Source organism: Hordeum vulgare, chromosome 6H (genome assembly GCF_904849725.1).
Source record: "Hordeum vulgare subsp. vulgare chromosome 6H, MorexV3_pseudomolecules_assembly, whole genome shotgun sequence".
In the NCBI taxonomy this organism is placed as follows: domain Eukaryota; kingdom Viridiplantae; phylum Streptophyta; class Magnoliopsida; order Poales; family Poaceae; genus Hordeum; species Hordeum vulgare.
The window spans coordinates 98,135,867-98,280,045 of record NC_058523.1 but is presented as its reverse complement, the minus strand read 5'-3'; positions in this window follow the sequence as shown (position 1 = coordinate 98,280,045).

The window sequence follows — 144,179 nt, the reverse complement described above, 5'->3', positions numbered from 1 at the left end:
TACCACATCCGTACTTTGAGGTAGTATCGACATGGTCATCAGGTGAGGGTTGGACTCATGGGTATACAAAGAGGATTCATGAGGAACAACTTATGAAATAAGTCATATAGTTTCCGCATGGTAGAATGGCCACCCTTACACATGGGAGAAATTATAACAATAGGTCCTTCGGCCCGATGCGTTGGAAAGACAGCACCGTACCGGTTACATAAAGACCAAAGTTATAATTATTGGGAAAATGTCCCAACCATCATATCTGCCCGAGATTCTGATCTGGTTGGTGTTAGGATACCTCAGACTCAAGATGCCTGAGAAAAAAAATGAAGATGTAAGATTCTCAGGGTATGAACTTCACAAGTAATCCTTGAATCATGAGTTTGATTGTAAGACATATGAACACAATGTCAAGACATTCGTGCCCACAAAGAATTCTTACGCCAAAATGCAACTGAGTTCTGATTTTGGGAACCATCATCGAGGATGACAAGGTTCCATGTGTAAGTCTGGATTAGCTCTTATGAAGGAACTTATTTTCCTTTGATCAAATCAGTTAGTGGCTTGAAGTGCTAAGAGAAGTTATATGAAGTGAAGATAACAAATCTTCAAAACATGTAACACTTCGCACATGTGTGAATGATTTGGTATTTCCTGAGAGGAAGCGAAACAATACTTTCACATATTCACGGCAGAAAGAGTGCACGTGAACTTTGGGAAATACACTTCTTCTACCCAACATATTCTTCATGAGTTAGGCACAAAGATAGTGCTTTCAAAAGCTTCATCATGAACCATGAATAAGTTAAGGGTGTGGTCGATGGGCGCAACATCAATCCCTCAAGATTTTGACAGGGATGAATTTCCAAAATTATAATATCAAGGAGATAGCATTTGTCAAATCAAATGGTATAATGTCGTATGCTCGAGGGAACAACAACAATTAAACATTGGTCGAAGGGTGCACTCGGAAATACGGACGGAGTAGCACAACCAATGTCAAAATTGATGAGTCAACACCCAACACACCAAGAATGAAACAATTAGTTGTTAACCTCATGGCAATAGGGTTGCCAGAAATACTGGAATCACATATCAGAGTTCACTTCTTGGTATTCCGGTTTGAAACAACACGGGACCAAGAAATGAATGGTGATGGCGAGAAGTATTACTATATCAATAATTCTTAATAGGTGCAATGGTGCTCACAACATTCTTGGCATAAAGATGGTAATACTCCAAGGTAGAAGATAACATAAGCTGAACATCAAGGATCTTAAACGACAACACATAACATGAACACGTTTGTGTTGGAGGGAAGGTAAACAATGATGTCGATGATAATACAATCATCGAGGGGCAAGGATGGTATTTGTCAACCTGCATTCGATTGATACCCTGCAAGAGCTCAGAATGCTGATGATTAGCACGACACATTTGTCGAGAAATATCATGAAGATGTAATCGTTCAACGACGACATCAAGGAAGGGAATGATGAAGCAAGAGGTTGTCGGAATCACAGATAAGTCTGCTAGCTTAGAATTGAGATTGCCTTTCAGGACAACCAACATGACGTGGAAAACTCGACGCAAGCTTAACGCAAAGTTGGAATTGTGTTCCATGGATGAAGGGTATAGATAGCATGGTTGACCTCCAACATGACGATGATGATGTAGCTTAACAGCTTGGAATGACACGATCGAGTACAAACCCGTAAACAAGGAAAATTACTAAAAGTTGTTGAATCGCAATGCGTACTCGATTCAGTTATCGATGTACTTGCGTGTCCAACGATTCAGATTACGAGGAAAATTGGAATAAATGAAAATATCATAGTTGATGAGGAGCTCACAAGATGTTATATAGCTCTGAGATATCCTCGGGCTACAAGGGATATTAATCGGAGGTAGATCAACATTAAGGCTTGGACCGATGTATTGGTCTGAAGAAGACAAGTACTTTAACTCGTCTAAGAATGAAACCAAGGTAGGACAACATGGTCGAAACCATGATTGTAAAGTATAAGAGAACATATACCAGATCAAATCATATAACGAATGATTATTGATACGAGGAGTTTCTATGGTAAGATCAACGTCGTTTCCATGGGCATGAACACAAAGTTCAAGGTCGACTCCCACTTCATCAATGCATCACCTGCCATTTATTCCTCGCCTTTGATCATGTTGTAGCTTTGAAATAATATTCGGCATAACACCAGAAGAGTATGACTCGTGAAAACTCTTCGGGTCATATTGATTTAGGAAGGCATAGGTTCAACCCATCGGGGCATCTTAGGAACATATACCACAAACTTCAAGAGTAAATAACACATGCTTGAAGGGCATGGCTGACAAATTGTATGGTACAACTTATCAAAGGGAGAAGACACAATTTACCAATGGCATCATGTATCAGAGAAAGCAATCACAAGAATTTTCAAAAGCAAAAGATGCCGTTGGATAATAACCCAGGATGAGTCTGACAATCCACAAAGGACCTGATGTGGGTATCGGTACTCAATCAGAGGGAGACATGATGCAATGCATTAGTTTACAGAACGCCTAAAAAATACTGATACTTAATCACCAAAGGAATTATGATTTCCAGGTTGGCGTATCATAATCAGATGGTCCGATCAAATACAAGTCGGTTGAATGGACTTAGATGGACAACCAACCAAAAATTTATTTGTCGAGAACCAGCTCGGTTTGGAAGGACGTCTCAGCCGGAAAGGACAATTTACGAGTATCAACAGATGATTGTGTGCATTCACACAAAGGTGGAATCAATAAGATCACAAGAAATTCACAAAGGAATTTAATGAATGCGGCTAGACATATGGATTTATCCATAATGCAAGCATGTGAGAAAGCTCATGAACAATAGGCTAGGGAGGATTTCGGAAGATCGAATAGTAATTCGAAGAACTCTCGAATCCCATGAGAACTGATGATGGACGAATCCTCGATAAGATAATCCGTTGCATCTCGTAAAACAAGAGAAATTGGAGAAGAAAGTATGAACGACATTTGTATGTAGTCATCTGTAGTGGTTGACGAAGGAAGGGAAAATTGCAGAAGCAATGAGCACAACAGCTCAAGAGAACATCGAAGAGTAACTGCAGTTCTTCTGAGGGATAAAGCCATCGTCTGGAATACAGGGCTCTAAGGGAGGAAGTATTTACGAGAACCTAATGTTAGAGTTAGCAAAATCTTTGTCCCGAAAGAGAAGAGAGAGTAGAATCCCAGAGTATAGGAAAGGAGTAAAAGATACTAATACCACCCAATTGAGATGTGGGCCCATAAGCCACAACATCAGTGTTAGTAAAGTTTTTCAAACACTAGACCCAACTTCGGCCAAGGAGTTGGAAAGGGGGCTACCTACACGCAGTCGGCTCTGATACCAACTTGTGACGCCCTCGATTTAATCGTACGCTAAACATACACGCAAATGCGTACGGTCAAACCCAAGGACTCACGGGAAGATATCACAACACAACTCTAGACACAAATAAAATAACATCAGCTTCATATTACAAGCCACGGGCCTCGAGGGCTAGAATACGAAAGCTCGAGAAACACACGAGTCAGCGGAAGCAACAATATGTGAGTACAGACATAAAACATGGGGTGCCTTAGAGAAGGCTAGCACAAAAGATACAACGATCGAACGAGGCGAGGCCTCCTGCCTGGGAACCTCCTAAACTACTCCTATCTTCAGCGGCCTCCACGAAGAAGACACCAACGGGGCGACAGGTGTCGGCAGGAAACACCATCTCCTGGGCTCCATCATCTTGTCGCAGCAAACGGATCAAGGGGACAAGGGGGGAGCAAAGCAGCGGTGAGTACTCATCCAAAGTACTCGCAAGACGTACATCACAACTATGCTAAATATGCACCAGTATCAAAGAAGGGGGGGGGTTATATGTGGTCTGACTGCAGCAATGCGAGAATAGAGAGAGAAGGCCTAGTCCTATCGAAGACTAGCATCTTTAGGGTCTTGCAGTAATAGACGAGAGTAGAACACGGGTAGAACATTAATAGTCATATTGTTGCAGCAATATTAAATTGAGGTCACACCTAAAGGTCCTCCCTCGACTCCGTGCGAGGAAGCAATCCTGAGGCAAACTAATGATCCAGTTAAGTAACAATTGTAGTTGTAAAAGATCAGGGCACAACTCCAAGTCGTCCTGTAACCGTGGACACGGCTATCCAAATAGTTAATTTTCATCCCTGCAGGGGTGCACCACATATCCCGTCACGCTCGATAACACTCTGGCCGGACATACTTTTATGGGTCCTGCCCGGCCTCGGAATATTGACACGTCGCAGCCCCACCTAAGACTAATCAGAGAGGCCAGCCCGCCGGTATAACTCCTAAGCACAAAGGGTTCGTGGGCCCAGTTCCCCTTCGCGCTCCTGCACGTGGCGTGGGCGGGCGACGTCAGTCCTAGCATCCCTTAATCACAAGAGCGATGCATCTCGGGACCACTCGGGCGTGCGCCGCTACATTGCTGGCATCTGAAAAGCTTCGGCTGATACCGCGACGCCGAGTACCCATAATTCTTCCCGCGTAGCCGGTTAGTGCGAAAAGGTCTCCGACCAACCCAGATCAAATACCCAAATCCATTAACATTTTAATTAGGCCATCAACACAGTCTCACGGGAATCCACCCGTCTTACAACTAATCACCAAAGATCCCAGTAACATGGTCGAGTAACTGTGTGGTTGTAACATCGGGGGGAATCCGAGGTATCATCCTCGTTGGATTCCAAATGATGTACCCGTCAAGGTGGGCTTAGAGGAATCACCCTTGGGGGTCCCACACTTGAGGGACTGCACGACAGAGGCGTCATCGGGAATGGTGAAAGAGGAATCACCCTCGATAACCACGACCGACCAGCTATACTACAGAGATGTCATCAGGAGTACTTAGCAAGGTGTCACCCTCGGTACCCGATAGTATCTCTGTAGCATCGTACAACGAAGGGGGTGAATGTGCTGTGTCGGGTCTGGCTCGTCGATCAGGGATCGAGATTTGAAAACAAGCGGGGCAACTGGACTACGGGGTCTCAGGGGTTGACTGCTCCACTTATACTAAGCATATTAAAGGTACATGACTGAAAGTAGCAGTTCATCAAAAATAGGCTATGCATCAGATATAGGAGCTAACTACAACAATAGCAAAATACTAATGCAAGCAGTAGGAAGAAAGACATAGGTGATATAGGAATCATCAAGGGGGGTTTGCTTGCCTTGCTGCTCTGCGGCAAAGGACTGATCGGCAGGGTCGTAGATGTACCCGGCAGCAACGTCAGTCTCGGGGTCTACCGGTAAGAAGACGGGGAAGAAACAATAAATAATAGCAACGGTGCAACACGAAGCATGACATGGCAAGATGCAGGCTAGACATGAGCTAACGCAGCAACATCCGTCATAGACGGGTCGGAAGAATATCTGACGATATTTTCCGGGTCTCGGGCTACTACCGGTGAGACTGGAAACGATGAAAATGTTCCATGTTTGCTATGCTAGGGACGCGTGACAGACGAATGGATCGTGTATCCGGGTTCGTCTCGTTCCGCTGATCAACTTTCATGTTGAAAATATTTTGATGTGACTTACAGATTATTTAATATTGATTTTTAAAGTTTTATTCAAAAATTTAGGAATTAAAAACAGATTTAAATAACTTAATAAAAAGCTATTATGACAACAGCATGATGTCATGCTGACATCAACAGTTGACTAGTCAACTGACTAGCGGGTCCCGAACGTCATAGGCACAAGTTTTAATTTAGATTAAATATTGATTAATTAGATTAATTTAACGGGGGACCCACTTGTCATACTCTAATTATTCTAATTATCCAATTAATTAATTAACTAATATATCTATTTATTTATTTAATAAAAACATTATTTTTATTTTTATTTTTATATTTTTATTTTTTATTTATCGTGTGGGGCCTCCCTGTCATAGACAGCGGGTGCGTTGGCCCCACCGGTAAGTGACTTTTAAGCCAAATACTCATTTTTTCCATAGATACATAATCATGCAATTATCGTATTCCTCCACATACCTATATACGCAAATACATACATCGCATCTCATACATACATACATACGGAAATACAACGTTTATTTTTATTTCTTTCTCACATCTCACATCTCTCTCACAACTTTGTTTGTTAACACACAGAAGTCTCTCTGCTAACACAACATGGAAGAACCGCATGTTCAAACCTTCCCACCGGTCACTACTGTCGACGGATCGGAGTCCCGTTTGCCGGAACGGAACCGGGACGGTGAGGGGAACGCGATGGTGGGAGGAGCCCGAGGAGGGGCTCACCAACGTTGATGAGACGGCCCGGTGAAGCCGGAGTTCCCGGGAAGGCGGAGGTGATAGCGAGGAGGAAGACGAGGCGGTGACGGTGGTGGCGCGGTGCTGACGCGGTTCCGGTGAAGACGGTCGTGCCAGCGAGGAGGAGCCAACCGGAGGTTCGCCGAGAGGGGCCCCGGTGAGGAGGGGCCCCCGGGGATGGCGCCGCCGGAGTGGGTGAGGCCGGCAAGAGGGAACTCGGGGAGGCCTCGGCCGGACCTGATAGGTGCTGCCGGCGGGGATGGGGAGTGGGGCGCTCTTGGGGCCGATCTGAGAGAGGCCGGCGGGAGGAGTAGGAGGTGCCCGACGGGAGGGTCTCGGCCAGGGAGCAGGAGACCCGTGGGGGGTGGCTGGCCGTTGGGAGGATCGATGGGGGGCTGTGGGAGGCTCCTCTCGGTGGGATAGACCGAGAGAGGAGGGTGGGGGCATGGGGTTAGGTGGGGGATCGGGCTGGGGTTGTTGCCGATCTGGTGGAGGGAAGCCGTGGGGGGGTTCGGTCGTGAGAGAGAGAGGAGGGCTCTCGTCCGGTGGGGTGAGGCTAGCGGGATAGGTGAGAGAGCGGCGAGCGTGGGGGTGTCGGTGGGGGTCTGCGTCGGTGGGGGAGTGGGGCCCCGCCGAGTGGTGGGTGGGTTGCGGGATGGGGGCTGGAGCCCCTGGCGGCGGCGGCGGCGGCCAGGGAAGCGTGGGAGTTGGGGATCTAGGTGGGGTCGACTAGGGTTTGGCGCGGTGGTGGGCTGTGGCCTGGCCGGCTGGGCCACTAGGCCCAGTTGGGCCAGGTGGGGGGGGGGGTTCGGTTGCTTCCCTTTTTTTTCTTTTTTTTACTTGCTGACATTCTATTATTATTATTATTATTATATATATATCTTTCTGTTCTAACTATATAGGACTTTTAATACCATTAAAAATGTCCGATTCATTTTTATAACCTATTAGGAAATTTCAATAACTCTCCCGACATTTTTACTTAACATCACAAAACGTTTCTCGTTCGACTTTATTTTTAGATTTCGAATTCGACTTGGTTTTCGACTAACACGAGATCAATGATAGAATTTATGATGATGTGGCTTCATTAGCGTGGATTACTGTCGCTTGACTACAGGGGTTACTGTAGCACAAATCCGGGGATGTCACATGGAATCACTAACTTCAACACAAGTATTTCTAGATCCTCAACACCTTACTAGCATGACTTCAATATTACCATAACCACAACTCAAAACTAATTGAGATGAATCAAACTTATCTAACTATTCAATGCACATGAAGGTGGAAGTTTTCGTATCCCTTTGGATAACTACCCCTTTAGAGACTACTTTCAAAGCATAGATCAACTACCAAGCCACGCACCGTTGTGCTCTAAAATATATAAGTGAAGCACATAGAGCAAAAGTATCTAGCTCAAAAGATATAAGTGAAGCACATGTGAGCTGAATTGTCTACAAAAAGATATAAGTGAAGCTCGACAAAATCACGATGTGTGCATGTCTCTCTCTAGGTGTGCAGCAAGGATGATTGTGACACAAAAATAAATAAATAAAAGACTCCTACGATACAAGACGCTCCAAGCAAAAACACATAACATGTGGTGAATAAAAATATAGCCGCAAGTAACGTTACCGATGGATTGAATACGAGAGAGGGGATGCCTTCCCGGGGCATCCCCAAGCTTAGGCTTTTACGGCATCCTTGAATCTCTTGGGGTGCCTTGGGCACCCCCAAGCTTGAGATCTTGCCATTCTTTATCTTTTTGTCCATAAGAACTTCACCCAAAACTTGAAAACTTCACAACACGAAACTTAAACAGAAACTCGTGATAACATTAGTACAAGAAAGCAAACCACCACTTCCTTAGGTACTGTAGTAAACTTAAATTATACTTGTGCTGATGTTGGGTTACTGTACTTTCAATCTTCCATGGCTAATACCCCCCGATACTATCCATAGTTTCATCAAAATAAGCAACCAACACAACAAAATAGAATCTGTTAACAACAGACCAGTCTGTAGAGATATGTATGTTTCGTATATCTCTAGTACTTCAAAAATTCTGAAAAATTACGACAGTCTGAAGAATTTGCGTAGCATTCAGAAGCAAAAATAATCAACTCAAAAGCTCTTACATAAAAAATGAAAATTCTTTTTGTGAGCAGAAAGTTTCTGTCTTTTGCAGCATGACCAAACGATCATCCTCAAGACTAATCATAACGGTTTTGCTTGGCACAAACGCAAAAAAGAAACACAAAAACACAATCATAACAGAATTATGAAAGTTTGGAAAACACAAAACAGAAAGAAAAAGGATAGATTCGTTGGGTTGCCTCCCAACAAGTGCTTTTGTTTAACGCCCTTAGCTAGGCATCAATGATGCTCACACAAAAGACAAGAGTTCAAGCACAATGAGGGCATCATAAAGCATGTGAAAATCACATCTAAGTCTAACATACTTCCTATGCATAGGCATTTTATAGGAAAACGAATTGGCAAGACAACCAATAGTTACCATATGCAAGGAAGAAGAAAGAGACAATATCAATCTTAACATGACGAGAGGTAATTGGGTAACATGAAAGTTTCTACCACAATATTTTCCTCTCTCATAGCAATTATATGTGGGATCATATTCAAATTCAACAATATAGCTATCCCATAGGATATTATTTTCATGATCCACACGCATGCAAAGTTGACGTTCTTAAAAAATAGTGGGATTATCATCAACTAAAGTCATGACGTCTCCAAACCCACTTTCAATAATATTGCAAACATCATATTCATCATGAGGCTTAAACAAATTTTCAAGATCATAAGAAAGATCATCACCCCAATCATGATTATTGCAACAAGTAGTGGACATAGCAAAGCTAGCATCCCCAAGCTTAGGGTTTTGCATAATTTTAGCATGATTGTCACTAACAGGATTTATAGTGAAATCATTGCAATCATGCTTTTCATCCAAGGAGCCCTCGTGAATCACTTCATGAATTTCTTCCTCACAATTTTCAGATTCACGCATCTTACGCAGAACTCCAAAGAAATATTCAATTGCCCTCAACTCACTAGCAATTTGTTCCACACAAATGGGTCTCTTAAAGAGATTAGCTAGTGGATGAGGATCCATATCAATGGATTTTTAGCAAGCAAAGATGCAAGCTAAAATAAGGCACATGGTAACACAAGCAAACAGAAAGCGAGCGGAAGAAGGGAGAACAGAAAAAGGCAAATGAAAACGGAAAATGTGAAGTGGGGGAGAGAAAAACGAGAGGCAACTGGCAACAAAAGTAAATGCAAGAGAAGAGTTTGTGAGACCTACTTGGATAGATCTTGATTTCTCCTCCCCGGCAACGGCGCCAGAAATACTTCTGATGTTTGCTGTGTATCCCTTGCAACGGTGCCAGAAATACTTGTGTCGACGGCACCAGGAATCCTTCAGCTACGGCTACACCTTAAGGGACTTCCTAGGCAAGTATGCAAAGGATTTCCCCCGTGGCCTTGGAGCCTTGCGTTGGTGTTCCCTCGAAGCGGAAAGGGTGATGTAGCACAGCGACGATAAGTATTTCCCTCAATTTGAGAACCAAGGTATCAATCCGGCGGAAGAGTATCTCAAGATCCTGCACAAACACAAAAGCTTGCACCCAACGCTATGAAGGGGTTGTCAATCCTTATAGATTGTTTGCCAAGTGAGAACTGAAAGCAACAAAGTAACAAAGCAAAGTAAAAGCGTAGATGTAAACGATGGATGTGAATAGACCCGGGGGCCGTAGTGTTTACTAGTGGCTTCTCTCATGAAAGCAAGTAGACGGTGGGTGAACAAATTACTGTCGAGCAATTGATAGAACTGTGCAGAGTCGTGACGATATCTATGCAATGATTATTTCTATAGGCATCACGTCTGAAACAAGTAGACCGATACTTTCTGCATCTACTACTATTACTCCACACGTCGACCGCTATCTAGCATGCATCTAGTGTATTAAGTCCATAAGAACAGAGTAACTCCTTAAGCAAGATGACATGATGCAGAGGGTTAATCTCAAACCAATGATAAAAACCCCATCTTTTTACCCTTGGTGGAAACTGCTTGATGTGTGCCTTGCTGCCCCTACTGTCAGTGGGAAAGGTCACCACATGGCAGAACCCAAAACCAAGCACTTCTCCCATTGCAAGAATCATAGATCTAGTTGGCCAAAAAAAACCCAAGACTCGGAGAGACTTACAAGGATATCAAATCATGCATATAAGAAATCAGCAAAGACTCAAATATATATCATAGATAATCTGATCACAAGTCCACAATTCATCGGATCTCGACAAACACACCGCCAAAGAAGATTACATCGGATAGATCTCCATGAAGATCATGGAGAACTTTGTATTGAAGATCCAAGAGAGATAAGAAGCCATCTAGCTACTAACTACGGACCCGTAGGTCTGAAGTGAACTACTCACGAGTCATTGGAGGGGCGATGATGATGATGAAGAAGCCCTCCAACTCCAAAGTCCCCTCCGTCAGGGCGCCGGGAAGGTCGCCAGAAAAGTATTTTCGAGGCTCCTTGATTTTTTGCGGAATATTTGGGAATTTATAGTCCAAAGACCTAGGTCAGGGGGCGTCCAGGGAGGCCGCAAGCCTGCCCACCGCCGCCCCCCCGGTGGCGGAGTGGGGGCTTGTGGGCTCCCTGGAGCCCACCTGGCTTGGCCCAAAAGCCCCTGGACTTCTTCCGTTCGGGAAGAAACATTTCGGGGTTTTTTCTTCTGTTTGGACTCCGTTCCAAAATCAGATCTGAAAAGAGTCAAAACATGGAAAAAACAGGAACTGGCACTTGGCACTGAATTAACAAGTTAGTCCCAAAAAGATATAAAAAGGTACATAAAACATACAAAGAAGGCAAGATAACAGCGTGAAAACATCAAAAATTATAGATACGTTTGAGTCGTATCAGTGGCCCCCCTCCGGTAGTTCTTTCGCCCTGTATTTTTTATATAATCCAGAAAAAATCCACGTAACTTTTCAGGGCATTTGGAGATGTGCAGTATAGTGGACTAGATTTGCTCCTTTTCTAGTCTAGAATTCCATCTGCCTGAATTCTCCCTGTTCAAATAAACCTTGCAAAATAAGAGAGAAAAGGCATAAATATGGTACCACAAGTAATATAACAGCCCGAAAAGCAATAAATATCAACATGAAAGCATGATGCAAAATGGACGTATCAACTCCCCCAAGCTTAGACCTCGCTTGTCCTCAAGCGAAAACCAAGTTCCATAAACATGTCCACATGTTTGGGGACAAAGGTGTCGATAAAACATAATACAGACATGAGGGCATCATGATCACACATAGGACAGCAATACATCATAAAGATTCTTATGGGAAAGTAACAATTCCTTCACAAAGCAAAGCATGAAGCAAAAACCTTACCGAGAAGTAACCAACAATAATCCATAGTCATTGAAGCAATTGCAATTTATCACAACATCAGAAAGAGTCAAATAAGAGCTTGTAAGGAAAACCCACATACTCAATCATCTCTTTTGTTTTCCACAATTGTTACAACTCACGTGGTATTCATGGTGTCAATGTTTCAGTTGGACATAGAGGAAGATAGGGGCTTATAGTTTTGCCTCCCAACGATTTACCTCAAGGGTAAAGTCAACAATAATAAAGCATAAGTAGTCAACTCCAAGTTGATATATGAATATAGATCTTTCCAAAACATGTGACGGTAGCCAAGACAAAGGCAAAAAGGGAATTGGTGAAGATCACCATGACTCTTACAAGGGTAAAAAGTAAAGGTACAAGATAGGCCCTTCGCAGAGGGAAGCAGAGGTTGTCATGCGCTTTTGAGGTTTGAATGCGTGTCCTCTTAGTGCGGAGGAACGTCACTTTATATTGCCTCATGTGATAAAGAACTTTATTATGCATTCTGTCGCTTTTATGTCTTCCTCATCACAGGTTCGTACAAAGCTTATTTTCCAAACACTAATAGGTCATACATATTAGAGAGAAATTTTTATTGCTTGCACCAATGAAAACTTACTTGAAGGATCTTATTCAATCCATAGGTAGGTATGGTGGACTCCCATGGCAAAACTGGTTGGAGGTTTATGGATGCACAATTAGTATCTCTACTTGGTGCGGGAGTTTTGGCTAATATGAGGTGGAAGTAATCGTCACATGCTAAGGGATCTCTAATCATATAACATTGTTTGGAACCAAGCAAACATAATTCATTATGTTGTCTTCCTTGTCCAACATCTACTCCTAGGCATGTAATAGTTTGGTGAGTGCTCACAATTGTAAAAAGTGTCTAAGATGATATATTTATATGTGAACCTCTCTTTCCTTATTACTTCCTATTAATTGCAACAATGACTGAGGTCTATGTTGATTCATTCTCAACAAGTTTCAATCATCATACAAGTCAAATGTGAAGCTATCACTTTCCATAAGATCGTCTCATGATCTTTCATGCTATCGTTCTTTTCATACTTTTTGATCATGGCACAAAGCAAAGCCCTTCACTAAGACACTCTTTATTATATAGCTCGTAAGCTCGAATACAACGGGGGAGAGACAAAAGCAAAAGACTCAAACTAAAAACTAAAGACTTATTCCTCTAAAAGAAGAAATAAAAACTGAAAAGCAAAGAACTAAAACAAAGGTAAAAGAAAAAGATATAAAGGCGATACGATACCAGGGCAACTCCCCCAAGCTTGGCAGGAGCCAAGGGGATTGCCCATACCAATGCTTAGTTTTCTTCCTTTGGTGGTGATGGTGGTGTTGTTGTCGCCTTTGATTCCAAGAGAGCTATCAATCTTTGATTTGTACCTTTGAGATCTATGACATGGTTTTCCAGCAAAACAACTTCATGAGAAAGAGAAATATTGCGAGCACGAGTTGTTTCGCAAAACTTCAAGAGTTCAATCAAGGATGGAGACAACACGTGGAGGAAGGGTTGGAGAAAATCTACTCCTTAAATGTCTTCAATGTTGAACATAGGATGAACTTCCTCCCTAGCTTGGGTTTTCTCCTTAGCTTGGTCCCTGGCTTCCGTGACTTCTACTCTTTCAGATCAACATCTACTTCCTCATGAACTTGGTGAAGATCATTCTCCCCAATAGATTCATGAGACATCTTTGCTCTAAATCCGCGGCAGACAACAAGCTCGAAACGAAAACAGAGGAAAAGTGCGCGATACGGAGATCAAAACCTTCGGGCAACTATATATTGATTTTTTTGGGCAAGTAGGAGTCCTCCGCAAGAAAACGGAGTCTGGGAGGCACACGAGGTGCCCACAAGCTTGCCCTCCGCCACCAGGGGGGTAGGGGGCGGTGGCAGGGCTTGTGGCCGCCTCGTTCGCTCTCCGGACTGCTTTTATTTTTCTTATTTTCCAAAAATTCCAAAACGGAAGAAATTTCCTATTGGAAAAGTATCGGAGTCCAATTTCTTACCGAAACAGATACATCCTTGTTTTCAAGGTCTGAAACAGGCTGATAAACATCCCTTATGTACTCCTTTGGAATTATGACATTGATGATATTGGTTTCAACATTTGTGGGAGTACCAGAGATGTAATGCTTGATTCTTTGCCCATTTACCACTGTAGGAAAATTTCCTTCCGTGTTATTGATTTTGATGGCACCGGAACGATATACTTCCTCGACAACATAGGGACCTTCCCATTTAGAGAGAAGCTTGCCTGCAAAGAATCTCAAACGAGAATTGTATAGCAAGACATAATCACCTACATTGAATTCTCGTTTCTGTATTCGTTTGTCATGCCATCTCTTAACATTTTCCTTGAACAACTTGGCATTCTCATATGCCTGGGCTCTCCATTCATCTAACGATCTGATATCAAACAACCGCTTCTCACCGGCAAGTTTGAAATCAAAGTTGAGCTCTTTGATTGCCGAATAAGCTTTGTGTTCCAGCTCAAGAGGTAAATGACACGCCTTACCATAAACCATTTTATACGGTGACATGCCCATGGGATTCTTATAAGCAGTCCTATAAGCCCATAGTGCATCGTAAAGTTTGCTAGACCAGTTCTTTCGAGATCTATTGACAGTCTTTTGTAAGATCAACTTGATCTCCCTATTACTCAACTCAACTTGACCACTAGACTGAGGATGATAAGGAGATTCAACTCTATGGTTGACATCATACTTAGCTAGCATATTATGGAATACACCATGAATGAAGTGTGAACCGCCATCAGTCATCAAGTATCTAGGGACTCCAAATCTTGGGAATATGACTTCTTTAAGCATCTTAATAGAGGTGTGGTGATCAACATTTTTAGTGGGGATAGCTTCTACCCACTTAGTAACGTAATCCACAGCAACTAAGATGTTAGTGTACCCATTGGAACTCGGGAAGGGTCCCATATAATCAAAGCCCCATACATCAAATGGTTCAATGACAAGTGAATAGTTCATAGGCATCTCTTGACGCTTACTGATGTTCCCTATCCTTTGGCATTCGTCACAAGACAAGACAAACCTACGGGCATCCTTGAAGAGAGTGGGCCAATAGAAACCTGATTGCAATACCTTATGGGCAGTTCTATCTCCAGCATGGTGTCCTCAGGCTTTGGAATGACACTTCTACAAGATCTGTCCCTATTCATGTTCAGGCACACAACGTCTAATAACACCATCTACTCCTTCCTTATAAAGGTGAGGATCATCCCAAAAGTAGTGTCTCAAATCAAAGAAGAATCTCTTCTTTTGCTGATAGGTGAAACTGGGTGGTATGTATTTGGCTACGATATAGTTTGCATAATCGGCATACCACGGTGCACTAAGTGAAGTGCGGATGACATTTAATTGCTCATCAGGAAAGATGTCATCAATAGGTAGTGGGTCATCAAGGACATTCTCTAGCCTAGACAAGTTATCTGCTACAGGGTTATCAACACCCTTTCGGTCAACGACGTGCAAATCAAATTCCTGTAGCAGGAGAACCCATCTGATCAGCCTAGGCTTAGCGTCCTTCTTCTCCATGAGGTACTTAATGGCAGCATGATCAGAGTGAATAGTGACTTTGGAGTCAACTATGTAAGATCTGAACTTTTCACATGCAAACACGACTACTAAAAATTCCTTCTCCGTAGTGGCATAGTTTCTTTGGGCACTATCTAGAGTTTTACTAGCGTAGTGAATGGCATTCAACTTCTTGTCAACTCTTTGTCCTAGAACAACACCAACATCATAATCACTATCATCACATATGATTTCAAAGGGCAAGTTCCAGTCAGGTGGTTGAACAATAGGTGCGGTTATCAAAGCCTTCTTAAGTATTTCGAAAGCTTCCTCACAATCCTCATCAAAAACAAAAGGAACATCCTTCTGAAAGAGGTTGGTAAGAGGCCTAGAAATCTTAGAGAAGTCTTTAATGAACCTTCTATAGAAACCAACATGACCTAGGAAACTTCGTATACCTCTGATATCTGTGGGGCAAGGCATTTTATCAATTGCATCAACCTTAGCCTTATCAACTTCAATGCCTCTTTCAGAGATTTTGTGTCCTAAGACGACACCTTCATTAACCATAAAGTGGCACTTCTCCCAATTCAAGACGAGGTTGGTTTCTTTGCATCTTTGTAAGACTCGATCAAGGTTGCTGAGGCAATCATCAAAGGAAGACCCATAAACGGAGAAGTCATCCATGAAAACCTCAACAATCTTTTCACAAAAGTCAGAGAATATAGCCATCATACATCTTTGAAAGGTGGCAGGTGCATTACATAAGACAAAAGGCATACGTCTATAGGCAAAGGTACCGAAAGGGCAGGTGAAAGTGGTTTTCTCTTGATCAGATTGTGCAACAGGTATCTGCGAGAAACCTGAATAACCGTCTAGAAAGCAGAAGTGTGTGTGTTTTGATAGCCTTTCTACCATTTGGTCGATGAACGACAAAGGATAATGATCTTTCCTGGTTGCCTTGTTCAGTTTTCGAAAGTCTATCACCATTCTATAGCTGGTAATAATCCTTTGTGGGATTAGTTCATCCTTATCATTAGGAACGACGGTGATACCTCCCTTATTAGGTACGCAATGTACTGGACTTACCCAATCACTATGAGCAACATGATAAATGATTCCTGCTTCTAGAAGCTTTTATACTTCTTTCTAACAACCTCTTTCATCTTAGGATTTAATCTCCTTTGATGATCAGCAACTGGTTTAAAATCAGGATCGGTTTTAATCTTGTGCTGACATAGAGTAGGACTAATACCCTTAAGATCATCGAGAGTATATCCAATAGCAGCGCGGTGCTTCCTCAAAGTTTTTAGTAACTTCGTCTCTTCGCGCTCTGAGAGGAGAGCGCTAATAATGATAGGATATATCTCCTTCTCATCAAGATAGGCATACTTAAGAGTATCAGGCAACTGTTTAAGCTCGAAAACAGGATCACCCTTTGGCGGGGGAGGATCCCCAAGCAGTTCAACAGGCAGATTATTCTTGAGAATAGGATATTGTTCTAAGACAATTTTCTCTATCTCATCTCTCTCCTCCATATGCATATCATTTTCATGCTCAAGCAGATATTGCTCTAAAAGATCCGTAGGAGGTATGGCAATAGAGGCAAGAGCAATGATTTCATCTCTACTAGACGATTCTCTTTCATGGGTTTGTCTTCCAAACTTGGAGAAGTTAAATTCATGAGACACACCCTCGAAACTAACTATGACAGTCTGCTTAATGAAATCAATGTGAGCATTGACAGTGTTGAGAAAAGGGTCTACCAAATATGATGGGACAAAAGCTATCTTGTGCAGTACCAAGGACGAGGAAATCAGTAGGATACTTTGCCTTACCACACAGGACTTCTACGTCTCTCACAACTCCCAGAGGGCAGCTAGTGTCTCTATTAGCTAGCGTAATAGTGACATCAATGGGTTCTAACTTAGCAGGTGCAATCTCATCTTTGATTTCATCATATAGAGAACGGGGTATTATGCTAACACTAGCTCCCATATCACATAAACCATTCTAACATTGATCTCCTATCTTAACAGAAATAACGGGCAGCCAACTACAGGTCCGTGTTTGTCTTCCGCGTGAGGTTTAGCAATTCTAGCGGAGTCCTCATAGAATTTGATAACATGTCCTTTACGTCTTCGGCTAAGAGATCTTTGATAATAGCAACACTAGGTTCAACTCTAATCTCTTAAGGGGGTGCAAGTGGTCTAATGTAACCCCTACGTATCACAGTTGGAGCTTTAGAATAATCCTTTATCCTAGCAGGGTATGGTGGTTTCTCAGTGTAAGCACAAGGAACAACATGATCACTAAAAGCAATGACTTTCTCCTCAACTAGATTGGTTTTGGATGTTGCTTTCTACTGGAGGATGATATTTAAACCACTTCTATTTGGGAAGATCAACATGAGCAGCAAAAGATTCACAAAGAGAAGCTACTATCTCAGAGTCAAGTCCATACTTAGCGCTAAAATCTCTAGAAGTGTTTGTCTCAACAAAAGATTTAACGCAATCAAACTGGAAATTCATACTTGACTCCTTACCTTCATCCAGCTCCCAATCTTCAGAGTTGCGTGTGATTCTCTCCAATAAATTCCACTTTTGATCAATATCCTTCTTCATAAAAGAACCGGCACAAGAAGTGTCAAGCATGGTACGATCTTCATGAGAAAGCCGAGCATAAAAGTTTTGAGTGATGATTTCTCTCGAGAGCTCATGATTGGGGCATGAATATAGCATTGATTTAAGCCTCCCCCAAGCTTGAGCTATGCATTCCCTGTCACGAGGCCAAAAGTTATAAATAAAGTTCCGATCACGATGTACTAAATGCATAGGATAGAACTTTTGATGAAATTCCAATTTGAACCGATTGTAGCCCCATGATCTAGTATCATCACATAGCCTATACCATGTCAACGCCTTATCCTTCAAAGATAAAGGAAAGACTTTCTTCTTTACCTCATCCTCGGGCAAACCTACAAGCTTAAATAAACCACAAACTTCATCTACATAGATTATATGCAAGTCTGGATGTGAAGATCCATCTCCTGTGAAAGGATTAGCCAGCAGTTTCTCAAGCATACCCGAAGGAATTTCAAAAAAGATATTTTCAATAGGTACCTCAGGTTGAGGAGAAACTCCTCGTGCTTCCATTCGTGGTGAAGATATCCCGAACAAACTCCACAAAGGAACAGTTTCCATAGTGAAAAGTGACAATAAATTTTAGCACAGTATAAAAATTTTCCTTACCAATTTCCACTTACCAAAGGCGCTTCACTCCCCGGCAACGGCGCCAGAAAAGAGTCTTGATGACCCACAAGTATAGGGGATGAATCGTAGTCCTTTCGATAAGTAAGAGTGTCGAACCCAACGAGGAGCAGAAGGCTCTGATAAACGGATTTCAGCAAGGTAATAACTGCAAGCAGTGAAAGTAGCGGTAACAAGTGATGGTGTAGTGAGGTGAAATGTAGCGAGCAAAAGTAACAAGTAACAAGTAGTAGAAACGGTGCAGCAAGTGGCCCAATCTCTTTTGTAGCAAGGGACACAGCCTGAACAAAGTCTTATAGGAGGAAAAACGCTCACGAGGACACACGGGAATTTCTGTCATGCTATTTTCATCATGTTCATATGATTCGCGTTCGTTACTTTGATAGTTTGATATGTGAGTGGACCGGCGCTTGGGTACTGCCATTACTTGGACAAGCATCCCACTTATGATTAACCTCTCTCGCAAGCATCCGCAACTATAAGAGAAGAATTAAGACAAAGTCTAACCATATCATTAAACTAGTGGATTCAAATCAGCCCCTCACGAAGCAACGCATAGACTGGGGTTTAAGCTTCTGTCACTCCAGCAACCCATCATCTACTTACTACTTCCCAATGCCTTCCTCTAGGCCCAAATATGGTGAAGTGTTATGTAGTCGACGTTCACATAACAACACTAGAGGAAAAACAACATACATCATATCAAAATACCGAACGAATATCAAATTCACATGACTATTATTAGCATGACTTATCCCATGTCCTCAGGAACAAAAGTAACTACTCACAAAGCATAATCATAATCATGATGAGAGGTGTAATGAATAGCATCAAGGATCTGAACATAAACTCTTCCACCAAGTAATCCAACTAGCATCAACTACAAAGAGTAATCAACACTACTAGAAACCTTACAAGTACCAATCGGAGTTGCGTGACGAAGATTGGTTACAATAGATGAACTAGGGATTGGAGAGGAGATGGTGCTCATGAAGATGTTGATGAAGATGCCTCCCCTCCGATGAGAGGAGTGTTGGTGATGATGATGGCGACGATCTCCCCCTCCGGGAGGGAAGTTTCCCCGGCAGGATTGTCCTGCCGGAGCTCTAGATTGGATCTTCTCAAGTTCCGCCTCGTGCGGCAAAACCACGAAAAAGCTCCCGATTAATTTTTTCTGGACCAGGACGCTTCATATAGAAAAAGAGGAGGTCTAGTGGGCCGTCAGGGGGCCCACAAGCCCCCACTCTGCCACCAGGGGGGGGGGGGGTGGTGGCGGTGACAGGGCTTGTGGAGCCCCGGTGGCCCCCTCCGGTAGTTCTTTCGCCCAGTATTTTTTATATAATCCAGAAAAAATCCACGTAACTTTTCACAGCATTTGGAGATGATCAGAATAGCGGACTAGGATTTCCTCCTTTTCCAGTCCAGAATTCCAGCTGCCTGAATTCTCCCTCTTCAAATAAACCTTGCAAAATAAGAGAGAAAAGGCATAAATATGGTACCACAAGTAATATAACAACCCAAAAAGCAATAAATATCACCATGAAAGCATGATGCAAAATGGACGTATCTGGCTCCCCCTAGGTGTGTGTACTATTTGAGATATGCTTTTAGAATACAAAGCACACACACTAGGATCAACACTCCCCGTATATTTTACAGACCGACAATACTTGCCTTAACATGAAGAGAGATAAGCATATATGCAAGAGATAGCATGTGAGCATAACCATATGGCACACGATAAGCACAAACTCACTTACTATTAGAGTACTAAGACATACATACACAAGTAGAGGGTAGCATATGTCTCACAACATATGACTTGGTCTTTAGGTTTGACAAGCACAAACAAAGTGAAACAAATGATAATAAATTTCACGAGCAAAGAAAGGAAGCAACTAAGATGCACTCGTGACTCGGCAAATCCCTAAACTCTCTCCCCCTTTGGCATCGAGACACCAAAAGGGAAAAGAGCACTAATACGGTCCAAGGTGGTAGGAACGCCTGAGAGCATTACGAAAACACCCCGTGCTTGCTGGATCTTGAACCTACATCAGCAGGCTGATCAACATTTGAGTCCCACCAGCAATGCTTGGAAGTCCATGTCTCCTCATCAGTGATCCTGTCCTTAGACCCGCTGGCCACTTCCATCCCAAGGTGCCTCATCATTAGCTTGTCATGGCTGCGAGACTTCTTCTATGCCACATGTGTTGTGTACTGACCATGAGCCTGCATGCAGAAAAGTTGCTTCATATTCTCCTTCAGCTTCTTCGACCAAGATGGCTCCATGCTAGATGGCACATAATTGGGGTCATCGCCACCCTCATCCTATGTCTCGGGAATCTCCATCTTAGGGGAAGTATGAGTACTCCACTTGTCCTTCAACCTCCAATTGCACAATCTCATAGAAATCAACTCACAACACTCAAACAAGTCTTATGGAAATGTGGGTTCCTAGGTCCTCTCAATAAGATGCATCAAATAGGGACCATACATATGACACTTGCGCTCCATACGACCGAGTGAAGCTCCAACCACATAACATGAGACACAAACAAAACCTCTACTCATATGAACCCTTCTTCGCTTGACAATAATCCAGCAAGTCCACAATGTAAGAGTATAGTTGATCCAAGTTCCCAACATGGGGAAAGAGTGTGTGCCTCAAAATGCGATGCATGATGTCTAGGAATGGATGCAACACATAGGTCACATTTCCGGTGGTGGAAGAAACCTTATTGGTAGAGAAGGGCCATAGAGAAGACTTGTGAGTGATAACTACCAATTGGGTTATGGAGCCCCTGATCATTATATCCCAATAGATCCATGAACTCCTTCCAAGTAGCACATAATCTTATCCCATTTGTCATCCAAGTTAAGGTCCTCTCCTCATTGGTCCCGAGATGGACCATGGCAAATAACATGGCCACCAACTCTGCATTAAAATCCTTGTTGAATGTCATGAACTTGGTAATATGTAGCTTGTCACACAAAGCAACAGCTTCACCAAAATAGTTAAGATTCTACTGCATGTGGTCAATATCAATGGGTTTGACATGGGGAACAAACATGTTCTTGTTCTTGAGCACATCATGATATATAGAACCTTGTTGTTTGGTCCAGAAGGGACGATTGATAAGAGCTTGATCGTCCAGATTGATGTACGGGTTTGAAGATGAACAATGCATAATTCCTTGCTTGGCAACTCACTCATTAATGAGTCCTCTGAGACTTGGTGCGAGTCTCCTTGGTTCTCTCCTTGGGCAGGGCACTCGGCTTGGGGTTGGTAGTGTGATCCTTTGCGGTGCAAAAACGCTTAGAGCTAGTTGCACGTCTTGATTCATGCGGTGCTCCTGATGACCAGAGTCGCTACCACCACCCGGAACCCACAACACACAACAAGGCACAATCAGGTGCAAACAAATTGTATAAGCCAAAAATAGATGAAATAGTAGAATTGAAGTGGAATTGAAAGACATGTGAAGTTCCCAGCACAAGCGGTAGTACCGCTCCCTGCCAGCGGTAGTACCGCCTATAAGCAGTAGTATCGCTCTCGGAGGAGCGGTACTACTGCTTGAGGTGGAAGTTGTCGTGGCAACTACAACCATGGCAAGATCTGGCACTACCAGTGGTTCCAAATTCAAATATCTTCCAATAGAGATTCTAGTCTACCCTACTAGCAGTCTTCCATGGCCTACTCCTCCCTCGGTTTGACCAAAAATCGACGAATGCATCTCATATTGCTCTAAAGCCTACATCCAAAAAATAGAACCCTAGGAGAGGAAAATAGGGGTAATACCAACATCCATGGCAAGAGTAGAAGTTTGGGATCAACTACACTTGTATGAATCATGGAAGAATGGCCGGAATCAGTTGTCCGACGATGGCCATCGGAGCAAGGAGGTCGCCTAGAGAGAGAAGACGTGATGGAAGAAAGAGATGAATGGATATGGGTGAGTTGAAACTCCCCCTGACCGTCTCATACCCCCCTCCATAGACTCAAAAGCGATAGTACCACTTGGATGACCGGTCGTACCACCCTAGTCCTACTACACGTCAAAAGGCCGTGTAGTACCGCTCCAATGGTACTACCACTTTGGGCAGCGGTTGTACCACTTATAAGCGATAGTACCGCCCATGAGACCAAAACTTTCCAATTTAGCTATGAATTATGGCTTATGCAAATGGAAGGATTTGAATATGAGAGAGGGCTTGGGTTGGAGATAGAAAAACTAGCAAATGGGAAGGGACACTCCAAGTTCAAAAAGACAAATGGAAAGAAGAGAAAACTTGGAGTGATACAAAGCATAACTAGAGCTCTAATTAGCAAATACCTCACTAGGAGGGGGTGCTGGCCTAAGCTACCTATGTCTGAGTCAATTGGTATGGCACCGCGAAGATTTTAACCTTGGGACCATAACCAAAACTTGTCTTTGAAGCACAAGTACCATACAAAATGGATAATGTGAAATACTTGATCGATTTATGCATAATGGGGGAGGGTGAGTTCATTGTGATAACACCCCCTATATCCATGCCTACATCTAAGCAAGAAAAAAATGATTAGTGCGTTGGGGTGTGCAATACTTCAAGCTACATTGCTCGAATCAATGATATTTAGGTCATGCCTTAACTCACGAAATCTTGCTTCATCTAACAGCTTCATGAAAATATATGCAAGCTATTCATGATGTTAGCATAAATAAGATCAATCTCCCCATGCTTTATGTGTTCCCGGATGAAGTGATGGCGAATATCAATGTGTTTTGTCTTGCAATGTTGAACTAGGTTGTGGGAAATCTTGATAGCACTTTCATTGTCACATAAAATATGCACTTTGTCACAATTGGCACCATAATCCTTTAAAGTTTGCCTCATCCATGGCAACCCAGCACAACAACTTGGGGCGGTGACTCGCCCTCGGTGGTAGAGAGAGACACACAATTTTGTTTCTCTGAAGACCAACTTACCAAAGAGCGATCAAGGAATTAGCACCCTCTAAAAGTTGTTCCTATCCACACGGTCTCCCGTCCAATCCGAGTCCGATTATCCCATGAGATCAAATGATGCACCTCTGGGGTACCATAATGCAAAGTTTGGGTTATGAAAAAAATATCAAAAGATTCGCTTGAAGGACATGAGGTGGCTTTCCTTAGGTGCAACTTGAAATCATGCACACATTCCCACACTCAAGATAATATTAGGTCTACATGCACAAAGGTCTACATGCGATATATCTTTTGATCCACGACTTTACCAATGGGATCAATGTCAAGTTGGCACTTGAGTTGCATCGGTGTTTTTACCGCCTTGACATCATCCAACTTGAACCTCTTGAGCATGTCTTGAGTGTATTTTTCTTGGTTGATGAAGGTTCCTTGTCTTCCTTGCTTGACTTCGAATCCAAGGAAGAACTTCAACTCTCCCATCATAGACATCTCAAAGTCTTTAGTCATGAGTGCAGCAAACTCATCACTGAAAGATTTTTTATGAGAATCAAAGATAATATCATCAACATATAGTTGGAATGTGAACAAATCCCCTTTAACCCTCTTAGTAAAAAGAGAGGTATTGATTTTCCCAATTAAAAACCACGATCTTCTAACAACTCGGTAAGGTGCTCATACCACACAGGTGAGGCTTGTTTAAGGCCATAGAGTGGCTTATCGAGCTTATATACATGATTGAGGAACTTGGGATCCTCGAACCACGGGTGTTGTTTGACATATACGGGATCACTCGGAGGACCATTTAAAAGGGACAATTACATTTCAGCCCTTAGTTGTGTCACACCCGTTTGTTTTGCCCCTAAATTCAAAAAACCCTCAGTCTTTCCCAACTGCGTTTGCTACACTTATGTTTTTGCCCTTCCGTCATGGCTCCGCCTGGTCAGCGCAGTTTGACCATAACCGGCGGTTGTTTATGGACATTTTTGCCCCTGGGATGGTTTCCCTTATATCTTCTTCCTCGTTGAGCTCAAGTGAAAAGAAAGAGAGCAACGGTGCGACAAATCCAAAGGAGGAGAAGCAGGATGAGGTGGAGCTCAAGTGAAGCCGACACGCATGACATGACAAGGCGGAGCGTAGGAGGCGCAATAGGCCAAGACGGGGAGTGCGGAGGCCAAGATGCATGGAGCCGACGCGGGCGAGAGGGTGACCAGAGTGGAGCCAGCCTGGGCTGAGGGCGGCCGGAGCGGAGCCAACCAGGGATAAGAAGGGCGCGGGCGCGCGCGCGAGGGCGAGCTTGTGTGCGGGGCGGAGCAGCGTGCAGGCAAGGTGACACTGGTGGTGCGGGCGGAGCTACACGCGGGGCAGGATCAGAGCTGGCCGAGGCATGACATAGCAGGTAGGGCGAGGTGGAGCCAGCCGGGGGCGGAGGTGGCCATCCGACATGGGGCAGCAGCCGGCCCCGGCGACAGAGAGGGGCAACTAGAACACGAGGAGGCTCGCGGCCGCGCACGAAGGAGCAAAGATGGGGAAGCGCCATTCCGCGGCCGTGCGGAGCAAGGCGGCCCGTGAGAATGCTTGCTAGCTGAGGCACTTGGGAGCGGTCCGAAACGGCGACAGAGAGCCGCCGGAGTTCCATGGTGGGGCATGAGGCGAGGTGCGTGGGTGAGATGGGGAATGAGAGTGAGGCGGGATCCACCTGTAAGAAGTAGCCCACGGGCAAAATTGTCCATAAACGCCCGCTAGTTATGGTCAAATGACGTTGACCAGACGGATCCGTGACGGAAGGGCAAAAACATAAGTGCAGCAGATGCAGTTAGGCAAGACTGAGGGTTTTTTGAATTTAGGGGCAAAACAAACGGGAGTGACACAACTAAGGGCTCAAATGTAATTGTCCCCATTTAAAAATGCACTTTTCACATCGATTTGTTGCAATTTGAAATCATGATGAGAAGCACATGCAAGCAACATGCAAATAGATTCAAGGAGAGCAACATGGGCAAATGTTTCACCGTAGTCGATACCCTCGACTTGGGAGTAGCCTTGAGCCACCAATCTTGCCTTTTTTCGAATGACAACACCATTTGTATCTTGCTTGTTCTTGAAGATCCATTTGGTTCCGATGACATTATGGTTCTCCATTGACCTTGGAACTAATTGCCACACCTTGTTGCGCTCGAAGTTGTTGAGTTCATCGTGCATGGCGTTTAGCCAATCCTTGTCCTCCAACACCTCTTGTACCTTAAGGGGTTCAATACAAGAAGCAAATGTGTGATTCTCACAATTTCTTGTTAATTATTTAGGAGTAGTCACCCCTTTACTCAAGCTCCTAGACATTATCCAAAACATGTTGATGATGTTGTAGTTTGGAGGCTACTTTGGTGTCTCGATGCTCCAAAATCTCCTCCAAGGAAGGTTGGGGAGCACCATTTACAACATATTGGGCTTGGTCTTGAGCTTGCCCTTTCTCTTGAGCTTGTTCTTGATCTTGAGCTTGCTCGGAGTCATGAACTAGATCTTGGGAGTCACTTGGCGAATCACCATCATCATGAGGTTGATATTGTTCATTTTACAGAAGGCCGTCATCCTGTTCTTTGGAAGCGTATGAGTAAAGTGTTGGTGAGTGTTCCATTGGGGGAGACCAAGGGGGCCTCCATGCCCGAGAAGGAGACATGCCAACTGAGTGGGGTCAACGCGAGCTCCAGCAGGCCTCGATGAGCACCGTCCGGAGGAAGCTCCGGAGTCCCCCTGGAAGTGGCGGCAACATCCGTTCGAGGCCCCCCGAAGATGAAGCACTTGGCTGACGCTGATGAGTAAGTTTACTAACCTCTCTTGTTCATTACTACTTGGTGTCCTTGGGCCTGGTAGATTGAATCATTGATCCTGCAGGGCGCCCGGTCGCAAGAAGCAGAGGGCTGCCACATCTGGGGCGCCCTCACCCGCATCGCCTATCGGGGAGGCTTTCATGCCCCTGCGAGGCCGTTCAGGTCTTGAAGACCTTACTCGTCAGTGAGAGGTTGAGGTGGAGCACGTGGTGGTGGAGGAGGATCATGACATGCCTTCTGCCCCATACGAAGACCCACCTCCCCCAAGTGGGGAGGAAGATAAGCCTCCGGAGGCGCCCGATGCTGAGGGCGCCTCCCATATGGAGGTGGAGATTGAGGTGGACCCCAGGCGAGCACTACGCCCCCCGGGGAGGATGATGCCCACCAAGGGGCTGCCATGATCCCCTTACGCGCATCGCCACAGTAGGGCGAGGAGGATCCCACGCCAAGCCCCCCGCATGCGACTGGCAATGCTGCCCTTGCCAAGGGAAAGGGGCCTGTGGAGGATGAGGCCTCCGTAGGGACTTTGCGGGCGGCCACCCCAGGAGGTGGTGCTGGGGCGCCCCTGTGCCTGGTCTTTCAGAGGACCAACATCAGTGTCCTAGTCACGCGCGGCGCCTTCGGGAGAGCTTGCGCCACTCTTAATGCGTCGAGGCCGACCTCTAGGTGGAGGAGGCGTGCCTTGCAACCGAGCGCCTAAGCTTGGCCGCCGGATGGCGCCAGCTCAAGGTGTTCGTCAAGCTGGGGGGGGAGACGAGGCGACCGAGGAGAAACGAAGCAAGACAGCCCACGATGCCAAGGATCTGTGGGAGAGCGCCATCTACGAGGTGTAGGTAGCCGACGAGGGCCCCCGGGAGGCCGAGTCTCGTGCCCGACGGGTGGAGGACTAGATTGCCCTGTGCGAGCAGGAGCTCAGGGTGCACGAGGATGCAGCTGCTGCGTGTGAGAAGCAGTACACCGCCCACGAGGATGAGCTACCCAATAGGGAGGAAGTCGACGCCGGTCGGGAGGCCAACATGTCCATCTGGGAGTGGGAGGCCGCTCGGACCACCTCTGACCAGGAGGTGGAGCGCGAGCGCCTCAGGAGCCTGGAGAACCAGGTCCTTGCCAACAGGGCCGCCTTCAAGAGAGCGCACGCCAAGGCCAACAACCAACTAGATAGGAGGGAGGTTGCGGTCAATGTCGACGTCAACACGAGGGTTGCAAGGGAGATGGAGGCCGCTCTAGAGGAGTATCTCATTAGGCTAGATTAGTAGGTAGCTCACTTTCACCTGAAGCGCAATGAGCTCCAGAAGGAGGTCGACGAGGTTAAGGCCCAACTCTAGGATGCCGAGAGGTACCTCCAAGTTGACCTTGAGGGCAAACGAGATGTCTAGGTGGAACTGACATTGCTCCAGGCGCAAGTTACAACAGCCTCCGATGCCGTGCAGAAGATGAGGGACAACACTACACATGCGCACACGATGGAGACGCAGTGTGCCAAGCTGTTCTTGGGCCTCATCATGCATGCCGATTGTGCACTTAACCACTTTTTCGAGGATGTCCGAGCGCTGACCCGTGTGTACGATGGAAGCTACCTTGACTTCTTCACCAAGGTGGTGGAGGTGCTGGTGTCGGCGGTCTCCAAGGTGGATGAAGCCATCGAGGGAGGCTCCCACGAGCTCTTGGACCGTGCGGCGACACGCGTATTCTCCAACCTTCACCGCCACGATCCTTCCTTCGACTTCGCCCGCATGATGGAGCCGTGCCTACTGAGCTTCAGGGCCCGCTCAGAGATGAGGTGTGCGAGCACCTGGACTCCCTGATCGAGCAATTCGTGCAGGTCGAACCCTTCGAAGAAGGCGATAGCCTCGACGTGGACCTCCCTGATGGTGAAGATAGAGATGGATCCTCTGCTAGAGACTTTATCTTCCTTTTTCCTGCTGAATCGTGAATCACCCGGTCCCATGGGGGCGTTGATGCCTACTATGAAACTTTATTATTGTAGACGTTGTTGGGCCTCCAAGTGCAGAGTTTTGTAGGACAACAACAAATTTCCCTCAAGTGGATGACCTAAGGTTTATCAGTCCATGGGAGGTGTAGAATGAGGATGGTCTCTCTCAAGCAACCCTGCAATCAAATACAAGAAATCTCTTGTGTCCCCAGCACAACCAATACAATGACAAATTGTATAGGTGCACTAGTTCAGCGAAGAGATGGTGATACTAGTGTAGTATGGATAGTAGAGATATATTTTTATAATCTGAATAAATAAAAACAGTGAGGTAGCATGTAACAGCCGAGATTCTTTCTTTCCTATTTTGTAAGCCTTTCCATTTGTGGCAACATTTTTGAACCTATGTAATAGAAGTGATTGTCATTTCATGTGGTTATTATTTCATGTGCATCTCATACATCATGCATATCATCTTGTTCTTGTGGTGGTGACTACCTTGGTGATGTGATTGCATGTGGCTTGTGTTTGTGAAGTGTGGTGTGGGTGCAACAAGGTCCTTTAAATTCTTAGTTGCACCATAGCCCAAATAACCCCTCCTCTCCTTTACATTTTGAGGCAGAATTAAGTTATTGTTTTAGGGCATTAAAAATGTTCATCTTTTGTTAAAATCCTTTTAAATATTTATGGGTGACAACCCTCACTTATCTGAAGTTATTTTCCTTTTTTATTTTATTTTAAAACAGGGACAGTTTTAATTAAACAAGTAAATTTACTTAGCTCTAAAATGCCTCCTTTATTTTTATAGATAGGACCAACATTTTAGAGACTTATATTTAATTTCAGTTTCTTCCTTTTTATTTTTTTTCCTTCCCTGGTTTTATTCCAAAGCTGGTTTGCTTTATTTGTAAAAGAAAAACCAGCATTTGTTTTAAAAGAGGTGAGAGGGAGTTGGACAGGTTCATGGCCCATTGCTTTCTCCCTCGTGCTAGAGCCCACGCTCCTTTCCTTCTTCCTCCTCCTCATGGCGTGTTCCCCTCTGTTGCTTTCCGTTAGAGTGCCGAGAGAGAGAGAGAGAGAGGCCGCACCAACGCCATCAGCCGTCCCATCAACGCCTATTTAGAGCCTCCCCCTCGGCGTGTGTTGGGGATATTACCTGCGGTATAACCCGCCCTAGATGGGCCGGGTCATCAAAATGGTGACTCAACCATTGGTAGTACAACCCTTGGCCCAGGAGCCGGATGGCGGTTCAAGAGCTATGCAGAAGATAGACTGCTAAGGAGGTTTCCAGTCTTGGAAGGCACGACGACTTAGAGATAGGGAAATCTACGATTTGTAGCATAGCCAGGACTCTTGTAAACCCAAGGGCCTCGACATGTATATAAAAGCGAGTCCCTGGGAAAGATAGGGCAAGTTAGAAATCATCGAGAGCCAGGTCAGGCGAGTTACGCCCTCCTTGTAATCGAAACCATCATCAATCTACACGAAGCAGGACGTAGGCTTTTACCTCCACACGAGGGGCCGAACCTGGGTAAATCTGAGTCTCGCTTTCGCTCACCCCCTTTGAGTCGCCACCAAGGTGCGATGGCTCCATCTTTAAGTCCTTTCACGAGGACATCTGCCGTGACAAAACCATGATAGTTGGCGCCCACCGTGGGGCTAGCGCACGGTGGAGTTGAGTTCTCAAAGGGAGCCCTACCAAGGTCAGAAAGTTATGCGGTCGGCATCATGATGAAGAGCCGCCGTGGAAGGTACTACATCAACAACTCGCTGTGGGGGCCAGAAGTCAATTCAGTCGAATCTGGTTACAGAGTCCTCTTCGGCAAGATCAACATCTTCATCAGCATGATTGGAACACCCATGCCTGAGCCGGACACCTCCACCGACATCGTCGAGCCGGCCAGGTACGTCCTCCCCATCACACGACATGACATGAGCCGCCATGTTTTCGTCGGTTTCACGCAGGGAAACAACGTACAAGGCGAACTGGCGACCCAAGAGGTCACCCCCGTCAATTCTGACGGCGAGTCGTCCATGGGTGAGACAGATTCAATTCATCCTCTTCACGAAGGACAACTCGGAGGGCTGTCGCTGGTGATGGACCCCGAGATCCTTGAGAGATACCATCAACAAATCGCCATCTATATGGCAGGGGCGGCACAACCTCAGGAAAACCCGACCGGCAACAACGAGACCGGCGGGACGTCGAAAACCCCAGCTCAAGCCATGGCGGAGTTAGCGACGGAGGTCACCAGGCTCATGGCAACCGCCGTGACGCCTGAGAATCAGGAGTCGATCAACGCCGAGCTAGCGAAGCTGCGGGAGGCGATGGCCAAAGCCCAGCGGGACTTGGAAGTAGAAGCCGCCAGGGTAGAGACGCACCAGGCTGCGATCGCAGCAAAGACGGAATGGTTGAACACCGAAGGCTGGAGGCTCGAGAGACAACAACATGCGTCCGACACCGTTCACCAAAGGAGACACCACGGACGCATCGCGACCGACTTACACCCAACTCGCCTCTTCGACACCCCGTGCACCGGTGGGGCGGGTCCTGATCGACCTTTACAAGCTGTTCCGAGGGGAGGCCCAGTTCAACCACCTAACCCGCCGCCGCCTCAACCAATGGATGCCCATGCGACTCGTTTCCAGACGCCACGAGGCCACTTCTCAAATCCCATGGATAATGTGCTGGCGGCAACCCGCCACCTGGAGTCCCTCCCGATTTACGGAAACTCCCCGACCGAGATAGAGGCGAGAAACGCCATCGAGATGCTCAAGACGACCGTGGTCCAACACGCGCAGTATTCTCATAGCGTCGACCAGTTACACTCCACACCCCAGGCGAGTCACATCAGAAGTCACCACGAGGACTTACCCGTAGTAACCAGCGGGCAACGGCTCCTTCCTCAAAACGACCCACTTGGGATGCCCGACACACGAGCCCAAGACATTGTGGACGTAGCGCGAGCCGCGCGTCAGATGGAAACGGCAGCCGCGGTGGGTCAGGGTTATCCGGCTTACACCGAGACGCCTCCCGCGCCTCTCGATGTCAGAGGCAAGCACATTGGAGTGTCATGTCTTGCGCCCGCTCTATGCAATGAGCGGATGCTGAAGGACTTCAAAGGACCCAGGAAGGTGCCTAATTACTCGCCAGATCTCGAACCAGGGTCATGGATCGAGAGTTAGGAACTTGCGATGGACATGCTTGACGTAAACGAGGCGGTTTGCGCCAAGTATTTCACTATGATGCTCGAAGGAACGACACGTGCATGGTTAAAAAACTTACCACCTAACTCCATCAACACTTGGGCAGAGTTAAAAGAGCGGTTCATCAAGAATTTCAGAGGGACTTGCAAACGCCCGATGACCATTGTCGACCTACAACACTGCGTTCACCGGCCGGATAAGTCGGCCCATCATAGGACTCGGCGAGTCGCAGAAGTTATTCATTCATTAGAGGGCATCTCGGCGGCTCAGGCAGTGTTGATCCTGGAGAAAAACTGCCATTACGAGCCTCTGGTACTGAAGCTGGGGCGACTTAAGCGAAAAGTACAAGACATGGGCGAGTTGATGGATACCCTCACTAGATATGCGGAGTCAGATGGCACCAAGGATCTGGGAGAGGACGAGGAAGGGCGAGTCATCGAAGGGCCATTCTCAGTTTCAGGGCCGGGGCAACCACCATCATGGTGGGCAAGGCAAAAAGAGACAACAAGAAGGTCCCACAGATTTCGTCGCTAATACCAATACCGACAACGGAAACCAGCGCTAGAAGAAGCGGGGCTTTAGTGGGAAGAAGCCGCGCTATTATCACGAGATGCTCAAAGGCCCTTGTCCGCAACATGCTATGGTTGAGGGACCGGCGACTCACTCTTGGGAGGATTGCTACGTGATGCAGGAGTTCCGGGCCGAGGCGCTTAGAAAAGGCCAGGGTGGTGATCAGGGCCAGCGACAGGAGCAACTCGGTGCGCCCGGGTCATGCCAGAGCCCATTCGGCGGTTTTCCTAACCCGGGTCCACAGGGCGGGTCGCAACCCAACACTGGACAATACCAAGTTCACAACCAGCAGTACAACTTGCCAGGAGTGTTTCAGCAACCACCCCCGCAAGGGGATCTCCAGCGACATGATGATCGTGGCGGTTTCTAGAATAACCCTAAGCAACTGAACAACGGGCAGTATCATGTGTTCACCACCAGCACCTGTAAACGGGATCAGAAGGTGAAAAATAGACCCTTCAGCGTGGTTGAGCCGACGCTCCCAAGGTACCTTCACTGGTCTGAACAACCCATAACCTTGAGCAGGGAGGATCACCCGCCTCGAGTGGATAACCCCGGCGACTTGGCTTTGGTCGTGGCTCCCCAAGTCGGAGGATACAGCCTTTCCAAAGTCCTCATGGATGGGGGCAACAACATTAACATCCTATACTTCGACACCTTTCGATGGATGAATCTCTTGGAGAAAGACTTGATGCCATCGTCCACGGTCTTCCGCGGCATCTTCCCCGGTAAGTTGTCATATCCAATTGGGTCGATTAAACTTAACGTGGCTTTTGGCACGGAGTCCAATTACAGGAGCGAGTCTCTCATGTTTGAGGTGGTCAAAATCAAGAGCCCCTACCACACGTTGTTTGGGAGGCCGGCTTATGCCCGATTCATGGCTCGCCCATGTTATGTTTATCTCAAGCTCAAGATGCCTGGCCCTAAGGGACCTATTACAATCAGTGGAGACAGGAAGATAGCCCAAGAATGCGAAGAGGGAGACGTAGCTTATGCCGAGTTGGCTTGCACGGCTGAAGAGCTCAAGTTTCACCAAGCCAATGTTGATCCGGCAAACATGACGCTGCTCAAGAGGCCAACAACCGACTCTAAGCCGCCCCTCAAGTTTAAACCAACGGACGACACCAAGGTCATAGACTTCACGCCTGGCGACTCCACCAAGCAGTTCACTATTGGGACGGGTCTGGATCCCAAATAGGAAAGCGCGCTCATCGAATTCATCCATGAGAATCAGGACATCTCCGCGTGGAAACCTTCTGACATGCCAAGTGTACCGAGAGAATTCGTTGAGCACCATCTTAATACTGACCCCAAAGTAAAGCCAGTCCGGCAGTACCTTCGCATGTTTAATGAGGAGCGTCGTAAGGCGATCAGAGAGGAAGTCGCCTGACTTTTGGCCGCCGGTTTCATAATCGAGGTTTTCCATCCTGAATGGTTGGCTAACCTGGTTCTGGTACTAAAAAAGAACGACACTTTCCGCATGTGCATCGATTACACTGACCTCAAGAGAGCCTGTCCGAAGGATCCCTTCGGCCTTCCCCGCATTAATCAAATCATTGACTCGACGGCGGTTTGCGAACGTTTGTGTTTCTTGGATGCTTATTCAGGGTGCCACCAGATCAAGATGGTGGTGGCGGACCAGGAGAAAACATCCTTCATAACCCCCTTTGGAGCCTTCTGTTACGTGTCTATGCCGTTCGGGCTCAAGAGTGCGGGGGCGACTTATCAGCATTGCATCCAAAATTGTTTGCATAACCAGATCGGTCAAAATGTCCACCCTTATGTGGACGACATCGTAGTCTGATCTCAGAAGAAAGAGTCGCTCTTGGAGGATCTCAAGGAGACTTTTGACAACTTGCACGTCTACCAGATGAGGCTTAATCCCACCAAGTGTGTGTTTGGTGTTCCTGTAAGAAAGTTATTGGGTTTTCTGGTGTCAGAACGTGGCATTGAAGCTAACCCGGACAAAATCGAAGCAATTACTTCGCTAGGAAAGCCGGCCAATATTAACCAAGTCCAGCGCATGGCGGGTCGTATCGCAGCTCTAAGTCGCTTTATAAGTCGCCTCGGAGAGAAGGCCACCCCTCTCTATTAGCTGCTCAAGAAAACTGATCAATTCGTATGGACGGACGAAGCCAATGAAGCCTTTGAAGCCTTGAAGCGACAGTTAGCTGAGCCGCCAGTATTGGTGGCTCTGACGGACAAGGAGCCTATGCTCCTGTACATCGCGGCCAATTCCCAGGCAGTAAGTGTAGCAGTGGTTGTCGAGCGAAAGGAAGAAGGAAAGGAATACCCGGTCTAACAACCAGTGTATTTTATCAGCGAGGTCCTGACCCTCTCCAAACAACGCTACCCGCATTGGCAGAAGCTGGTCTTTGGGGTGTTTATGGCGAGTCGGAAGCTGAAGCACTACTTCTAGGAACATCCCATCACGGTTGTCAGTTCTGCTCCCCTTGGCGACATCATACAAAATCGAGAAGCAACCGAACGGATTGCTAATTGTGGGCCATTGAGTTAGGGCCCCATCATGTGCGGTATACTCCCCATACGACCATTAAATCTCAAGCACTAGTGGACTTCATCAATGATTGGACCGAGTTGCAAATCCCAGAGGATAGGCCCGATCATACCTATTGGACCATCTATTTCGACGGATCCAGGCAGTTGGAAGGCTCGGGGGCTGGTGTGGTGATAACTTTGCCTCAGGGTGACAAATTCTGCTATGTCCTCCGGCTCATGTTCCCATGTACCAACAATGCAGCAGAGTATGAAGCTTTGCTCCATGGATTGTGACTCGCCAAAGAGATGAACCTCACGTGAGTCAGATGTTTGGGCGACTCAGATTTGGTGGCACAACAGGTTTCTGGCACCTGGGATTCAAGAGATCCCTTGATGGCGGCTTACAAGCGAGCTGTGTCAGATGTAGCGGGCCACTTTCATGGCTATCAACTAGATCACATCGACCGACGACTTAATGAAGCAGCGGATGCTCTTTCCCGTCTTGGTTCAAATCGTAAGCCGGTTCCTCCCAATGTCTTTTTGGATGTATTACATAACCCTTCGGTGAGACTGCCTTTAGAGGAAGACCTGGCGATGCCTGACCCCGAGTCTCAACTCGTGGCGGCTCTTCGTGCCACTCTGGATTGGGCGGTTCCCTATATGGCGTATCTCACCCGAGGTGAGTTACCCGCAAATGAATTATTGGCTCGCCAAATCGTCCGTCGGTGCAAATCCATGGTCATACATAATGGCGAGTTGCACAAGCGAAGCACTTCAGGGGTTTTCAACGTTGTGTCTCTTCTGAAGAAGGGTGTATGATCCTCAATGAGATTCATGCAGGCGACTGTGGTCATCATGTCGGGTCATGATCTTTGGTTTCTAAGGCCTTTAGACATGGGTTTTATTGGCTGACAGCTCATGCAGACGCAGAGGAGATAGTTTGGTGATGTGATGGTTGCTAGAAATTTGGACGTGAGATGCACGTGCCGGCTTAGGAGTTGCGGATGATACAAATCACTTGGCCGTTTGCAGTCTGGGGGCTAGACATGGTTGGCCCTTTCAAGATGTCATCCAATAAAAAGACTCACCTATTGGTGGCGGTTGACAAGTTTACTAAGTGGGTCGAGGCAGAGCCCGTTAGTAGCTATGATGTAGATACGGCTGTCAGATTTTTGAAAAAATTGATTTTCCGGTTTGGATACCCTCATAGTATCATTACTGACAATGGTACTAATCTACCGAAGGGCGCAATGCAAGAGTTTTGGAGTCGAGAACATATCCGTCTTGACGTTTCTGCAGTCGCACATCCCCAGTCGAATGGGCAGGCAGAAAGGGAGAATCAGGAAATATTGCGGGGAGTCAAGCCCCGGCTCATGGTACCTTTGGAACGTACTCCAGGATGTTTGGTGGAAGAATTGCCCTCAGTGTTATGGAGCATCAGGACCACTCCAAATCGCTCCATGGGTTTTACTCCTTTCTTTCTGGTCTACGGGGCAGAGGCGGTGTTACCAAGCGACATCAGACACGATTCACCGCGAGTCGCCGCCTATGTGGAACAAGACAACGAGTTGGCATGACAAGACTCGTTGGATGCTTTTGAGGAAGCGCGTGACTTGGCCGCGTCACGGTCGGCGATCTACCAACATGACTTGCGACGCTACCACAACCGCCGTGTCAAGAGCCGGACTTTTCAAGAGGGCAACTTAGTGCTCCGGTTGATTCAAGATCACACTGGTATGCACAAGCTATCACCTCCATGGGAATGACCGTTTGTCTTCAGCAAGAATCTTCAAAACGGCTTATACTACTTGGTGGATCTTCGCCCAGATCGACCAACTACAGAGGTTGAGACAACTTGCCCCTGGAATATAGCCCATCTGCGGCCTTACTACACCTAGAGCCATGGGCTCCTTTATTTTTTCCAAATTACATAAATTATAATCCCTTATTTATAAAGCAATAAAGCCGGCACCCACGAACTTCGGGGTCCTTTGCCGTTTCAGCTTCCGGAAAGCATGAGTCTTTATTGTTCTATGAGTCGTCCAAACATGGACGCTATCAGGGCCAAAGAGCATAAGTCGCCATGCTGCACTTATTTTAATATTGGGCCCTGGTAAGCCAAAGAGGATCAGTCGCCACGTTGCACAGTTCAAACATGGGCGCCTTATATGATTTTGAGAATTAAGCCGACTTACTTGGGGGCTACAAGTTCCCAAGTCGTTTTGCAGTAAGCGCATACACGCTTTTGCAATCCTATGCCCAACTTTTCCTAAATCATAGGTCACTTGGGGGCTTCCACTCACTGAGTTCAGCCTGAATATCCTCTTGGCTAGCAAAAAATTACCGCATTACAAATGGTTATACTGGACTATGTTTTGGACAAGTCGCCACATGGACCTATGTACTCTGGGCGAGTCAATCCGTTATTTGGACCCTAAACTTGCCTTGGTTAAAACATAAAAGGTATCGGCCGGAGCCACACGTGGAAAATAGAGAAACCATTGGTTCACTGAACCAAGCTTGACTCGCGCTTGATCAGCCGGTCTAAACAATATGGGCTGTTGCAAAAGCCTTCCAGGGATAACACTAGAGTTTTGCAAACTCGTCTTGTCGTGTCGTAGCTCATTGAGCCGACAAATTTTATTTCTCGATGGCACGACCACAAGGTTTCATAATATCATTGAGTCGGCTTTTGTTCATAACTCGCCACGACTCATTGGGCCAGTTTTTAACTGCTGTTTGCCATAACCCAAGGGGCTGGTTTATCTTTTGCCATAACCCAGGGGGTTGGTTTATCCTCTGCCATAACTCACTGAGCCGACATATGTTTTTCCTGACACACAAGTCGAAGGCTTTTATGTCATACTGTGATACTTCCTCGCTTATCAAAGCCAAAAATTTTTAAAGGGCGATTCATGAATACACTAAAGGGACAAGTTATTCACGGATGTCAATCAAAAGGCACGGGTGACAGATTGTTTCCCTACAAAATCTAACAAACTAGTACATGGCTCGCATGGCCAAGTCGGGCATCATCCCCGATTAAGAAAAGATCAGATTGTCTTTTAAAGGCAATGATTACATCTTGAGAAGACTCAAGCCGCCTCCGGGTCACCTTGCCTCGAGCTCTCTCCACCTTCAATTTGTAAGTCACCCAGTTTCGAGTTACACTTGGATAAGGCGACAAACTCATCTTCATCATTAAGGAAGATGGATATATCTACGTCAAGGTCAAAGGGATTCTTGGGTCGGCGAGGAGCCAAGCTAGTAATTTCGTACGAAGGAGGAGTCACCTTCTTGTTCTTATCATCATATGCGGCTTGGTATTTGTTTAAATCCAAGCTGACTGCCAGCTGAGTCGCTGCAAAGCGGGATTCCTTGATTACTCGGTGGTAGTCATCCTCGGTGAACTCCGACCTGTCGTCTTTCAGTTCAGGATAGCAAGCAGCTACCTCTTCTAGTTTCAGCTCCAGAGCATAGGCCAAACACCGGCTTAGGGTATTCAGGGCTCCCTTCCGGGCGGCTGATCTCTTCAGCTCCTCTATTTGAGGAGGCAACGTGGATAGGTAGCTGACATGTTCTTGATGGATTTAACTGGCTCTTTGCTGCCCATCACTGCTTTAATCGTCAGCATGCTCCCTGTATATAACTGCTCGGTGAAGGTATACATAGCCTTTAGTTTCAGCATGCAGTTATCTTGGAGATTGGCGGCTCGTGGACCTACAAAGGATAGATCCGTGTTTGTTAGCCTTGGGACACTAGACTGATTTTTCGATGAAGAGGTTTAATACTTACCAAACATGGCTAGAGTCATGTTGGAGATGTGCTTTTTCAAGCCGGAGAGCCCTTGCTGGGCGGCTTCCAGTTTTCCCTCGGCTTGCTCAGCCCTCTTCAGGATGGCGGCTTGGTCAGCTTTGGCCTTCTTTTCCCGTTTTTGGTGATCAGCTTTCATTCTTTCTAGTTCAGCCAAAACCAAGTGACATTTCTTCTCAGACTCAGACCGTGCATTTTGCTATTAGGCTAGATTCTTCCTTAATTCAGCTAAAGCTGACTCTGTGTGGGTCACAGATTCCTTCAAAACAAAATTTGGGGAGACAAGTTTCAAAACTATTGCAAGCAATATTCCTGACACTTGGGGGCTAATGTATGATTCTATTCGAAGTCATACAAAATTGAAGACCCGACTCATCTTTCAAAAGATGACACGACCCTTGGGGGCTACAAGTTGAAGATTTTTTCTCAATACAAGACCCGACTCATCTTTCAAAAGATGACCCGACCTTGGGGGCTACAGGTTGAAGATTTTTTCTCAATACAAGACCCGTCTCATCTTTCAAAAGATGACCCGGCCCTTGGGGGCTACAGGTTGAATTTTTTTTCTCAATACAAAACCCGTCTCATCTTTGAAAAGATGTCCGACCCTTGGGGGCTACGGGTTGAAGATTTTTTCTCAATACAAGACCCGACTCATCTTTCAAAAGATGACCCGGCCCTTGGGGGCTACAGGTTGAAGATTGTTTTCTCAATACAAGACCGAACTCATCTTTCAAAAGATGACCCGGCCCGTGGGGGCTACAGGTTGAATTTTTTTCTCAATACAAGACCCGTCTCATCTTTCAAAAGATGACCCGGCCCTTGGGGGCTACAAGTTGAATATTTTAAACTATATACAAGACCCGGCTCATCTTTCAAAAGATGACCCGACCCTTGGGGGCTATGGACAGATACGGGTCTGACAGACATTGCAACAAAAAATATTTCATCAAGCAAAGACTAGTCTATCGGAAGGCTAATGGGTGGAAGAGAATACATAATAGACGTACCTCATGTTTAACTTTCATCAGTGGATCAAGATTTTGTTCATTTTGTAACTCGTCTCTAGGCGACGTGCGAAGCCAGAGCAGAGTTGATCAATTCCAGCTTCTCATACTAGAGAAGTTTCAACTTACTGACATCTTGTTCGGTGGAAGGATGTGATTCCTTTGAGGTGTGCTTAGATAACACCGCTGCCGCAGGTTTGGAGTAGCCAGTACCAGTGATTATGACGGCATCCGGATCCTCAGTCGCCTTGGGAGGGCTCGACGGGTTAACCTTGTCAACAGTTGCCTTTGAGATGCCTGGCGAGTCATCCTGGACGTCGGGGATATCATCCATAGGAACATCATGAGCCGCCACTTGGTCCTCATCAAGCTCTGGGACAGAGGCTCTCATGCCTAAGACCTTAGTCGTCTTAGGAGCAGAAGATGAGTCGCCAGTCTTTCTTTTCTTTGCTTGTGCTCTGAGATGAAGGCACCAATATTAGGGCAAATATCATTATTGGAAAGAGGAAGAGTTAATAAAGGAACTCACCCTTGTACACGAATCATTGGCGGAAGAGCTGACATCGCTGAGTCACCAGATGAAGGAGGGAAGTCTGAAAGAGTAAAAGTTTGAAGACTGAGGGAGTTGAGAATCGCATTTTCCACAAGGAAGAGTGTGTTTAAACAAAAGTATACCTTGCTTGTGCGCTTCCCACCGGTTGTCTTCTCAGGAAACCCGGAAATTAAATCGCCAGAGCGGCTCCGGGTTTTGTGCTTGGGAGTATATTTCACCTTCTTCAAAAGGAAATCAGGGTCCATATAAGCATCTCGGTGAGACATGGGAACTTTCCCACAGATCCGCCTGACTGGCCTAGGTGAAGAGGAAGTTGAGTCGGAATAAATAGAAATTACCTCAACCGCATCATCTTGGCTCTCGTCGTCTTCGCCCTACGCATAAAGACACATGGTATAAGCATGAGTCGGAACATAAAGATGATAAGTAAAGGGGAAGTTTTACCTCTGACTGTTCTTCGACATCTTGTGACTCGCCGACAACGGATGAATCCTTGACAGCGGCTTTGCCTTTGCTTGCTTTCTTCTTCTTCTTTGGTGGTGGTTTGGTGGTTTTTTGGGTTGTCACTTTTGAACCCCTTCGCCAAAAGGGATCACCTTTCTGATGGACAGAATAAAATTTCAAACCCGGAGCATTGGCATGTGTATTTATAAGGTAAAGGAAGGTCACTCAGATTCTTACTGGCGGAGCCGGGTTGGAGCGGCAGAAGGCCTTGAACCTGATTTTGGCACAATCTTTCAAAGACTCCCGATTAGCTTCTTAATTATCCCAACAATGTCCCTCTTTGTGAGTTTTTTTATGGTGGAAGCATTGCGGATGGTCCACGCTACCATCATATTCACACATCAATCCGTCCCAACGACTCAAAGGAAGAATGTTCCATTCCACCCAGCAACGGAACAGATCAATCCCAATGAGCCCGTTATTGGTCAAGGACCATAAGTCGGGGAAGATGGGAATGAATTCTGATTCTTCTTCTTCTGTGAGCTTCTCGGGTAGCATGAAATCCATGGGCATGCGATCTTCTCTATAACCCGGAAGTGGGTTCTCGCCAGGAGGAGAGGTGTTGCGACAGTAAAACCATGACTCGGCCCAGCCTTTGGGATGGCTGGGCAGAAGGGCTGATGGAAACCCACTCTCACGTCGCCTTTGGATGTTGACCCCTCCGAGTTCATGATTGGGTCCATTAGAGAATTCAGTCTCGCGATTCAAATGAAATAAGTTCCAGAACAAAGGAACTGTGGGCTCTCTTTGCAGGTATACCTCACAAAACAGTTGAAACTGGCAGAGATTGCTGAAGGAATTGGGTCCGAGGTCTTGAGGATGAACGTTAAGTAAATGCAGAGTGTCTCTGAAAAACTTTGACCTGGGCGGTTTAAAACCTCGTTCAAGATAGTCGGTGAAAATGACTACTTCTCCTTCAGCAGGGTTGGGGATCAACTCACCTGGGGCGGTTCACCAACCGATGACTTCCTTACTATCGAGGTGACCCGACTTAACAAATTTCTCAAGAATAGCATCATCAATCTTGGTTGGTAAACAATCGCATTTTGAAACAATGACCATGACTACAAAAAGAGAGAGAGAGAGGAAACAAGGCGGTTCAGTGGGGACTGATAACCCACAAGTAAAGGGGATCGCAACAGTTTTCGAGGGTAGAGTATTCAACCGAAATTTGTTGATTCGACACAAGGGGAAGCCAAAGAATATTCTCGAGTATTAGCAGTTGAGTTGTCAATTCAACCACACCTGAAAGACTTAGTATCTGCAGCAAAGTATCAGTAGCAAAGTGGTGTGATAGCAACAATAATAGTAGTAGAAGTGACAGCAATAGAAGCAGAGTAACAGTAGCAGCAGTGACATCAGTAGCGGCAAAGTAAGAGTAGCAGCAGTGACAGGAGTAGTGGCAAAGTAACATAGCAAGGACCATTAGGAAAAACACGTAGGCCTTGGATCGGTGATGGATAATTATGCCGGATGACATTCATCATGCAACAGTTATAACATGGGGAGATATGTAACTAGCTCCAGTTCGTCACTGTAATGTAGGCATGTATTCCGTATGTAGTCATACGTGCTTAGGGAAAAGAACTTGCATGACATCTATTGTCCATCACTCCCGTGGCAGCGGGGTCTGATGACCCACAAGTATAGGGGATCAATCGTAGTCCTTTCGATAAGTAAGAGTGTCAAACCAACGAGGAGTAGAAGGATCTGACAAGTGGTTTTCAGCAAGGTAAAATCTGCAGCCACTGAAATTGTCGGTAACAAGTGATTGTGTGGTGAGATGATTCGTAGGAAGCAACAAGTAACAAAAGTAGCAACTGTGCAGCAAAGTGGCCCAATCCCTTTTGTAGTAAGGGACAAGCCTGAACAAAGTCTTGTAGGAGGAAAAACGCTCCCGAGGACACACGGGAATTTGTGTCATGCTAGTTTCATCATGTTCATATGATTCGCGTTGGTTACTTTGATAGTTTGATATGTGGGTGGACCGGCGCTTGGGTACTGCCCTTACTTGGACAAGCATCCCACTTATGATTAACCCCTCTCGCAAGCATCCTCAACTACGAAAGAAGAATTACGACAAAGTCTAACCATAGCATTAAACTAGTGGATCCAAATCAGCCCCTTACGAAGCAACACATAAACTAGGGTTTAAGCTTCTGTCACTCTAGCAACCCATCATCTACTTACTACTTCCCAATGCCTTCCTCTAGGCCCAAATAATGGTGAAGTTTTATGTAGTCGACGTTCACATAACACCACTAGAGGAAAAACAACATACAACATATCAAATTACCGAACGAATACCAAATTCACATGATTACTATTAGCATGACTTATCCCATGTCCTGAGGAACAAAAGTAACTACTGACAAAGCATAATCATATTCACGATCAGAGAGGTAATGAGTAGCATCAAGGATCTGAACAGAAACTCTTCCACCAAGTAATCCAACTAGCATCAACTACAAAGAGTAATCAACACTACTAGCAACCTTACAAGTACCAATCGGAGTCGCGAGACGGAGATTGGTTACAAGTGATGAACTAGGGTTTGGAAATGAGATGGTGCTGATGAAGATGTTGATGGTGATGAGTCCCCTCCGATGAGAGGAGTGTTGGTGATGACGATGGCGACGATTTCCCCCTCTGGGAGGGAAGTTTCCCCGGCAGGATCATCATGCCGGAGCTCTAGATTGGTTCTGCTCAAGTTCCGCCTCGTGGCGGCGGCGAAACCACGAAAAAGCTCCTATTTTATTTTTTCCTGGAAGAAACCCTCCATATAGCAAAAGAGGGGAGCAAGTGGGCCAGTGGGCTGCGCCGCGCAGGCTTGTGGGCACCCCTGGTGCCCCTCTGGCACTTCTTCGTTGATTTTTACGGCTTTTGGAGTTGCGCAGAATAGGTATCTCCACTTTGCTCCACTTTCAGGCCAGAATTCCAGTTGCCGGTATTCTCCCTCTTCATGTAAACCTTACAAAATAAGATAGAAAATGCATAAGAATACTACCGTGAAGTGAAATAACAGCCAAAGAAGCGATAAATATCAACATGAAAACATGATGCAAAATGGACGTATCAACTCCCCCCAAGCTTAGACCTCGCTTTTCCTAAGCGAAAGCCGAGCTCAATAAATATGTCCACATGTTTAGGGGGAGAGGTGTCGACAAAACAAGATACGAACATGCATGCATCATGATCAAGATCAGAGCAGCAATACCAACATATAATCTCTCATGCTAAAGTGATAATTCCTTCACAAAGTAAAGCATGGATCAAGAACCTTACCGAGAAGTAACAACCGATAGCCTTTAGTCATTGAAGCAATTGCAATTTATCACAACATCAGAAAGAGTCAAATAAGAGCTTGTAAAGCAAATCCACATACTCAATCATTCTTTTGTTCTCTACAATTGCTACAACTCACGTGGTACTCATGAGATCAAAGTTTCAGCTGGACACAGAGAAAGATAGGGGCTTACAGTTTTGCCTCCCAACTTCTTACCTCAAGGGTAATGTCAACAATAATAATTCATGAATGCCTACCTCCAAGTTGACATATGAATATAGATCTTTCCCAAGCATATGACGTTAGCCAAGATAAAGGCGAGATAAGGAATTGGTGAAGATCACCATGACTCTTTCGAGGGAAAAAAAGTAAAGGTACAAGATAGGCCCTTCGCAGAGGGAAGCAGAGGTTGTCATGCGCTTTTGAGGTTTGGATGCATGTCCTCTTAGTGCGGAGGAACGTCACTTTATATTGCTCCTGTGATAAAGAATTTATTATGCAGTCTGTCCCTTTTATGTCTTCCTCATCACAGGTTCGTATAAAGCTTATTTTCCACACACTAATAGATCATACATATTAAAGAGAAATTTTTATAGCTTGCACCGATGACAACTTACTTGAGGGATCTTATTCAATCCATAGGTAGGTATGGTGGACACTCATGGCAAAACTGGTTTGATGGTTCATGGATGCACAAGTAGTATCTCTACTTGGTGCGGGAGGTTTTGGCTAATCTGAGGTGGAAGCAATCGTCACATGCTAAGGTATCTCTAATCATAAAACATTCTTCAGAGACAAGCAAACACAATTCATTATGTTGTCTTCCTTGTCCAACATCTACTTCTAGGCATGCAATAGTTTAGTGAGTGTTCACAATTATAGATGGTGTCAGAGATGATATATTTATATGTGAACCTCTCCTTCTTTATCACTTCCTATTAATTGCAACAATGACCAAGGTCTATGTTTGCCTACCCTCAACAAGTTTCAATCCTCATTCTGTTTATATGTGAAGCCATCACTTCCCATAAGATCACTACATGATCTTTCATGCTTTTGTTCTATTCTCACTCTTTTGATGATGGCAAGAGGCAAAGCTCTTCAACTAAGAGACTCTTTATTATATGGCTCACGAGCAAGAATACATCAGGGGTGACACAAAGCAAAACTCAAGACTAAAACACTAAGACTATTAAACTACTAGAGAAAAAGAAAACTAAAAAGGAAAACTAAAACAAAGGTAAAGGCAAAAGATGTGATGGTGATACGATACCGGGGCAACTCCCCCAAGCTTGGCAAAAGCCAAGGGGATTGCCCATACCAATGCCTAGTTGTCTTCCTTTGGTGGTGATGGCGGTGGAGTTGTTGAAGAGGTCTTGAGCTTGTTTAATTTCCACTTGAGCATAAAATTCTGCTTCCTCAGATCGTCATTTTCATCTTCAAGCTTCAACACCCTTTGGCATAATTCCTGCTTACTCTCTTGCAAGAAACGAGAAGGGATAAACAAGGTCTTAGGCTTGTTCCTTGAGCCAAGGAGGCTCGACTTCTTGAACTCCACATGAGTGCGTCCAGGTTGAGGTAGAGGAGCCTCTTCTTCATCGGAACTTGTTTGTTCCTTCCCCTTGGGATCATAGTCTTCTTCCTCATCAGTGGTCCAGCAATATGGATCAAAGTCCCCATAGACCTTGGGGTTAGAAAGGTAATCAGCCACATAGCTCTCCCCTTCTAAATCCTGAGAAGACATATTGACCTAGATCTGCGCCAGAAAACAGTCTCGAAATGAAAAACAGAAGAGATCTGCGTGATGCAGGGGTCAGACCAAACGAGAGTATATATAGTGATTTTTTCCACACCAGAAGGAGTACCCTGCACGAAAACGGAGTCCGGGAGGCGCACGAGGTGTCCACAAGCCCTCACGACGCGGCCAGGGGGTGGGCCCGCGCCGTGCAGGCTTGTCGCCTCCTCGCGCACTTTCCGGACTACTTCCAATTTTTGTATTTTTTCAAATATTCCAAAACGGAGAAAATTTCCTACTGGAAAAGTTTTGGACTCTGTTTTCTTGCCGAATCACATACCTCTTCGTTTTCGGAGTCTGAAACAGGCTGATAAATATCCCTTAGGTATTCTTCCGGAGTTATGGTATTGATAATATTGCTTTGAACATTTATGGGAGTACCTGAGACATAATGCTTGATTCTCTGCCCATTTACCACTCTCGGACAATTACCTTCCGTGTTGTTGATCTTGATAGCACCGGAACGATATACTTCCTCAACAACATAGGAACCTTCCCATTTAGAGAGAAGCTTGCCTGCAAAGAATCTTAAATGAGAGTTATATAGCAAGACATAATCACCTACATTGAACTCACGCTTTTGTATCCTCTTATCATGCCACCTCTTAACCTTCTCTTTGAACAGCTTGGCATTCTCATATGCCTGAGTTCTCCACTCATCAAGCGAGCTAATATCAAATAACCTCTTCTCACCGGCAAGTTTGAAATCAAAGTTGAGATCTTTGATTGCCCAATAAGCTTTATGCTCTAGCTCAAGAGGTAAGTGACATGCTTTCCCATACACCATTTTGTACGGAGACATGCCCATGGGGTTCTTATAGGCAGTTCTATAAGCCCACATTGCATCATCGAGCTTCTTAGACCAATTCTTTCTAGACCTGTTGACAGTCTTTTGCAGAATCAGTTTAATCTTTCTATTGTTTAGCTCTACTTGACCACTGGACTGAGGGTGATAGGGAGACCCAATTCTATGGTTGACATCGTACTTAGCAAACGTTTTACGAAAAGCACCATGAATGAAGTGTGAACCACCATCGGTCATTAGATATCTAGGGACTCCAAATCTAGGGAAGATAACTTCTTTCAGCATCTTGATAGAAGTGTTGTGATCAGCACTACTAGTGGGGATAGCTTCTACCCACTTAGTGACGTAATCAACAACAACTAAGATGTGAGTATACCCATTGGATTTTGGAAAAGGTCCCATATAATCAAAGCCCCAAACATCAAATGGTTCAATGACAAGTGAATAGTTCATAGGCATTTACCGACGTTTGCTAATATTACCTATTCTTTGACATTCGTCACAAGACAAGACAAACTTACGGGCATCCTTGAAGAGAGTGGGCCAATAGAAACCTGATTGCAATACCTTGTGTGCAGTTCTATCTCCCGCATGGTGTCCTCCGTAGGCCTCGGAGTGACACTTCTGTAGGATCTGTCTCTGTTCATGTTCAGGTACACAACGTCTAATAACACCATCTACTCCTTCCTTATAAAGGTGAGGATCATCCCAAAAGTAATATCTCAAGTCAAAGAAGAATTTCTTCTTTTGCTGGTACGTGAAACTAGGTGGGATATATTTGGCAATGATATAGTTTGCATAATCAGCATACCACGGTGCACTACGTGAAGCATTGATGACATTCAATTGCTCATCGAGAAAGCTACCATTGATAGGTTGTGGGTCATCAAGAACGTTCTCCAACCTAGACAAGTTATCTGCTACTTGGTTATCAGCACCCTTTCTGTCGACAACGTGCAAATCAAATTCTTGTAGCAAGAGAACCCATCTGATAAGTCTAGATTTAGCGTCTTTCTTCTCCATAAGGTACTTAATAGCAGCATGATCAGTGTGAATAGTGACTTTGGAGTCAACTATGTAAGATCTGAACTTTTCACATGCAAACACGACTGCTGAAAATTCCTTTTCCGTAGTGGCATAGTTTCTCTGTGCACTGTCTAGAGTTTTACTAGCGTAGTGAATAACATTCAACTTCTTGTCAACTCTTTGCCCTAGAACAGCACCAACAGCATAATCACTAGCGTCACACATGATCTCAAAAGGCAAGTTCCAATCAGGTGGTTGAACAATAGGTGCAGTTATCAAAGCCCTCTTAAGTATTTCGAAGGCTTCCTCACAATCATCATCAAAGACAAAAGAAATATACTTTTGCAAGAGATTGGTAAGAGGCCTAGAAATCTTAGAGAAGTCTTTGATGAACCTTCTACAGAAACCAACATGACCAAGGAAACTTCTTATCCCTTTGATATCTGTGGGGTATGGCATTTTCTCGATTGCATCAACCTTAGCCTTATCGACTTCAATACCTCTTTTAGAAATTGTATGTCCTAAGACGATGCCTTCATTAACCATAAAGTGGCACTTCTCCCAATTCAAGACAATATTAGTGTCTTTACATCTCTGTAAGACTCGATCAAGGTTGCTGAGGCAATCGTCAAAGGAAGACCCGTAAACGGAGAAGTCATCCATGAAAACCTCAACAATCTTTTCACAAAAGTCAGAGAATATAGCCACCATACATCTTTGAAAAGTGGCAGGTGCATTACATAAGCCAAAAGGCATACGTCTATAAGAAAAGGTACCGAAAGGGCAGGTGAAACTGGTCTTCTCCTGATCAGTTTGTGCAACTGGTATTTGGGAGAAACCAGAATAACCGTCTAGAAAGCAGAAGTGTGTGTGTTTGGATAGCCTTTCTAGCATTTGGTCGATAAAAGGCAAAGGGTAATGATCTTTCCTAGTGGCTTTACTCAATTTCCTAAAATCGATCACCGTCCTATAGCCAGTGATAATCCTCTATGGGATCAATTCATCCTTATCATTAGGGACAATGGTAATGCCTCCCTTCTTAGGGACGCAATGCACTCGACTCACCGAATCGCTATGAGCAACAAGATAGATGATACCTGCTTCCAGGAACTTTAGTATTTCTTTTCTTACTACCTCTTTCATCTTAGGATTCAATCTCCTTTGATGATCAGCAACTGGTTTGAAATCAGGATCAATTTTAATCTTGTGCTGACATAGAGTAGGACTGATGCCCTTAAGATCATCAAGAGTATATCCAATAGCAGCACAGTGCTTCCTCAGAATGTTTAGTAACTTCTTTTCTTCATGCTCTGAGAGGCTAGCACTAATAATAACATGATATATCTCCTTTTCATCAAGATAGGTATACTTAAGAGTATCAGGCATCTGTTTAAACTCGAACACAGGATCACCCTTTGGTGGGGGTGGATCCCCAAGCAGTTCAACATGCAAGTTATTCTTAAGGATATGATATTGTTCTAAGACAACTCTATCTATCTCATCCCTTTCATCCATATGCATATCATTTTCATGCTCAAGCAAGTATTGCTCTAAGGGATCAGTAGGAGGCACGACAATAGAGGCTAAGGCAATAGTTTCATCCTACTAGGCAACTCCTTTTCATGAGGTTGTCTACCAAACTTAGAGAAATTGAACTCATGTGACACACCTTCAAAGCCAACAGTGACAGTTTGCTTCTCACAATCAATATGCGCATTGACGGTATTGAGAAAAGGTCTACCAAATATGATGGGACAAAAGCTATCTTGTGCGGTAGCAAGAACGAGGAAATCAGCAAGATACTTCGTTTTACCACACAAGACTTCAACATCCCTAACAATTCCCACAGGGCAGATAGTATCTCTATTGGCAAGCTGAATAGTGACATCAATAGGTTCTATCTCAACAGGTGCAATCTCATCTTTGATTTCATCATATAAGGATTGAGGTATTGCACTAACACTAGCACCCACGTCACATAAACCATGATAACAATGATCTCCTATTTTAACAGAAACCACAGGCATGCCAACAATAGGCCTATGTTTGTCTCTAACGTGAGGTTTAGCAATTCTAGCAGCATCTTCACAGAAGTGAATATTATGTCCCTCAACTTCTTCAGATAGAAGATCTTTGATAATAGCAATGCTAGGTTCAACACTAATTTGCTCAGGGGGTGTAGGTGTTCAAATATAGCATCTACGTATCACAATTGAAGCTTGAGAATGATCCTTTATCCTAACAGGGAAAGGTGGTTTCTCAATGTCAGCACTGGGAACAACATGATCATTATAGGCAATGACTTTCTCTTCAACTGGAGTGGGTTTAACTACATTGACTTCTAAAGGAGGATGATATTTAAACCACTTCTCTTTGGGGAGATCAATATGAGCAGCAAAAGATCCACACAATGAAGCTACTATCTCAGAGTCAAGTCCATACTTAGCGCTAAAATCAATAAAGGTATTTGTCTCAACAAAGGATTTAACGAAATCAAACGTGAAATTAATACCTGACTCCTTACCTTCTTCAAGCTCCCAATCTTCAGAGTTGCGTTTAATTCTCTCCAATAAATTCCATTTGAAGTCAATATCTCTCTTCATAAAAGAACCGGTACAAGAAGTGTCAAGCATGGTGCGATCATCATGAGAAAGCCGAGCATAGAATTTCTGAATGATAATTTCTCTCGATAGCTCATGATTGGGGCATGAATATAGCATTGATTTGAGCCCCCCCCCCAAGCTTGAGCGATGCTTTCTCTGTCACGAGGCCAAAAATTGTAGATATAATTTCGATCACGCTGTACTAAATGCATAGGATAAAACTTTTGATGAAATTCCAATTTCAACCGATTGTAGTCCCATGATCCAGTGTCATCACATAGCCTATACCATGTCAACGCCTTATCCTTCAAAGAGAAAGGAAAGACCTTCTTCTTGACCTCATCCTCGGGCACACCTACAGGCTTAAATAAACCACAAACTTCATCTACATAGACTAGATGCAAGTCTGGATGTGATGTTCCATCTCCTGTAAAAGGATTAGCTAGTAGTTTCTCAAGCATACCCGAAGGAAATTCAAAGCAAATATTTTCAGTAGGTGCATCAGGTTGAGGAGAAACTATTTGTGCTTCCGTTCGAGGTGAAGATACCCCGAACAAGACCCTCAAAGGATTAGTATCCATAGTGACAAGTGACAATAAATTTCAGCACACTATATGAATGTTTCCTTACCAAGTTCCACTTACCAAAAGCGCTTCACTCCCCGACAACGGCGCCAGAAAATAGTCTTGATGACCCAAAAGTATAGGGGATCAATCATAGTCCTTTCGATAAGTAAGAGTGTCGAACCCAACGAGGAGCAGAAGGATGTGACAAGTGGTTTTCAACAAGGTAAAATCTGTAGGCATTGAAATTGTCGGTAACAAGTGATTGTGTGGTGAGATGATTCGTAGCAACCAACAAGTAACAAAAGTAGCAATGGTGCAGCAAAGTGGCCCAATCCCTTTTGTAGCAAGGGACAAGCCTGAACAAAGTCTTATAGGAGGAAAAACGCTCCCGAGGACACACAGGAATTTCTGTCATGCTAGTTTCATCATGTTCATATGATTCGCGTTCGTTACTTTGATAGTTTGATATGTGGGTGGACCGGCGCTTGGGTACTGCCCTTACTTGGACAAGCATCCCACTTATGATTAACCCCTGTCGCAAGCATCCGCAACTAATAAAGAAGAATTAAGACAAAGTCTAACCATAGCATTAAACTACTGGATCCAAATCAGCCCCTTACGAAGCAACGCACAAACTAGGGTTTAAGCTTCTATCACTCTAGCAACCTATCATCTACTTACTACTTCCCAATGCCTTCCTCTAGGACCAAATAATGGTGAAGTGTTATGTAGTCGACATTCACATAACACCACTAGAGGAAAAACAACATACAACATATCAAATTACCGAACGAATACTAAATTCACATGACTACTATTAGCATGACTTATCCCATGTCCTCAGGAACAAAAGTAACTACTCACAAAGCATAATCATATTCATGATCAGAGAGGTGATGAGTAGCATCAAGGATCTGAACATAAACTCTTCCACCAAGTAATCCAATTAGCATCAACTACAAAGAGTAATCAACACTACTAGCAACCTTACAAGTACCAATCGGAGTCGTGAGACGGAGATTGGTTACAAGTGATGAACTAGGGTTTGGAGATGAGATTGTGCTAATGAAGATGTTGATGGTGATGAGTCCCTTCCGATGATAGGAGTGTTGGTGATGACGATGGCGATGATTTCCCCCTCCGGGAGGGAAGTTTCCCCGGCAGGATCGTCGTGCCGGAGATCTAGATTGGTTCTGCTCAAGTTCCGACTCGTGGCGGCGGCGAAACCACGAAAAAGCTCGTCCTTGATTTTTTCCTGGACGAAACCCTCCATATAGAAAAAGAGGGGAGCAAGTGGGCCAGTGGGCTACCCACAAGCCCACATGGCACAGCCTGGGGGGGTGGTGGCCGCGCTGTGCAGGCTTGTGGGCACCCCCTGGTGCCCCTCTAGCACTTCTTCGGCCTAGTATTTTTGATAAATCGGGAAAAAAATTCCTCGTTGATTTTTACGGCATTTGGAGTTGCCCAGAATAGGTATCTCAACTTTGCTCCATTTTCAGGCCAGAATTCCATTTGCCGGTATTCTCCCTCTTCATGTAAACCTTGCAAAATAGGAGAGAGAAGACATAAGAATAGTACCATGAAGTGAAATAACAGCCAAAGAAGCGATAAATATCAACATGAAAACATGATGCAAAATGGACGTATGAGGGTCCTAATGGAAACTACATGATATTAAGGTTCTCCTTTTAATAGAGAACCGGAACAAAGCATTAGCACTTAGTGAATACATGAACTCCTAATACTATGGTCATCTCCAGGAGTGGTTCCGGCTATTGTCACTCCGGGGTTGCCGGGTCATAAAACATAGTAGGTGACTACAACTTGCTAGATAGGATCAAGAACACACATATATTGACGAGAACATAATAGGTTCAGATCTGAAATCATGGCACTCGGGCCCTAGTGAGAAGCATTAAGCATGGCAAAGTAGTAGCAACATCAATCTCAGAACATAGTGGATAATAGGGATCAATCCCCATCAAAACTAACTCGATTATATGATAGATCTCATCCAACCCATCACTGTCCAGCAAGCCTACGATGAGATTACTCACGGACGGTGAAGAGCATCATGGAATTGGCGATGAAGGAAGGTTGGTGATGATGATGGCGATGATCTCCCCTCTCCGGAGCTCAGAAAGGACTCCAAATCTGCCCTCCAGAGGAAGAACAAGTGGTGGCGGCGCCTCCGTATCGTAAAACGAGATGAACTCTCCTCCTTGATTTTTTTCTGGACGAAAGGGACTAAATAGAGCTGGAGTTGGAGGCGGCGGAGCCGTGAGGGCCCCGCAAGCCTGCTAGGCGTGGCCAGGGGGGCCGTGCCTGGTGGCTTGTGGGCTCCTCGCTCCACTCCTCCGGTTAATTCTTGCGCCAATATTTTTTATATATTCCACAAAAAATCCTCATAAATTTCCAGGTCATTCCGAGATCTTTTATTTCTGCGCAAAAACAACACCATGACAATTCTGCTGAAAACAATGTTAGTCTGGGTTAGTTCCGTTCAAATCATGCAAATTAGAGTCCAAAACAAGGGCAAAAGAGTTTAGAAAAGTAGATACGACGGAGACGTATCAGGGACCATGAAGTAAGGTAACTCGCCAGTTCAGGATCTACGATGTGTCTGTGAAGGACTTTATGACTCGCCATTAGGTGACAAAATATGGATGTGAAGGCATTCTAACTCACCAGTTGGGCGATTTATGAAATATATTTAAGGTATTGCGACTCGCCCCTCGACCGGATAAAGGGCGTAGCGACGGTGATAATCTAACTCGCTATGGTGGAAGGAACTGAGCGGCGACTCTCAAAGGTCTTTTTTCTTAGGGATATTCCCGGGAGGAGGACAAACATGTTTCTATAAACAGGTAGTGAATTACGGATCTATAGGCGGATCAAATTAAAAGGATAATACTTGATAAAATGGCGAAGGCTATGAACACAAAGATGCGGCAGTACTATTATTTGGATCTACGGAGTAAAAACTTAAAGTGTCGGAGAGATGCAATGAGGTTACCATGATTTGCTGCTGCAAAGATCTACCGCAAGAACATGAAGCAGATCCGGAGCAAAAAATGACGTTCGTTGCATTTCGAAGCTAACTTGCAGGAACAATGGCATTCTCGACCTAATCCTAATGGGGAAATGCGATTACCTGGGAGAGGAGAACGGCGCCGGAGATGGACGCGGAGAGCTTCGCGCCTTTGGTTGGCTCGAAGACACCTAGGAACCCATGGCTGTGATGGAGCTTCGGGGGCCGGTGAGGAGGCCGAGGCGCTGGCACAACGAAGACGAAGGTCGCGAGGAAGAAGAAGGTCACGAGGAGGACGAAGTGGGGGTAGGTGACGGCGCCCCCACTCCCCCTGCGGCTATTTAGAGAACCGGAGCTGGAATCGAGGCGGTGAGCGCGGGAATCGAGGCGACAAACCAAAAGTGTGCAATGATGGCACTTGGATTTTCGGGATAAGTAAATGGTGGAGCAAAAAATCCGTTGGATGGTTATGACGTTAATACCCCGGAATTAAAGGGATAAGGTGATGTCATCAAAGATTACATGGCGGGTCAAACAAATTCATGATGAATGGCGGCTTATCATCCGTCGAAAAGCAAGGATGGTACAAGTCGTCCCGAGTGGGTGAAGGTTTATTGACGTGAATGAATTCAAGACAATCTGGGGCCTAATGTTGGTGATATTACCTGCGGTATAACCCACCCTAGATGGGCCGGGTCATCAAAAGGGTGACTCAACCATTGGTAGTACAACCCTTGGCGCAGGAGCCGGATGGCGATTCAAGAGCTATACAGAAGATAGACTGCCAAGGAGGTTTCCAGTCTTGGAAGACACGACGACTTAGAGATAGGGAAAACTATGATTTGTAGCATAGCCACGACTCTTGTAAACCCTAGGGCCTCGACCTGTATATAAAGGCGAGTCCCTGGGAAAGATAAGGAAAGTTAGAAATCATCGAGAGCCAGGTCAGGCGAGTTACGCCCTCCTTGTAATCGAAACCATCATCAATCTACACAAAGCATGACGTAGGCTTTTACTTCCACACGAGGTGCTGAACCTGGGTAAATCTGAGTCTCGCTTTCGCTCACCCCCTTTGAGTCGCCACCAAGGTGCAATGGCTCTATCTTTAAGTCCTTTCACGAGGACATCTGCCGTGACAAAACCACGACAGCGTGCGTGCCTAGGGTTCCCTCTCCTCCGCCGCCAACTGCTCTTCTTCCTTCTTTCCCCCTCTGAAGGTAAGAGTTTCAAAGAGAGATTCAGAGAGAGAGAGAGAGAGAGAGAGAGAGAGAGAGAGAGAGAGAGAGTTTCAGACAGTGCGTCCTCGCCTTGCCGTCGTCCCCCTCGTCGTCGGTGCGTCTCCGATGAGTCCAAGCGCGCAGGGAGGATGCTGGATCCTCCCTCGTCCCGTTCCCGGCGCTAGGAGGGTGGATCCCCTCCTCTGTCGGCCCCTCCTCGCCGTCTTCATTAGAGACGGACCGGAGCAGAGCCATATCCGTCGCCCCGCCTCTTCTTCCTTCTTCTCGGCTTCAAGCGCGCCTCCGAGCAGCCCCAGGGTGAGCGCCGTTCCCCTCTCTTCTTTCCTGCACATAGAATCTTCCCCTCGACGTGCCATAGGTCGCTGGGTCGAGCTCCGTTCGGGCTAGAGCAGAGGCCGCGCCGAGCCGCCGCCACGGGCTCCCTCCTGTGGAGTTAGATACGGGAATGGAACCCCCTAGGGTTGCCACATCCCGCTGGTTCCTAGGAGCAGTCGTCGTTGTTGCATCATTGTCGGAGCCGAGCTGCTTCTTCCCTGATCTGGAGGTAGAAGACGATGTGTAGGTGTCGTGTAGTTTAGCTTGTCTGGGGCCGAACCCCTTCTGGTTCAGGTTTCCCCTCCTAGCCCGACTGGTTCCTAGTCGCGCCCCGACCAGAGAGGTCGTGGGTTCGAATTCCCTGGCGCCCCTTTTAGTTTCCGGTGATTTTGTTCCCTGTGTGATTTGATGATAGTGTAGGATATCTAGTTTGCTTCCTCTGTTCGATCAGCAACGAGGTGATAGCCTAGTGGTGGGGGTAGGCTAGCTCCACCAGAGAGTTGGTGGGTTTGATCCCCCTTGGGCACCTTTTTATTTTGTTGTGAGTATGTGTGTATATGTGTGTATTTGTGTGTGTATGACAGTGGGTCCAGGGGACACACATGTCATCCTTTGAGAGGGCCACTGCCAGGTGGACCCCCTCACTATATATATATATATATATATATATATATATATATATATATATACCTTGGGTTGTTTTGTTGTTTGTGGGTCTAGTGATTTTCTCTAAGTGCGGCAACTTATGTTTTCATGCACTGTTTTGAGCTTTTTATTAAGTGGAGCTTTGATCTATTGATGTTGATTCCTTGGTAGATGGAAGTGGGTGAACCCCTCTACAACTTGGGACATATATTTTGTTCATAGGTTTTTGCATGTTTCTATTACACCTTGTCAAAGTGGGCACTTGACTGAAAATGATAGTTTTGAGAGAAGCTGTGAATTTCACCAAATCTGGGAATCTGGGGTTATTTTCTTCCCCTGTTGTATTGTTCATATTTGCTCCTCTGTTGGGAATTAGCCCAAGCAACAAACTAATGTTTGTTTTCGGGTATGTTTATCTAGCTCTCCATAAAATTTCATGCCCAGACACCTACTTTAGATATCATTTTGGAGGCTGCCAAAATGATTCAGAGCATAAGCAGCTGGTGAAAATCTGTAATTTTCACTAAGTCCCAATCTGTGTCAATTTGTCCAAGTTAGAGGCTGTATATCTGCTGATATGTGATCCCTTTTTCCTTAGCTTCTTGTTAGAGGTTGTAATGCAGTTGGATGGCTTCAGTTTCATGTCTCGTTTGAATCATTTAGAGGGCTGTAGCTGTTGTAGATCTTGTGGTCAAAGTGCTATGTTGCTGTTAAAAACAGATTGGTGTCAAAGTGGTTTTTGAGCTTGTGTGAGCTATGGTTGATGGTTTTGTGAAATATCAAACACCATCCCACTTGTATTTTGGTGCTTGCTCATTTGGCAACCTGGTGACACCAGTGAGTGCCCATATAATTGTGTTTTTGGCTGTTTTGAACCCGTAGACCTTCGTAACTTGTTTTGTAGTTTCCGGTTGATCCGAGACTCCGTTCATGATGCTCTTTATAGGTTTTTGCATCGTTTTCTCGTGATGCATATGATTATGCCATGTTCATGCATGTCAAGATAATTTAACATGAGGTTCTGTCCAGAATATAAACAACTCAACTAATGCATATGAAAGTGATTAGTATAGTGATGCATGCCCTCTTCATCACACATGCATCATATTGGTTGTTGCATTATGTTTTGCTGGCGTTCATTTGCTGTTATCTTGTCTTTGGGTAGCATCAAGAACGGAGAGCGAGTATGTGGATTCTGGAGAGTTCGTGCAGGAAGAACAAGAGCAGTTCCAGGCTGAAGAAATCACAGGCAAGATGACCGTGACCTTGACACCGTTTCTAGCTTTGTTATGCTTAGAGTTACGTTTCCTTCGCTACATGTCCGCTGCCTACCACATGATACATATGCCATCAAACTTTGCCATGAAATCTAAAACACTTCTCTTCCTAGCAAATACTATTTGGCTAAGTAGGCTTGCTCAACCACTAATTGACAGCGTTGCTAGTTGCACGTGCCAGCTGGTCCATGTGATAACATGGGCAATTTGATATCATTATGTTTAACTGCTATTTAATTAATGCACCTATATGCTTGGTGAATAACAGAAGGCCTAGCCTTTTGCCGAGTGATTTGTTCCGTTGTTTCCGCCTTAGATTCGGCTACCAGTGTTTTATTCCATAACTGAGCACTCCTAACACGTTCGGGGTTGTTATGGGGACCCCCCTTGATAAATCGCATAGTGTTAAGGCTTGTCTGGGAGGACCCAACATTGGTTTAATTTCGTATAACTTAATTATAAAAATGCATAGGGAATAGCTACCCCAAGGATTTAATCAACAACCCAAGCCAGTGCTCCTCATGAGTGTTGGTCCAACCCAGAGCAGCTTATTAACGCTCCCCGGGGCAACACGGTGTTTTGGCGTGGTAACGATCGCTCATCCCTCGTGTCCTGAGAACGAGATACGTGGCTCCTATCGGGATCGTCGACATGTCGGGAGGTCTTGCCAGATTTGTCTTACCTTAGCGATATATCTTGCGCATTGGGATTCCGGTGAAACTTTGGGTCTCCTCAAAGTTGAGGTTTTCCTCCAAGGAATCCGACGAGATCACGAGTTTCGTGATAGAGGATTACTATGCGGCCTGTGGTAATTTGTGATGGACTAGTTGGAGCACCCGTGCAGGGTTTAATCTTTGGGAAAGCCATGCTCGCGGTTATGTCGAAAATATGGATATTTTGTTAACATTCAGTTCTAGAGAAGTTAAAGTAATTCTAATAAAACTGCCCACTGAGTGCTTAACCGTGACTGTCTCTTCAGAGATCCTTCTGTGATCGAGAACACGGTGGGGTTATGTTTAACGTAAGTATGTGTTCAGGATCACTTAGTGATCAATCTAGTCTTCGATCGTCTTGCGTAGGCCGCCATATGCTATCTCTGATAATCGTAAGATAGCCCCCATATAAGCTTAGGTTGCTGCAAACCCATACACTTAAGCTTCCTCACCCATTAACTCAGCTAGATTCGATAGGAAGGTCATTCGATTGTCGAGTCCTCGTGGCTCACGGTTTACTACAAACACCCACAGGTACAGGTAAGCCTAATGCAGAAGATCCCGATGACAGCCAGTTGAAGTGGGAGTTTCATGAGGACTCTGGCAGGCTGTACGTGACTTATCCGGAGCTCGTTATATATATATAAACATAGCTATCAGTACATACCCTTAGCCCCAAGGGTGAAATACCCCCTCCTCACCATGGCCTACATCGAGATGATAAAGATGGACACCGAAGATGATTTCCCCCTCCGGGAGGGGACAAGAAAGGCCATAGATGGGTTTTTCTTTGATAGAGAGAGTTGTGGCGGTGGAGCAGATGTTCCAGGTTTACTTATGGGTTTTTTGGGATTTAAAGGATTTTTCAGTGTTAGAATCATGCCAGTCGGAGCGACGTGGTCCCCACAAGCTTTGTTTTTGAAGTGCTGCTATGAGTGACCCGAGCACAAGCATCGTGTCCAGCCTGTGCTCATGTGAGGCGCACGAGGGAAACCACGAGCGCGAAGGGCTCCTGTAGCGGGAAGTCAAAACTCAGCAAACTCATAACATACTTAAAGAAACATAAGCTTTACTACTGCATGGAAAAGTTCATTACACAACCAAAAAGGAGATGGTGCTGCCATGCTAGACACGGGTCAGCTTCAGGCTGTGGCCAAGAGGCGCCCCTCAAAAGATGATAAAATGCTGCTGTGACAGACACGCGTCATCTTGAGGGTGATCCAACTGAAAAGCACCCTCATTTCAATGATCCCCCTTGGCTCCACATGGGGCTTCCACTTGGTCGTGGGGAGGGAACTCCTCCGGCACTATGGTGAAGCATGTAGAGAGTCCGAGGGCGCGTACATCCCCTAATCGTTGTGTACTCCATGAAGTAACAAATAGAACTTGTGGAAATGTTGGATGTTCGATGTGTTTTGTATCAGAACAACGTTGAGGGATCAACAGAAGATGTGTCTAGAGGGGGGGGGGGTGAATAGACTACTTGTCAAGATAAAATTCCTAGCCTAACATAATTTCAAGGAAGGTAGAAATTCAGCAGTTCTAACATGTTTAGTGCACCCTACACATGCTACTGAACATATATGGCAGCGGAAAAGTAAACACTTTGCACACGTAATTGAGTAGAGTTTAGGAGATAAAATGCAAAGAGGTTGACACAACGATTTTTGACATGGTTCCGATGGGTGGTGCTATCGTACATCCACGTTAGTGGAGACTTCAACTCACGGAGGGTAACGGCTGCAAGAGTCCACGGAGGGATCTACCCACAAGGGTCCCCGAAGAAGCGGCCTTCTCTATTCCACCACGACCATGAAGGACTAGCCTTACTCACGGTAGATCTTCACGAAGTAGGCGATCTCCTTGCCCTTACAAACATCTTGGTTCAACTCCACAACATGAAGTAGGAGGCTCCCAAGCGACACCTAACCAATCTAGGAGGCACCACCCTCCAAAAGGTAATAAATGTGGTAGATCAATTAACTCCTTGCTCTTGTGCTTCTAAAGATAGTCTCCTAAACACAAGATCACTCTCTCGCAGAATATTCATGGGTAGGAGAGATTGATTTGGTGGAAAGATATTTGGGGGAGGCTAGAGATTGTCACATCCCTAGTTACCCCTTTGATGATTAGCAAGGTTGTGCTCATATCTTCATTATTGCATTAGAAGTGAAATGGAAAAACAAGAGAAAAACCCTAGCAACTCTATATGCAAAACAATTCAAAGTGGTGACAAATCAATGAACCCAAAATGGCCTCCATAAAAGTCCATCATTTTTGATAAATGTTGGAAAGAAAATATTAGGGGTGATATATATTTTCAAAATACTTTTGGCATTTTATTTTAAACACAAAAGCCACTGAAATCAATTAATTAATTGATTTCCAATACTTCCTAGTTTTACAAAATGTTGAATCTATTATGTGGCATTGCTTTTTTTTATCACTTTCACATAACACTAATTTAGGGTTTTATAAAATATCTAAACATTTTACTTTAAAACCTAATCCTAATTACCAGAAAGAAATAAAAATATAAAAAGGAAAAGAGAGAGAGAGAAACTTATCTTGCGCTCACATGCGGCCAGCCCACCAGGGGCACCGCTGTCTTCCTCCTCCTGCCAGGAGGAGAAGCAGCTGCGTGCCCGACGCATCGCCGGGCACCGCCACGTCCCCTGGCCACCTCCTGCTCGCCCCGTCCTTATCTCCTCGCCGTGGAAGCCCCAGACCCCCCCTCGAGCTCATCCTCCTCTCCAGTCTCTCCCTATCCCTCTGCTTCTCCCTCCCCCATGGATTCCAGCGAGGCCGTCGCCGCCGTTAGTCGCAGCCGTAGCCTCAGGCTTCCCCTCACCTTCCTGACCGGCTCATTAGCTCCGCCTCGTCGAGAAGCTCCTCGCCGTCAACCTCCCCGAGCACCCGAGCCACGGAGCATCGCTATCGCCGTCGTCCCCTTCACCTCCGGCCGCCGGACCTTCCTCGTCGATTCGCGCCAACCAAGGTGTCCCCGAGCTCGTCGTCTGCTCCAGTCGATTCCCTGTGAGCCGCCGGACGCTTTCCCCCTCCCCTTGTCGATCTCCCCTTCCTCCCACCATGCTAGCTGCCGGAGCCGAAGCCCCTGCCGCCGGCCATGGTGTCATCCTGGTTAGCAACCCCGAGAGCCACTGCCGAGCACCCCGGCGTGCTCAGTGAGCTCTCCTGAAGCCGTAGCCGTCCCAATCTCTTCCTCCCGTGCCTTCTAGCGCTAGCCTTGCCGTGGCCGAGTTTCGGTAGCCGCCGTGGCTCGTCGCCGGGGCTACTACGGTGACCTAGCCCCCCCTTCGGGCCCCCTGTGCGATGCGGTCGAGCCTGGGCTTCACCCCAGTGCCTTCAGTGCTTCTAACCGAGCCCCATAGGCCGTTATGGAGCATCTCCGGCGAGCCTCCGCCGCGCCCGTGGTCGCCGCCGGCCAGGCCCCGGTAGCCCTGCCGTGGCCAGGCATTAGCCACCACTAACCCCCTTCCCAGAGACGCTGACATAGGGCCCCACGCGTGGGTCAAACTCCCATTAGTGCGGGTCAACGCGGGATTAAGCTCTGGGTCACTGACCAGTGGACCCCACTGGTCAGGTTTGACCTGGCCCAGGCGCTGTTGACTGCTGACGCAGTGATGACATCACAGTGATGCAGTAATTGATTTTCTATTTATAAATTAATTCTAGAAAATGCCTAAAACTTGTAAAAATCATAGAAATTAAAATATAACTCGGATGAAAATAATTTATATATGCAAAAGTATCAGAAAAATACAAGGAATCTGATTATAGAATTTTCATGCATGTTTGAAAAAGTTAACAACACCAAATAGGAAAAATGATGAATAGGGTAAATTTAATAAATAGTTTGGAGTTGGAAATTGATACTTATTTGATTTCCACTTCAATTACTATGCTCAAACATTGGTCAATGCAAATCAGTACCTCAAAATACTAACTCCGTACATGTGGAAACAATTTGTTATGAGCTTTAGGTCGAATCAATTAAAAGGGTACCCGGAACAATAACCGGCTTGAAGTGATGTTTGAATCCTAATTCAAACCAGCTTCACCTTAAGAAATGATAGCCACATTAATCCTGCCACCTTTCATTTCATGTGTTGAGCATGCATCATAGTGTTACATTTCCGTGAAGTAATTGTTGTTCTTTCTTGTTTGTCGGTGTTGTTCCCCCTCGCTAAACGATATCTCCGACGATGTGATTATTGACATTGATGAAGACCCATTGCTATATTCAGACGTGTCAGGCAAGCAAACCCCCCTTGAGCATATTGAAATAAACCCACTCTCTCGCTCCTGCTCTCTTCTACTGCATTAGGACAAACACGATTCAACTGTGCATGTTATCGGTAGTTGAACCCATTCCTCTGCATGACCTGATTTTGTCACAGTAAATAGTTGAAACCACTCAGCATGAGTAGCAACTGCTTGAGCCTTGTTGTGCTTACTCATCCATGCTTGTTTACAATGCCTGCTATGCTTAGAGTCGTGTCGGGTCTGATCCATCTGGATGATGAATCGGAATGGTTGTGATCATGTTCTACAGTGTGAGAGTAAAGGTGTGAATCTGATTTGGTAAAGGTAGCGATGAGAGGCCATGTAGGAGTACATGGCGGGTTGTCTCATTGGGACCGTCCTTAAGAACTGAGTTCTGTGTATGTTATCCAAGACAAGATACTACCATGCATTGGGCCCTGAAATATGACCCCGCTCGGCTTATTAATTGCCTAGATCTCTGTCCAGGAGTTGCAATTAGTTTCTGGTGTTTGTAGGAAAAGTGTTGGCGGCCGTGTTTAGCTCTGCCCGACGGGGTAGGCTTCACTACGGTAGATACACAGTGGCACGGTGTACCAAGTGGCACCTGAATGGTGGGCTTGGGAACCCTGCGCGCATCGTTTGGGGCCGTAGAGGAAACCTCGGCCGGACTTCCTTGCGGGTTCAGTCTCAAATAGGCGATAAACCTGGACTAGGGTCTTGTGTGGTTAACGGTCGTGGCCGACACCCACGCCAACGCTTCCGCTTGAAGGTTGCCGAGATGCATGACGTGCATATGGTGATAAGTGGTGGGAGCGTGTGTGAAGAAGTATACCCCTGCAGGGTGATTCAATCTGTTCGAATAGCCGCGTCCTCGGTTATGGACTACTTGGAAACATTACGTGGTACATAGACAACTTAAATGGATACTCTAAAAACATGCAAGATAAGTGTGAGTGCTATGGAAGGCCTTCTCGTAGGGAGAGGAGAGTAGATCCATAGTAGGGTATTGAATTGGTGAATATGTGGACTCGTGTGCGCTATCCCACCTCAAAGAAAGAACTCGTAGTCGTAGTACAGGTTCGCCAAGAGTCAAAGCTGGCTTGCTGCAATCAAACCCCACAATCCTTTGATTGAAACATGATGCATATGTAGATAGTTCTGATGTAAGACTTGCTGAGTACCTTTGTACTAACGGTTGCTTATTTATGTTTTGCAGAGAAGATTTAGTCTCATTAAAGGTTTCTACACGACGTGTTCGATGTTGATCGGAATAGCTTGGGAATCCCAGACAGAGGTCTGGCTCCTTTGGTAGGGTCGTAGTAGCTTTTCAGGCTCTTCCAGCCACCTTTAGTAGATGTCTGTACTCAGACATGAATTGCTTCCGCTTGTTGCTTGTATGACTTGAGTGTTGGGTCACGAGACCCCTGTTTGTAATATCATACCATGTTGACTCTTAAGAGTCTTTAATAAATGCTTGAGTCATAGAGTTATGTTGTGATGCCATGTTGTATCTACACATATCGTGCATAATGTGTGTATGTTTGAAATGCATTATATGTGTGGGATTCGACACCTAGTTGTTTGCCTTTAGTAGTACTCTTTACAGGGAAATGCCTCTTTGTGCTTCCATCGAGCCTTGGTAGCTTGCTACTGCTCGGAACACATTGATTGACCGGCATGTATCCTTCTTTGCTGCTGTGTCTGTCCCCTCGGGGAAATGTCACGCGATGTAATGGAGTCCTTGTAGCTTGCTACGACTCGTCTACACACGCTGATGACCGACACCTGCCTTGCTGGGTTATGTATGCCTGTCCCTGTACGGTTGTACCGCTGGGGGTTATAACTAGTCATGTCGACCCGGGTTCTTTGTCGTTTGAACGCTAGCAACATATTCATATACGTGAGCCAAAAGACGCAAACGGTCCCGGCCAAGGTAAGGTGGCAGCCGTGGAGTTTACCGTGCGTGAGGCCGCAAAGTGATGTGATGTGTTACAGGCTAGGTTCTTATGACTCAGGATCGGGGTCCCGACAGCGTTGGTATCAGAGCTTGACTGCCTGTAGGATAACCAAGCCAAACTGGTCGATGTTGTGTCTAGCAACTCTTTAGTTATATAAGGGAATTATTTGTGGAAGGGAACGTAAGGCTCTTTTTACTCCTTTCCTTGTGTCATTCTTATTCTGAGTCGCCCTCTTCTTTATTCTACGGGGATTAAGAATTAGGCTTTCCCATCTATTCATTAGGATGACGAGTTACTATGTTGGAGACTTATAGGAAAGTTGATATCTTCAAGGATCAGTGTCTCCATAAGAATTCAACTGTTATGTTGTTAGTTTTCTTGCAGGTTGCCTCATAATTCATGCCTGTACAACCGTTATGCTGTCCGAGTTTTCCAAAGTTTCCAAATAGTCTGACGCAATTGCAAATTCCCTCCTCCTGAGCTAATGTCTTTTGCCCGGACAAAGCACACTAATAATTGTGTTGAGGTACCTTATTACCTCGATATTTGTTGAAGTGCTAGGAAAATATGTCACCTCGAAAGCTACCGAATAGTCTAGATGTGTTTTGGTTTTCAGTGTGATAGTTCTGGCCATCATTTCGAAAAACATCTCGTGATGTTAAATAGCTTGTAGGTACTCTATTTCTAGGTCTTGAATCCAATGATCAATCTGCTCATCTCTGTTAATCGTGTTGCTAGTTCCTTTAGCATGATTAGTAACCTTGTTTTAGTCCTCAAGGTGCGTGGTATATCATTCTTCCAATACCATGGACCATCTCTATCAAAAGTCCTTCGTGAACTAAAGATCATAATAAGAGTGCTCGTGATGAGTTCTCTACTCCATATTGTGATTCTGCCTACTCCGCCCTTCTGCACGGATTATCTGGAAGACTTATGTTGAACTCGTTCAACATGCTAATCCATGCATCCATAACTCAAGAAATCATGTGCTCTTGAGTTGGTCCTATCTAGTTGCATTTTGACCTTCATCATTGAGAGGATAGTTAAGAGTAGTTGTGCATCCATGTCATCGATGCCTATTATTCTTTTCGTCTATCAAGTTGTTCTATTCTCGAATGACTAGGAGAAGCAAACTCCAGTACCACCTCCATTTCTTGGATTGGGTCAAAGTAGTTGTATTCCGCAGATCGAAATGCTAAACCAGCTTTTGTTCTGCTCAATCTTGGAGTATTACCCTCTTTTTGTCAAGAGTGTTATGAGAATGGCACCATCTCTTATGAGCTCTTGATGTAGTGATACCTTTCTCTATCATTGTTCATTCCTCGGTTTTCGTGTTGGTTGTAACCGGAATATCGACAAGTGAACCATGATGTGTGAAATCAATACTCCTAGCAATGTTGTTGCTTGGTAGCTAATGGACAATAATTTCACTCTTATGGTGATGGTGATTGAATCGTCATCCTAAGACTGACCATGCTACCTAGTCCATGTTTCATGGTGCACCTTTTGATCAATGAGTCAGGATTTTGTCAACCCCTCGTTCTAATGATCACATCATCTTGCCCTGAAAAGCAAGATTGTTCTCGAGCTTAATAATATATCGGTGGTTCGTGATTTTCCGAATATCCTCTCGGAAGTATTACCAGGTTGTTTCCTGACTGTTATGATAGAGCTCGTGATCAAGTTGGTTTTTCTATAAACCAACCCCTTCTCCAAGAATCCGTATTGGTTACCTCGAGCTAGTTAGTTAAGCTAAACAACAACTTGGAGAGTTGGAAGATAAAAGCTTCGCCTAAACTCAGCTCATTTAAAAGGGATATCTTTCTGTTGTGTGAGTCTGAAGGAAGATGATATTTTCATCGGTTGATTCGTGTGATCAATTGTGGCGTATATTATCTTGTTCAATTTTGAGTTGAGTATGGGCTATTGTCAACTCAAACTCAGAACCAAAGATTTTCGTAGCGGTGTTTACTCATGGATTTCTCCGAGCATACACCATTATACTCTTTGATCTGACCAATGCTATTATCTTGCTCACATAGTTGTGGAAATCCATTTATATGGGTGTGTTGATGAATTGTTGTTGAGCCCATCGAGAACTTTCTAATTTGTTCCATGATCTATGTTGGACATTAAGCTAGTGCTGGAAACTTTGTAGACATTGTCTTCGTGTCCTGTGCACGAGGTATATGTTAGGTGTAAGAAGTAAATTCCTCTAATTCATGTGCATCTGATGCAAGTTGCCGCCGTGAATTTGAGAAAAGTTAAATTGTTTCTTTGGAATCATCCCAAGTCAATCATGCACGTGCGAAGTATTCTATGGTTTGATAGACTGATCATCTTCACTCCATATGTATCTCCTAGCACACCAAGCCACTGATTGATTTGTTCAAGGAAAAGAAGGTAAGTGCTATTCCTGAAGGTACCAGACGGACTTGCACATGGCTTCGTTATTCGCAATGATGGTTCCCATCCCGAACTCGGTAGTGTTTTGTTGTAAGACTTTTCATGTGTTCACAGTTGTCTTGGGCAGTGTGTTCACGTGGGTCTTGCGATCCAACTCATGTTTGGGAGTTGTCTTCCGTAGTTCATTTCCTGAGAATCTCGCAACGTTATCTCGTCGCTTTGTGTTGCAAACTTTCTTTTCAGACATGCTGAGTCTGAAGCATCGTGGCACCAACCGGAGCTGAATCTCAGGCGGTTATAATGGTTGGAACTTTTCCCAAGAATTATTATATTGGTCTCTATGTAACCCGGTAAAGTGATGTAATGGCTAACACACCTAGCCGGAAGACTTGATATTATAATATCTTGTATCAGCTATCTTAGCCATCTCCCCGTGAGGTTTTGTATGATCTATTTTATAAGTTGTTCCTCATGGATCCCCTTTGGTCCCGAAGTCCGACCTATATTTGATGCGCTAGATATCAAGCACGATCTATAATTGGGTTGTGCTAGTACATCAAGGAGAACATTAGAAGCGGAGTGCTAAATGTCTCTCGGTCGATCAACCAGATTTCGTTCCCTTGGCACAGCTAAGGTGAAATCTGAGAAAGTGTTGTCTTCCTTTGCATCTGCATCCTCCATCACTGTTCGTCATGATAGTATGTGGTGTCACCAGGATCCTTGGCACGGATGTTGGTAAATCTTGATGAATATGGAAAAGCTCAAGTTCTTGAGAGCACGCTCAGACACTAGGTTATATCCTCGGTAATACTTGGAATGTGCAATCCATTCGCCGGGTTGTTCTATAACCCTAGTTTCTTTCCAACTGAGTATACCATTCTTTCAAATTCCTTCAAACAATCATTTGCGAATTGCCTTACCCTTGTATGAAGAGTTTCGATGATCTTTGGATCAAAAGTAATTCTTTTTTCCACTTAAGGGAATAACTCTACGAGCCACCTTCCTAAGGTGCCCCGTCGTGGTATGAAGGGAAGCTTAGTCCTCGCTACTTTGAAACCTCGCCACCATCTGGGTTAAGCATGGATTTGTTGCCTACCAATTGAACCTCTGTCATATGTCTCATTTCCTCGTCCGTGTTATGAGTGTTGTGTTTCAGCTCAAGGGACGTTCCTACGTCTCATTCTATGAGTTGATCTTGAGTTTTTCGATCTTCGAGGAGATCGAATCTTGTGTAGTCTCCCTGTTCTTTTGTCGTCAAGCTAGATGAAGACCCCAAGGACAAAGACGTCAAGATCAACATGGTACGATGAATCAACATCCTCGAGAGAAGCAAATGGATCGTGAACATTGTGATAGTTTAGTGTCCCCTCTTCCTCCTCCCGACTACGCGTGAATCTCGGGACGAGATTCTTGTTTAGGTGGGGTGAGTTGTCACATCCCTAGTTATCCCTTTGATGAATAGCAAGGTTGTGCTCATATCTTCATTATTGCATTAGAAGTGAAATGGAAAAACAAGAGAAAAACCCTAGCAACTCTATATGCAAAACAATTCAAAGTGGTGACAAATCAATGAACCCAAAATGGCCTCCATAAAAGTCCATCATTTTTGATAAATGTTGGAAAGAAAATATCAGGGGTGATATATATTTTCAAAATACTTTTGGCATTTTATTTTAGACACAAAAGCCACTGAAATCAATTAATTAATTGATTTCCAATACTTCCTAGTTTTACAAAATGTTGAATCTATTATGTGGCATTGCTTTTTTTATCACTGTCACATAACACTAATTTAGGGTTTTATAAAATATCTAAACATTTTACTTTAAAACCTAATCCTAATTACCAGAAAGAAATAAAAATAGAAAAAGGAAAAGAGAGAGAGAGAAACGTATCTTGCGCTCACCTACGGCCCAGCCCACCAGGGGCACCGCTGTCTTCCTCCTCCTGCCAGGAGGAGAAGCAGGTGCGTGCCCGACGCATCGCCGGGCACCGCCACGTCCCCTGGCCGCCTCCTGCTCGCCCCGTCCTTATCTCCTCGCCGTGGAAGCCCCAGACCCCCCCCCTCGAGCTCATCCTCCTCTCCAGTCTCTCCCTATCCCTCTGCTTCTCCCTCCCCCATGGATTCCAGCGAGGCCGTCGCCGCCGTTAGTCGCAGCCGTAGCCTCAGGCTTCCCCTCACCTTCGTGACCGGCTCATTAGCTCCGCCTCGTCGAGAAGCTCCTCGCCGTCAACCTCTCCGAGCACCCGAGCCACGGAGCATCGCCATCGCCGTCGTCCCCTTCACCTCCGGCCGCCGGACCTTCCTCATCGATTCGCGCCAATCAAGGTGTCCCCGAGCTCGTCGTCTGCTCCAGTCGATTCCCTGTGAGCCGCCGGACGCTTTCCCCCTCCCCTTGTCGATCTCCCCTTCCTCCCACCATGCTAGCTGCCGGAGCCGAAGCCCCTGCCGCCGGCCATGGTGTCATCGTGGTTAGCAACCCCGAGAGCCACTGCCGAGCACCCCGGCGTGCTCAGTGAGCTCTCCTGAAGCCGTAGCCATCCCAATCTCTTCCTCCCGTGCCTTCTAGCGCTAGCCCCGCCGTGGCCGAGTTTCGGTAGCCGCCGTGGCTCGTCGCCGGGGCTACTACGGTGACCTAGGCCCCCCCTTTAGTGGATCCATAGTAGGTTTCTACACGACGTGTTCGATGTTGATCGGAATAGCTTGGGAATCCCAGACAGAGGTCTGGCTCCTTTGGTAGGGTCGTAGTAGCTTTTCAGGCTCTTCCAGCCAGCTTTAGTAGATGTCTGTACTCAGACATGAATTGCTTCCGCTTGTTGCTTGTATGACTTGAGTGTTGGGTCACGAGACCCCTGTTTGTAATATCATACCATGTTGACTCTTAAGAGTCTTTAATAAATGCTTGAGTCATAGAGTTATGTTGTGATGCCATGTTGTATCTACACATATCGTGCATAATGTGTGTATGTTTCAAATGCATTATATGTGTGGGATTCGACACCTAGTTGTTTGCCTTTAGTAGTACTCTTTACAAGGAAATGCCTCTTTGTGCTTCCATCGAGCCTTGGTAGCTTGCTACTGCTCGGAACACATTGATTGACCGGCATGTATCCTTCTTTGCTGCTGTGTCTGTCCCCTCGGGGAAATGTCACGTGATGTAATGGAGTCCTTGTAGCTTGCTACGACTCGTCTACACACGCTGATGACCGACACCTGCCTTGCTGGGTTATGTATGCCTGTCCCTGTACGGTTGTACCGCTGGGGGTTATAACTAGTCATGTCGACCCGGGTTCTTTGTCGTTTGAACGCTAGCAACATATTCATATACGAGAGCCAAAAGACGCAAACGGTCCCGACCAAGGTAAGGTGGCAGCCGTGGAGTTTACGTGCGTGAGGCCGCAAAGTGATGTGATGAGTTCCAGGCTAGGTTCTTATGACTCAGGATCGGGGTCCCGACAAAGATAAAGTTGCAAATGGTTGGATTGGAATATCTTGGTCAGATGTCCAAACTCAGTGGCATCTATACCCAAACTCGGAAATTCCGATTTTGTGTACCGAAGCAGCAGAATGTTGGTCAGCCAAACATGGTAGCACCGATATGGATTCGGTTGCACCGATTTTGTGGGAGTGTCTAGAGTTTCTGTCTGAGGTGAAACTCGGTGGGTCCGAAATGCGAAAGTTGGTGACACTGAATTTGAGTATGTGGAACTGGACAAAATGGTTATGTGGGGGAAAATGACTGAGTATTTTGGTTGCTAACTTTGAGCACTTTGAGCAACCAATTCATTTACTACCTCACCCCCTTTTAATAGTATTGGCTTTCCTATGGACTCAAAAGTGATTACTCACAAATATAAAATGAAGAGTCTTCTAGCTTGAAGCTTGAGCCAATCCTATTCCTTTCTTGCATCAAGGGGCATCTACACATAAACCTTTAGCCAAAGCTCTCCATGGACTAAACCTGAAATATCTAGGTAAATGTAACATCCCAATTTTCCTAATTGGGAATGTTTTACATTGTAGCTAAGCATCTATGCATATCGATTTAAATAAAGTTTGCATTTGAATTCTTTCGACATTTGCTTTTGCATTTCTATTTTTCTTCACACGAGAAGTGCCGGGAAATAATCTCTTGCACGCAAGAGAGAGCGGAGGAAAATGACCCTCCAAAGTGCGAGGCATTTTTTGAAATATTTTGAGCCAAGAGAGCCAAAGTTTTATCGCGAAAATAATTGCAAAAAGAAAATATAGCATAAGGGATTTTTCTGAAAAAAACATTTTTTTAAGTTCTTATTTTTGCCTTGGAAAAATGTTAATCGGGTAGAGGATATTTTTCTGATCGTTTTGGTATTTAATACCCCTATTTTCGGATTTTATTTTACCCACCCATTTAATTGTTTTATTTCCTGTTTTTGAAAAATATTCTTTTTTTTTGGCTAGCGCCTGAGCGCACTATAGCATATCGGGCCAGATCCCACCTGGCCCGGGATCTGAATCAGATCCGGATCGGCCACCGATCCCCCAGTCACCCCTCTCTCCCTCACTGCCGCGTGGGACCCCCCTAACCGACCCAAGCCCGAGCCGGCCCCTTTCTTCCTCCTTCCTTCTTCTCTCCCTTCTTTCCTTTCTCTGGCCCGACAACCTCGCCGGAGCATCGATCCGAACCTCGAACTCCTTCCCTCCTCGCCCCCCTCTCCTCTATAAATACCCGCCGCCCCAGCCCTCCCCTCGCCCCGTTCCGCCACCCCGCCACCCTGCCCGAGCCCGCACGCAGCCCCCACGCGAGCTCGCCGGAGCACCGAGCACGGCCGAAGCCCCAGCCGCTCCCCTGCTCGCCCGAGCCCTCCCCTCGCCTTGCCGCCGCCGCCATTGGACGCGGGAGCATCGCCGCCGCCTCCCCAAGCTCTCGGACGCGCCAGAACCCCACCGGAGCCGCGCCCCGACCTTCCCCCGCATCGGCCTCGCCGGACTTCCTCGCCGGAGTACCCCAACCCCACTGTAAGCACCCCTCCTCCTCCACCGTTGGATCTAGAGTAGACGCAGTAGATTAGAAGCCCCGATACCCTTTCGGTTTAGTTAAGAAAACCGCTCGGTTTTCTATTTACATTACTTAGCCGAAGCGGTTTCTATTAGATTTCGGCCGTTTGCTCATTCTTCCCGCAGCACACACCCCCGCAACCAATCAGAGAGCGCCACATACCCCCTCCCGTGTGCTAGTTAATTTACTCTGTTTTTAGTTTTAATTCAAAAACAGAGAGAGTTCTAATTTTGTTTGACTCATAACTTTTGATCTAGAGATCCAATGAGGTTGATTATTTTTCCAGTAGATCAGAATGTTTCTGTAGTTTGTAAAAACATATAATTTGTCTATGTTTGAAATTTTCAAATTTGAATTACATTAGATTTAGTTTAAACCTTGTTTTGCTTATTCCACGAGTTTAAAAAATGATTTTGATTTGATTCTTTTTGCTACTGCTTCCTAGTGATTATATCTTACTGTCGTATAAGTTTCAATGTTTTTAAATATTTTTACTTGGGGTTTTAACAGAAACAAGTTTCTTCCTTAGTAACGTATAATGAATTCTTTCACTTAGGCCATAGCAACTATTTACTTGTGATGTTATTTTTACTTGTTGTTTGATTGTAGTGCTTATGGTGTGTATTTGTTTGTATCGGTAGATCACCCGGAGTGCGAAGCTTGTTACTTAGAAGCGCTCGATCAAGACAACTATCATCAAGGCAAGTCATTTTGATCATACTATCTCCTATATTTTTCGATGCATGGTAGTTTCACCTTTCTTTGCCCAATTGCATGCTGCTTAGGTACTTGGAAATTTTAGTATAGATTGTAGTATCATGTGGTAGGCACACAACAACCCCGATACTTGGCCCCGGGATGAAAAATTTCATATTGCTATGCTTGAGTAGACGGGATTTCGGTTGAGCGCATAACACGAGTTATGCGAGGTTGATTAAATAATCAAGACCGGTTAAGACAAGATTTTCAAGACCTCGTGATGCAATGCAACTCTGGGTGACGGACGGTTGATCGGCTCCCTGGAGAAACCAGTGGATGACCCGGGATGCTGGAGACGGCCATGACATCTTGCGGAAAGCTTCACCTAGGCTCGAAGAGACGGACGGAGCCTTCAAGACCCAAGGCTTACCTGCACAGCCACAAGTCATTATGGGCTCTGGCTTGGTTGGACAACGCGGCGACTCTGGACAAGCGGTGCTAGCAGATGTAGAAGAACGGTAGGAATGGATGGGCACCGACAGGGATTCAGAGGGACCCGTTGAAAGACCATGTTTTGATCATCCGGTCTTCAAACAACCTGAAGTGCGAGGACATACACGGAGGCGATCAAATCTTGTGGGGAACGTGTGCAAAACTCTGCAGAGTGCCCAACCTAATCGATTAGCCGTGTCCACGGTCATGGACAACTTGAGCCGAAGCCATTGAAATTCCCCTGAACTCTCGACACAACTTAATAATGATGTGGGTATTAACAACAACTCGGGTACGAGAATTGGTTGGCGGAACCATCTCGTTAACAACAAACAATGTAGTAATATTTTTGCTTCCAGCCCCTCTTGTTGTAGGAGAAAATTGGCTTTATGCAAAACTTATACCCCACCTTCCAAACATGCATGTAGAGATAGTTGATTATTATTTTACCCCTCTCTTTCATGACTTGCCGGCATATTCCATATGCTGACCTACGCGGCTGCAACGTAGCATGTTGCAGAGTACTTTTCCGACCAGGAGTGAGGCTACGATCTTCGCTCAGCGACATGCCCTGAAGTCGGATGGACTCGTCTACCTGATGCTTCCGCTAGTATTCTTTACTTATCTCATGAGATGGCCTTCAGCCACTTTATTGTAATCCATTATTGTAATAAAGTACTCGATATGAGGTTTCGATTAATAAAGCTGTGTGATTGAACTCTTGATATATACATTGATGTACTGAGTGTGTACCAGCATGATCTTGGGATGGTATGGGAACACCAGAGGCTTGACTCGTCTTGAGTCGGGTCGCTACAGTAAAAGTGTTAGTCCAAGAGACAATGTATGTTGTCATGAATTATCAAAACCACCAAGGGAGCATATTGTGCTTTCAAGCTCCCCCTTTTTGGTAATTGATGACAACATACAATCAAAGTTTCAAACAAAGATAAGCATTAGAATATGACAGCTTTGAAAGAAACATGACTGGTACAAGCTCCCCCTAAGTGTGTGCAATTCCTTTAAATGATAGTTGCTTAGGAATGCATGGACACACAAAAGGTAGATGGACCAGACAAGTCATAGACATCCTGGCTATATGCATCAAGCATATGTGAATGAAGGACTTCCATGTTCAAAACTAACTCTTGCAAACAGTATGTGCGAGAAACAAGAGGTCATCATGAACAAGGATATGATGCATATACTTACCTTGAGGATCTTGAGCGTCTTAACATAGAGTACACTTGGGAAAACAAATGTTAGATAACACAAGAGTACTCTATTGTAAAGATGCAAAGAGCTTCAAAAGTACCAAGATATTGAAGACATATTGAAGATATGATTTGATGAAAGGATATGTCTCCAAGAGAAATAAAAACTTTTCTCCCCTAGGGATGAATATGTAATGATTTACTCTCCCCCTGAATCATAGCATTGGATATTGGGATTAGGTAGGGTAAGATAAGTTCAAACCAATAAAACAATTTTATCTCTCTCCCCCTTAATATGTAAGGTTTGATATATCTCCCTTTAGGTTGACCCCCCTGTAGGTAGACCTTCCTTTAGGAAAAAAATATCTCGCCGATTGATATTTCTCCCCCTCTTTTGTGTAAGCTTCTAGGTGATATTTCTCCCCTATAAATACGTTCATTGGATGGAAGCTTTGATATTTCTCCGCCTTTGGCATTAATTTCCAAAAAGGACTCATTGAGAGAAAGGGATCATGGATACGTCTCTCTTTTAAAGGGTTCATTGAATGTTCTCCCCCTTTGATATGGATAAGAGTTTCTTGAACTATCTCCCCCTATGTTAGGGATCCTAGATGATTCTCCCTCTTATATTGTATGGGATCATTGAGATTTTTCTCCCCCAAGAGAAGTTTTCTCCCCCTAGAAAAATAAAGCTAAAATGGATTTTGTCTTAGAAACTTTTCAATAAGATGTTAGGAGGCAATGAAACATGGGATCATTGATAGTCTTTCTACCCCTACGATAAAAATCCAGAAGAAACTCTCAGACCAACTAAGGTAGTTATAATATCGGAGTCACCGAGGCAAAGTGGTTCGGTAGAACCGAGAATGAGAATCAAGCCTCTGGGAGAAATCGGTTGGACCGAGGTTCCCAGATCGGTGAGACCGAGTTGCAATGATAATCAACTCCTTAAGTGAAAATAGATAAAAATGATCTTATCTGCCTTTTTTTTGTTAAGAATCGAAGGATTGTTTCAAGATGCCAATTGAAAGAGATATCAATTGAGAAAGAAACAAAAGTAAAAGAGAAACATAAGGTAGCATATATATATATTAATTAAAAAAAATATATACATACATTTGAATGAGAGTTGAATAGTTACAAGAGAATATGAAATGTCAAATATGAACCAATCAATAATCTCGATCTAGATGTGGGGCGGCGACTAGGTCACCTATATTAGAGTATTTGACTTGAGGGGTCAAGCAAGGATGCTTGATCATAGGTCATACTCATCGTTAAGCGTGAATTGTAGTTACCATTTTCAATTAAGTATTTCAATGTCTTCATATCACTTGAGTTGCTTTACCCCATGAATTGGTGTAGATCTTTATCAAAGATATGATTACATATCTTCAAATGATGTTGATGACATGGCATGTAGGTGAACTTGTTGTGGATGCTCAAAGTCGATGAAGATCATCTTGAGTCGGGAGTAATCCATGTCATTTTGGTTCACTTTTCACCTACAATGGTTAGTCACACAAGGAAGAACATAATATATCCAAATGACATGAGTGAAATTCAATATCATAGAATTATCAAGGATATGATTTTGTCGTCTTCTTCCTCCATCTTCAAAGAAAAGGTTGTTGATACTTGGCCATGTCAAGATTGCTTTTGATATGAGTTGATTGAAATCTTGTGGAGTCTATTTCTTCCAAGTACCTACAAAAGGTTAGATGCAATACAAGGGAACATAGTTTCCAATATATAGGATAGTCATATCAATGGCATCATGGAATGGGCAATCAAGGTCATGCCCCTGCATGCATCTGAGTGAGCCTAGCTTACGGTTGAAGCATCAATGATGTTCAACTCACTCCTCAAATGACTGAACACTTTCTCATCAAGTGGTTTGGTAAAGATATCAGATAATTGTTTGTTAGTACGAACACGCTTGAGATCGATATCTCCTTTTCCAACATGATCACAAATGAAATGATGTCGCAATTGGATGTGTTTTGTTCTAGAATGTTGCACATGATTATAGGAAATCTTAATAGCACTTTCATTGTCACATAGCAATGTAACTTAACTAACATGAATACCATAATCCTTAAGCACTTGTGTCATCCAAAGTAATTGTGCACAACATGATCACGCGACAATGTATTCAGCTTTGGCAGTAGCTAAGGACACCGAGTTTTGTTTCTTAGATGACCAAGACACAAGAGATCTCCCAAGAAATTGACATGTACCCGAGGTGGATTTTCTGTCAATCTTTTCTCTAGCATAGTCCAAGTCAGAATAGCCAATAAGATTAAATAAGATCCCTTGGGATACCATATGTCAAAGTTTAGCATATGTATAAGGTATCTCACTATCCTTTTCACAGCCAATAGGTGACACTCTTTTGGTGCTGCTTGGTATCGGGCACACATGCGAACTCTCAACATGATGTCAGGACGGGAGGCACATAAATATAGAAATGAACCAATCATTGATCGATAAACCTTTTGATCAACTGGTTTGTCCTCCTTAGTGAGATCAAGATGTCCACTAGTAGGCATGGGGGTTCTCGTACCTTTGCATTCTTGCATGTTGAACTTTCTGATTATATCCTTGGTGTACTTGGTTTGAGATACAAATGTACCTTCTCTCGATTGTTTGATTTGCAATCCAATGAAGAACTTCAGTTCACTCATCATGGACATCTCATACTTCTCTGACATCAACTTTCCAAAAGTTTCACTAAAATGTGGGTTAGTACAACCAAAGATAATATCATCCACATATATTTGACAGACAAATAGTTCTCCATTAACTCCTTTAGTGAATAAGGTTGCATCAGTTTTACCAATATAAAAACCCTTCTAACGAGAAACTTCCTTAGGAATTTGTACCAAGCTCTGGGGCTTTTTTTAGACCATATAATGCTTTACAAAGTTTATAGACATGATTAGATTTCTTAGGGTTCACAAATCCAGGAGGTATTTTAACATAAACTTCCTCCTCAATTTCTCCATTGAGAAAGGAAATTTTGATATCTATTTGGTAAAGAGTTATATCATGGTGATTGGCATAATCTAGAAGAATGCACATGGCTTCAAGTCCAGCAACAGGAGCATAAGTCTCATCCTAGTCCATACCTTCGACTTGCATGTATGCTTGGGCTATGAGACGTGCCTTGTTGCGTACAACTTGTCCTTCTTCATCTTGCTTGTTTTGAAACAGCCATCTTGTACCAATAATGTTCTGCTCGCCTTTGGGATTTTCAACAAATGTCCATACATGGTTCCTCTCAAAGTTGTGTAGCTCTTCATGCATGGTGTTCACCCAATATGGATCTTGAAGATCTTCTTCAACCTTCAAAGGTTCAATGCTATAGATGATAGAATAATGCTCACAAAAGTTATCTAAACGAGATTTAGAGCGAGTGATTCTTCCAGTTTTTATGTCAACGTAGATTTGATTCAACGGATGATCTCTGTCCACTCTTGCTCTAACTCTTGACAACTTCTTCTTGTTGGATGGTGCAGCTTCTTCTTCATCATCATCATCTTGCATGTTGTCGTTGACGTTGTCATCTCCTTGAGGTGGTGGTGAGGAAGGTTGAGGTGGATCATCATGATGTTCTTCTTACTCTTTTTAATGATGTCGTGTACTGCTTGTGGATGCTTCCATGTTGTTTTGTGGTTCGCCTTGACGCGAAGTAGGAGCTTCCACTTGAATTGATGAAGTGCTTTTCTTCACCTCTATTGGACGAATCTTGCCAATGGAAAAGTCTTTGATAGGTTCCGAAGGTTCCTTATCTCCTACATCATTTGGAAATTGTTCGACTTGCGAACCGTTAGTATCATCAAACTTCACATCTACCGTCTCTTCAACTTTTCAAGTGAAACTGTTGTAGACACGGTAAGTGTGAGAGTTCAATCCATAACTGAGTAGGAAACCTTCATAAGATTTAGGCGCAAATTTAGAGCAACAATGCTTATCAAGAATATAGCTCTTAGAGCCGAATACCCGATAGTATCTGATACATCTCCAACGCATCTATAATTTTTGATGGTTTCATGCTATTATCTTGTCAAACTTTGGATGTTTTGTATGCCTTTTATATCTTTTTCAGGACTAACTTATTAACTCATTGCCAAGTGCCAGTTCCTGTTTTTTCTGTGTTTTTGACCCTTTTCAGAGGAGGATTTTAAACGGAGTTGAAACGGAAAAAAAACTTCCAAAAAGATTTTTTCCGAAATAGAAGAAGATCGGGGAACTTGAGAATGAGGGCAGGAGGCCACCAGGGACCCCACAAGCCCCCTAGCCGCGGCCAGGGGGGCCCGCGCCTCCCAGGCTTGTGAGCTCCCTGGGCCAGCTCTGCCCCTAGGTCTTTCGCCTATATATTCCCATAAATTCCAGAAAAAATCAGGAGATCATCGAAAGTACTTTTCCGCTGCCGCAAGCTTCTGTCTCTGCAAGATCCCATCAGGGGCACGTTCTGGTGCCCTGCCGGAGGGGGGATTTGGATACGGAGGGCTTCTTCATCAACACCATGACCTCTCCGATGATGCGTGAGTAGTTCACCATAGACCTACGGGTCCATAACTAGTATCTAGATGGCTTCTTCTCTCTCTTGGATCTTCAATACAAATTTCACCATGATCTTCATGGAGATCTATCCGATGTAATCTTCTTTTGCGGTGTGTTTGTCGAGATCCAATGAATTGTGGATTTATGATCCGATTATCTATGAATCTTATTTGAGTTTCTTCTGATCTCTTATATGCATGATTTCATATCCTTGTAATTCTTTTCGAGTTGTGGGTTTTGTTTGGCCAGCTTGATCTATGATTCTTGCAATGGGAGAAGCGCTTGGTTTTGGGTTCATACCGTGCGGTGACCTCACCCAATGACAGAAGGGGTAGCGAGGCATGCATCATGTTGTTGCCATCAAGGGTAAAAAGATGGGGTTTTCATCATTGGTTTGAGTTTATCCCTCTACATCATGTCATCTTGCTTAAGGCGTTACATTGTTCGTCATGAACTCAATACACTAGATGCATGCTGGATAGCGGTTGATGTGTGGAGTAGTAGTAGTAGATGCAGAAAGTATCGGTCTACTTGTCTCGGACGTGATGCCTATATGTATGATCATTGCCTTAGATATCGTCATGACTTTGCGCAGTTCTATCAATTGCTCGACATTAATTTGTTCACCCATCGTAATATTTCCTATTTTGAGAGAAGCCTCTAGTGAACACTATGGCCCCCGGGTCTACTCCACACAAATTTTCAGCCTTACTCTTTTACTTCGTTGCACTTTCCGCCTTCAGATCTCACTTTGCAATCAATCTTGAAGGGATTGACAACCCCTTTATAGCGTTGGGTGCAATTTCTTTTGTGTTAGCGCAGGTACTCTGGACTTCACGAGATTCTCCTACTGTATTGGTACCTTGGTTCTCAAACTGAGGGATATACTTACTGCTCCTGTGTTGCACCACCCTTTCCTCATCAAGGGAAAAACCAACGCAAGGCCAGCCTCCGTCAACGTGTCAATCTCTGGCGCTGTTGTCTGTTGTGGTAGCAGTATCCAACTTGGGGTTCGTTACTGGTGAGTAGCTCGTAAGCCGTTTTACCTAGAAGCTTGTGAAGGTAGAGTCGGTTTATGGCATGGCAAGCTGTTTCCATGGCCTCTGCCCAAAAGTGGCTTGGAGTCTTGTATTCATCAAGCATCGTTCTCGCCATCTCTATGAGAGCCGGTTCTTGCTCTCAACAACTCCATTTTTTTGAGGTGTGTACGTCGCCAAGAACTCATGTGAGATACCTTATTCGTCACGAAAAGTATCCACATTCGTGTTCTTGAACTCTGTTATGTTATCTCTTTGAACCTTCTTGATCTTTAGTTCAAACTGATTTTGAGCTTTTCAAGCAAAGTTCTTGAAGATCTTTTGTACCCGCGACTTATCATCAAGAAAGAACATCCACATAAATCTGGAAAAATCATCAACAATGACTAAGCCATAAGAATTTCCATTGAGACTCTTGTAAGCATTGGGACCAAAAGATCCATGAGAAGCAGTCATGATGTTCTTTACGGGATGACTTCCACCAATTTCTTTTATGCTTGAAAAGCACTAGAAACTCTATCTTTGTCAAAGATAACATCTTTAACACCAAGAATATGATCATCTTTGATAAGTTTGGCAAGATTACGCATACCAACATGTCCTAGCGTTCTATGCCATAACCAACCTTTAGAAGATTTTGCATTAAGACATGTACGGGGTTTGGATATCTTAGAGAAGTCAACAATGTATAGATCACCTCTACGGAAAGCAGTAAAGACAATGTTATGATTGTCGCTACAAAACACTCGACAATCAACTTTCATAAATAGCACATCAAAACCAAAGTGTGCTAGTCCAGATACGGAAAGAAGATTGTAGCCAAGGGATTCAACAAGCATGAGATTTTGAATGGAACTATCATGAGATACAACCACCTTACCAAGACCAAGTACCTTACCCTTGGAGTTATCTCCAAAAGTCACATACCTTTGAGGTCCACGGTTTGGTGTGATCTCATGGAACATGTCTTTATCTCCGGTCATGTGATCGGCGCATCCACTGTCGAGAACCCATTCCTTTCCACCGGCCATGTAGTCTCTAAGGTTCGCCATAAGACTAAGATTCCTCATGGTATTCTCATACTCGATGTCAAAGTCCTCATCTTCATCGTAGTAGCCATGCTCCACATAATCATCATCGGATGAAGTTCCCTCATAAGAAAAAAGAGTTTCATCAGAATCTTGACTATGACAACGTTCATGTTTATGCATTCGAATGGCTTCAACAATGATATTGTTAATATCAATGACATCTCCGTTGGCACAGATGAGGTTACGAAGCTCAAATAGGCATTTATCAAATTTAGGACCGGTTGGCTTCATTTTGTGAAAAGCAATGCATTTGTGGATAATGATATCAATATTTTTCAAGGAATAGTTTGGATATCTCTTCTCTAAGTCTTTCCAGAAAGTATGAGCACACTCAAAGTTTTGCAACTAATTAAGTACATTTCTTGGTAACCCTCTAATGATTAGATTGACAGTGTTAAGATTACCAAGCATATCAATTTCATCATCATGAGAAGGATGTATGGGGTCAATGGGGGGCACATAGGGATATTCAACATACTTGCATAAATGGAACTCATCAAATATATCAAACATTTCATCTTTCCATTGTCTAAAGTACTCCCCATCAAGAATAGGCACTCTACAACTAAAAATCCTGGAACTAGTCATACTCATCTTCCTCCAACGGTGATTAAACCAAGGTTTTGGAGACCTTGCTCTGATACGAATTGAGGGATCGATAGAAGATGTGTATAGAGGGGGTGGATAGACTACTTGTCAAGATAAAATTCTTAGCATAACACAATTTCAAGGAAGGTAGAAATTCAGCAGTTCTAACAAGTCTAGTGCACCCTACGCATGCTAGTCAACATATATGGGAGCGGAAAAGTAAAGACTTTGCACATGTAAGGGAGTAGAGTTTAGGAGATAAAACACAAAGAGGTTGACACAACGATTTTTGGCATGGTTCCGATGGGTGGTGCTATCATACGTTCATGTTAGTGGAAACTTCAACCAACATAGGGTAATGGCTACGAGAGTCCGCGGAGGGCTCCACCCACAAGGGGTCCACGAAGAAGCGGCCTTGTCTATTCCACCACAACTTCCATCCATGAAGGACTAGCCTTACTCATGGTAGATCTTCACGAAGTAGGCGATCTCCTTCCCCTTACAAACATCTTGGTTCAACTCCACAACACGAAGTAGGAGGCTCCCAAGCGACACCTAACCAATCTAGGAGGCACCACCCTCCAAACGGTAATAGATGTGGTAGATCAATTAAATCCTTGCTCTTGTGCTTATAAAGATAGTCTCATCAACACAAAATCACTCTCTCACACAATATGCATGGGTAGGAGAGACTGATTTGGTGGAAAGCTATTTGGGGAGGCTAGAGATCAAGTTTCAAATAGTTGGATTTGAATATCTTGGTCTCAACACATGAGTAGGTGGTTCTCTCTCAGAAAACGGATCTGGCAATGAAGTGGGCCTCCTGAGTGCTTCTCCCACGAGTGAGAGATGGGTGAAGGCGTATATATAGGCAGCACAAAAAATCAAACCGTTACACCTAAAGTGGCAAACTCGATGACACCAAAGTCATAAACTCGGTGGTACCGATTCACACAAAGGTAGTAACTTTTGAATCTCGGTGGGACGGATATACACAACTCGGTGGCACCGAAAAGGTGGCTAACGGTCAGATGGCCAAACTCGGTGGCACCGATACTCAAACTCGAAAATTCCAATTTTGTGTACTAAGACACCAGAATGTTAGTCACCCAAACTCGGTAGCACCGATATGGATCCGGTTGCATAGATTTGTGGGAATGGCTAGGGTTTGTGTCTGAGGTCAAACTCGGTGGGTCCGAAATGTGAAAGTTGGTGAAACCGAATTTGAGTATGTGGAATTGGATAGAATGGTTATGTGGGAAAAATGACTGAGTATTTTGGTGGCTAACTTTGAATACTTTGAGCAATCAGTTCATTTTACTACCTCACCCCCTTTTAATAGTATTGGCTTGCCTATGGACTCAAAAGTGATTTCTTACAAATATAAAATGAAGAGTCTTCTAGCTTGAAGCTTGAGCCAATCCTATTCCTTTCTTGCATCAAGGGGCATCTCCACACAAACCTTTAGCCAAAGCTCTCCATGGACTAAACCTGAAATATCTAGGTAAAAGTGTTAATCCAAGAGATAATGTATGTTGTGATGAATTATCAAAACGATGAGGGGAGCATATTGTGTTACACTCCGTCTCTAGCTGTGCCGCGCCAGTCTAGGAAACATGGGTGACCCTGAACGGGCCTTGCCACATTGGCGAGGGCTTATGGAGTCCTTCCCTAGAGAGGATGCTTCACAGGACAAGATCCCAACCTCAAGTGTATGGGGGCATATGTTGCGGCTGTGATGGCGATGTCGTGCCTATTGATACCGGGCCACACGACGAGCGGCCTAGCCGCATACTTCCTTGAGGAGGAGCAGATCAGCTTCTCGGAGGTCCTCCCGATGCTCCTCATCGCAGGCCAGGACCCGCCGGGACCCATGTTTGAGCTCGGTGGGTAGGACTGCTTTCTCTCCGTACACGAGGAAGAAGGGTGCTTCACCGATAGGCTTGGTCGTTGTTGTGCCGATCGACCATAGAACAAACTGGAGTTTTTTAGCTAACCTTTGCCGCAGGCTACGAGGTTCTTGCTGAAGCTTCTTGTCTTGAGGCACTTGAGGACCTCAGAGTTGGCATGCTCGACCTGGCCATTGCTTCGAGGGTGTGCCACAAAGTCGTAGCAGACCTGCATGCCAAGGCTGGCGTAGTAGGCTTTGAAGACGTCACTCGTGAACTGCGAGCCATTGTTGGTGATCATGCAGTTGGGGATGCTGAAGCGGCAGAACAAGCCCTTGATGAACTTGACAACAGACACAACCGGGATGGAGCGTACGGGCTCCACTTCGGCCCACTTGGTGAACTTGTTGACCACCATGTAGAGAAAGCGGTAGCCTCCTGTGCCACGAGGAAACATGCACAAAATGTACAACCCCCAGACCACTAAGTGCCACGAGAGGGGGATGGTTTGGAGCCCTTGTGTAGGCTGGTGGATTTGCTTGGCGCGGAATTGGTAGGCCTCATAGGATTGGACCAGCTCGGTGGCGTCTTGAAGCACAGTGGGCCAGTAGAAGCCTCAATGGAAGACATTGTCGGTGTAGGTGCACGATGAGGAGTGGTGGGTGTAGTCTCCACCATGCATGTCAGCAAGTAGCTTGCACCCTTGATCCTTAGATATGCACCGCAACACGACTCCGTTGGTACACCTCCAATAGAGATCTCCGTCCTCAAGGCAGCACGATGCATCCTGGCAGGCCAAACGCTCTGCCTGTGCATCGCTGCCGCGAGAGTGCCATTCTCCAAGTAGACCTTGAACTCCATGCTCTAGTTGTCGCCTAGTGGCTCCAGTGCCAGTAACACGCAAGCGTCTGAGGATGGGCCGCAATCGAGCGTCCTGCGGGTGGTGTAGCAGATGGCTTCAGGAGCCACTCCTCGAAGACACCCGGGCCTTGAGGCTCACAACAGGATGCCTTCTTGGTGATGTTGTTACCTTCCTGGTTGCTGTTGTGATGAACGTGTTGGAGGTCCATACCCAGGAAGCGTTTCTCAAGCTTGCGTACCTCCCGCAGATAGGCAACCATGTGCTCGTCCTTGGGTGTGTAGCTCTTGTTGGAGAAGTTGACGAGGATCTGTGAGTCACCCTTGATGAGAATGTGCCTGACTCGAAGCGTGATGGCAGCCTTGAGCCCAGTGATGAGGTCCTCGTATTTGGTTATGTTGTTGGAGACTTCGTAGTTGTGCGTGAATGAGAGCTGCACTTCATAGTAGAGCTTGTACTTGGTTGGCGAGGTGACCACCATGCTAGCCCACGCACCCTGCTGTGAGAATGCCCCATGAAAGTGCATGGTCCATCCATCAGGGGCATCCTTCCGAGACAGGAGGGACTCTGCTTCGTGGGGCTTGTCTTGATGCAGATCCGTCAATTCTGCCATAGTCATATAGGGTTGCACCTTTGATTATACTTGTAATGAAGAACTCGAGCTCAAAAGCTTGCAACTCGATGTTCCATTCCGCAACATGTCGTGTAGCGTTGGGGCCATGAAGTACTTGCTTCAATGGGTAGGATGTGATCACCTTGACGCGATGTCCCTGGAAGTACTACAGTAGCTTCTTGGAGGCGATGAGAAGCGCGGAGAGTAGCTTCTCTTGCATGGGGCACCACCCGTGCGCGTCCTACAGTATTGTGCTCATGAAGTAGACCGGATGCTCGACTAGGCATGAAATCTTGAGGACCACGGCTTGTCCTTATGGAGGTTCATCGGGTGGCTTCCTAGGAGTCTCTTGATATGGTACCTCGACAGGCTTCACCACTGCCTTGTGGGGCTCCATGAAGCCCTCAACTGTTGCTGGAGGTGTGACCTTGGCAGGTGCTGGAAAGTTGGCCTCGACAAGCACCAGAGATGTGGCCTCGACTAACACCAGAGAGGTGGCCTCGGCAAGTGTCACAGAGGTGGCCTAGGCAGGTGGCTTCTTCTTAACAGGGACTTGTTCCTCCCGCTCCACTACCAGGGCCACACTGGCCATTTGGGAGGTGGATGTCAAGTATAGGTGCAGAGGCCCGTGAGGTCACGAGGCAACCATGATATGAGAGCTTGTCAAGTACTTCTTGAGGTCCTTGAAAGCCGCGTTGGCTTTGGGAGTCCACTTGAAGGGTCCGAACCGCTTCAGGAGCTTGAAGAAAGGCAAGGCCCGTTCGTTGAACTTGGAGATGAAGCAGAAAAGCGAGGCCATGCACCCTGTCAGCTTCTGCATCTCCTTGAGAGTACGGGGAGGCTTCATCTGCTCGCTGGCCTAGATCTTCTTGGTGTTGGCCTCTGTTGGAGATATGCCGAGAGGCAATCATGTATGACGATATTTCCTATGTGTTTATGAAGAAAGATAGTCCTTGACATTATCAATGATCTGTATTAACAAGTACGTGACTTGTTTGTGAGACTATGCATTGTATGATGACTGTCCTAAATGGTCCCTAGTCAAAAGGATTGTGTGGACGCGCAACCAATTAGACTGGCATATGATACAGTGAATGGTTCAGTCTCACTAACCATGTAGCATTGGATGCTAGCCAGATACTATGAACTCAGAAAGATCTGGTCGAATTCGACCTAGTCGGATCCGAGTCGAGATAAGGTGTGAGTTGGATAGACCCAACTGTGAGACGCAGCGATAGGTCATCTGTGAGTCTCTAGTACAACATACGTCCTATGTCCTACGACCTGTGCTTGAACATGTACTTGGGATGGTGACATACCTGCTTTGGTCCGACCAAACGCTACTCCGAGACTCGTTAGTTAGAAGGTAGGTTTCGGGCTTGTTAAGAGCCATGCCACTAGACATGGTCAAGAAAGAGGGGATTTGCCCCTCCGAGCAGGAGAGATACACTCTGGACCCTCGGTCGATCCGACCTAGATAGGCATGGCCATGCGATGATGATTATGAGATAATCCGAAGTGTTGGTTGGATTCACCGGAAAGAGAAAGAGGTCGTGATGCAACAAGGATGACCATGTTGCCTTGTGCACGATAACATATATCAGGCAAAGGGAACAAAAGTATGAAGTACATGTTCACCTAACTAGCTTCATCGGACACTTGGAGTCAGCACGCTTTGCTAGAGGCCGCTACAGACTAGAAGAGTCGGATATGATCTAACTTGTGACCAAGTGAGCGAGAACCTAAGCGGTTGCACACTTAAGGGAAGGAACTACTTGTGGGCTTTAGGATCCGTGGGACGCCCAAGAGTTGAGCACGTGGCGGATGCCTATAAACAGCGGGTGTGCGGCACACTCATTTGATTTGATCACTTTCGAGCCGTCATTAGGGCTTTGCATGTGTTGCAACTAGCCACCTCCGCTCACTTCCGACTGTGTGATCGGACCTAGCAGTTCGCCGCACGGTGTTCTCTCCTGCACGCGCTGATATCGTTAGAGGCGGTGCACTTGCGCCATTCCGGCGAACCTGTACGTGGGATCCGGTGATCGACTGTTCAAGGGAGAACGTACTATGAGTTGACGGACCATGCAGACATGTTGCCACAACTCTACTTCTGTTGCACGACATTGCGCGTCTAGTGGTAACAATCTGTGATCCATCTCCATATCATGTTCTTGGTTGTTGTGGACGTAGGAAAAATTTAATTTGCATGCGATGCACCTAAGGTACAACCCAATAGTAGTATCAGAGCCTCTTCTATAGAATTTGGTTTCAGAACGGATGTATATTTTATATGTGGAGATGGTAGATGAAATCTATTGTCGTTCAGTAGATCGGCTATGTGAACGGTTGATGAGATCAACTGCACATCGGAATCGTTGAGGCAATGTCTTTCATCAATCTGAATCAATGAGTTCATGACACAACCAACCCTTACTAGTCGCTTTCTGCCATCGGGGTAAACAGTGAAACGTAAATCCGAATTGAGTTTGCGATGATGGATGAGATCGGTCAGATCCGAAAATTTAGTGTGATCGGACTACAAATTCAATCAAATTTCCAAAAACGTGTGCATAGCACCGTATATTTCGTACTGTGGTTTCCAAAAATGGTGTGAGCGGGACCATCGTGTGGGTAGTGCCGTATATTCCGTACACGATCACAGAAACCGGTAGAATGCAATTCTATGCATAAGTTTGTTTTGCAGGTTTGATGTGAATAGTATGGCTCATGTGTTAGTGATGCATGTGTGTAATTTTACATGACATGCGTGTCATGATTATAAGTCGATAGGAGCCAAAGTGTTGTCATTATATTGTATAACGACTTGCGTGTCAACTTGTGATTCTCTTTAAATTCATTACTAGTTGTAGTAGTTGGAGGCAGAGGTCAAGTTCGAGGTTTTGGCATCTCGGCGTGACGGACAGGATGGAGTTCCGACCTGGTCATCAAAGTTGGAGCCGTCCATGGAAGGACGTCCATGAAGGAGCCATACCATTTCACATATTTATTTTTATATATGATTGATATTTCTTCTTGTTTCTATGCATGTTATAATGGTAGAAATATCCCTCATTAACATCGGGCACATTGCCATTCTAGATGTTGCGCCTTCACACATCAAGTACGTCTAGTACTGGGCTGATAAAATTGAGGTGCCACTAGGTGTCCTTGAACTGGAGGGTTCGTGTCAGAACGGACATGCACTGCATCATTTAGCTTGACAAGGCTATCAAAACGGTTTTGTGGCAAATAAGGTTTGGAGCCGGAGTATAAGATACCTACCCGACTGACATGAGTCGTATAGAGATATGATTAGAAATGAATAGCTTACATGATAGGCAAGTTGGCTAGCAGTGATGCTAAAGCTCAGTAGTCGCTTGTGCTAGTCGGATCCTGAATCACCCGGAGTTAGTGGAGGGATGAAAACTTCAGTGGGAGTAGTTCTGTTTAAGGCTTGAATTACTCTACATAAACACCTTGCTTAGAGATTGCATATTTTGTGTTGTAGATCAAAGTTACCACATGCTCAAAACTTTTTGTTGAAATCAATTATGGAAAAGGATAAACTGAATGGAAGAAACTTTACCACCTACTATAGAAATATGAGAATTGTTCTCAAGCACGATAAAAGGAACATATTTTAGAGGATCCACTTCGAGAGGTACCTGACGGTAATGCTAATGCAACAAACAAGAATGCCTATCAAAAACTCGTTGATGAATCTAACGAGATTAGCTGCCTCATGTTGGCTTGTATGGAGCCCGATTTGCAATACCACTTCGAAGATATTGAGGCTTTCGATATGATCGAGAGTCTCAAGAGCATCTTTCAGGAGCAGGCTAGGACTTAAAGGTTCAATGTCTCACGATCCTTGATGTATTGTAAGATGAAGGAAGGTGATCCACTGAGCCCGCATGTGATCAAGATGACCGGATACATGCAATCCTTGAATCGGTTGGGCCCCCCACTCTTGGATGAGCTAGCTACTGATGCAATTCTGGGTTCTCTTCCATCTAGCAAGTGGATGTTCATCTCGAACTATCATATGCACGACATGGATAAGAAGCTCACTGAATTGCATGGGCTGCTCAAGGTGGCAGAGTAGGATATTAAGAAAGGCACACATCTAGTGTTGATGGTGCATAACTTGGCTAAGTTCAAGAAGAGTTGGTCCAAGAAAAAGGGTAAGGCAAAGGGCATGAAGAAGGTTGTCTCCGCCGCTGAGCCAAAGTCCAGAGCAAACTCAATGACCATTTGCTTTCATTGCAAGGAAGCTGGTCATTGGAAGAGGAACTGTAGCAAGTAGCTTGCTGAGCATAGCAAGAAGGCCAGAGATTCTTCTTCAGGCAAAGGTACACTTGTTACATATGTTATAAACATTTACCTTGATGACATACCTAGTAGATCTTGTCTATTTGACACCGGATCAGTTGTTCATATTGGCAACTCGATGGAGGGGCTGGTAAGAACTAGGCGTGTGGCACAAGGGGAGATTGGTATCAGGGTCGGCAATAAAGTAAGAGTTGCTCCATTGGAGGTCGACACGATACAGCTCCAGCTTCCTTCTGGATTTATTTTGAAATTGAATGATTGTTATTACATTCCTGCACTTAGTCCAGACAGTATTTTTGCCTCATGCTTGATGAGTCAGGGTTATGAATTCAACTAAAGGATAATGGTAGTTTGTTTTATATGAACGGAATGTTCCATGACTATGCAAGCAGTGTAGATGGGCTATTTATTTTAAATCTAGAAACAGAACCAGTCTATAACATGAATGTCAAGAGGCATAAGCCTAATGAGATCAATCCAACATACTTCTGGTAGCTTGGACACATTAGTGTGAAACGCATGAAGAAGCTCGATGATGATGGACTCCTAACTTCGTCCGACTTCGGGTCATTCGAGACATGTGAATCATGCTTGCTAGGCAAGATGCCTAAGTCTCCTTTTGCAAAGAGTTGCGAGAGGGGGTCCGAGCTATTGCAGCACATACACAATGTTGTGTGTGGCCCAATGAGCACAACAACTAGTGGTGGCTATCAATACTTCATGACTTTTACGGATGACTTGAGTAACCATGGATATATCTATTTGATGATGCACAAGTCAGAAAAATTTGAGAAGTTCAAAGAGTTTCAGAACAAGGTTGAAAATCAGCTCGGCAAGACGTAAAGCTTCTGTGATGAGATCGTGGAGGTGAGTACATGAGCCATGAGTTTGATGATCATCTAAAAAGCCGAGGTATAGTACCTCAGGTCACACCTCCGGGTACACCAGAGAGAAAATACCGTGTTAGAACGGAGACATCAGACCTTGTTGGCAATGGTCTGGTCAATGATGAGCAAATTAGATTTACCCTTATCATTCTGGGATACACTCTAGAAACTACAGCTTTCACACTTAACAAGGTACCATCAAAATCAATAGCCAAGACACCACATGAAATGTGGACTAGAAATAGTCCTAGTTTGACTTTTCTGAAGATTTGGGGTTGTGAAGCATTTGTCAAGCGACTCATGTCGGACAAGCTTACACCCAAGTTAGATAAATTCATATTCCTGGGATATCCGATGGAAACCTTGGTATATAGCTTCTACAAGCGAGAAGAGAACAAAGTGTTTGTTGCTTGGAACGGGGTTTTCCTAGAGAAAGAGTTTCTTAGTCGGGAAGCCAGTGGGAGGACGGTGCGACTCGAAGAAATTCAAGAGCCACTCGGGGATGACTCGGCTGGTGATGAGATCATATCAGAGTCGGTGAGGGAACCCGTAGTGGAGTCGGCACCGGAACCATGGAGGTTGAAAAGATTGCGCAGAGTGCGCGATGTGTTTTTGCTAGAAAACGATGAGCCGGACACGTATGCAGAAGCGATGGTGAGCCTAAATTCCAAGGCATGGCTGGATGCCATGAGATCCAAGTTAAGGTCCATGGATGACAATCAAGTCTGGACCTTGGTTGATCTGCCTCCTGGCGTTGTAGCCATTGGTTATAAATGTGTCTTCAGAAGAAAACCGATGTGCATGGAAATGTTCAGATACACAAAGCTCGGCTTGTTGCTAAAGGTTATGGACACGTTCAAGGAATTGACTATGACGATACCTACTCGGCGGTAGCGATGCTAAAGTCGGTAAAGATCATACTAGCTATAACTGCATATCTCGATTATGAGATATGGAAGATGGATGTCAAAATGACTTTCCTTCAAGGAAATTTAAAAGAGGATGTATACATGGTACAACCCAGAGGTTTGGACTATCCAACTGATGCTGGTAAAATATGCAAGCTCAAGAGATCCATTTATGGGATGAGGTAAGCAACTCGGAGTTGGAATATTTGTTTTGATGAAGTCATTATTGACCTTGGTTTCATCAATAAAGTGGAGGACTATTGTTTATACAAGAAGTCTAGTGGGAGCTCGGTAGTATTTTTGATCTTGTATGTGGATGAGATACTTCTAATCGGAAAAGATGTTTCAATGCTAAACTCAGTCATGGAATCATTGAATGGCAAGTTTTTGACGAAAGACCTTGGAGAAGAAGTGTACATTTTAGGCATCAAGATCTATAGAGATAGATTGAGGAGGCTGCTCAGCTTAAGCCACATCACGTACATAGACAAAGTGTTGAAGCGGTTCAATATGAGTGAGGCCAAGAAAGGGTTCTTACCTGTCTCACATGGTATAAGGCTAAGCAAGACTCAGAGTCCTACGACTTCTGATGAGCGAAACCAGATGAGTAGGATTCCGTATGCCTTGGCAATAGGATTCATCTTGTATGCTATGCTATGCACACGACCCGATGTTGCCTATTCAATAAGCTTAACGAGCAGATACCAGGCTGGCCCAGGTGAGAGTCACTCAGCAGCAGTGAAAACTATCTTGACGTACCTGAAAAGAACTAAAGAGATGATCCTAGTTCATGGAGGTGAGGAGGAGCTCTGCGTAAAGGGTTACACTGATGCTAGTTTCCAAATAGACATGGATGATTGTCGATCACAAACAGGATTCGTGTATGTCATGAATGGAGGAGTAGTGAGCTGGACGAGTTCCAAGCAAGATGTGGTGACCGACTCCACAACACAAGCCGAATACATTGTGGCTTGTGAAGCCGCAAAGGAAGGTGTTTGGATTTGGAAGTTCTCGGAGGATCTTAGTATGTTCCCGCCTGGTCAAAACCATTGGATCTTTATTGCGATAATTTAGGTGACATCACACATGCCAAGGAGGCGAGACAACACCACAAGACCAGGCACATAGACCAAAAATATCACTTGATACGAAAGATCGTACAGAATGGTGATACTAATTTATGCAAGATTTAGACGGATGCAAATGTTGCAGATCTGTTGACTAAACCACTTCCCAAACCCAAGAATGAGGGGCACGTTAGAGCTATGTGCATTCGATGTCTATTTGATTGACTCTAGTGCAAGTGGGAGACTATTGGAGATATGCCCCACATGCAATCGTGTAGGATGATATTTCCTATGTGTTTATGAATAAAGATATTCTTTGGACATTATCAATGATGTGTATTAACAAGTACGTGACTTGTTTGTGAGACTATGCATTGTATGATGACTGTCCCAAATGGTCCCTAGTCGAAAGGGTTGTGTGGATGCGCAACCAATTAGACTAGCATATGATACAGTGGATGGCTTGGTCTCACTGACCATGTAGCATTGGAAACTAGCCGGATAATATGAACTCAGAAAGATCTGGTCGGATTCGACGTAGTCGGATCTGAGTCAAGATAAGTCTGAGTTGGACAGACCCAACCATGAGACACAGTGATAGAACATCTGTGAGTCTCTAGTACAACATATGTTCTATGTCCTATGCCCTGAGCAGGCGCATGTACTCGGGATGGTGACATACTTGCTTTGGGCCGATCAACGCTACTCCGTGACTGGGTAGTTACAAAGGTAGGTTTCCGGCTTGTCAAGACCCATGCTTCAAAACATGGTCGAGCAAGCTAGGATTTTCCCCTCCGACCAGGAGAGATATACTCCCGATCCCTCGGATGCTCCAGCCTAGATAAGCATGGCCATGCGATGAGGATTAGGAGATAATCGAAGTGTTGGTCGAATTCACTAGAACGAGAAAGAGGTCATGCTGCAACAAGGATGACAATGCCGCCTTGTGCACGACAACATATATCGTGTGTCAAAAGGAACAGAAGTATGAAGTACATGTTCTCCTAACTAGCTTCATCGGACACTTGGAGTCGGCACGCTTTTCTAGAGGCTGTTACCGAATAGCCGAGTCAGATATGATGTGACTCGTGACCAAGTGAATGAGAACCTAAGGGGTCGCACGCTTAAGGGAAGGGACTACTTGTGAGGTTTAGGATACGTGCGAGGCCCAAGAGTTGAGCCCGCGATGGATGCCTATAAAAAATGGAGGTGGGGCACACTCATTCGATTTAATCGCTTTGGAGATGTCATTAGGGCTTTGCATGTGTTGCAACTAGCTACCTCCACTTGCTGCTGACTGTGTGGTCGGACCTAGCAGTCCGATGCACGGTGTTGCCTCCTGCACGCGTGGATACCGTTAGAGGCGGTGCACTTGCGCCACTCCCATGAACCTGTACGTGGGATCTGACGATCAGGTGTTCAAGGGAGATCAGATGACGAGGAGACGGACAGTTCGGACATGCTGCCCCAACTCTATTCCACTGCACGGCACTACGCGTCTAGTGGTATTGATCTATGATCCACCTCTGTAGAATGTTCTTGGTTGTTCTGCACGTAGGAAAATTATAATTTGAATGCGATGCACTTACGATAGAACCCAAAAGCCTCAATGCCATGGTGGGAGACCAGGAAGCCCAACATCTCTCCTCAGCAGACTCTGAAGACACACTTGGTGGGGTTGAGATTGATGAGGATCTTGCCCTAGTTGGTGAAGGTTTCCTCAAGCTCCCCGATGAGGGTTTTTCCTTCGTGCGTCTTGACAATGATGTTGTCCACGTAGGCCTATGCGTTCCTCCCCATCTGGTTCCTGAGGTCAATATTTACAAACCTCTGAAAGGTGGATCCTCCACTCTTCATGACGAAGGACAAGCATACATAGCAGTACACCCCACATGGGGTGAGGAAGGCCGTCTTCTCTTCATATTGCTCCGCCATCTTGATATGATGATAGCTTGAGAAGGTGTCCAGGAAGCATAGCCGACCGCACTTGGTGGTGGAACCCACTTGGCGGTGGAACCCACTATCTCGTTAATGCGGGGTAGTAAGAAATGGTCCTTGGGGCAGGCCTTGTTGAGGTCAGCAACGTCAATGCACATCCACCCTTCCATTGTGCTTCTGGACTATGAGAGTGTTGGAAAACCACTTGGTGTGGATCACTTCGTGGATGAAACCCGTTTTTTGGAGATTCTTTTGTCTCTTGTACGATGAAGTCCTGCTTCTCCAGCACCTGGCGTCATGCCTTCTGCTTGACGGGCCATGCGTTGGGACACATGGCTAGATGGTGCTCGGTCACCTCCCTTGGCACACTCGACGTGTGTGATGGTGTCCAGGAGAGCATATCAACATTTTCCCGAAGGAAGGCAACGAGCTCGCCTTCCTATTTAGGGGATATGTCGCTATTGATGGTAATGGTGGGTATGAAGACACTGCCGTCCAACAACACTTTCTTCGTCTCGGCGCGGTCCTGAGAGAAGAGCGGTTTTTCTTCGCTGGTGCGGCCTCATAGCGCTCAGGGAGGTCCTTGTCAGCGGGGTAGGTAGTGGCTCCGGCTGTGTACACATGCTTGATGGAGTGCATGGCCTCCTTCTCGTTACAACGAACGGTGATTGTACTCCCATATCCTAGCATCTTGATGGTGGTTTAGGCATGGTGGGTCACTTCCATGAACTTGGCCAGCGCCTGGTAGCCCAAGATGGCATTGTAGGGCTTGCCGATGTGCGCCACTATAGGCTCGAAAGTATGTCTAGAGGGGGGGGGTGATTAGACTACTTGACAGGATAAAAACTTAGCCTTTTCACAATTTTAGTTGTGGGTCAGTTTTAGCAATTACGCAAGTCAAGTACAACCTACACATGTAGCTCTAAGAGTATAGTAGCAGAATGTAAAACATGCAAGTGTAAAGTAAAGGAGTAAGGTAGGGAGATCAAACACATGAGGTTGACACGACGATTTTTGGCATGGTTCCGATGGGTGGCGCTATGGTACGTCCATGTTCATGGAGACTTCAACCCACGGAGGGTAACGGCTGCGAGAGTCCACGGAGGGCTCCACCCACAAGGGTTCCACGAAGAAGCGGCCTTGTCTATTCCACCACAGCTTCCGCCCACGAAGAACTAGCCTTACTCATAGTAGATCTTCATGAAGTAGGCGATCTCCTTGCTCTTGCAAACATCTTGGTTCAACTCCACAACACAAAGTAGGAGGCTCCCAAGGGACACCTAATCAATCTAGGAGGCACCACCCTCCAAAATGTAATAAATGTGGAAGAACAATGAACTCCTTTCTCTTGTGCTTCTAAAGATAGTCTCCTCAACACGAAATCACTCTCTCACATAATAGGCATGGGTAGGAGAGATTGATTTGGTGGAAAGCAACTTGGGGATACTAGAGATCAAGTTTCAAATGATTGGATTGGAATATCGTGGTCTCAACACACGAGTAGGTGGCTCTCCCTCAGAAAAATGGATCTGGCAGTGAAGTGTGTGTTCTGAGTGCTTCCTCTTCGAATGAGAGGTGGGTGAAGGGGTATATATAGGCTGTCCCCAAAATCCAACTTTTACACCTAAAGTGGCCAACTCGTTGACACCGAAGTCATGAACTCGATGGTACCGATTTGCACTAAATGTAACAACTTTTGAATCTCGGTGGAACCGATATACACAACTCATTGACACCGAAAAGGTGACTGACGGTCACATGACACGACTCGGTGACACCGAAAATCAAACTTGGAAATTCCGATTTTGTGTACCGAGGCAACAGAAAGTTGGTCAGCCAAACTCGGGAGCACCGATATGGTTTCAGTTGCACCGATTTGGTGGGTTTGGCTAGGGTTCTATCTTAGATGAAAATTGGTAGTGCCGAAATGACAAAGTTAGTGGCACCAATTTTGAGTATATGGTTTTGGACAGAATGGTTATGTGGGAAAAATAACTGAGTATTTTTGGTGGCTATCTCCGAGCACTTGAGCAACCAGTTCATTTTAATACCTCACCCCTTTTAATAGTATTGGCTTTCCTATGGACTAAAAAGTGATTTCTCCCAAATAGAAAATGAAGAGTCTTGTAGCTTGAGGCTTGGGCCAATCTTATTCATTTCTTGCATCAAGGGGCATCTCCACATAATCCTTTAGCCAAGGCATCTTTTGAACTTTTCTGAAATAAACTTGGATAAACATATTAGTCCAATGATGCATACGTTGTGATCAATTATCAAAACCACCCTAGGGAGTAATTGTGCTTTCAATCTCCCCCTTTTTGGTAATTGATGACATCATATAGATCACAGCTTCGACAAAAGATATAATAAATGAATAGCATCGACGATTTGAGAAGTATGTGAAAAGCAAGAGCTCCCCCTATATTTGTGCATTATTCATAATTTGTGTTTGATTGCAAATGCACAAGCAATTAGGATCATGGCTCAGTCTTCCATGTCACATATAACTTGGTGGTGCACATACATGATAAGAATGAATAGTAATGCACATGACACCAAAAAGATAAGTGAATGATCATCACATAGATAGCTAAAATATAATAACGTAGCATCAACCACGCAAAGCGTATGATCAAACACATGAACAAGTAATGTCATCCAAAAGACCAACATTTTGAAAAAGCAAATGAGAGAAAATAAAGTCAAAAGCTCTCTGTCTCTCTCTCTCTCTCGAAGCCCTATGATCTATACATTTCTCCCCCTTTGGCAAAAAGTTACCAAAAAGTTCAAAAGTATAGAGCCAATGGTCTCTCTGGGCAGCTAATGATGGAGTCGACATAAGAGCATCCACAAAGGCTTCTGCTGAATGTCCTAGAGCTGGAGGAGTGGATACTGGAGGTGCTGGAGCTGGGGCTGAAGATGAAGGTGCAGATGCATGAGCTGATGAAGTTGGTCTTGCTTCCGACACTGGCACAACTGTTGATCGGGGCTTGGTGCTGAATTGAGTGGTAGTGCAAGAAGGCGACTCTTCATCATCACTAGTAGAACTAGGTGTCTTCACACCGTCCACTTCATGCTTTTGCTGATCAACACTCATAGATATCTTAGTCACTTGACATCCAAATCATGGAACTTTGTTTCCTCGATCCTCTCCAACCTCTTCTGAATTTCCAGAATCTCTGAGATGTTCTTCTCTATACCTTGGACAGATCTAACTAGAAATGCCATTTTCTCAGCTTGAGTTCTGAGCTATGGAACTGGTGGTGGCATATTTCTAGCAGCCTCAGCTTCTGCTGCCCGTGCTTCCATTCCAGCTGCAGCTGAGCTGGGATCATTGTCATCCATCACCACTTCATTGTCTTCAAATTCTGGTTGAAGGTGTAAATGGGGACGATCAAGGAGATATGCATGCTTACCTAGCTTGGCATTGATAAGCATCTGAATGTATGAGGCATATCCACAAAATCTTTTATCATCAGGAGCAGTCCTTCGGATAGTCTCAACTACCAAGTCCATCACTCTGAATCTATTATGAGTGTCAAAATGGTGCAGCAAGTTGATGGAGTGACCTCTAATCATTTTCTCATCACCTGATTTAGGCATCAAGGTGTGTCTCAGTATGGTATTGGTTGTAGGTATCCCCGCTTGCAAGAAGTACACTGAGCCCATTTTGTGAGTTGCCAAAAATTTGTGAGGAATTGCCTCGTACATGTTGGACAAGGAGTTGTGTGACTCAGCTTCTACTTACAGTATACATCAACATCACTCTCTTTCTGCTTAGGGGCACCAATGATAGTGGCCCACTCATCAATTATTGACTCATACTATTGACCATCAGTCATCCAGACAATAGAACCATCTCCATAGAAATCAATAGTTGTGTAGAATTGCATGATCAGTTCATCATTCCATGGGGTCATCTCTTCTCCAACAAAATCTTCAATGTCCATAGACTTGAAATTGTCTTGCACACGGGGAAAGAAATTTTCATTATCTTTGATGTAAGCCGAGTCAACTATCTCATGTCACTAATAGCTGGACTTTTGTCATACAAGACAATCTCATAAAAGCCTTGTTGTTCCTTGTTGTGAAACCTTGGATCAACACCATTTCTTCTCCTTATGGCATATGGATCTGCAGCTCTCCATTTCCTCAAACCTTCATCTTTCCTCTTCTTCATATCTTCAGCTACTGGAAGAACATCATTGTGCAGTGGCAGATTTGGTCGGAGCTTTCTGAGAATAGGTGCATTCTCTTCTTCTTCTTCTGTAGTAAAGGTACTAGAAGCAGGACCTTTGTTCTTAGCAGCTGCAGGAATGTCTTTTTTAATCCTTTTGGAAGCTACAACCTTTTTAGCCTTAGAAGCAGGCTTAGGAGTAGTTTTCTTGGGCATAGCATCAACCATTAGCTTCTTCTTCTTTTCAGGAGGAGAAGGGGCATCAGCTGTGATCTCATCTTCTCGAGCAACATCTTTTGGGTCCTCATACATGGAAGTTTGTCTTGCAACAACATGAGTCACCCTCTTCCTAGCTCTCTTTACACCATCCTTCTTAGGAGGATTGTCAAGGGAAAGTGTCATCCCTTGCCTTGCAGTTTCAGGAGCTCTAAGATCAACAGGTTTAGCATACTCTTTGCTGACAGTGTTCTTGACATGAGCTTTCTCTTTTAACTTCTGAGGAGCTGAAGTTTCCTCTGGCACAAAGTCCGACTCCTCTTCATGTGAGTTAAGCTTCTTTCCCTGCCTGGTGGCTGCCTTGGGCAAGCCATGAGAGCTGTGAGAACTAGGGTCAGAGTCTGCCTTCTTAGGACTTGTGCGTGAGTCCATCTCAATACTGTCCTCGGTGAAGTTGTTCTAGCTATTTTCAGATTCTGACATCCTAACAGACAAAGCACACAAGCAACCAACATACCAACAAACAAGCAGCCTTGTGAAATAGATAGAAAAGAGCAGAAGGATTGAGGATTACAAAACACAGAGGGTTTTCAAAAATTTGAACTAAAAACCTGAGTTTCATCTTTCTGCAGAGCAAATGTCGGTAGCATCGAGTCTGAATTTTCGGAGTCACCGAGACAAACGAACTTCTTCAAAGAGACTTGTCAATCACTTCGGTGGAACCAAAAGTGACAACTCGGTCTCACCAAGTTCATTCTCTGGAACCCTAGATTCAAAACCGCTCGAACCGATTTGTGCGATTCGGTGTCACCGAGAGATCTGGCGAATGGCTAAACCTATTTTTTGTTCGCTAATCTAAAAGAACTTCTGGTGGAAGTAAGGGCTTGTTCATGGTGTCTTATAGAGAAAAGATCCCTGATGCGATGAGTCAGATCAAAGGAACGCAAGAGGATATCGGAACCGTACCCTAGCTTGGCGGCGGTCCGACTATGGCGGTGACAGTGGCGAATCCCGACGGCGGTGGTGCTCGAGGAGGCAAAGGCGATGACGAGGGGTCTTTCGGCGGCACCTTAGGTTTTGGGAACAAAACGTTTGAGGAGTTGATTTCAAAACGTTCGGTCTGCGAGGTTATATACCCATCGCTGTCGGTGTCACCGATATTACAAAATCGGTGTCACCGAGTTCCTCTACTGTCAGCTGACAGGGAAACTCGATGTAACCGAGTTGGTGATTTCAGTGGTACCGAGATTGAAATCCCAGATCAACTTTGGGAATTCAGTGGAACCGAGTTTTTGGGGTTGGTTTCACCGAGACTCACAAAGAGGTTTTGTAAGGCAACCTTTGACGATATGGAACTCCGAGTGCTCCTTCACATAGAGGGCTCGACAAGTGTTTGTTCAAGTTTTGTGATGAAGCATGAATAGAACTTAGGATGAGAAATCATAGATAGCTAGAGGAGGGTCCTAGGCATTCTTCTCCATCCAATTGGCAAAATATAAATCAAGAGCCAAATAACAAGAATTGGATGTCATCGAATGAGCAAAAATATGCAGACCAACATGCTCACACAATAAGATGATAGATAAGACATGGTGACCATGCACAAACATTCTAGCATCTATGAAGCACTAGGGGGATGACAAAGTCATCTATATATGAGTATATTTACTTAGGAGGCAAGTAAGAATACTTGATCATAGGCCATACTCATCGTTAAGCACAAGTGGGGTTACCACTTTTACATAACCATTAATGTCTTCATATCCTTAGGAGATGCTTATACTCAAGACTTAGAGTAAAGCTCCCCCTTGATATGACATCTCCCCTAAGAGGGATAAACTAACCTTGGGTTTTGTCGTGGAAGACTTCAAGTAGGTGAAGTAGTGGTGGATGCTCAATGTTGATGAAGATCATCTTGAGTTGGGAGCAATCCTTGTTGTTTCTTACTCTTTTCACCTACATGGGTTAGTCCCAAAGCACATGGAACACATGCAAGAATATCTATGGACATGTAGTGAAATAGATATGGGATGATGTCCAAATATACATTAATTACCTTGTCCCTTGCTTACCTTTGAGGGAATGTGTGAATCCTTGAACTAATGCATATCGTTGAGGTTGATTGCATATAGTTCTTCTCAAAATGAATAAGAGTGAATTTCATTGGCGGAGTTACCCCTCAAGAAATTTCTAGTTCTTCCTCTTGGGATCCGCATCAACTTGATGGGAATCCTTGGAGTTGTGGTAGCACTACATGAGGTACTTCTAGTAGTATCCTTGGGAATCCACTTGACCTTGACTTGGGGTTCCTATTCAAATAAGTCAATGTCCTCTTGAAGCTTTCCCTTGCCCTTGTGGTCTTGTGGTAGAAGGAGAACTTGTGAGCTTGCTCCTTTGGGAGGAGTAGGATCATACTTCTCCTCTTGAGGAACAAACTTAGGAATGGGATATGGTCCTTCTTCCCAATCATCTCCGTTGACATTGAAGTAGCCAACACCTTGTTTCTTCCAGTGTCCTCCTTGACTGCGCACAATTTCCACAAATTGCTTACTTCTGACAAGACTCTTGAAGACACCTCTCGGAGCTAACTTGGGTAAAATAGGTCATTTCGGAGCTAACTTGGGTAAAATCGATCATTTCGGAGCAAACTTTGCTTATTAAGCCATTTTGGAGCTAGATAAGCTAATTATAGGCCGTTTAATACCTAAGTTAGGGGGAATAGGTCATCTTGGAGCTACGTAAGCCTTATTATGTCATTTATGAGAGAACTTAGCTAAGTATATGTCATTTTTTATTAAATAGGTCATTTTGGAGCTAACTAAGCTAATTATGTCATTTAGGTGGAAGCCAAGCTAACTATACGTCGTTTTGGAGCTAACTTGGGTTAAATATGTCAATTTGGAGCTAACTATGCTTATTAAGCCATATTGGACCATTATGCGGTTGTTCAGCAAAACACTAGAAATAACATACCAATATCATCATCACGACGGTGAAGCACGGTGGCTCTGGCTTGTTTCACCTGGAGAAGGCCGCCCTGGAGAAGGCTCCACTGTAGAAGGGTCACGCGATGCGTTTCGGGAGATATTCTGCACCAAACATCGTTTGCAATGTGTCGTTAGCATGACTCTTGAGATCACTGCATTGAAATGAAACTCACCGTCCCCGCCATGTTAATGACTGGCATCGCCAGAGGGATGTGGCCGGTCTTCTCGCACATAGACTGTACATTTGGATTCGACAAGTTAAACTTTTGAGTTATTAATGAAACATACATTAATGCAAGATTTGAAATAGTATGAAGAAGAAACTTACCACGAAGAGCTCATACATGGCCCTGTTAGATGCATCACCGTGCCCTCTCTGCCTCCACCAATGCATGCGTCCTCTCCTCCAGCTCCTTCATCTCGTTATCCTTCTTCGCCAAAAGCGTCTGCATTGCCTCTCTCTCTTTTAGAATAGCAGCCTGCAACACAACTCATTGTTAGCATTGTAATCATATTGGTTCCCACGCACAACATAATGCAGAAAGATAGTTGAGTCCATTAAACTAACCTCGACGGCGAGGTCGACTGGTCGTGGACGAGGTGTTATCTCAAGACATGAGCTCATTCGGCGTGCCTTTATCTGCCGGAGAGTGCTAGGACAACGTATAAGGCCATCTCCAATTGTGATCGAGCCATGGGGCCTCCCGCTGCCAGCTATCATCACCAGCTCTGGATCAATAGGCCCCTCGATCGGGTTAAAGTCCTCCCCTTTCCTCGCCTTCCCGTGATCTCTATACTTCACGAGCTTGTGGTGGGAGGAGATGTTGGTGAAGTTTTCTGGATGCTCGAGGTCAGAATCAGAGAATGCCTTGACCTTCTTGTACGTGGCAGTATGGGCCATCGCATAGAGGTCGTACATGTGTGGCACCTCCGTCTTATTGTGACGCACCTAAAAGAGAGAGAGAGAGAGAGGAAAATGTATTAGTAAAGGGCTGAAGATAGCATTAAGAATGAATTGCATGAGGCATGAAGCAAACCACATACCTAGTTCTCGCCAAATTGGATTAAGTTGACGCTCCCTTGATGGTGTGGCACACCAGCCATTTTGCCACGCCTCTCCTTGGCGTTGTTGTGGCTGGCCTCCCACGTTTCGGAGCACCACTGATCCACCAAGTCCTCCCAACAATCCATCTTATCCACACACCATCTCGGGGGCACCTAAGTTAATAAAGAGAAATTTGAGCGCAACGCGTAAGAATCAAATCAAGGAAACTAACTACAAGGCCTTAATAATATGTAATTACCATCATGTAATGCTCCTTCTCCATCTTAGAATCGCAAGGCATAGTAGTCTCGAACAGCCTGCACCCGAGCCTCGTGCCGAAAGTTTTGAAGTAGGCCGCGAGGCATAAATATATAATTCATCATCTATATTCATCCGCTAATCAAGTTTGTCGGTTTTATTACGTCCATGCAACCTACACGCTAATAGGTAAAGACATGTCCTAATCCCACCCGAGTATGTGTAGGTTGGGTTCGTTTTCCCATGCTTTGCTCCAGATCCGACGCAGAATTTTGGCAGCACCTCCCAGCTGTTCTCCTGATACACGTCTCGGCCATAAGCAGAGAGGATGTCTACCCGGAGAATAATAGGGATGCACTGACAAAATTCCGCATCGGATCCGGAGCACAACATATGGGAAAACGAACCCAATCTAACATACTCGAGCTGTCCATGGATAATGTTGTACGATTCAAAAGGATGTCAGTTATAGATATGCAAAGACATGGATATTTATATATGTCACCATTTCAAACGGGAGACGCATACTGGTCACGCATACTCATGATTGAAGAAACCTATAGCTAGCTAGTTTCATCGGCACGAAGACCAGAACAGAGCAAATTAAGGGGGTAGGAGGAGAAGTCATTTGTGCTCACCAACAAACGCAGGGGCGGAGCTCGTCCGACGCACGTGGAGGTCGTCGAACAACTGCACATTGAAATTCACCCGATCAACACAAATATGATGTTTTTATAATTAACATAATTGGAAAATATGTTACCTAACTCATAATTTACAAAACTATGACCCCGTCAACCTCTGGAAGGCCGAAAAGCACCTTCTCATTCAACAGGAGGCAGAAGAGGTGTCGGGGGTTGGGGCTTAGTGGCGTTGGGAGTCAGTCGTGTCGGGTGTCGGTGGCGTTGGGGGTCGGGGGTTAGTGGCGTAGGTAGTAGGGTGGCGGTGTCGTCGGGGGTCGAGGGTCACTAGCGTCGGGGGTCGGGGGTCTTTTCGGTCAACAAGAGGCCGAAGAGGTGTCGGGTGTCGGGGGTTGGGGGTTAGTGGTGTCGGGGGTCGGGGATCGAGGGTCAAGGTTTAGTGGCGTCGGGGGTCGGGGGTCGAGGGTCAGTGGCGTCGGGGCTCAAGGATCAGTGGCGTCGGGGGTCGAGGGTCGGGGGTCAGTGGCGTCGGGGGTAAGGAGTCAAGGGTCGGGGTCGGGGGTGAGTGGCGTCGGTTGTCGGGGTCGGGAGTCCGGTGTCACTGGCGTCGGGTGTCGGGGGTCAGGGGTCGGTGGCGTCGGGCGTAGGGGGTCGGGAGCCAGGGGCGGGGTTCGGGGGTCGAGAGTCAGTGGCGTCGGGGGTTAATGGTATGTGGCATCGGGCTTCGGGCGTCGGGGGTCGGGGGTTAGTGGTGCCGGGGGTCGGGGTCGAGGGTCAGCGGCGTCGGGAGTCGAGGGTCGAGGGTCAGTGGCGTCGGGCGTCGGGGGTCGAGGGTCAGTGCCGGGGTGCCGGGGTTTCTTTTTCCTCTTCTTTCTTCTTCTCCTCTCTCCTCCTCTTCTTCTTCTTCTTGTTGTTCTTCTTGTTCTTGTTCTTGTTCTTCTTCTTTTTTCACCTCCTCTTCCTCCTCCTCCTCCTCCTATTCTTCTTCTTTTTCTTCTTCTTCTTCTTCTTCTTCTTCTTCTTTTTCCTCCTCCTCCTCCTCCTCCTCTTGTCCTCTTCTTCTACTCTTCTTTTTCTTTCTTCTTCTTCTTTCTCTTCTTCTTCTTCTTCTTCTTCTTCTTCCTTCTCCTCCTCTTCTTCTTCTTCTTTTTGTTCTTCTCCTTCATCTTCTTCTTCCTCCTTCTACTTATTCTTCCTAGCACTATACTAATCTAGCACTAAACCTAGCATTAACCTAATCTTATCTAACACTAAACCTAGCACTAAACTACATACATAATCTAATCTAACAATTAAACAGCAAAAAAGAAGAAGAAAACAGAAACAAAAACAAAAAAGAAGAAAAAGAACTGGGCACCGGGGTGCCGGGGCGGCAGGGTACGGAGGAGGGTGCCTAGGTGTCGGGGATGGGGTCGCCGACGCAGTGGAGGTGGCACACGGGGAGGGGGGTCGCCGACGCAGTGGAGGTAGCACACGGGGAGGGGGGTCGCCGGTGTAGGGGAGGTGGGGCTGGGGCGGCGGCCAGGAGGGAGGTGGGGCTGGAGCGATGGCCGGGAGGGAGGTGTGGCTGGGGCAGCGGCCAGGAGGGAGGTGGGGTTGGGGCGGCGGCCTGGAGGGAGGTGGGAGGGGGCGGCGTCTAGAGGGAGCAGGTGGGAGGGGGGCGTCGGCCGGGAGGGAGGTGGGGCTGGGCAGGGGCACACGGGGAGGGGGTCGCCGGCGCGGGGGAGGTGGAGCTGGGCGGCGGCCGGGAGGGAGCAGGTGGGAGGGGGGAGGCGACGCGGGTGGCTGGGTGAGAGAGAGAGAGGGGGGGTGGAGCGGGTGAGAGAGAGAGAGGGGTTGGGGTGCATTGGGGGAGCGTCGGGCGTTAGGAGCAGGTGGGAGGGGAGCCCTTTGCCGTGTTGGGGCGGACGACAAAGAGGTGGGGGGTTGGGGTAGAAAACAGTCGTTAGGAGCGCATGGGGGGCACCTCTTTGCCGTCTGCCATGATTTTATTTGCCGTCCGCCGGCGGACAGCAAAGATCTAGCACCTCTTGGCCGTCTGCCTTTGGTCTCTTTGCCATCTGCAAGCAGGCGGCAAATAAAAGGCACATGGCAAAGAATCTCTATGCCATCTGCCTTCTCTTTTCCGTCTGCCAGTTGTAAGCTGACGGCAAAATATCTTCTTTGGCGACAGGGGCAGACGGCAAAGACTAGGCACATGGAAAATTTTCCTTTTCCACTAGTGAATCTAGGAGGCACCACCCTCCAAAAGGTAATATATGTGGTAGAACGACGAACTCCTTGCTCTTGTGCTTCTAAAGATAGTCTCCTCAACAGTCAATCACTCTCTCTAGGATTTGGCAGGGGTAGGAGAGATTGATCTTGTGGAAAACAACTTGGGGAGGCTAGAAATCAAGGTTCAAATGGTTGGAATGGAATCTCTTGATCTCAACACATGAGTAGGTGGCTCTCTCACAAAAATGAAACTAACAAGTGTGTGTGTGTGTGTGTGTGTGTTCTGAGTGCTTCCTCTATGAATGAGAGATATGTGGAGGGGTATATATAGGTATCCCCCGAAATTCAACCGTTTCAACATTATTGCCCAACTCGGTGACACCGAAAAGAATCTCGGTGGTACCGAGTTGCACTAAATGTGTCAACTTCTGAATTCTCGGTGAGACCGATAAATGAATCTCGGTGATACCGATACAATGACGAAGACCAGTTTCCAAATCTCGGTGAGACCAGTTTCTTGAAATCTTCTCAACAAAAATTTGGTCGCTGAATCTCGATGGCACCGATGTGAAAGTTGGTGGTACCGAGATGGTAGGGTTTGGCACAGGATTTGTCAAGTGTAAAATTGGAAGGGCCGAGTAGAAATTGTTGGTGGCACCGATTTTGCTGGTTTGACTTTGGCCAGAGATATTTTTGTGGGAGAATGACTAAGTATTTTTGGTGGCTTCCTCTAAGAACTTTATCAACCAATTCATCATAATACCTCATCCCCTTTTAATAGTATTGGCTTTCCTATGGACTCAAAGTGATTTCTCACCAATATAAAATGTGGAGTCTTCTTGCTTGAAGCTTGAGCCAATCCAATTCCTTTCTTGCATCAAGGGGCAGCTCGTCACAATCCTATAGCCAAGACATCTTTGAACTTTTCTGAAATATACTTGAATAAACTCATTAGTGCAATGATGGATATGTTGTGATTAATTACCAAAACCACCTTAGGGAGCAATTTTGCTTTCAACCTTCCCCTTTTTGGTAACTGATGACAACATATAGATCAAAGCTTCGACAAAAGATATAACTGTGGTGTTCTCCTTCTACTTCTTCATCAGAATTGAGCTTCCTTCTGGACCTGGTAGCTACCTTGGGAATTCCATGGGAGCTAGGAGTACTTGGGTCAGAAGGGGTCCTCTCATACTAGTGCCTGGGTCCATGTCGCAACTGGGCTCACTGAAGTTGTTCTGACTATCCTCTGAACCTGACATCTTGCAAAACCAAGAAGACAAGTAGGCAAGCAGACCGTGTGAAAAGGTATAGAAGAGTTGGAAAGGATAAACATCAAAAAATTGCAAAAGTTTTTGTCAAATTTGAACTCTGAAATTTTTTAGTTTTATCATTCAACAAAATAGGATTTCGGTTCCACCGAGTCAAAAAATTTGGTGCCACTGAGATATATGTTCTCATTAATAGAAACTTGGCACCCTTTTCAGTTCCACCGAAAAGGAAAACTTGGTTCCACTACGAACATTCCGTGTAACCATGAAATCAAAATCAGTAAGACCAATTTTTGCAACTCGGTGACAATGAGATTCAATCTCGCGTACTGCTAACCCTAAAAGTTTCTTTGTTCGCTAGAATAATGGAGTTCTCTACTGGATAGAACTTTTAGCAATAGTGGATAGATAATGGAAAGACCTATTTGCAGAAAGAATCAGATTTGGAGCGCAAAAGGAAATGGAATCCGTACCCTAACTTGGTGTGTATTCTCTACGGTGGCAACGACGGAGAAAAATCCATCGGCGGAGAGGACTCTTGGCGAAGGCGCACGGGAGAATCAAGTAGACGTCCACGGGACTAGGGTGTGGCAGCAAAGGGGTGCGACTGTTCGATGTTTGAAGTAATGTTTCAACCACCGGGTTCTGCAGATATATATATCCCCTTGCTGTCGGTGATACCGAGACGAGATTTTCGGTGCCACTGAGTGATATGTCTCCGTCGTATCTATAATTTTTTATTGTTTCATGCCAATATTCTACAACTTTCATATACTTTTGGCAACTTTTTATACTATTTTGGAACTAACATATTGATCCGGTGCCAAGTGCCAGTTCCTGTTTGTTGCATGTTTTTTGTTTTGTAGAAAATCCATATCAAACGAAGTCCAAACGGGATAAAACTTACGGAGATTGTTCTGGAATATATGTCAATTTTGGGAAGTGGAATCAAGAGAAGGTGGTGCCCGAGGGGCCCACAAGCTAGAGGGGTGCGACATGAGGGGTAGGGCGCGCCAGACTATCTTGTGCCCACGCCGTTAAGCGGTTGGTGACCTTCTTTCGCCGCAAGAAAGCTAATATCTGAATAAAAATCATGTTAAATTTTCATCCCAATTGGAGTTAGGGATCACCGGGAATATAAGAAACAGTGAAAGGCGAGAATCTGGAACGCAAAACAACGCAGGAACACAGAGAAACACAGAGAGAGATCCAATCTCGGAGGAGCTCTCGCCCCTCGACCTCCATTGAGGCTAAGGATCACAGGGGAAACCCTCCTCCCATATAGGGGGAGGCCAAGGAAGAAGAAAAAGGAAGGGGGGCTCTCCCCCTCTCCGGTAGCACCGGAACGCCGCTGGGGCCATCATCGTGACGACGATCTACACCAACAACTTCGCTGCCGTCATCACCAACTCTTTCCCCCTCTATGCAGTGGTCCAACACCTCTTCTCACAGCTGTAATCTCTACTTAAACATGGTGCTCAACGCTATATATTATTTCCGAATGATGTATGGCTATCCTATGCTGTTTGAGTAGATCCTTTTTGTCCTATGGGTTGATTGATGATCATGATTGGTTTGAGTTGCATGTTTTATTATTGGTGTTGTCCTATGGTGCTCTCCATGTCGCGCAAGCGTGAGGGATCCCTGTTGTACGGTGTTGCAATGTGTTCATGATTTTCCTATGGTGCGTTGCTTGAGTGACCAAAGCATAAACCTGAGTAGGTGGGTTGTTGCATATGGGAGTAAAGAGGACTTGATACCTTATAATGTTATGGTTGGGTTTTACCTTAATGATCTGTAGTAGTTGCGGATGCTTGCTAGAGTTCCAATCATAAGTGCATATGATCCAAGGTAATAAAGTATTTTAGCGTTGCCTCTCCCTCATATAAAATTGCAATAATGATTACTGGTCTAGTTATCGAGTGCCTAGGGACAAATAACCTTCTTGTGACAAAAAGATCTCTAGTAAGACCAACTTAGTTGTTTCTTTATCTTAGCTCCCCTTAGTTTTTATTTCTGTGTTGTTTATTTTCTTGCAAACCTATCCTATCATGCCAACAAAGTACTTCTAGTTTCATACTTGTTCTAGGTAAAGCGAACGTTAAGCGTGCGTAGAGTTGTATCGGTGGTCGATAGAACTTGAGGGAATATTTGTTCTACCTTTAGCTCCTCGTTGGATTCAACACTCTTACTTATCGAGAAAGGCTACGATTGGCCCCCTATACTTGTGGGTTATCAAGACCTTTCTCTGGCGCCGTTGCCGGGGAGCAATAGCGTGGGGTGAATATTCTCGTGTGTGCTTGTTTGCTTTATCACTAACTAGATTTTATTTTCTTTTTAGCTTGTTTACTATCTTTAGATATGGGTAGGAAACGCAAAATACCAAAAAAAATAGATGTAGTTATTGCTCCAAAATTTGAGGAACCACTAGTGTTTTGTAACACCGAAGAATATTACTTGGGTCATCTTCAATCCATTTGTGCTCGTGCTCAAACCCCAACTAGCTTAGTTGAGGGCAAATCACTAAATGAGCATGCTTATTATGTGCGACACCACTTATCTCAAAAGGGAAACTTTTATGGCATCATATTAATAATTTTCAATGCTATGCTTGGAATTTATGAGAAATTTATGATTTTACATGTTGTTCTGAAGTCCCTAAAAACACCTTCCCTATAAATGTGAGTTTAAGGATAATGGAATCGTATCTTCTTATGCCAAGGGTGTTTATAATTACTATGATATTGAGCAAATTAAAGAATTTGTTGCTTTTAAGGGTGCCTATGAAATTTCTTCTTTGATTGAAAAGTATGATGCTGCTCTTTACAAATATGAAAGTTTTTCCATACTTAAATATTGCTATAAAAACTATGCTTATAATGCTTATGTTAAGCCATATACCGAGGTCTCCTCCATTGTCCAAGAGAAGACTAATATTTTGCAGGAACCTATGGAAGAAGAAATTTATGACTCTTGAGCTCATTGGATGAAAAAGATGAGGGGGATAGCGAATAATAAAAGGAGGAAGAGTGGATTATCTATCCATGCCCACCTTCTAATGAGAGTAACTCTTCAACTATACATTGTTTAATTTCCCTTCGTGCTTACCGAAGGATGAATGCTATGATACCTTGGATTCATTTGAAATATCCCTTTTTGATGAACTTGATGCTTTCTATGCTTGTGGTCATGATTCCAATATGAATGATGATTATGGATATGAACTTGCTATAGTTCCTTAAGTTTATAATGAAATTGTTGCTATTGCACCCACACATGATAGTCCTATTATCTTTTTGAATTCTCCCAACTACACTGTATTGGAGAAGTTTGCACTTATGAAGGATTATATAGATGGGTTGCCTTTTACTATTACACATGATGATTTTTATAGATATAATATGCATGTGATTTATGGTCCTACTTGCAATTATTATGAGAGAGGAACTACATATCCGCCTCTCTACGTTTCCAATACGATAAAATTGCAAGAAATTGTTTATACTATGCATTGGCCTTCACTTTGTGTGCATGAATTGTTCTTTTCTCACATGCCGATTCATAGGAAGAGAGTTAGACTTTGTTGTTGTGTGATACATGTTACTTTGTGCTGACTACTAAATTACAAATCATTGTTAATTAAAATTGGCTTTGATATACCTTGGGATCCGGGTGGATCAATTACTTGAGCACTTCATGCCTAGCTTAATGGCTTTAAAGAAAGCGCTACCAGGGAGACAACCCGGAAGTTTTAGAGAGTCATTTTATTCTGTTGTGTGATTTCATATAGTTTAAAAGAAAAAAAGTAAATAGGGGAACCTAAAACTTTTTCAAAAAGAAAAGTGAAAGTGAGAGAGACAAACATTGTTAAAATGGGAGCATGCCTTGAACTTTGTTCATGCCCATGGAAACCTTGTGAATCTTAATTACAAAAATAATTAAAAATAATAATTATCTTCTTGTATAAGTCCATTGTATTATAAAAATAATGTGCCAAGATTTGCCTTTAGGATGATTAGATTGCTTGTTTGGTGTGTGCATTGCAAAAACAGAAACTTTGGCTGTAGTACGTGAATTTACATTTTTTGCTGGAATATCAAAAGTTTTTGAAACTTTTACACAGTACTACTATGAAAATGTTTTAGTTCTTCATAATTTCTTAGAATGTTTAGAGTTATAGAAGTATGTTGAATGTACAAATTACTACAGACTGTCCTGTTTTTGGCAGATTCTGTTTTTGATGCATTGTTTTGCTCGTTTTGATGAAACTATCGATTGTATCGGTGGTATAAGCCATGGAAAAGTTATATTACAGTAGATACAATGCAAAAACAAAATATGAATTAGTTGGCAACAATACTTAAAGTTGTAATTTTCTTTATTATTACTAACGGATCTCACGAGGGTTTTGTTAAGTTTTGTGTGATTGAAGTTTTCAAGTTTTGGGCGAGATCACGATGGATGAAGGAATAAGGAGTGGAAATAGACTAAGCTTGGGGATGACCGAGGCACACCAAGATAATATTCAAGGACTCCCAAGCAACTGAGCTTGGGGATGCCCTGGAAGGCATCCCCTCTTTCTTCTAACAACCATCGGTAATTTTACTTGGAGCTATATTTTTATTCCTCGCATGATATGCGTAATCTTGGAGCGTGGTGTGCTTTTTATTTTCCTTTTAATAATGCACCATGATGTTATGAGAAATTCCTTGGTTGATTTATAGAAGGCTCTTTGCACCTAACTTATATCTTTTGAGTATGGCTTTATAGAATGCTTCATGTGCTTCACTTATATCATTTGAGGTTTGGATTGCTTGTTTCTCTACACATAGAAAACCGCCATTTGTAGAATGCTCTTTTGCTTCACTTATATTTGTTAGAGTGTAGGCATATCTTTTATAGACAGAATTAAACTCTCATTCTTCACTTATATCTATTAAAGAGTTAACAAGAGTTGGTCATTCACATGGTTAGTCATAAAATCCTACATTAAACTTGTAGAACACTGAATATGATATGTTTGATTCCTTGTAATAGTTTTGCGATACAAAGATGGTGATATTAGAGTCATGCTAGCGAGTAATTATGGATTGGTAGAAATATTTCTGTTAAAGTTTGTGATTCCCGTTGCATGCACGTATGGAGAACCGTTATGTGAAGAAGTCGGAGCATGATTTATTTATTGATTGTCATCCTTTGTGTGGAGGTCAGGATTGCGTGATGGTTACTTCCTACCAAACCTTCCCCTAGGAGCACGTGTATAGTACCTTTTTTGGATGACTAATAAATTTTTGCAATAAGTATGTAAGTCCTTTATGTCTAATGTTGAGTCCATAGGTTATACGCACTCTCACCCTTCCACATTTGCTAGCCTCTCTAGTACCGCGCAAATTACACCGGTGCATTAAACCCACCTTCCTCAGAACATCCACCATATACCTTCCTCAAAAACATCCACCATAACTACCTATCATGGCATTTCCATAGACATTCTGCGATATATTGCCATGCAACTTCCACCATTCCGTTTATTATGACATGCACCATCATTGTCATATTGCTTTGCATGATCGTAATATAGCTAGCATGATGTTTTCATGGCTTTTCCGTTATTTGATATCATTGCTATGCTAGATCATTGCACATCCCGGTACACTATCGGAGGCATTCATATAGAGTCATATTTTGTTCTAGTATCGATTTGTAATTCTTGAGTTGTAAGTAAATAAAAGTGTGATGATCATCATTATTAGAGCATTATCCCATGTGAGAAAAGTATGATGGAAGCTATGATTCCCTCAGAAGTTGGGATGAGTCTTCGGACTTTATGAAAAATAAAAGATGCCAAATCACTACAGGAATCTGAGACTTTGCTATCTGCCATGGCTGACGGCAAAGGGGGGAACCCCGGACGGCAAAGGCTTTGCCGTCCGTCAACGGACGACAAACTAGAAGGTAAAAAATATCCGGTGAAGAGGTTATTTGCCGTCTGCTTTTGGAAGGCGGACGACCAAGAATCTTTGCCATGGGGGGCGGGTCCAGATGGCAAATAAAATGGGACGGTAGATCTGCAAACGCTTCCGTTAAGTGCTAACGACAGGCTGCTGGGCCCACCTTTTCTTTGTCGTCTGCCCTCCCCCTTTTGCCGTCTGCCCTACCCCCTTTGCCGTCAGCCGTGTTAGAGGCTGACGGCAAAGGGGGGCACCCAGCCCCTCTCTCCCTCCACCTTTGCCGTTATCACCTCCCACCTTTGCCGTCAGCCCCTCCCCCCTTTGCCATTAGCCGCGTTTGAGGCCGACGGCAAAGGGGGCACTCCCAGCGTGTTTCAGCGAGTTGGTGGGCGGACGACAAAGGCTCAAAACAGCCCCTGTTTATTTTATTTTCTATTATATCTAGAAATATTAACAATAATCAGGATATATATATATATATATAGATAGAAATAATTTTGTTTCCGTACTCATAACCATATTAAAATAACTTTCATCCATAATACATATATATTATGCAAGTTGCATCCGTACCAAACAATATATTACACCAGTTTCATCCATGCATACAAAGTTTCATATATATCCATATACTACAATAGTTTCAATCCAAGCTTCCGTGAAGCCATGGTAGAAGAAACCATATTCAAGCATCCCATCAATATAATCCAAGCTTCCTGTGAAGTGAATGTAATCTGTAAAATGGAAAATGAGAAAGTTAGAAGAAGAAGAAAAAGACGAAGAAGGAGGAGTAGGAGGAGGAGGAGGAGAAGGAGAAGGAAGAGGAGAAGAGGAAGAAAAGAAGAAGGAGAATAAGAAGGAGAAGAAGGAGGAGAAGAAGGAGAACGAGCTTCTCTCCTCCTTCTTCTCCTTCTTCTTCCTCCTTCTCCTTTTCTTCTCTACTTCTTCTCCCTTCTTTTCATTTTTCCACTTTCTTCTCCTCCTGTCCTTTTCTTCAGGCTAAATTAGCTAATTATACCTTTTTGGAGCTAATCATGTCATTTTGGAGGATAATTAGCTAAGTATAGGTCATTTTTTATTAAATAGGCCATTTTCGAGCTAACTAAGCTAATATGTCATTTAGGTGGAAGCCAAGGTAAGTATAGGTCATTCTAGAGCTAACTTCGGTAAAATATGTCATTTTGGAGCCAACTATGAATATTAAGGGATTTTAGAGCTAAATTGGCTAATTATGTCATTTAGGTGGATGCCAAGCTAAGTATATAATATTCATTGTCTAACCAAGGTTCTTATGCCATTTTGAGCTTATTATTTCATTTTGGAGATAAATTAGTCGTTTTAATGAGCTACCATAGTTCTTATGATGTTTTTACCTGACTAAGCTAATTATGTCATTTTGTAGGATAATTAGCTAAGTATGTCTTTGTTGGATGAGTCTAAGCGACGTAGAAGAAGAAAGAGAAAAAGCAAGAAGAGATGAACAAGGATAAGAAAATGAAGAAGGGGGAGGAGGAGGAGGAGGAGAAGGAGAAGGAGAAGGAGAAGCAAGAGGAGAAGAAGAAGAAAAGAAGAAGGACAAGAAGAAGGAGAATAAGGAGGAGAAGAAGGAGACGGAGCTTCTCTCCTCCTTCTCCTCCTTCTTCTCCTTCTTCTCCTTCTTCTTCCTCCTCCTTCTCCTTCTCCTTCTTCTCTTCTTCTTCTCTTCTTCTTTTCATTTTCCTCTATCTTATCCTCTTGTCCTCTTCTTCGAGCTAAAGTAGCTAATTATGCCTTTTGAGCTAATTATGTCATTTTGCAGGACAAATAGGTAAGTACAGGTCATTTTTTATTAAATAGGCCATTTTCGAGCTAACTAAACTAATTATGTCATTTAGGTGGAAGCCAAGCTAAGTATAGGACATTCTAGAGATAACTTGGGTAAAATATGACATTTTGGAGCCAACTATGATTATTAAGGCATTTTCGAGCTAAATTGGCTAATTATGTCATTTAGGTGGAAGCCAAGCTAAGTATATAATATTCAAGAGCTAACCAAGGTTCTTATGCCATTTTGAGCTTATTATTTCATTTTGGATCTAAATTAGTCGTTTTAATGTCTAACCAAGTTTTTCTGATGTTTTTATCTAACTAAGCTATTTATGTCATTTTGTAGGATAATTAGTGATACGTCTCAAACGTATCTATAATTTTTCATGGTTTCACGCTGTTATCTTGTCTTCTTTGTATGTTTTATGTACCTTTTTATATCTTTTTAGGGACTAACTTATTGATTCAGTGCCAAGTGCCAGTTCCTGTTTTCCGTGTTTTTGACTCTTTTCAGATCTGATTTTGGAACGGAGTCCAAATGGAATAAAATCCACGAAATGATTTTTTCCCGAACGAAAGAAGACCATGGAGCCTTTGGGCCAAGCGAGGTGGGCCCCAGGGAGCCCACAAGCTTGCACCACGCCACCAGGGGGGAGGCGGCAGTGGGGAAGCTTTTGGCTTCCCTGGCCGCCTCCTGACCTAGGTTTTGCGCCTATATATTCCCAAATATTCCGCAAAAAATCAAGGGAGCCTCGAAAATACTTTTCCGCCGCCGCAAGCTTCCGTTTCCGTGAGATCTCATCTGGAGACCCTACCCGGCGCCCTGCCGGAGGGGACTTTGGAGTTGGAGTGCTTCTTCATCATCATCATCGCCCCTCCAATGACTCGTGAGTAGTTCACTTCAGACCTACGGGTCCGTAGTTAGTAGCTAGATGGCTTCTTCTCTCTCTTGGATCTTCAATACAAAGTTCTCCATGATCTTCATGGAGATCTATCCGATGTAATCTTCTTTGGCGATGTGTTTGTCGATTTCCGATGAATTGTGGACTTGTGATCAGATTATCTATGATATATATTTTAGTCTTTGCTGATTTCTTATATGCATGATTTGATATCCTTATAAGTCTGTCCTAGTCTTGGGTTTTGTTTGGCCAACTAGATCTATGATTCTTGCAGTGGGAGAAGTGCTTGCTTTTGGGTTCTGCCATGTGGTGACCTTTCCCAGTGACAGTAGGGGCAGCAAGGCACACATCAAGCAGTTGCCATCAAGGGTGAAAAGATGGGGTTTTTATCATTGGTTTGAGATTATCCCTCTACATCATGTCATCTTGCTTAAGGCGTTACTCTGTTCTTATGGACTTAATACACTAGATGCATGTTGGATAGCGGTCGACGTGTGGAGTAATAGTAGTAGATGCAGACAGTATCGGTCTACTTGTTTCGGACGTGATGCCTATAGAAATAATCATTGCATAGATATCGTGATGACTCTGCACAGTTCTATCAATTGCTCAACAATAATTTTTTCACCCGCCGTCTACTTGCTTTCATGAGAGAAGCCACTAGTAAACACTACGTCCCCCGAGTATATTCACATCCATCGTTTACACCTCCGCTTTTACTTTGCTTTGTTACTTTGTTGCTTTCAGTTCTCTCTTGGCAAACAATCTATAAGGGATTGACAACCCCTTCATAGCGTTGGGTGCAAGCTTTTGTGTTTGTGCAGGATCTTGAGATACTCTTGCACCGGATTGATACCTTGGTTCTCAAACAGAGGGAAATACTTACCACCGCTACGCTACATCACCCTTTCCGCTTCGAGGGAACACCAACGCAAGGCTCCAAGGCGACGGGGGAAATCCTTTGCATACTTGCCTAGGAAGTCCCTTAAGGCGTAGCCGCAACTGAAGGATTACTGGTGCCGTTGTTGAGGAGTATCAAGCAACACTCCTATTTCTAGCACCGTCGGAAGGTCTTTTCTTGCAGTAGCAGAAGAATTTCTGGCGCCGTTTCTGGGGAAGAGGATCATCAAGAATATTCTCCCGACAACTTGCCAATTTCTGGCGCCGTTGCCGGGGAGGAGAAATCAAGATCTATCCAAGTAGGTCTCACAAACTCTTCTCTTGAATTTACTTTTGTTGCCAGTTGCCTCTCGTTTTCCTCTCCCCCACTTCACATTTGCCGTTTTCATTTGCCTTTCTCCTTCGCTGTTTCTTTTTGCCTTTCTGCTGCTTTCTTTTGCCTGTTTCACTCTCTCTCTTCCTGCTTGTTTGTGTGTGAGATAGTCCATCAATGGCTAGACCCACCACTCCAAACGACACCCCTGAAAATAAAGTTCTCAATTTCAGGCAGAATGAGGAAGAAAATTTGAAAGACGCTTGCTACAGGATTTGCAATGCTCAAAGTATATCTACTCGTAAGCAATCCACTACCGTCCTCCTTCGCAGTTTCTATGTTGGAATTTCTCCTTGGAATAGGTATATCCTTGATACCATTGTAGGCGGGAACTTTTTGGGGAGCCATACTATTGACTCCTATAGATCTATCATTAATTTGGTAGGCTCACCCCCGCTCATGGTTAATGGAACTATCTTGACCTTGGAACACGTGATGCAAAGGCTTGACGCTATTGAAAACAAAATTGCCACAGTTGAACTTATTGAGGGTTTGGATAGAAAGATCCACAATCAACTTTCTCAGTACGGATCCAAGGTGGAAATTTTTTAAAAAATTTAAAGGAGAAGGAACTTATAGTTAATGATTCTTCTAGAATTGGCAAATTAGAAGATGTCATAACCAACTTGGGTTCCGCTTTTGCCGCTCCGCAAAATACTCCAAATCTTACTCTCAAAAAGACTGTCAAGCCTGTTTTTGTTCCTAAAGCTAGTGGTGAGTCATCTAATAAAGATGAAAAATCTTAAGATGATAAATGATCACGCTACCTATGGTTTGATCACCAAAGATGACTATACGTGATTCCATCACTTTCGCCTAGCTAAGGGCGTTAAACAAAAGCGCTTGTTGGGAGGCAACCCAACAAATCTATCCTTTTTGTTTCTGTTTTGTGTTTTCCACACTTTCATAATTCTGTTATGATTGTGTTTTTTGTGTTTCTTTTTGCGTTTGTGCCAAGCAAAACCGTTATGATTAGTCTTGAGGATGATCGTTTGGTCATGCTAGGAACGACAGAAACTTTCTGCTCACGAAAAGAATTTTATTTTTGTTTCTGTAAGATCTTTTGAGTTGATTCATTTTGCTGCTTATTTCTACGCAAATTCTTCAGACTTTCGTAATTTTTCAGAATTTTTGAAGTACCGTAGGTATACGAAACATACAGATTGCTACAAACTAGTCTGCTGTTAACAGATTCTGTTTTTGTTGTGTTGGTTGCTTATTTTGATGAAACTATGGATAGTATCGGGGGGTATTAGCCATGGAAGATTGAAAGTACAGTAACCCAACATCAGCACAAGTAGAATTTAAGTGTGCTGCAGTACCTAAGGAAGTGGTGGTTTGGTTTCTTGTACTAATGTTATCACGAGTTTCTGTTTAAGTTTCGTGTTGTGAACTTTTGAAGTTTTGGGTGAAGTTCTTATGGACAAAAAGATAAAGAGTGGCAAGAGCTCAAGCTTGGGGATGCCCAAGGCACCCCAAGAGATTCAGGGATGTCGTAAAAGCCTAAGCTTGGGGATGCCCCGGGAAGGCATCCCCTCTCTCGTCTTCAATCCATCGGTAACGTTAGTTGGGGCTATATTTTTATTCACCACATGTTATGTGTTTTTGCTTGGAGCGTCTTGTATCGTAGGAGTATTTTATTTTTGTTGTGCCACAATCATCCTTGCTGCACACCTAGAAAGAGAGACATGCACACACCGTGATTTTGTCGAGCATCACTTATATCTTTTGGTAGACAATTCAGCTCACATGTGCTTCACTTATATCTTTTGAGCTAGATACTTTTGCTCTGTGTGCTTCACTTATATATTTTAGAGCGCAGCGGTGTGTGGCTTGGTAGTTGATCTATTCTTTGAAAGTAGTCTTAAAAGGGGTAGTTATACAAAGGGATACGAAAACTTCCTCCTTCATGTGCATCGAATAGTTAGAGAAGTTTGATTCATCTCAATTAGTTTTGAGTTGTGGTTATGGTAATATTGAAATCATGCTAGTGAGGTGTTGTGAATCTAGAAATACTTGTGTTAAAGTTAGTGATTCCCGTAGCATGCACGTATGGTGAACCGCTATGTGATGAAATCTGAGCATGATTAATATATTGATTGTCATCCTTTGCGTGGCGGTCGGGATCGCGCGATGGTTTATACCTACCAACCCTTCCTCTAGGAGTATGCGTTGAATGCTTTTTTTCGATTACTAATAAAACTTTTGCAACAAGTATATTCGTTCTTCATGATTAGTGTTGAGTCCATGGTTTAGATGCACTTTCACCTTCCACCATCACTATCTTCTTAGTGTCTTGCAACTTTCGCCGGTGCACAAAACCCACCATTAGCCTCCCTCAAAACAGCCACCATACCTACCTACTATGGCTTTTTCAAAGTCATTCCGAGATATATTGCCATGCAACTACGACCATGATATGTGCCACCACGTCTACATTGCCTTTGCATGATCGTAAGATAGATAGCATGATGTTTCCATTGATGTCTATGCCATGCTAGATCGTTGCCACGGTACACTACCAAAGGCATTCCATATAGAGTCATAATTGCTCTAAGTTTTGAGTTGAAAGTGTGATGATCATCATTATTGGAGCATTGTCCCATGTGAGGAAATAAAAGAGGCCAAAGTAGCCCATAAAAAAAGAGGCCAAAGAGCCCACCAAAATAAAGAATAAAAAAATGAGAGAAAAAGAGAGAAGGGTCAATGCTACCACTTTTTCCACACTTGTGCATATTGAGCACCATGATCTTCATGATTGAGAGTCTATCGTTTTTTCACCACCATATAGCTAGTGGGAAATTCTTATTATATAACTTGGCTTGTATATTCCAATGATAGGCTTCCTCAAAATTGCCTTAGGTCTTCGTGAGCAAGCAAGTTGGATGCACACCCACTAGTTTTCTTTAAGAGCTTTCACATACTTATAGCTCTAGTGCATCATTTGTATGGCAATCCCTACTCATTCACATTGATATCTATTAATGAGTATCTACACAGCTCATTGATATGCCTAGTTAATGTGACTATCTTCTCCTTTTTGTCTTGCAACCTCCACCACATTCCACACCATCTATAGTGCTATAACCATGGCTCACGCTCATGTATTGCGTGAGAGTTGAAAATGTTTGAGAAAGTAAAGGTGTGAAACAATTACTTGGCCAATATCGGGGTTGTGCATGATTTAAATTCGTTGTGCAATGATGATAGAGCATAGCCAGACTATATGCTTTTGTAGGGATAACTTTCTTTTGGCCTTGTTATTTTGAAAGTTCATGATTACTTTGCTAGTTTGCTTGAACTATTATTGTTTCCACGTCAATAGCAAACTATTGTTTTGAATCTAATGGATCTGATCATTAATGTCACATAAGAGGAATTACAGAGGACACCTATGCTAGGTAGGATGAAAGCATCAAAAATTCATTCTTATCACTTCCCTACTCGAGGACGAGCAGGAGTTAAGCTTGGGGATGCTTGATACGTCTCAAACGTATCTATAATTTTTGATGGTTTCACGTTGTTATCTTGTCTTCTTTGTATGTTTTATGTTTCTTTTTATATCTTTTTGGGGACTAACTTATTGATTCAGTGCCAAGTGCCAGTTCCTGTTTTTCTGTGTTTTTGACTCTTTTCAGATCTGATTTTGGACCGGAGTCCAAACGGAATAAAATCCCCGAAATGATTTTTTCTCGAACGAAAGAAGACCAGGGAGCCTTTGGGCCAAGCCAGGTGGCCCCCAGGGAGCCCACAAGCTTGCACCACGCCACCAGGGGGGAGGCGGCGGTGGGCAAGCTTGTGGCTTCCCTGGCCGCCTCCTGACCTAAGTTTTGCGCCTATATATTCCCAAATATTCTGCAAAAAATCAGGGATACCTCGAAAATACTTTTCCGCCGCCGCAAGCTTCTGCTTCCGCGAGATCTCATTTGGAGACCCTTCCCGGCGCCCTGCTGGAGGGGACTTTGGAGGTGGAGGGCTTCTTCATCATCATCATCGCCCCTCCAATGACTCGTGAGTAGTTCACTTCAGACCTATGGGTCCATAGTTAGTAGCTAGATGGCTTCTTCTCTCTCTTGGAACTTCAATACAAAGTTCTCCATGATCTTCATGGAGATCTATCCGATGTAATCTTCTTTGGCGGTGTGTTTGTCGAGATCCTATGAATTGTGGACTTGTGATCAGATTATCTATGATATATATTTGAGTCTTTGGTGATTTCTTATATGCATGATTTGATATCCTTGTAAGTCTCTCCGAGTCTTGGGTTTTGTTTGGCCAACTAGATCTATGATTCTTGCAATGGGAGAAGTGCTTGCTTTTGGGTTCTGCCATGTGGTGACCTTTCCCAGTGACAGTAGGGGCAGCAAGGCACACATCAAGCAGTTGCCATCAAGGGTAAAAAGATGGGGTTTTTATCATTGGTTTGAGATTATCCCTCTACATCATGTCATCTTGCTTAAGGCGTTACTCTGTTCTTATGTACTTAATACACTAGATGCATGCTGGGTAGCGGTCGACATGTGGAGTAATAGTAGTAGATGTAGACAGTATCGGTCTACTTGTTTCGGACGTGGTGCCTATAGAAATAATCATTGCATAGATATCGTCACGACTCTGCGGAGTTCTATCAATTGCTCGATAGTAATTTCTTCACCCACCGTCTACTTGCTTTCATGAGAGAAGCCACTAGTAAACACTACGGGCGCCGGGTCTATTCACATCCATCGTTTACACCTCCGCTTTTATTTTGCTTTGTTACTTTGTTGCTTTCAGTTCTTACTTGGCAAACAATCTATAAGGGATTGACAACCCTTCATAGCGTTGGGTGCAAGCTTTTGTGTTTGGGAAGGATCTTGAGATACTCTTCCGCCGGATTGATACATTGGTTCTCAAACTGAGGGAAATACTTACCACCTCTACGCTACATCACCCTTTCCGCTTCGAGGGAACACCAACGTAAGGCTCCAAGGCCACGGGGGAAATCTTTTGCATACTTGCCTAGGAAGTCCCTTAAGGCGTATCCGCAGCTGAAGGATTCCTGGTGCCGTTGCTGAGGAATATCAAGCAACACTCCTATTTCTGGCGCCATTGGAAGGTCTTTTGTTGCAGTAGTAATTAGCTAAGTATGTCTTTGTTCGATGAATCTAAGCAACATAGAAGAAGAAAGAGAAGAATCAAGAAGAGAAGAAGAAGGAGAAGAAAAAGAAGAAGAAGAAGGAGGAGGAGGAGGAGAAGGAGAAGGAGAAGGAGAAGGAAGAGGAGAATAAGAAGAAAAGAAGAAGGACAAGAAGAAGGAGAAGAAGGATAAGGAGCTTCTCTCCTCCTTCTTCTCCTTCTTCTCCTTATTCTTCCTCCTTCTCCTTCTCCTTCTTCTTCTCTTCTTCTTCTCTTCTTCTTCTTCTTCCTCCTTCTTTTCATTTTTCCTCTATCTTCTCCTCTTGTCCTCTTCTTCGAGCTAAAGTAGCTAATTATGCCTTTTTGGAGCTAATTATGTCATTTTGGAGGATAATTAGGTAAGTATAGGTCATTTTTTATTAAATAGGCCATTTTTGAGCTAACTAAGCTAATTATCTCATTTAGATGGAAGCCAATCTAAGTATAGGACAATCTAGAGCTAACTTGGGTAAAATTTGTCATTTTGGAGCCAACTATGATTATTAAGTTATTTTCGAGCCAAATTGGCTAATTATGTCATTTAGGTGGAAGCCAAGCTAAGTATACAATATTCATGAGCTAACCAAGGTTCTTATGCCATTTTGAGCTTATTATTTCATTTTGGAGCTAAATTAGTCGTTTTAATGAGCTAACCAAGGTTCTTATGATGTTTTTACCTAACTAATCTAATTATGTCATTTTGTAGGATAATTAGGTAAGTATGTCTTTGTTGGATGAGTCTAAGCTACGTATAAGAAGAAATAGAAGAAGCAAGAAGAGAAGAAGAAGGAGAAGAAAAAGAAGAAGATGTAGGAGGAGGAGGAGGAGAAGGAGAAGGAGAAGGAGAAGAAGAAGGAAGAGGAGAAGAAGAAGAAAATAAGAAGGACAAGAAGAAGGAGAAGAAGGATGAGAAGAAGGATAAGTAGCTTCTCTCCTCCTTCTTCTCCTTCTTCTCCTTCTTCTTCCTCATCCTTCTTCTTCTCTTCTTCTTCTTCTTCTTCTTCCTTCTTTTCATTTTTCCTCTATCTTCTCCTCTTGTCCTCTTCTTCGAGCTAAAGTAGCTAATTATGCCTTTTTGGAGCTAATTATGTCATTTTGGAGGATAATTAGGTAAGTATAGGTCATTTTTTATTAAATAGGCCATTTTTGAGCTAACTAAGCTAGTTATCTCATTTAGATGGAAACAAGCTAAGTATAGGACATTCTAGAGCTAACTTCGGTAAAATATGTCATTTTGGAGCCAACTATGATTATTAAGGTATTTTCGAGCCAAATTGGCTAATTATGTCATTTAGGTGGAAGCCAAGCTAAATATATAATATTCACGAGCTAACCAAGGTTCTTATGCCATTTTGAGCTTATTGTTCCATTTTGGAGCTAAATTAGTCGTTTTAATGGCTAACCAAGGTTTTTATGATGTTTTTATCTAACTAAGCTAATTCTGTCATTTTGTAGGATAATTAGCTAATATGTCTTTGTTGGATGAGTCTAAGCTATGTAGAAGAATAAAGAGAAGAAGCAAGAAAAGAAGAAGACGGAGAAGAATAATAAGACGGAGGAAGAGGAGGAGGAGGAGGAGGAGTAGAAGGAGAAGGAGAAGGAGAAGGAAGAGGAGAAGAACAAGAAAATAATAAGGACAATAAGAAGGAGAAGAAGGAGGAGAAGAAGGAGAAGGAGCTTCTCTCCTCCTTCTTCTGCTTCTTCTCCTTCTTCTTCCTCCTTCTCCTTCTCCTTCTTCTTCTATTCTTCTTCTCTTCTTCTTCTTCTGACTTCTTTTCATTTTTCCTCTATCTTCTCCTCTTGTCCTCTTCTTCGAGCTAAAGTTGCTAATTATGTTAGTTTGGAGGATAGTTAGGTAAGTATAGGTTATGTTTTTATTAAATAGGCCATTTTCGAGCTAACGGAGCTAATTTGTCATTTAGGTGGAAGCCAAGCTAAGTATAGGCCATTCTAGAGCTAACATGGGTAAAATATGCCAATTTGGAGCCAACTATGGTTATTAAGGCATTTTTTAGCTAAATTGGCTAATTATGTCATTTAGGTGGAAGCCAAGGTAAGTATATAATATTCATGAGCTAACAAAGGTTCTTATGCCATTTTGAGCTTATTATTTCATTTTGGAGCTAAATTAGTCGTTTTAATGAGCTAACCAAGGTTCTTATGATTTTTTACCTAACTAAGCTAATTATGTCATTTTGTAGGATAATTAGCTAAGTATGTCTTTGTTGGATGAGTCTAAGCTACGTAGAAGAAGAAACAGAAGAAGCAAGAAGAGAAGAAGAAGGAGAAGAAAAAGCAGAAGGAGGAGGAGGAGGAGAAGGATAAGGAGAAGGATAAAGAGAAGGAAGAGGAGAAGAAGAAGGACAAGAAGAAGGAGGAGAAGAAGGATAAGGAGCTTCTCTCCTCCTTCTTCTCCTTATTCTTCCTCCTTCGCCTTCTCCTTCTCCCTTTTCCTTCCTCTTCTCTTCTTCTTCTCTTCTTCTTCTTCTTCCTTCTTTTCATTTTAACTCTATCTTGTCCTCTTGTCCTCTTCTTTGAGCTAAAGTAGCTAATTATGCCTTTTAGGAGCTAATTATATCATTTTGGAGGATAATTAGGTAAGTATAGGTCATTTTTATTAAATAGGACATTTTCGAGCTAACTGAGCTAATATGTCATTTAGGTGGAAGCCAAGCTAAGTGTAGGAAATTCTAGAGATAACTTTGGTAAAATATGTCATTTTGGAGCCAACTATGATTATTAAGGCATTTTCGAGCTAAATTGGCTAATTTTGTCATTTAGGTGGAAGCCAAGCTAAGTATATAATACTCAAGAGCTAACCAAGGTTCTTATGCCATTTTGAGCTGATTATTTCATTTTGGAGCTAAATTAGTCGTTTTAATGAGCTAACAAAGGTTCTTATGATGTTTTTACCTCACTAGCTAATTATGTCATTATGTAGGATAATTAGCTAAGTATGTCTTTGTTGGATGAGTCTAAGCTACATAGGAGAAGAAAGAGAAGAAGCAAGAAGAGAAGAAGAAGGAGAAGAAAAAGAAGAAGAAGGAGGAGGAGGAGGAGCAGGAGGAGGAGGAGAAGGAGAAGGAAGAGGAGAAGAATAAGAAAAGACGTAGGGCAAGAAGAAGGAGAAGAAAGAGGAGAAGAAGGAGATGGAGCTTCTCTCCTCCTTATTCTCCTTCTTCCTCCTTCTCCTTCTTCTTCTTCTTCTCTTCTTCTTCTCTTCTTCTTCTTCTTCCTTCTTTTCATTTTCCCTCTATCTTCTCCTCTCGTCCTCTTCTTCGACCTAATGTAGCTAATTATGCGTTTTTGGAGTTAATTATGTCATATTGGAGGATAATTCGGTAAGTATAGGTCATTTTTTATTAAATAGGCCATTTTCGAGCTAACTAAGCTAATTATGTCATTTAGGTGGAAGCCAAGCTAAATATAGGACATTCTAGAGCTAACTTGGGTAAAATATGTCATTTTGGAGCCAACTATGATTACTAAGGTATTTTCGAGACAAATTGGCTAATTTTGTCATTTAGGTGGAAGCCAAGCTAAGTATATAATACTCAAGAGCTAACCAAGGTTCTTATGCCATTTTGAGCTGATTATTTCATTTTGGAGCTAAATTAGTCGTTTTAATGAGCTAACAAAGGTTCTTATGATGTTTTTACCTCACTAGCTAATTACGTCATTATGTAGGATAATTAGCTAAGTATGTCTTTGTTGGATGAGTCTAAGCTACATAGGAGAACAAAGAGAAGAAGCAAGAAGAGAAGAAGAAGGAGAAGAAAAAGAAGAAGAAGGAGGAGGAGCAGGAGGAGCAGGAGGAGGAGGAGAAGGAGAAGGAAGAGGAGGAGAAGAAGAAAAGACGTAGGGCAAGAAGAAGGAGAAGAAAGAGGAGAAGAAGGAGATGGAGCTTCTCTCCTCCTTCTTGTCCTTCTTGCTCCTTCTCCTTCTCCTTCTTCTTCTCTTCTTCTTCTCTTCTTCTTCTTCTTCCTTCTTTTCATTTTCCCTCCATCTTCTCTTCTTGTCCTCTTCTTCGACCTAAAGTAGCTAATTATGCGTTTTTGGAGCTAATTATGTCATACTGGAGGATAATTCGGTAAGTATAGGTCATTTTTTATTAAATAGGCCATTTTCGAGCTAACTAAGCTAATTATGTCATTTAGGTGGAAGCCAAGCTAAATATAGGATATTCTAGAGCTAACTTGGGTAAAATATGTCATTTTGGAGCCAACTATGATTACTAAGGTATTTTCGAGACAAATTGGCTAATTATGTCATTTAAGTGGAAGCCAAGCTAAGTATATAATATTCATGAGCTAACCAAGGTTCTTATTGTTGGAATTATGCGCTTGAGGCAATAATAAATATAGTTATTATTATAATTCCTGTATCAAGATAATTGTTTATTATCCATGCTATAATTGTATTGAATGAAGACTCATTTACATGTGTGGATACATAGACAAAACACCGTCCCTAGCAAGCCTCTAGTTGGCTAGCCAGTTGATCAAAGATAGTGAGTGTCTTCTGATTATGAACAAGGTGTTGTTGCTTGATAACTGGATCACGTCATTGGGAGAATCACGTGATGGACTAGACCCAAACTAATAGACGTAGCATGTTGATCGTGTCATTTTGTTGCTACTGTTTTCTGCGTGTCAAGTATTTATTCCTATGACCATGAGATCATATAACTCACTCACACCGGAGGAATGCTTTATGTGTATCAAACGTCGCAACGTAACTGGGTGACTATAAAGATGCTCTACAGGTATTCCGAAGGTGTTAGTTGAGTTAGTATGGATCGAGACTGGGATTTGTCACTCCGTGTGAACGGAGAGGTATCTCGGGGCCCACTCGGTAATACAACATCACACACAAGCCTTGCAAGCAATGTAACTTAGTGTAAGTTGCGGGATCTTGTATTACGGAACGAGTAAAGAGACTTGCCGGTAAACGAGATTGGAATAGGTATACGGATACTGACGATCGAATCTCGGGCAAGTAACATACCGAAGGACAAAGGGAATGACATACGGGATTATATGAATCCTTGGCACTGAGGTTCAAACGATAAGATCTTCGTAGAATATGTAGGATCCAATATGGGCATCCAGGTCCCGCTATTGGATATTGACCGAGGAGTCTCTCGGGTCATGTCTGCATAGTTCTCGAACCCGCAGGGTCTGCACACTTAAGGTTCGACGTTGTTTTATGCGTATTTGAGTTATATGGTTGGTTACCGAATGTTGTTCGGAGTCCCGGATGAGATCACAGACGTCACGAGGGTTTCCGGAATAGTCCGGAAACGAAGATTGATATATAGGATGGCCTCATTTGATTACCGGAAGGTTTTCGGAGTTACCGGGAATGTACCGGGAATGACGAATGGGTTCCGGGAGTTCACCGGGGGGGCAACCCACCCCGGGGAAGCCCATAGGCCTTGAGGGTGGCACACCAGCCCTTAGTGGGCTGGTGGGACAGCCCAAAAGGGCTCTATGCGCCAAGAAGAGAAAATCAAGAGAAAAGAAAAAAAAAGGGAGGAGGTGGGAAGGAAGGGGGACTCCCTCCCACCAAACCAAGTCCAACTCGGTTTGGGGGGAGTCCTCCCCCCTTGGACTCGGCCGACCCCCTTGGGGCTCCTTGAGCCCCAAGGCAAGGTCCCTCGCTCCCACCTATATATACGGAGGTTTTAGGGCTGATTTGAGATGACTTTTCCACGGCAGCCCGACCACATACCTCCACGGTTTTTCCTCTAGATCGCGTTTCTGCAGAGCTCGGGCGGAGCCCTGCTGAGACAACGTCATCACCAACCTCCGGAGCGCCATCACGCTGCCGGAGAACTCTTCTACCTCTCCGTCTCTCTTGCTGGATCAAGAAGGCCGAGATCATCGTCAAGCTGTACGTGTGCTGAACGCGGAGGTGCCGTCCGTTCGGTACTAGATTGTGGGACTGATCGCGGGATTGTTCGCGGGGCGGATCGAGGGACGTGAGGACGTTCCACTACATCAACCGCGTTCACTAACGCTTCTGCTGTACAATCTACAAGGGTACGTAGATCACTCATCCCCTCTCGTAGATGGACATCACCATGATAGGTCTTCGTGCGCGTAGGAAATTTTTTGTTTCCCATGCGACGTTCCCCAACAGTAGCATCATGAGCTAGGTTCATGCGTAGATGTCTTCTCGAGTAGAACACAAAAGTTTTTGTGGGCGGTGATGTGCGTTTTGCTGCCCTCCTTAGTCTTTTCTTGATTCCGCGGTATTGTTGGATTGAAGCGGCTTGGACCGACATTACTCGTACGCTTACGAGAGACTGGTTTCATCGTTACGAGTAACTCCGTTGCTCAAAGATGACTGTTAAGTGTCGGTTTCTCCAACTTTAGTTGAATCAGATTTGACCGAGGAGGTCCTTGGATGAGGTTAAATAGCAACTCATATATCTCCGTTGTGGTGTTTGCGTAAGTAAGATGCAATCCTACTAGATACCCATGGTCACCACGTAAAACATGCAACAACAAAATTAGAGGACGTCTAACTTGTTTTTGCAGGGTATGCTTGTGATGTGATATGGCCAATGATGTGATGTGATATATTGGATGTATGAGATGATCATGTTGTAATAGAAATATCGACTTGCACGTCGATGGTACGGCAACCGGCAGGAGCCATAGGGTTGTCTTTATACTAACGTGTGTGCTTGCAGATGCGTTTACTATTTTGCTAGGATGTAGCCTTAGTTGTAATAGCATGAGTAGCACGACAACCCCGATGGCAACACGTTGGTGGAGATCATGGTGTGGCGCCGGTGACAAGAAGATCGTGCCGGTGCTTTGGTGATGGAGATCAAGAAGCACGTGATGATGGCCATATCATGTCACTTATGAATTGCATGTGATGTTAATCCTTTTATGCACCTTATTTTGCTTAGAACGACGGTAGCATTATGAGGTGATCTCTCACTGAAATTTCAAGACGAAATTGTGTTCTCCCCGACTGTGCACCAATGCTACAGTTCGTCGTTTCGAGACACCACGTGATGATCGGGTGTGATAGACTCAACGTTCACATACAACGGGTGCAAAACAGTTGCGCACGCGGAACACTCGGGTTAAGCTTGACGAGCCTAGCATGTGCAGACATGGCCTCGGAACACATGAGACCGAAAGGTCGATCATGAATCATATAGATGATATGATTAGCATAGGGATGCTTACCACTGAAACTATACTCAACTCACGTGATGATCGGACTTGAGCTAGTGTAAGTGGATCATGAACCACTCAAATGACTAGAGAGATGTACTTTTTGAGTGGGAGTTTAGCGAATAATTTAATTAAGTTAAACTCTAATTATCTTGAACATAGTCTAAGTACACTTTGAATATATTTGTGTTGTAGATCATGGCTCACGCGACAGTCATCCTGAATTTTAATACGTTCCTAGAGAAAGGTAAGTTGAAAGATGATGGAAGCAACTTTGTAGACTGGGCTCGTAATATTAAGCTAATCTTACAAGCTGGGAAGAAGGATTCTGTCCTTAATGCTACGTTAGGAGATGAACCACCCGCTACGGCTGATCAGGATGTTAAGAACGCTTGGTTAGCACGTAAGGAGGACTACTCAATAGTTCAATGTGCAGTCTTGTATAGCTTAGAACCGGGACTTCAACGTCGCTTTGAGCGTCATGGAGCATTTGAGATGTTCCAGGAGTTGGAGTTTATCTTTCAGAAGAACGCCCGGATCGAGAGGTATGAGACCTCCGATAAATTCTATGCTTGCAAGATGGAGGAAAACTCATCTGTCAGTGAACATGTGCTCAAAATGTCTGGGTACTCAAACCGTCTAGCTGAGCTGGGGATTGAACTCCCGCAAGAAGCTATCACTGACAGAATCCTTCAATCACTGCCGCCAAGCTATAAAGGCTTTGTGTTGAACTACAACATGCAAGGGATGAATAAGTCTCCCGGCGAGTTGTTTGCGATGCTGAAAGTCGCAGAGTCTGAACTCCGTAAAGAGCATCAAGTGTTGATGGTGAATAAGACCACTAGTTTCAAGAGAAACGGCAAAGGCAAGAAGGGCAATTCGAAGAAGAGCGGCAAGCCTGTTGCCAATCCGACGAAGAAACCCAAAGCTGGACCTAAGCCGGAAATGGAGTGTTACTATTGCAAGGGTATGGGTCACTGGAAGCGCAATTGCCCCAAGTATCTGGCAGATAAGAAGGCGGGCAAAGAAAAATCAGGTATATTTGATATACATGTTATTGATGTGTACTTAACCGGCTCTCGTAGTAGTGCGTGGGTATTTGATACCGGTTCTATTGCTCATATTTGCAACTCGAAACAGGAACTGCAGAATAGGTGAAGGCTGGCGAAAGATGAAGTGATGATGCGCGTAGGAAATGGTTCCAAGGTTGATGCAATCGCCGTCGGCACAGTGTCACTTCAGTTACCGTCAGGATTAGTGATGAACTTAAATCATTGTTATTTAGTGCCTGCGTTGAGCGTGAACATTATATCTGGATCTTGTTTATTGCGAGACGGTTACTCTTTTAAGTCAGAGAATAATGGTTGTTCTATTTCTATGAGTAACATCTTTTATGGTCATGCACCGAATCTGAGAGGATTGTTCATATTGAATCTTGATAGCGATACGCATATACATAACATTGAGACCAAAAGAGTTAGAGTTAACAATGATAAGGCCATATTTTTGTGGCACTGCCGCTTAGGTCATATTGGTGTAAAGAGCATGCAGAAACTCCATGCTGATGGACTTTTGGAGTCACTTGACTTTGATTCACTTGACACGTGCGAACCATGCCTCATGGGCAAGATGACTAAGACTCCGTTCTCAGGAACAATGGAGCGTGCAAGTGACTTGTTGGAAATCATACATACCGATGTGTGTGGTCCGATGAGCGTGGAGGCACGCGGCGGATATCGTTATTTTCTCACCTTCACTGACGATTTAAGTAGATATGGTTATGTCTACTTGATGAAACACAAGTCTGAAACATTTGAAAAGTTCAAGCAATTTCAGAGTGAAGTGGAAAATCATCGTAACAAGAAGATCAAGTTCCTGCGGTCTGATCGTGGGGGTGAATATCTGAGTTTCGAGTTTGGTGCTCACTTAAGACAATGTGGAATTGTTTCACAGTTAACACCGCCTGGAACACCACAGCGTAATGGTGTGTCCGAACGTCGTAATCGTACTCTATTAGAGATGGTGCGATCTATGATGTCTCTTACTGATTTGCCGTTATCATTTTGGGGCTATGCATTAGAAACAGCTGCATTCACTTTAAATAGGGCACCATCAAAATCCGTTGAGACGACACCATAAGAACTGTGGTATGGCAAAAGGCCAAAGTTGTCGTTTCTTAAAGTTTGGGGATGTGATGCTTATGTCAAAAAGCTTCAGCCTGAAAAGCTGGAACCCAAAGCGGAAAAGTGCGTCTTCATAGGTTACCCAAAAGAGACAGTTGGGTACACCTTCTATCTCAAATCCGAGGGCAAAGTGTTTGTTGCTAAAAACGGAGCTTTTCTCGAGAAGGAGTTTCTCTCAAGAGAATTGAGTGGAAGGAATATAGAACTTGACGAGGTTGTCGAACCTCTCATCCCTCTGGATGGTGGCGCAGGGCAAGGGGAAACCTCTGTCATTGCGACGCCGGTTGAGGAGGAAGTTAATGATGATGATCATGAAACTCCAGTTCAAGTTTCTGTCGAACCACGCAGGTCGACGAGACCACGTGCTGCTCCAGAGTGGTACGGTAATCCCGTCTTATCAATCATGTTGTTAGACAACAATGAACCTGCGAATTATGAAGAAGCAATGGTGGGCCCAGATTCCAACAAATGGCTGGAAGCCATGAAGTCCGAGATAGGATCCATGTATGAGAACAAAGTGTGGACTTTGGAGGTACTGCCTGAGGGCCGCAAGGCCATTCAGAACAAATGGATCTTTAAGAGGAAGACGGACGCTGACGGTAATGTGACCGTTTATAAAGCTCGACTTGTGGCAAAGGGTTTTTCACAAGTTCAAGGAGTTGACTACGATGAGACTTTATCACCCGTAGCGATGCTTAAGTCCGTCATAATCATGTTAGCAATAGCTGCATTTTTCGATTATGAAATCTGGCAGATGGATGTCAAAACGGCGTTCCTTAACGGTTTCCTTAAGGAAGAATTGTATATGATACAACCCGAAGGTTTTGTCGATCCTAAGAATGGTAACAAGGTTTCCAAGCTCCAGCGATCCATTTATGGACTGGTGCAAGCATCTCGGAGTTGGAACAAACGCTTTGATGAGGTGATCAAAGCATTTGGATTTATACAAGTGGTTGGAGAATCTTGTATTTACAAGAAAGTGAGTGGGAGCTCTGTGGCGTTTCTAATATTATAAGTGGATGACATATTACTGATTGGAAACAACGTAGAGTTTTTAGAGAGCATAAAGGATTACTTGAATAAAAGTTTCTCTATGAAGGACCTAGGAGAAGCTGCTTACATTCTAGGCATTAAGATCTATAGGGATAGATCAAAACGCCTGATAGGACTTTCACAAAGCACATACCTTGATAAGGTTTTGAAGAGGTTCAAAATGGAACAGTCCAAGAAAGGGTTCTTGCCAGTTCTACAAGGTACGAGATTGAGTAAGACTCAGTGCCCAGCAACTGATGAAGATAGAGAGCATATGCGCTCCGTCCCCTATGCTTCAGCCATAGGATCTATCATGTATGCGATGCTGTGCACTAGACCGGATGTTAGCCTGGCCATAAGTATGGCAGGTAGGTTCCAGAGTAATCCAGGAGTGGATCAGTGGACAGCGGTCAAGAATATCCTGAAGTACCTGAAAAGGACTAAGGAGATGTTTCTCGTGTATGGAGGTGACGAAGAGCTCGTCGTAAAAGGTTACATTGATGCAAGCTTTGACACAGATCCGGACGACTCTAAGTCGCAAACTGGATACGTATTTATTCTTAATGGGGGTGCAGTAAGCTGGTGCAGTTCCAAGCAAAGCGTCGTAGCAGATTCTACATGTGAAGCGGAGTACATGGCTGCCTCGGAGGCGACTAAGGAGGGTGTCTGGATGAAGCAGTTCATGACGGATCTTGGAGTGGTGCCGAGCGCACTGAATCCAATAACCTTGTTCTGTGACAACACTGGTGCCATTGCCTTAGCAAAGGAACCACGGTTTCACAAGAAGACCAGACACATCAAATGACGCTTCAACCTCATCCGCGACTATGTCGAGGGAGAGGCCGTGAATATATGCAAAGTGCACACGAATCTGAATGTAGTGGACCCGCTGACTAAACCTCTTCCACGGCCAAAGCATGATCAACACCAGAACTGTATGGGTGTTAGATTTATTACAATGTAATTCACATGGTGATGTGAGGGCTAGATTATTGACTCTAGTGCAAGTGGGAGACTGTTGGAATTATGCCCTAGAGGCAATAATAAATATAGTTATTATTATAATTCCTGTATCAAGATAATTGTTTATTATCCATGCTATAATTGTATTGAATGAAGACTCATTTACATGTGTGGATACATAGACAAAACACCGTCCCTAGCAAGCCTCTAGTTGGCTAGCCAGTTGATCAAAGATAGTCAGTGTCTTCTGATTATGAACAAGGTGTTGTTGCTTGATAACTGGATCACGTCATTGGGAGAATCACGTGATGGACTAGACCCAAACTAATAGACGTAGCATGGTGATCGTGTCATTTTGTTGCTACTGTTTTCTGCGTGTCAAGTATTTATTCCTATGACCATGAGATCATATAACTCACTGACACCGGAGGAATGCTTTGTGTGTATCAAACGTCGCAATGTAACTGGGTGACTATAAAGATGCTCTACAGGTATCTCCGAAGGTGTTAGTTGAGTTAGTATGGATCGAGACTGGGATTTGTCACTCCGTGTGAACGGAGAGGTATCTCGGGGCCCACTCGGTAATACAACATCACACACAAGCCTTGCAAGAAATGTAACTTAGTGTAAGTTGCGGGATCTTGTATTACGGAACGAGTAAAGAGACTTGCCGGTAAACGAGATTGAAATAGGTATACGGATACTGACGATCGAATCTCGGGCAAGTAACATACCGAAGGACAAAGGGAATGACATACGGGATTATATGAATCCTTGGCACTGAGGTTCAGACGATAAGATCTTCGTAGAATATGTAGGATCCAATATGGGCATCCAGGTCCCGCTATTGGATATTGACCGAGGAGTCTCTCGGGTCATGTCTGCATAGTTCTCGAACCCGCAGGGTCTGCACACTTAAGGTTCGACGTTGTTTTATGCGTATTTGAGTTATATGGTTGGTTACCGAATGTTGTTCGGAGTCCCGGATGAGATCACAGACGTCACGAGGGTTTCCGGAATAGTCCGGAAACGAAGATTGATATATAGGATGACCTCATTTGATTACCGGAAGGTTTTCAGAGTTACCGGGAATGTACCGGGAATGACGAATGGGTTCCGGGAGTTCACCGGGGGGGGGGGGGGCAACCCACCCCGGGGAAGCCCATAGGCCTTGAGGATGGCACACCAGCCCTTAGTGGGCTGGTGGGACAGCCCAAAAGGGCTCTATGCGCCAAGAAGAGAAAATCAAGAGAAAAGAAAAAAAAAGGAGGAGGTGGGAAGGAAGGGGGACTCCCTCCCACCAAACCAAGTCCAACTCGGTTTGGGGGGGGAGTCCTCCCCCCTTGGACTCGGCCGACCCCCTTGGGGCTCCTTGAGCCCCAAGGCAAGGTCCCCTCCCTCCCACCTATATATACGGAGGTTTTAGGGCTGATTTGAGACGACTTTTCCACGGCAGCCCGACCACATACCTCCACAGTTTTTCCTCTAGATCGCGTTTCTGCAGAGCTCGGGCGGAGCCCTGCTGAGACAAGGTCATCACCAACCTCCGGAGCGCCGTCACGCTGCCGGAGAACTCTTCTACCTCTCCGTCTCTCTTTCTGGATCAAGAAGGCCGAGATCATCATCGAGCTGTACGTGTGCTGAACGCGGAGGTGCCTTCCGTTCGGTACTAGATCGTGGGACTGATCGCGGGATTGTTCGCGGGGCGGATTGAGGGACGTGAGGACGTTCCACTACATCAACCGCGTTCACTAATGCTTCTGCTGTACGATCTACAAGGGTACGTAGATCACTCATCCCCTCTCGTAGATGGACATCACCATGATAGGTCTTCGTGCGCATAGGAAATTTTTTGTTTCCCATGCGACGTTCCCCAACACTTATGCCATTTTGAGCTTATTATTTCATTTTGGAGCTAAATTAGTCATTTTAATCAGCGAACCAAGGTTCTTATGATGTTTTTACCTAACTAAGCTAATTATGTCATTTTGTAGGATAATTAGCTAAGTATGTCTTTGTTGGATGAGTCTAAGCAACGTAGAAGAAGAAAAAGAAGAAGTAAGAAGAGAAGAAGAAGGAGAAGAAAAAGAAGAAGAAGGAGGAGGAGGAGGAGGAGGAGGAGGAGGAGGAGACGGAGAAGGAGAAGGAGAAGGAAGAGGAGAAGAAGAAGAAAAGAAGAAAGACAAGAAGAAGGAGAAGAAGGAGGAGAAGAAGGATAAGGAGCTTCTCTCGTCCTTCTTCTCCTCCTCCTTCTTCTTCCTACTTCTCCTTCTCCTTCTTCTTCTCTTCTTCTTCTTCTTCCTTCTTTTCATTTTCCTCTATCTTCCCCTCTTGTCCTCTTCTTCGAGCTAAAGTAGCTAATTATGCCTTTTTGGAGCTAATTATATCATTTTGGAGGATAATTAGGTAAGTATAGGTCATTTTTATTAAATAGGCCATTTTTGAGCTAACTAAGGTAATATGTCATTTAGGTGGAACCAAGCTAAGTATAGGACATTCTAGAGATAACTTGGGTAAATTATGTCATTTTGGAGCCAACTATGATTATTATGGCATTTTCGAGCTAAATTGGCTAATTATGTCATTTAGGTGGAAGCCAAGCTAAGTATATAATATTCAAGAGCTAACCAAGGTTCTTATGCCATTTTCAGCTGATTATTTCATTTCGGAGCTAAATTAGTCGTTTTAATGAGCTAACAAAGGTTCTTATGATGTTTTTACCTAACTAGCTAATTATGTCATTATGTAGGATAATTAGCTAAGTATGTCTTTGTTGGATGAGTCTAAGCTACGTAGAAGAAGAAAGAGAAGAAGCAAGAAGAGAAGAAGAAGGAGAAGAAAAAGAAGGATGAGGAGGAGGAGGAGGAGGAGGAGAAGGAGAAGGAGAAGGATAAGGAAGAGGGGAAGAAGAAGAAAAGAAGTAGGACAAGAAGAAGGAGAAGATTGAGGAGAAGAAGGAGACGGAGCTTCTCTCCTCCTTCTTCTCCTTCTTCTTCCTCCTTCTCCTTCTCCTTCTTCTTCTCTTCTTCTTCTCTTCTTCTTCTTCTTCCTTCTTTCCATTTTCCCTCTATCTTCTCCTCTTGTCCTCTTCTTTGACCTAAAGTAGCTAATTATGGCTTTTTGGAGCGAATTATGTCATACTGGAGGATAATTTGGTAAGTATAGGTCATTTTTTAGTAAATAGGCCATTTTCGAGCTAACTAAGCTAATTATGTCATTTAGGTGGAAGCCAAGCTAAGTATAGAACATTCTAGAGCTAACTTGGGTAAAATATGTCATTTTGGAGCCAACTATGATTATTAAGGTATTTTCGAGACAAATTGGCTAATTATGTCATTTAGGTGGAAGCCAAGCTAAGTATATAATATTCATGAGCTAACCAAGGTTCTTATACCATTTTGAGCTTATTATTTCATTTTGGAGCTAAATTAGTCGATTTAATGAGCTAACCAAGGTTCTTATGATGTTTTTACCTAACTAAGCTAATTATGTCATTTTGTAGGATAATTAGCTAAGTATGTCTTTGTTGGATGAGTCTAAGCTAAGTAGAAGAAGAAAGAGAAGAAGCAAGAAGAGAAGAAGAAGGAGAAGAAACAGAAGAAGAAGGAGGAGGAGGAGGAGGAGGAGACGGAGAAGGAGAAGGAGAAGGAAGAGGAGAAGAAGAATAAAAGAAGAAAGACAAGAAGAAGGAGAAGAAGGTGGAGAGGAAGGATAAGGAGCTTCTCTCCTTCTTCTCCTTCTTCTCCTTCTTCTTCCTCCTTCTCCTTCTCCTTCTTCTTCTCTTCTTCTTCTCTTCTTTTTCTTCTTCTTCCTTCTTTTCATTTTTCCTCTATCTTCTCCTCTTGTCCTCTTCTTCGAGCTAAAGTAGATAATTATGCCTTTTTGGAGCTAATTATGCCATTTTGGAGGATATTTAGGTAAGTATAGGTCATTTTTTTTATTAAATAGGCCATTTTCGAGCTAACTAAGCTAATTATCTCATTTAGATGGAAGCCAAACTAAGGATAGGACATTCTAGAGCTAACTTGGGTTAAATATGTCATTTTGGAGCCAACTATGATTATTAAGGTATTTTCGAGCCAAATTGGCTAATTATGTCATTTATGTGGAAGCCAAGCTAAGTATATAATATTCATGAGCTAACCATTTTGAGCTTATTATTTCATTTTGGAGCTAAATTAGTCGTTTTAATGAGCTAACCAAGGTTCTTATGATGTTTTTACCTAACTAAGCTAATTATGTCATTTTGTAGGATAATTAGCTAAGTATGTCTTTGTTGGATGAGTCTAAGTTACGTAGAAGAAGAAAGAGAAGAAGTAAGAAAAGAAGAAGAAGGAGAAGAAAAACAAGAGGAAGAAGGAGGAGGAGGAGGAGGAGGAGAAGGAGAAGGAGGAGGAGAAGGAGAAGGAGAAGGAGAAAGAAGAGGAGAAGAAGGAGAAGAAGAAGGAGAAGAAAGAGGAGAAGAAGGAGACGAAGCTTCTCTCCTCCTTCTTCTCCTTCTTCTTCCTCCTTCTCCTTCTCCTTCATCTTCTATTCTTCTTCTTCTCTTCTTCTTCTTCTCTTCTTCTTCTTCTTCCTTCTTTTCATTTTCCCTATATCTTCTCCTCTTGTCCTCTTCTTCGAGCTAAAGTAGCTAATTATGCCTTTTTGGTGCTAATTATTTCATTTTGGAGGATAATTAGGTAAGTATTGGTCATTTTTTATTAAATCGGCCATTTTCGAGCTAACTAATCTAATTATGTCATTTAGGTGGAAGCCAAGCTAAGTATAGGACAGTCTAGAGATAACTTGGGTAAAATATGTCATTTTGGAGCCAACTATGATTATTAAGGCATTTTCTAGCTAAATTGGCTAATTATGTCATTTAGGTGGAAGGCAAGCTAAGTATATAATATTCAAGAGCTAACTAAGGTTCTTATGCCATTTTCAGCTTATCATTTCATTTTGGAGCTAAATTAGTCGTTTTAATGAGCTAACCAAGGTTCTTATGATGTTTTTACCTAACTAAGCTAATTATGTCATTTTTTATGATAATTAGTGATGTATGTCTTTGTTGGATGAGTCTAAGCTACGTAGAAGAAGAAAGAGAAGCAAGATGAGAAGAAGAAGGAGAAGAAAAAGAAGAAGAAGGAGGAGGAGGAGGAGAAGGAGAAGGAGACCATTATGGAGCTAACTTGGGTTAAATATGTCATTTTGGAGCTAGGTATGCTTAATAAACCATATTGGACCATTATGCGGTTGTTAAGCAAAACGCTAGAAATAACATACCATTATCGTCATCACGGCGGTGAAGCACGGTGGCTGTGCCTTGTTTCACTTGGAGAAGGCTACCCTGGAGAAGGCTCCACTATAGAAGGGTCGTGCGATGTGTTTCGAAAGATATTATGCACCAAACATCGTTTGCAATGTGTCGTTAGCATGATGACACTCTTAAGATCATTTCATTGAAATGAAACTCACCGTCCCCGACATGTTAATGAGTGGCATCACCGAAGGGACTTGGCCGGTCTTCTCGCACATAGACTGTACATTTGGTTTCGACAAGTCAAACTTTTTAGTTATTAATGAAACGGACACTAAAATGTAAGATTTGAAATAATATGAAGAAGAAACTTACCACGAAGAGCTCGTATATGGTCCTGTTAGGCACATCATTCCGTGCCCTCTCCGCCTCCACCAATGCAGTCGTCCTCTCCTCCAACTCCTTCATCTCCATATCCTTATCCGCCAAAACCGCGTGCATTGTCTCTCTCTCTTTCAGAATAGCAGCCTGCAACACAATTTCTTGTTAGCATTGTAATCTTATTGGTTCCCACGCACAACATAATGCGGAAAGATAGTTGAGTCCATTAAACTAACCTCGATGGCGAGCTCGACTGGCCGTGGACGAGGTGTTATCTCAGGACATGAGCTCGTTTGGAGTGCCTTTATCTGTTGGAGAGTGCTAGGACAATGTATAAGGCCGTCTCCAATGGCGATCGAGGCATGTTACCTCCTGGTGCCAGCTATCATCACCAACTCTGGATCAATAGGCCCCTCGCTCGGGTTAAAGTCCTCCCCTTTCCTCGCCTTCCCGTGATCTCTGTACTTCACGAGCTTGTGGTGGGAGGAGATGTTGGTGAAGTTTTCTGGATGCTCGAGGTCAGAATCAGAGAATGCCTTGACCTTCTTGTACGAGGCAGAATGGGCCATCGCATACATGTCGTACATCTGTGGCACCTCCGTCTTATTGTGACGTGCCTAAAAGAGAGAGAGAGGAAAATTCTATTAGTAAAGGGCTCAGGATAGCATTAAGAATGAATTGCATGAGGCATGAAGCAAACCACATACCCAGTTCTCGCCAAATTTGATTAAGTTGATGCTCCCTTGATGGTGTGGCACACCAACCATTTTTCCACGCCTCTCCTTGGCGTTGTTGTGGCTGGCTTCCCACTTTTCGGAGCACCACCGATCCACCAAGGCCTCCCAACAATCCATTTTATCCACACACCATCTTAGGGGCACCTTAGTTGATAAAGATAAATTTGAGCGCATAAGAACCAAATCAAGGAAACTAACTACAAAGCCTTAATAATATGTAATTACCTTCATGTAATGCTCCTTCTCCATCTTAGAATCACGGCACTTCGCCTTGTCCTTCCTAATACATCGCGAGGCATAGTAGTCTCGAACAGCCTGCACCCAAGCCTCGTGCCGAAAGTTTTGAAGTAGGCGGCGACATTCGGTTTTGATAACCTTTGTCGCGTCCTCCTCGTATCCCTCCTCACACCTATAGTAGGTCTGCAAACGAGACAACACCGATTAGTACAATAACTAGCTATGGTTGATTTATAATTGTGTAAAGGAGAAATTACCCAGAACTGTCGGGTGACCATGTCGGCCCTCGTGTGGCACAAAACACCGTCGATCTCCACCTCCGGTCGGGCCGGGGCACCCAAGTAGTGCTCGCAGGTCATTCCTACCAGTCGCTCCCGACCGGGCAACGTAACAAACCCCGGGAAGTTTTGACGGCAAAGCACACCAAGGACGCTGTTGGGCTTGCGGACTCCCTTGGCAACAATCCAACCCCTGCAGTATGACAAATTAAAGCCAAAACATTAGATATTTGAGAAAACGTGAAGGGAAAAGGTTAAATAAGAGTAAATTAACTTACTTGTCCCCATTTGGCTTAATCGACCACCTCTGCTCGTGGGTCGCCGACACGAGCGGGAGCCCCGAGCTACCACACTGGTAGACGGCAGCCCCCTCACCCAGCTCCTCGTCGCTATCAGCATGGCCACTTGGCTCAGGCAGACCCAGATCAGCCCAGGTATCCCACTCTGGGGACGTACCCTCATCCCTGCTTTGCTCCGAAGTCACCTGGAATGAAGCCTCTGGTACACGAGTCTCGTGGGTCGAAGGCTCATCGACCTGAGGCTCGTCGACCTAAGGCTCATGAACCGGAGACCGTCTAGCCTCCACCTGAGACGAATCCACCCTAGAAGTCTTGTGCCCAGGTGAATCAGCTTGGGGTGGCGGCGAGGAAAGCGTGGGTAGATAGAAAACTTGTGTCGCCTGTTGAGCCGTAATATAGACATCGGGAACATCTAAGTGGGTCTTTTGGTTGATTTCGACCAGTCCTATATGTTCATGAGTCCTTCTAGTCTCGCTCAGCTCAAACCAATAACATTTGAAGACTACGACGATCGGTGGGTTTTCACAATAGAATGGAAGTTCATAAATTGCTTCAACTCTTCCATAATACTCGGTGCATCCTTCCCGATAGCAGAGATAGAACAATTTGTAGTCTTTAGGTTAGGCATAGATAGCTCTTTGCCAAATGTAAGAAAGTGATACCCGTTGATGTTGTATTTGTCAAATGAACGGACCTTGTAGTCAAAACAATTAGTGACTTGTCTCAACTCAGCGTCCATAGACTCTGCATCAGCCTACAAGTTTAATACAAAAGAATGGATGCATTAGCCGCAAATTAGACCAAGAAATCAAATGGACCATTACTGGTAATTAATTACCCTTTGTTTGAACCAAGAGATGAAACCGGGATAGTCGCCTCCATGCTTTGCGAGAAGCTCATACTCTTCGACGGAATCCTTTTCGATGACCACTCCATCCGAGAATTCGGCAACGTATCGACTATATCAAATATCCGAGAATAAGAGTAGTTGAAAGGAATTAGAAGTTGCGAAACAATAATTTGCCGAGAAATTACTAGATGTACGGCCGCACTTCTGTTAGGTTAGTGAAGATATACAATGAAATGGTCCGCCATTCTTGGACATCCAACGATTTCCCTTTCGAAGCACCGGATGGTGCGAGCTTCCCTTTGAATAGGCTGAGGTTGGATCGACCATTTTTTGGATCACCATCATTGTACCAAGGCTTCGGGTTATGCAAATTATGATTTTTGGCTTCGTAGTGTGCTGTCACAAAGTTTGCCGCCTCCTCAGTAATGAATGCCTCGGCCATCGATGCTTCAATTCTACGTTTATTTTTACACTTAGCTCGAAGCGTCTTCGGTATCCTCTCAGTTGAGTAGCACCATCGATTTTGAATGCCCCCCCCCCAATTTTGCCTCGATCGGGAGATGCAAAATCAAATCCTGCATTGGATTAAAGAAGCCCGGTGGAAAGATCTTTTCTAATTTGCAGATCAACTCCGCCGCCAACTCTTCCATTTCATCTAGCACGCCAGGCGATAGTTTTTTCGCATAAAGAGAATGCAAGAAACAGCTCAGCTCTGCCAGTACCAGCCATTCATCCTCAGGGATAAAGCCATGCAACATCACCGGCATTACCCACTCAATCCATATGTGCCAATCATGACTCTTGAGACCAAATATTTTCAATTTCTCAAGACACGCTCCGCTCTTTAGATTCACAGCATACCCATCGGGGAACATCAAACGCATTTTAACCCACAATAGCATTTCCCTCATAGCTGGCCTTTTAAGATTGAACCATGCCTTTGGCTTGCTATGCTTTGTTTTCCTTTCCGTTCTCACAAGTTTTGTAACGGTCTATCACATAGAGCCTCCAGGTCGATTCTAGCCTTAGTATTATCTTTTGACTTCACCTCTATGCCGAACAATGTACCAAAAATGGCCTCCACAATATTCTTTTCAGTGTGCATCACGTCGATGTTGTGTGGGCAAACGAGGTCTTTGAAGTAAGGCAGATCCCATAAGCATGACTTGTGAGTCCATGCGTGTTCCGTATTATACCCTTTGAAGTATCCTGGACGCAAAGGATCAGGCTCGAGAGTGTTTAACTGATCAAGGGTCTGTTGGCCTGTCAATGCAGCTGGTGCAGTGTTTTTGACAACTCTACCTTTGATGAAATTCTTCTTGTCTTTTCTGAACTTATGGTGAGGATCCAGGAATTGTCTATGCGTGTCGAAGCAAGAAAACTTGTGACCGGCGTGCAGCCAACGGAACTGAAGAGCTGCCTTGCATGTGGTGCACGAGAACCTTCCATGCTCATCCTTAAGCGGCTTCATGTACACATTCATATTCTTCCCCGGATAGTTGGTCCGTGGAATTATCAACGTCAGGAAAATGTTCTTTCTTTTCATAGTCTTTCCGGGTGGGAAATTGAGTGGAATGACAAATAGAGGCCAACAATTGTATTGTGCTGCCGTCATACCATACACATTGAACCCATCCGTGCTGATGGCAACTCTAGGACGCCTTGGATCTTCCGATTTATCCTTATGTAATGCGTTGAAGTGCCTCCATGCAAAACCATGTGAAGTGTGTACCCGCATCTTGTTTCCATCCGCATCTAGTTCGGTTCTTTTGCCCAATTTGTGCCATCTCATCTGTCTGGCCGTCTCTTCGACCATGAAAAGATGTTGAAGTCTTGGTATGATTGGCAGATACCGAAGAACACTAATGGGGATGTTGGTGTGATTCTTCTCATCCATACCGTTGTCTACCACAATATGCCTGGAAAAATTGCAAATGGGGCAATAGTTCAAGGCCGCATACTCAAGCCTAAATAAGGCACATCCATTCTCACAGGCATGTATCTTCTCATAGGGCATCTTAAGTACAAGTAGGATTTTCTCTGAGTGGTACAAGTTTGCAGGCGGTACATGGCCTTTGGGTAGAAAGCGTCCAAATATCGTCATCATCGGGTCGTAGCATTCTTTGCCTAGGTTGAATCGAGCCTTCAGAGCCATTACTTGCGCGATGGCATCCAGCTGACAAAGCTTAGTCTGCTCGTGGAGAGCACGTTTTGAAGACTCCAACATTTCATAGAAGGCCTTTGCAGATTCCTCCATCTCATCGTCCGAGACCCGAGCATCATCAAAGTCTTGCACCATGTCTTCGATCCCGGTACCATGCTCGTCGGTGCGACGACGAATCACCTCAGCTCTGGCACGTTGGTTAGACTCACCATGAAAAGTCCACACAGTATAATTAGGCATAAAACCCCACTTCTGTAGGTGTTTACCCATTTCAAACTCTGTCTGCTTTTTCCAGTTGTCGCAGTTGGGACAGGGGCACCATGTTTTTTGCTGGCCATTTGCAAATGCGAATCTCACAAACCCCCTGGTTTTTGTTAGCCATTCATTGGTTATGTCTTTCTAACCAGGGTGACCAGTGTACATCCAAGAACGATCACTCATGTTGCCTATATACCTATGGGCGCACAAGAAATAAATATATAATTCATCATCTATATTCATCCGCCAATCAAGTTTGTCAGGTTTATTACGTCCATGCAACCTACATGCTAATAGGTAAAGATAGGTCCTAATCCCACCCGAGTATGTGTAGATTGGGTTCCTTTTCCCATGCTCTGCTCCAGATGCGACGCAGAATTTTGGCAGCACCTCCCCGCTGTTCTCATGATACATGTCTCGGCAATAAGCAGAGAGGATGTGTACTCGGGGAACAACAGGGAGGCACTGACGAAATTCCGCATCGTATCCGGAGCACATCATACGGGAAAACGAACCCAATCTACACATACTCGGGCTGTCCATGGATAACATTGGACAATTTGAAAGGATGGCGGTTATATATATGCAAAGACATGCATATTTATAGATGTCGCCCTTTTGAACGGGAGACGCATACTGGTCACGCATACTCATGATTGCAGAAACCTATAACTAGTAAGTTTCATCGGCACGAAGACCGGAACAGAGCAAATTAAGGGGTAGGAGGAGAAGTCATTTGTGCTCACCAACAAACGCAGGGGCGAAGCTCGCCCAACGCACGTGGAGTTCGTCG